The 144,179-nt window shown below is 43.8% G+C and overlaps 3 protein-coding genes across 9 annotated transcripts in view; all 3 read right to left on the bottom strand.

Moving 5' to 3' along the window:
- Positions 1–40,751, bottom strand: part of LOC135548559 (ubiquitin carboxyl-terminal hydrolase 25-like) — a 49,867-nt gene extending 9,116 nt beyond the window's left edge. Inside the window, exons 1-24 of one of the 7 annotated variants that reach the window (XM_064978300.1) lie at positions 40,528–40,751; positions 36,067–36,144; positions 34,921–35,065; positions 32,218–32,341; positions 31,861–32,023; positions 31,323–31,409; positions 29,683–29,820; positions 27,210–27,286; positions 26,831–26,904; positions 23,853–24,007; positions 17,305–17,432; positions 17,020–17,115; positions 15,628–15,792; positions 15,222–15,451; positions 15,060–15,130; positions 14,625–14,853; positions 13,630–13,866; positions 13,259–13,401; positions 12,753–12,797; positions 5,801–5,938; positions 4,570–4,665; positions 3,990–4,168; positions 3,042–3,120; positions 171–250 (exon numbers count right to left, since the gene is read on the bottom strand). In XM_064978300.1, the coding sequence (XP_064834372.1) occupies positions 171–250; positions 3,042–3,120; positions 3,990–4,168; positions 4,570–4,665; positions 5,801–5,938; positions 12,753–12,797; positions 13,259–13,401; positions 13,630–13,866; positions 14,625–14,853; positions 15,060–15,130; positions 15,222–15,451; positions 15,628–15,792; positions 17,020–17,115; positions 17,305–17,432; positions 23,853–24,007; positions 26,831–26,904; positions 27,210–27,286; positions 29,683–29,820; positions 31,323–31,409; positions 31,861–32,023; positions 32,218–32,341; positions 34,921–35,065; positions 36,067–36,144; positions 40,528–40,569 (2,999 nt within the window). In that variant the 5' untranslated portion in view covers positions 40,570–40,751. Of the gene's footprint in view, positions 1–170; positions 251–3,041; positions 3,121–3,989; positions 4,169–4,569; positions 4,666–5,800; positions 5,969–7,692; positions 7,702–12,752; positions 12,798–13,258; positions 13,402–13,629; positions 13,867–14,624; positions 14,854–15,059; positions 15,131–15,221; positions 15,452–15,627; positions 15,793–17,019; positions 17,116–17,304; positions 17,433–23,852; positions 24,008–26,830; positions 26,905–27,209; positions 27,287–29,682; positions 29,821–31,322; positions 31,410–31,860; positions 32,024–32,217; positions 32,342–34,863; positions 35,066–36,042; positions 36,145–40,527 lie in introns of all 7 variants that reach the window. The other 6 variants (XM_064978301.1, XM_064978295.1, XM_064978296.1 and 3 more) reach the window with 6 other exon arrangements.
- A 348-nt stretch (positions 40,752–41,099) lies between these two features.
- LOC135547968 (arsenite methyltransferase-like) lies at positions 41,100–45,008 on the bottom strand. The gene is made up of 11 exons (XM_064977172.1): positions 44,925–45,008; positions 44,611–44,670; positions 44,361–44,491; positions 43,985–44,135; positions 43,736–43,872; positions 43,364–43,433; positions 42,742–42,823; positions 42,408–42,539; positions 42,059–42,201; positions 41,805–41,927; positions 41,100–41,375 (listed from the first exon to the last, which is right to left on the bottom strand). Exons 2-11 carry the CDS (start codon positions 44,641–44,643, stop codon positions 41,277–41,279), a joined length of 1,101 nt encoding a protein of 366 aa, XP_064833244.1. The 5' UTR covers positions 44,644–44,670; positions 44,925–45,008; the 3' UTR covers positions 41,100–41,276.
- A 16,914-nt stretch (positions 45,009–61,922) lies between these two features.
- LOC135548558 (nuclear receptor-interacting protein 1-like) lies at positions 61,923–124,168 on the bottom strand. Its single transcript, XM_064978294.1, is given in 4 exon segments — positions 61,923–67,020; positions 67,023–67,843; positions 67,845–68,651; positions 123,921–124,168. Coding segments are annotated over 3 exon segments (3,927 nt in total). The 5' UTR covers positions 68,177–68,651; positions 123,921–124,168; the 3' UTR covers positions 61,923–64,246.
- Positions 124,169–144,179: the final 20,011 nt, after the last annotated feature.

Below are 144,179 nucleotides of genomic sequence, written 5' to 3'. Positions count from 1 at the left end.
TTTCAATCTCTATTTTCAAAACAATATTTTCAATACAGAAATGGTTCAAGAATATCAGTTGGTTCAAGAATATCAGTTCACGCTTAAAGTAAGAAAAGGACACGAGTTAGAAGCTCTGCATTGTGGAGAGCTGAATGTAATAACAGTCCTGCCAATTAGCAGAGTCTCACCATTTCTTCTGGAACAGCTCTAAGCCAATCATCAGAAAGATTGTTGTCTCGCGGAAATTCCTGTAGTCCTGATGCCACATCTGGGAAAAATGTAGGGGCCAAAGGTTCATAAATGAGCTCTAAAGGATTTTAAGGACGGATCTGGAGCATTTGGATCTAACATTGAAGATTAACATCACATCCGTGTTTTTCTTCCATTGGATAGAAGGGTTAGTGGTATCAGTTCAAATGTAGAGATTATAATCATTTAAACCTTTTACTTTAATGCTAAATATTGTGCACATGCTCATCTCATGTCATTTGGGCTCCAGAGTTGCGCAGTGGTCTAAGGCACTGCATCTCAGTGCTTGAGGTGTTACTACAGACCCTGGTTCGATGCCAGGCTGTATCACAACCGGACGTGATTAGGAGTCCCATAGGGCGGCGCACAATTGGCCCAGCATCATCCCGGTTAGGGTTTGGCCACGGTAGGCCGTCATTGTAAGTAAGAATTTGTTCTTAACTGACTTAACTGGACACCTACTCATTGAAAAGGTCTTTATTTTTTACTATGTTCTACATTGTAGAATAATAGTGAAGACATCAAATTATGAAATAACACATATGGAATCATGTAGTAACCCATTTTTTTTTTATAACAAATCTAAATATAATTTTAGATTCTTCAAAGTAGACACCCTTTGCCTTGATGACAGCTTTGCACACTCTTGGCATTCTCAACCAGCTTAACCTGGAATGCTTTCCCAACAAGGAGTTCCCACTTATGCTGAGCACTTGTTGGCTTCTTTCCTTTACTCTGCAGTCCAACTCATCCCAAATCATCTCAATTGGGTTGAGGTTGGGTGATTGTGGAGGCCAGGTAATCTAATGGAGCACCCTCATTCTTGGTCAAATAGCCCTCACACAGCCTGGGGGTGTGTTGGGTCATTGCCCTGTTGAAAAACAAATGATAGTGGGACTAAGCGCAAAACAGGTGAGACAGTATCGCTGCAGAATGCTCTGGTAGCCATGCTGGTTAAGGGTGCCTTGAATTCTAAATAAATCACCGACAGTGTCACCAGCAAAGCACCCCCCACACCACCTCCTCCATGCTTCACGGTGGGAACCACACATGCAGTGACTGACTGTCTCCTCATATAATTTTTCAGTGGCTACACAGCTAGAGATGCATGTGTCATTTGGTTAGCTAGCAAGAAATGTGAATCACTATACTAGCGAGCTCTTTTGAATGACTGTTATGCAGCAAGACCCGCTGAATATGACCGGTGTCAGTAAACGTAGGCAAAAAAAGTACTAGTTCCTCACGAACGCTCTATATAACATGTAAATAGCTCTGCTAGGGCGAGTAAAATGCTCAGTGACGTGCTCTCTCATTTGTGTCTGGAAGTAGCTAGCTACCTTAGCCAGTTAGCTTGGGTGCTTGGTTGGGACGACACATGTATTGACAGGCTAGCTGCAGAAGGACGAGCAGGCTATTCCCCATTGTTTATCAGTGCAATTTTGACAGCCAACTAGCTGAAAAAGTTTGAGGGTTTATCTAATGATCCTTCTTCAGATTTTAGCTCATCTTGCTCTGCCTAGCATTAGTGGTTGATCTTGTTGATGTGCATATAGTAAAAGATAACCATAAAAGGATAGGTTGTTTGGCCAATAGGACCGTAAAGTTCACAAATGTAAGAGTCCTTACAATTCATGTGTATTTTGTGGCTTTTGCAGAATGTGTTCTAATGACTCAAATTTGCACTGTTGCAACTGCCTGTAAACACACAGTCCAGATCAAAGTGAATGATGGCAGGCCCTTGTAGCAAATGGCTTGTTTGCATGTAGACCTAATGTAGCTCTCTGATTGGCAATGGTGCAGTCGGTCTGCATAGACTCTACTCCTGGACAAGACAGATGTTTTTATTTCGGTTTTATTTACGGCAGTGTCTATTAATTATCGAAACGCACGGCCGCTTTCCCACTCTATATTGCTATAGAATATTCACAAATCCCTTAGACACAGCGGTTAGAACCAACATTTTCAAATTTTCCTCCAAACCAAAGGACAGATTGCTCCATTGCTCATTTCTTGGCCCAAGCAAGTCTCTTATTTATTAGTGTCCTTTATTAGTGGTTTCTTTGCAGAAATTCAACCATGAAGGCCTGATTCACGCAGTCTCCTCTGAACAGTTGAGATGTGTCTGTTACTTGAACTCCAAAGCAAACTAATGAACTTATCCTCTGCAGCAAAGGTAATTCTGGGTCTTCCTTTTCCCATGGTGGTCCTCATGAGAGCCAGTTCAATCATAGCATTTGATGGTTTTTGCGACTGCACTTGAAGAAACTTTCAAAGTTCTTGAAATTTTCCACGATTGACTGACCTTCATGTCTTAAAAGTCATGGACTATTTCTCTTTGCTTATTTGAGCTGTTCCTGCCATAATATGGACTTGGTCTTTTACCAAATAGGGCTATCTTCTGTATACCCCCTCACCTTGTCACAACACAACTGATTGGTTCAAACGCATAAAGGAAAGAAATTCCACAAATTAACTTTTAACAAGGCACACCTGTTAATTGAAATGCATTCCAGGTGACAACCTCACGAAGCTGGTTGAGAGAATGCCAAGAATGTGCAAACCTGTCATCAAGGCAAAGGGTGGCTACTTTGAAGAATTTGTGTAACACTTTTTTGGTTACTACAGGATTCCATGTGTTTTTTCATAGTTTTGATGTCTTCACTATTATTCTATAATGTAGAAAATAGTAAAAATAAAGAAAAACCCTGGGATGAGTAGGTGTGTCCAAACTCTTGACTGGTATATAGATTTGTATGTACCAGACCAAACATTTGAAACCAGTCAAAAGCAGAGTGTTGCAGAACGCTGACCTCATACTCCTCCATGTTGACCTCTTCTGGCTTAACAAGGTCTAGTTTGGCACGGGCCACCTTCATAATGCTCTTACACCTGAGAGAGAGAAGGGGGGGAATGGAGAGAAAGGGAAAGTGAGAGAGAAAGAGGAAAGGGAGAGTGATGTTACAGCAGCTTGGCAGTGGTACGATGAGTACTGGTGAAGTACTAGCTACTCCAGGAGACTAAATATTACACGTGGTCTCGCGGCCGTGAAACACAGGCCCAATGAATCACTCCTTACTACCTAACCAGACGTTCCTCCTTTCCAGAGGTTCTTATTGAGACCACATAATTATACCGCTCAGAAGAGGAGAGTTGAATCAATGAATTCAAGAAAATGGATTACCACAAACATCTCAGTGCGTGTGCGAGAACTTTGAGACATTAGAAGAGATGTGATTTATCCAGAAAAATTTGATGTTCTTCTTTATTCCTCAAAAAGGGCAAAGTTATAAAGTAGCTGGATATATGGCAGGGTAGGATGTTTTACACTGGTGCAAAATATACAAGATTTTCAGCTCTATAAAAGTTCTGTAAGGCTGTCCTACTGGAATAAATCTAACAGACATTATCAAGCTATAGTTGACTTCATAAACCACTTCAGGTCATTTCAGATCATATAACATATTCAAAGGCTTTGCTTTTTGCTACCCTCTGCTGGTGAATTTGGGAAGTTCAGCAGTAATAATCTGGTGTTGTCTTTGTTTTATCTTATTTACATTTTTTTTTATTTAACTAGGCAAGTCAGTTAATAAATTCTTATTGACAATGACGACCTAGGAACAGTGGGTTAATTGCCTTGTTCAGGGGCAGAACGACAGATTTTTATCTTGTCAGCTCGGGGATTCGATCTAGCAACCTTTCGACTCTAACCACTATTTTAATAGAGATAAGACGGTCATGGTGGTGTAACCCATACAGACCGTTCGTCAAAGCTTAGGTTGCGGTCTGCGAACTGCATGAGGAGGGTTCTCTCCAGGATCTTCTTGGGGGCCTGGTTCTGGATGAAGTAGACGATGACGTGCTGCAGACGGTAGTCATTCTCCAGGGCCGTGTCCTCCTGGGCAAACCTCAGCAGACGGGTGTACTCCACCTTAATGGCCTGAAAAACAAAAAGCATGGGGTGAATGGACATGGTCGGCTCAATAAGCATTAGAACTTCAGAGTGTAGGCCTATATTACAACACTGACAAACATCTACAGCAGCAGGAGACAAAACTAGTGTCTTCCGCGTAAGAGTTGTCGAGATCATCATCATCATTATCCTTCTCATCCAAAACTCAAAGATTGGTTTCAAGTTTGCTGTGTTCAAATTAATCTCAAATCCCACTTCTGGAAGATGCTTTTGAAAATAATAACTAACTCAAAAAGATCAGATGGAGAAATGCCAGGTAAAAAGGGATGAGAAGATGGTTGTGGAGAGGCATGCAGAGAAATAGTGAGTGAATGAATAAAGGAGTGAAAGAGAAAAGAAAGAGAGAAATGGGATCTGGATGTATGTACCTTGAAGAAGGCGGCTTCGGGCCCAAGCCTTTCAAACACACTCCTGGCCTTGCCAATGGACATAATAATACCCTGCATGTTTGGAGTCATCATGGCCTGCAGTAGCCAAGGAGGGGAAGCATGTTACAACAGTAGAAAATAGATCCCTTGGACCCCTCGGAGAGAGTCCCCAAAATAATAGACCTTTTTGGCACAGCACTATTTGAGCTGCCCTGGGCCATGCAACTCTGTCACGACGAGCATACCGTACATCACTCAGCAAGCCATGCATATGTTAATAGTTATTCTACTACTGTGAGGTACATACACAGCCCCTGTCATGTGAGGGACAAAGTACATGCTTAAATTGTCCTATGAAGGAGAGTCTGTCTATGAAGTAGGGCCTCTGAAAGGCAGCCCTGTGAAGATCAAGGTCCCTATGGTACAGACAGTCCCTACTGACAGTCCCTACAGACAGTCATACTGTGGTACAGCCAGCAGACAGCCTATGGTCCATCTGAGGGGGTTTGAAACTAAACCACATTGATTCTACTGCAGCACTTTGACAACATTATTCGCCACACACTACTATAAAATGCCAAACCAAGCAAAACCAAATCATTTATTGTTAGGAGCAGTGAGACGATGCGCTTACATTATTCAACTTGTACTTTTCTTTTCCCCTCAAGAGTTTAGTATGTATCAACTATGTATCAAATATTATGTTGGCAATAGTAATACAAACTGTGCAAATCACATTTACTTTTCACATTTGCTGCAGAGATGCAGTTCAAAATAAACTCTCCAGAGAATTGAGTCAATGTTTAGGTGAAATGTATGTCCATATATCTCTGATGAGAACCGAAGGCTTCTGTTTTGTATAGAAGAGAGTGCTTCTGTTGCTAGATGCAGGTAGGCTTGACAGGGATAGGCTTTTCACACAATATGTTTTTAAAGCTAGCCCAAGGCTAGTTTCATCTTCTAGGATAGTACACTGACTGTAGTCTAATATAGCAGTGCTATCTTGGTCTGCCAAGAAGTTTGGTGAAAATGCCAACTGTGAGAATCTTGCCCTGAGCTAACCATGACTCTGGTTTGAAGATCGCTCTAAATGAACATTTACTCAAGTGTGAAAACCCTATAAAAAGAGCCAAGAGGAGAACATGTCCTCATTCTAATCACCAAACAGGCAGAGAGACTTTTCAGCACACCAAAGAAGAGTCAGCTGGGTGAGCTGAGTGTCGAGCGCTACCTCATCATCGTACCCCCCCTCCTCTGACTCGATGACAAAGGTTCCCACCTGGGGAATGGCAACCTCTACCGTACGCTGGGAAAGGGGCTCATCCTCCATGGGGGGGTCAGAGGGAGGGGTGAGGGAAGGATCCACAGGCTGAGGGTCAGAGGGAGGGGCGAGGGGTGTCTCAGTGTTCACCTGGACATCGGACTGGGGTTTGGGGGGAAGGGGTGGGGAGAGACTCCCTCCACTGGACTGTGGAGAGAGCGAGAGAACAAACAAGAAAGAGCGAGAGGCATGGTGGGCAACGTTAAACAGAAAGAGAAAAAGGGAAATTAAGAACTTTAACTGGGGTTGTGGGGTAGTCCTACGTGGTTTAGTAACAGAAGCGTAGAAGGAGTAGTGGTTAAGAGGTGTATGCATCCGAGCGTGTGTGTGTGTGTGTGTGTGTGTGTGTGTGTGTGTGTCACTGGCAGCATTTGGTTCTTTAACGCACGCACACATTCATCACTCCTCCCTGCTTTGTTATAAGATAAGTTAACAAATGTGGGTCGACACACAAATTAACTTCTGTCTTAGTACATACATTTCACACTTGTCAGTGTTCATTTGTAATATAAGTAATATGTATTATACTTATCTATGTTGTGGATGAGCGCATTGTTTGTTTGTTTTGTTCCTCTCTCTCTGTAGTTTCTGGGTATGCTGGATAAGGACCCGAGCTAAGGGAATTGGGCTGACTTTGTAGTGCCTGTCCCAAATGGCTCATTAATGTAAATGGGCATATTAAAAGACACTGTCAGTAGTGATGTAATTTTGTAAATGTTATGTGGTGATATTGTTTAAAAAACGTGTTGCAATGTATATCCTTTAGTATGTTTAGTTAATGGAAAATGTAGGTTTGACTAGGTAATTGCTTAATTAATTAGGGTTAATTGTTCTGAGGGGAGGGGCTAGCCCTACAAAAGGAGCCTCTCTTTCAGTTCATGGGGAGGCATTTTGGATTGAGCTGTGGGTGGGGTAGCATTGTTTTTAGCTGGCCTATAAGGTATATGTTTGATGGCAGTACAGTTGTTTTTGTTCCGGAATCACTATGTAAATAAACACCCTTGCACAGAAGAACTTTTGCAGCTCCAGCATCTTTTTATTTTGATAGAGGTTATGTTTTCCAGTATAGCCTTCTGGCCTACTCTACGTGACATATGGTGGCAGTGGTGGGATGGCGCACCGCAAATCAGTGAATTCCAACAAGAGAGGTAAAGGAATGCATACAGGATTGCGTTCTCAGCAGCAGCATCAACTGTCAGAAACGGTACTTGAAGTTGAACTGGGGTGGAATACCATGGAATCGTCTGGTGAAGAAGAGGTCAAGTATGAGAAACTAGGAGCCCGACTAAGGGGCCAAACACAACCAGAACCGCTTGAGCTACTGGTTGAACCAGCAGATATAGCCACAAAAGACCAGCTGACTGAAGGAACAGTTGGGGGACCAGAACCACACCCAACAATGGTAGCCTTTTTCCAGCAACTGTTCACCTGCCTTGAGAGGAGGGACGAAGACCTCAAGCAGGAGTTCCAGGGTCTACGCCAATCTATCCTCACAGTTCCTCACCAAGCGGAACTAGTCAGTGATTGGGTCTGCCAACACCAGGACGACAAAGGCTCAACGCAGCAGGGACTTCAACTCCACAGCAGGATCCCCAAGCAGGAATGAGGCCAGCCCCAGCACCAGGAGACTAGTCCATCAGTGTTAACATCCAGCTTCCAGCATTCCTGAGGAAGGAGCCAAAGATGCCCTCATACCAGCAGGGGGAGGACATTGAAAACTACCTGCTGAGGTTTGAGCGCATGGCCAAGACGTGGCAGTGGCCAGAGGTAGAGTGGGCCTGCAGGCTTGTCCCATTGCTCACTGGCAAGGCCTTAGAGGCTTACACAGCATTGGATGAGGGGCTGTCCAATGTCTACAAGGGCTTGAAGGAAGCGCTGCTGGTGAAGTTCATCTCCCCAGAGACCTACCGTCAACGCTTCAGAGCTGCATCGACGCCATCCGGTGAGTCGCCGACAGACGTACCACCGCCTTAAGGGTCTCTACCGACGATGGGTTCGACCAAAGGAGAAAACACAGGACAAAAATCGGTGAGGTCATAATCCTCGAGCAACTTCTACAAGTTCTACCACACGACATTTGAACCTAGGTCCGAGAGCACGAGCCCAAGGACAGGCTTATGGCGGCCAAGCTTGCACTGCAGTACCTTAATGCACGTAAAGGGGGCCCACCACGACCTGCAGCACCCGCTCCAAGGAGTCTCAGACACAAGAGACATCAGCGACGCCGGAGGTAACTCTGGGGGTTATGTGTCTGGGAGTAGGGAGGTAAGGGGTCATGCAGTTCGCTCTGATGGGAGGGGTCTGACCTGTTTTTACTGCCGGCAGCAGGGGCACAAAGCTTCAATGTGTCCGCTACGTAAACCCAAGCTCTCAGGTTACTGTTATGTACCCAGAGAGGGGGATGGTGTTCAGAATAGACAGACTCGGGAAGGGTCAGGCTTGGTACCTGTAAAAGTGAATGGTAAAAGTCTTACTGCAATGATTGACACCGGCAGTTCCCTGTCGTTGATCAGAAAAGGTAATGTACCTGTTAATGATATTGATTACGGTCATCAGATACTGATTCCAATGTGTTCATGGTGACCAGTCACCGCAGCCCACAGTCAGAAATACCTCCTCAAAAGTTGGGGTAATGGAGAAGCTACCTTTTGAGATGATTTTGGGGAGGGATGTGCCTGTACTCTCTGATCTGTTGTGAAGTGTGGGGGGTCAGCTATATGAGCAGTCAGTTTCAGGTGTCATGTTCAGTTGTAACTCGTGCCCAGGCCAAAGCTGGTTTACAACCTCTGTCTGACTTGTGTAATAGTCTGTGCGAGGGGGAACCAAAGGGCCCAGAAAGTCACGCCGCCAGCGGCGTCTTGAGAAGTATGTGGGAACCCCTGTACCTGTTGCTGATGTGTCTGGGTTAGAGGTGCAATGGGATCTTATGCAAAATTTTGCTACACTGCAGAAGTCTGACGCAACCTTAATGTTTGTTTGACTGTCCCCAGCTTAGGCCTTGTCAATCTTCATGTGGGGGAGATGTACATGGTAGACAACCACATACTCTACCTTGGGTCAGAGGCAAATAGCATAGCAGGAAGTTGGTGGTGCCATCTACCTGTAGACCACTTGTTCTCAACCTTGCACATACAGCTCCATGCGCAGGTCATCTAAGGCAACATAGGTCTTATCTTAGGCTCCTGTTTCTTTTGGCCCTCCATGTCTACTGATGTACAAACCTACTGCAAATCATGCCCCACGTGCCAGAAACCCAGTGCTGTCCGTAGGTCTGACCGGGCTCCTCTATGTTCACTGTCAGTTATCTCTACTCCATTCAAGAAAATTGCAATGGACATTGTCGGACCCTTGGAGAAGAGTAGCGCAGGTTACAAGTATACAGTGCCTTGCAAAAGTATTCGGCCCCCTTGAACTTTGCGACCTTTTGCCACATTTCAGGCTTCAAACAAAGATATAAAACAGTATTTTTTTGTGAAGAAACAACAACAAGTGGGACACAATCATGAAGTGGAACGACATTTATTGGATATTTCAAACTTAAATCAAAAACTGAAAAATTGGGCGTGCAAAATTATTCAGCCCCCTTTACTTTCAGTGCAGCAAACTCTCTCCAGAAGTTCAGTGAGGATCTCTGAATGATCCAATGTTGACCTAAATGACTAATGATGATAAATACAATCCCCCTGTGTGTAATCAAGTCTCCGTATAAATGCACCTGCACTGTGATAGTCTCAGAGGTCCGTTAAAAGCGCAGAGAGCATCATGAAGAACAAGGAACACACCAGGCAGGTCCGAGATACTGTTGTGAAGAAGTTTAAAGCCGGATTTGGATACAAAAAGATTTCCCAAGCTTTCAACATCCCAAGGAGCACTGTTCAAGCGATAATATTGAAATGGAAGGAGTATCAGACCACTGCAAATCTACCAAGACCTGGCCGTCCCTATAAACTTTCAGCTCATACAAGGAGAAGACTGATCAGAGATGCAGCCAAGAGGCCCATGATCACTCTGGATGAACTGCTGAGGTGGGAGACTCTGTCCATAGGACAACAATCAGTCGTATATTGCACAAATCTGGCCTTTATGGAAGAGTGGCAAGAAGAAAGCCATTTCTTTAAAGATATCCATAAAAAGTGTAATTTAAAGTTTGCCACAAGCCACCTGGGAGACACACCAAACATGTGGAAGAAGGTGCTCTGGTCAGATGAAACCAAAATTGAACTTTTTGGCAACAATGCAAAATGTTATGTTTGGCGTAAAAGCAATACAGCTCATCACCCTGAACACACCATACCCACTGTCAAACATGGTGGTGGCAGCATCATGGTTTGGGCCTGCTTTTCTTCAGCAGGGACAGGGAAGATGGTTAAAATTGATGGGAAGATGGATGGAGCCAAATACAGGACCATTCTGGAAGAAAACCTGATGGAGTCTGCAAAAGACCTGAGACTGGGACGGAGATTTGTCTTCCAACAAGACAATGATCCAAAACATAAAGCAAAATCTACAATGGAATGGTTCAAAAATAAACATATCCAGGTGTTAGAATGGCTAAGTCAAAGTCCAGACCTGAATCCAATCGAGAATCTGTGGAAAGAACTGAAAACTGCTGTTCACAAATGCTCTCCATCCGACCTCACTGAGCTCGAGCTGTTTTGCAAGGAGGAATGGGAAAAAATTTCAGTCTCTCGATGTGCAAAACTGATACAAACCCCAAGCGACTTACAGCTGTAATCGCAGCAAAAGGTGGCGCTACAAATTATTAACTTAAGGGGGCTGAATAATTTTGCACGCCCAATTTCAGTTTTTGATTTGTTAGAAAAGTTTGAAATATCCAATGAATGTCGTTCCACTTCATGATTGTGTCCCACTTGTTGTTGATTCTTCACAAAAAAAATACAGTTTTATATCTTTATGTTTGAAGCCTGAAATGTGGCAAAAGGTCGCAAAGTTCAAGGGGGCCGAATACTTTCGCAAGGCACTGTATATTGGTGATCTGTGACTATGCCATCCGGTTCCCAGAAGCCTTCCCACTCCGTTCCATAACCACACCAAAAATAATCAGTGCTCTTGTTCAGCTCTTCTCTCATTTAGGAATCCCTGATGAAATCCTGACGGACCAAGGGACAAACTTCACCTCACGACTGATGGTTCAACTCCACCAACAGCTGGGCATTAAAGGCTTGAGAACCACTCCCTACCAACCCCAAATGGATGGGCCCGTAGACAGATTCAACCAAACGCTCAAGAACATGCTGAGGAAGTTTGTGGCTGACACTGGTCAAGACTGGGATAAGTGGTTACCCTTTCTGCTTTTTGCTTACAGGGAGGTGCCTCAGGCATCGACAGGTTTCTTGCCATTCAAACTCTTCTATGGATGGCCAGTGCAGGGACCACTGGACCTGCTGGGAAGGTTCCCCAGTAGCTACCTCAGGACAGGGGATTGTCCAGTACGTCCTCCAGATGCAAGACCAGTTGGAGTGGTACCGAGAGGAAGCTAGGGCAAACCTTTAGCAAACCCAGAAGAGGGTATGACCAGCACGCTCGCCACAAAGAGTTTGAGCCAGGACAGAAAGTCCTGCTCCTCCTTCCCTCGTCTACCAACAAGCTCCTTGCACAATGGCAAGGACCGTACCTAATCGGGAGGAAGATGGGCCCGGTGACCTACAAGGTGCTGCACCCGGACAAGGGTAAGAAGAAGCAAGCCTATCATGTAAACCTCCTCAAGGCCTGGGAGGAGAAAGAGGAACTCTCCAAGGGAAAGTCCTTTCTGGTCTGCAGAGTCGGATGGGGTCACAGAGGCATGGAAAGGACGAGCAGAGGTCATACTGGCTCACCTAGAAGAAAACAAGCAACATGAGCTGAAGCAGCTGTTTGGCAAGTATCCGGCCCTCTTCAGTCCCAGACTAGGAAGAACCAAAGTCCTAGAACACGTCATTTGTTTGAAGCCTGGCCAGAACCCTGTCCGCCAGCACCCTTACCGTGTGCCTGAGAGGCTGGTGATAGCCCCCAAGGAAGAGGTCCACACCATGATAGAAATGGATGTTGTTGAGCCATCTTCAAGTGAATGGAGCAGCCCTATTGTCATTGTCCCAAAGAAGGATGGGTCTTTGCGTGTCTGCATGGGTTTCCGTAAGGTGAATGCCATCTCCCAGTTTGATGCCTACCCCATGCCCCGCATTGATGACTTACTGGAGAGAATAGGTAGAGCTCATTAAATCACCACAGATCTCTGCAAAGGGTACTGGCAGGTGCCCCTGGATGAACAATCCAAGGCCTACACGGCATTCCGGATGCCATTGGGCCTGTTCCAGTTTAAGGTCATGCTGTTTGGCCTTCATGGGGCCCCTGCGACTTTCCAGAGGCTGATGGACAAGGTCCTCCAGGACTGACGCTTACTTGGATGATGTGATCTACAGCCACTCCTGGGAGGAGCACATACAGCATCTTAGCAGAGTCTGGATCCAGACCATGAAGGACTGAAATTCTCGTGATACCAGGTGGTATCTAGAGCTCCAGCCCTTTAGGTTTTGTGTGTCACAAGGCAGGAAAAGAAAACGATAGGTAGTCCACCATGACAAGGCTTCCGGAGAGGAGGAAGGTAATGTGACAGAAGTCCATCACTGGTCGCGGGCGGCATTTGGTTCTTTAACGCACGCACACATTCATCACTCCTCCCTGCTTTGTTATAAGATAAGTTAACAATGTGGGTCGACACACATTAACTTCTGTCATAGTACATACATTTCACACTTGTCAGTTAATTTGTAATATAAGTAATATGTATTATACTTATCTATGTTGTGGATGAGCGCGTTGTTTGTTTGTTTTGTTCCTCTCTCTCTGTAGCTTCCGGGTATGCTGGATAAGGACCCGAGCTAAGGGAATTGGGCTGACTTTCTAGTGCCTGTCCCAAATGGCTCATTAATGTAAATGGGCATATTAAAAGACATCGTCAGTAGTGATGTAATTTTGTAAATGTTATGTGGTGATATTGTTTAAAAAACATGTTGCAATGTATATCCTTTAGTATGTTTAGTTAATGGAAAATGTAGGTTTTACTAGGTAATTGCTCAATTAATTAGGGTTAATTGTTCTGAGGGGAAGGGCTAGCCCTACAAAAGGAGCCTCTTTCAGTTCATGGGGAGGCATTTTGGATTGATCTGTTTTTAGCTGGCCCATAAGGTATATGTTTGATGGCAGTATGGTTGTTTTTGTTCCGGAATCACTACGTAAATAAACACCCTTACACAGAATAACTTTTGCGGCTCCGCCATCTTTTTTATTTTGATAGAGGTTAGGTTTTCCAGTATAGCCTTCTGGCCTACTCTATGTGACAGTGTGTGTGTGAGAGATGTTTGGTCTTACTGCAGTAAGCAGTCCCTCAGGGCTCCTCTCCTCCTGCTTCTCGGCTGCAGCCTTGGAGATGGCCCTCTCTGTGTCCTCCTGCAGGTGCTTGGAGTCATCTGTGGGGGACGGCTGCTCCATGTACTCTGGGTCCTGCTGAGGGCCTGGAGGAACCACACACAAACACATAAACCAACACTGCAGTGGAAGCACAAGTCTCAGACTCATGACATTTTTCAATCTGCCTAATATAATTTACACACTTGTGCCAGTTTGCCACAACTGTGCTGGCCTGGAAATGTTATTTTCACACATCCAGAAACGTTGGTCAAGGCGTAACCAGACCAGCTCAGTAGTGTTTAATTGTTGTAGAGAAGACCCCTAGTCCTCACCCCAGCTGTCTGGTGGACTGGGCTCTGTGCTCATAGGTTGAGGGGACGTTGTTTCTGCCGCTGCAGTGGCTGCGGCCAGGGCCAGCTTCTCCTGCTGGGCCTTGCGTGCCTGCAGGGTGTCCCACTCCTCGATCTCCTTGTCAAACAGGCCATTGTCCTCCTTCACGTAGGCCTTCAGGTCCGAAGGGAGCTTATCAAGACCACTCAGCATCTGACCCGTCTCCTTATCAAACTCCTCTGCAGAGACACAACCAGGCAGTCAGCTACAGTCACCAGCTCTATATGTTAAGGGATTTTTATGAATAATGACTAAATTATGTATGCATTTAAAATCGGAACTTTGACTAAATAGAATACTACTATGTTACTGAATGTAATGTGTGTAGTTTTCATCCAGAATTAGAAGGACTGTCTGATCCTTGTTAGAAACTAATGGAGCTGTGTTCCTTACAGGACATCCTGTCTCTACCCAGGGAGAGGAGAGACCTTGGGCTTGTAGTAGATTGTTTAACAGGTGGCAGACAATGTGGGAAGGCTTGTGAACTATATTTTCCATTGTATCGGGGGGAGAAGGAGGAGCAGCATTCAAAACGCTATGACAAAATGTGATATAATCCAATGTACGTTGTGTTATGATCAGTACTCTCGAGAATAAACGCTATTGATTGATTTTGAGACTGGTCTCTGTCCATTTTATGCAAATAAGTTTCTTAGGAATGGGCAGAGTGTTTTAATTGGTTGATGAACATATAGGAATTAAATTCCTTTAACAGTATATTATAAACATGCTCAGAAATGGAAAGTCCTGTGCATGTACAGCATAAACAGCCCTAAGAATAACCAACAAGCTTGCCCATGTCCTAATTACATACTCTGAAAGGATAGTGATTAGAGCTGCAATTACTGCTTTTTAACACAAGAACAAAGAAAATACAGTATACCATAACAAGGCAAAAGCTAAATAAATATATTTATCTACAGTGAGCGGTAGCTACCTTCTATGAGGAAAGGCTTCTTGTCGTTGATATACATGAGGCAGTAGGCGCTGGCGTTACGGTAGCCTCCGAACGAGTCCCTGACCAGCTCCTCCCAGGAGGATTTGGTGACCGAGATGTCGTTGTACTTCATCCAGCGCTGCTGGTGGGGGTCGTAGATGTAGGCCCAGTAATGGCCAGCGTTAGCCTGGCCCTCGTGCACCAGCACCGCATGCAGCCGGAACGGAACCTGGTAGCCAGCAAGGGGGGGGGAAATGGAGTGGCCAGAAACCCAATGCAATCCCCTGACTTGTGTTTACTCAATGTGTGTTAAATGTGAGTGCTCTCAAATCAAGACAATAACACCTCCATTTGGTGTTTAAGTATTACAGCCAGTGAAAAAGGATTTTTTTTGTGTCAAGGTGGTTCGTCAGGTTTAGGCAGGGCATCCCTTACCTGCATCATGGACTTGTCAGAATACATCAGCTCAATGGTTCTGTGGATTCTGGATATGCTGCCCTGAAGATCTGGAGAAGCAAAATCAACCCATCATTAGAATTAAGATATTTGTGTGCTTGAGAGCATATGAGACAGATGGAGGTAAACAAGACCTCGTACCATGGGTGTCGTTCTCCACCTCACTCCTCCAGCGGTGCAGGCAGCCCTCCAGCACCCGGAGCTCCTCCTCAGTGATGTGGCGTGGGGCTGGGTGCATAGGCAGGTCAGGGGGCAGTCGGGACTGGGTGAAGGGCTTGTGGATGGGCACCCTCTGCTGGGTGGAGGGAGCTTGGGTGGGGGCGGGAGACAAACCCTCTGGAAGGGTGCAGGAGGGACCCTGTTCGGCTGTGCTGTAATGTCAGGTGCAGACGAGTGTGAAGTTAAAACCACAACTCTGTACTTCTGAATCCCACTTATTTAACAGTTCAATCAGACAGAATTACTGGGGGGAAAAAGGTATCGGAAAATGTACACTTAAATCCTGACAGAAGGAGCGTTTGTTGCTGCATGGTGTTGCATGACTTGCCTTAGAGCAGGCAGCAGCTGCCCCGTTGTGCCACCGGGTGGTGCTGACGTGTCGATGTCCTCCAAGGGAGAGGTGCAGACTGGCTTACTGGAGGCAAACTCCATGGCGTACTGCAGGACATCTGCCAGAGGAAACCTCTTGGGACCAGAGCCATAGCTCAGATACCTGGGAGAGAGAGAGAGAGAGAGAGAGAGAGAATGAAAGACTCTATAAACACCATAACAGCATTATAAAATGTTAAATGCATTACAAAAGTATGAAATTCTGAACAGAATGTGACTGCTGGGGACATGTTGTACATACCAACAATGCCAGAAATAAAATCAGCCGTTAATGATTACACTGTTCTGTTTTGTCTCCAGGAGAGCGTATTGTATTGTTGCTATGACTGTTGCTAGGGAATGACCAGTCATTTTGATTGTTTACTTTCTTACATTGATAAACTGAGGCGTGTGTGTAGGTGTATACGTGTTAGGACTGGGCGATATGATCAAAATATCTCATATTTTTGATGGTATATAATGTCTCTGAATAACATTTCTAAATATGCTGTATGGGTAGTGGTTTTAATAGGCTTTCTCCATACTGCTCAACCAAACTTTCACTAAAAATAATAGGAGGACAAAACTGACCGTCTTATTTATAGAACATTACATAGGAATCAAAATCTGGTACTCAACCAATGGTTACCATTTACAGTTATTTGTTCCATTCAAGAATTTTTATAAAAAACTTCTTAATGTTCTGCATCATACACACTAATAATTCAATATTAAAACGGATTATGGCAGGAGGAGGACACTGGGCCAATTGTACGCCACCCTATGGGACTCCTGATCACGGCCGGTTGTGAAATCTTAGACCACTGTGGCACTCGGGAGGCCCAAAATCATATTAACATTTTAAAACAAACTATTATATTAAATCTGACTATCCACAATAATTGCATTAGTGTGCGCGTGTAACTGTACACAGCGTCACGTTATTTCGACTTAGTATGCCTCCATTTCATTTTTTTAGTATGCCTCCATTTCATTACATGTATGGAGAATAATTATTATCCTCTATATTTTTGGCTTCAATTGCAGTTCTTACTTTTGTCCCTAGAGGTAGTTGGACGATTTCTAGGGATCTATTTGGCAAGCTTGCCCTCCTGAAGTTGTTGACTTGTTGTGCTAGAAAGTTAGCAAGCAGTTTTCTTACTATAAAAATGGTTGAGCGCCATTTTTGTCATTAAGGATTTATTTTAATGTAAGAAATCAAACATTAAAATACCCTTGTAGAAGGTAAAGTGAAAACCCAAACCGGTCCGTCAATAAATAGTTAGATAAATCTTTATGGTTTACCCCCCCCCCATGTGTGTGTGTGACAGCCTAGCTCAGTTTACTGTACCTCTCCAGACGCTGTTGAAGTAAAGTCAGTTGCTCTTTCAGTCTCCTGATCTCCTCTCGTTTAATCCTGGTGATCTCTCGGTTCCTGTCCATATACCTGATGAAATACAACAGAAATCATACAAGTTCATAAATTCCTCTCCTGAACTGAAATACTTTCTCAATAGAGAATCTCCATTGAATGTGTTTTTTAGGCCAGGAATATGCTTAATCTGGGTCAGAGAAAAAGGCCCTAAACACACAACTTTTTTTTTTTGATATGCAAGTTGAATAACATTTTCCTTACCTGTCCATGTACAGCATGGAGGGGAACTCCAGCTTGTTGTGGATCTTCTCAGGTCGACCCAGGGCTTGGTTGAACTCAAATCTCGACAGTTCAAAGGTCAAGACAGGAGGAAGTTCGGTAAACCAGTGCTGATGGGGAAATACCAAATGTCATTATAATTGAGTTCCCGCTTTCTAAAATAGGTCATATGAGTCATTGGTTTTCCATAAACACCACATTTTAGAATGTTTTAATTGGGCCCTTCTTAATGAGTAGTCTTGAGTAGCGTGTTTAGAAATCATTACCACATGACTCGCCTGTCCCACTAATATTGTTGTGTCTCCAGTCTATTATTTATGTCCAAGCAGACATCGATGGTATATACACTGAGTGTACAAAACATTAGGAACACTTGCTCTTTCCATGACAGACTGACCAGGTGAAAGCTATGATCCCTTACACCTGTTAAGTCCACTTCAATCATTGTAGATGAAGGGGAGGAAACGGCTTAAAAGATTTTTTATGCCTTGAGACAATTGAGAAAACGGGCTGCGGTCCAAACACATTTTTACCCCCTCAGCCCTTACACTATCCACTTTCCCTCGGGGAATCCCCATCGAATCCAGATACAGTTTGACTGCCATCTTAAGGGGAGGTCCAATTCACTAACTTTGCCCTCTCGGCCATCAATTTAGCTCGAGGAAGCAAGTGAACAACTTTTCACTTGCAGGGTTGATATGACCCACAATTCAATGCAAACTGTAGTCACATGTCAAACTCTGGTGGCCGTGAAGTTTCGGCATGTCATAAAAAATTATGAAGCTAGCTTGCTAAAACACATATACTAGTGATGCACAGAAATTTCATTTTTGGCCGAGAGCGATATCTGATATTTTCCTTGCAATAAAAACCGATACCCGATATTTAAAATTTTAGTGGCCTTTTAAGCATTAACACACACACACACACACAGTCTAAGGCACTGCATCTCAGTGCAAGAGGAGTCACTACAGTCCCTGGTTCGAATCCAGGCTGTATCACATCCAGCCATGATTGGGAGTCTCATAGGGCAGCATACAATTTGCCCAGCGTCGTCATTGTAAATAAGAATGGTCTTAACTGACTTGCCTAGATAAATAAAAGGTTACACACACAAAAAGTTATTTTGCTGACATTTACGTATGTCCCCATTACCAGTAAAACATAATCAAAACCTATCTGTTTCACTTATTTGCTGTGCTGTTTCGTTGTTCATCGTTGTTCATTTGTTCAGTCGGATTTCTATGGAACGCCATTTGCGTGTCAAAAAAAGCTGCACGTCAAACACTATTTGACGTGTCAAATAAGCTTGTTGATCAATCAGGACCAGAATATTACTGTACTTCAAATAATAATTGAATGCGTCGATACATTTTCTACGTAGTTATTACACATTGATTACACATTCACTCGTATTTCATATGTCACAACGATTCATCGATCCGTATGCTATGATGCTGGTAAAGTTGTCTAGCGCACCTACAGTGCTGGTCATATAAAAAGCTAGGTAGCTCATGGATGCAAAGTAGTTCTTCACCAAAAACATAGCAAAATGACAACATTTCATTAGAGAAAGCAAAGGAGAGATTTGTCTGAGGAGATCAGAAAGAAAATAGACAAGCATGGTAAAGGCTACAAGACCATCTCCAAGCAGCTTGATGTTCCTGTGACAACAGTTGCAAATATTATTAACAAGTTTAAGGTCCATGGAACTTTAGCCAACCTCCCTGGGCGCAGCAACAAGAGGAAAATCGACCCCAGATTGAACAGAAGGATAGTGCAAATGGTAGAAAAAGAACTAAGCATAACCGGCAATGAGATACAAGCTGAACTCCAAGGTGAAGGTACGTCAGTTTCTGATTTCTATTAAATCTGGAATAAACAATTTAAGAGAAAATTGTACATTCTTTGTTTTTTTGTGGAGGGGTACCAACAAATTTGAGCGTCCGTCCGTACATAAACTCAGCAAAAAAAGAAACGTCCTTTTTCAGGACCCTGTCTTTCAAAGATGGATTTAAAAAACATTTTTTTACTTCACAGATCTTTATGGTAAAGGGTTTAAAGACTGTTTCCCATGCTTGTTCAATGAACCATAAAACAATTAATGAGCATCCACCTGTGGAACAGTCGTTAAGACACTAACAGCTTACAGACGGTAGGCAATTAAGGTCACAGTTATGAAAACTTAGGACACTAAAGAGGCATTTCTACAGACCCTGGAAAACACCAAAAGAAAGATGCCTAGGGTCCCTGCTCATCTGTGTGAATGTGCCTTAGGCATGCTGCAAGGAAGCATGAGGACGGCACGTGGCCAGAGCAATAACTTGCAATGTCCATACTGTGAGACGCCTAAGACAGTGCTACAGGGAGACAGGGTGGACAGCTGATCATCCTCGCCGTGGCAGACCACATGTAACAACACCTGCCCAGGATCGGTACAGCTGAACGTATCTGCGGGACAGATACAGTATGGCAACAAAAGCTGCCCGAGTTACACCAGGAACACACAATCCCTCCATCAGTGCTCAGACTGTCTTCGATATGCTGAGAGAGGCTGGACTGAGGGCTTGTAGGCCTGTTGTAAGGTAGGTCCTCACCAGACATCACCGGCAACAACGTCGCCTATGGGCACAAACCCGTCGCTGGACCAGTCAGGAGTGGCAAATAGTGCTCTTCACTGACGAGTCACAGTTTTGATGGTCGGATACGTGTTTATCGTCGAAGGAATGAGCGTTACGCCGAGGCCTGTACTCTGGAGCAGGATCGATTTGGAGGTGGAAGGTCCGTCATGGTCTGGGGCGGTCTGTGACAGCATCATCGGACTGAGCTTGTTGTCATTGCAGGCAATCTCAACACTGTGCGTTACAGGGAAGACATCCTCCTCCCTCATGTGATACCCTTCCTGCAGGCTCATCCTGACATGAACCTCCAGCATGACAATGCCACCAGCTATACTGCTCATTCTGTGCGTGATTTCCTGCAAGACAGGAATGTCAGTGTTCTGCCATGGCCAGCAAAGAGCCCGGATCTCAGTCCCATTGAGCACATCTGGGACCTGTTGGATCAGAGGGTTAGGGCCATTCCCCCCAGAAATGTCCAGGAAATTGCAGCTGCCTTGGTGGAACATCTCACAGCAAGAACTGGCAAACCTGGTGAGCAGTGCATGAGGAGGAAATGCACTGCAGTACTTAATGCAGCTGGTGGCCACACCAGATACTGACTGTTACTTTTGATTTTGACCCCCCCTTCGTTCAGGGACACATTATTAAATTTCTGTTAGTCACGTCTGTGGAACTTGTTCAGTTTGTCTCAGTTGTTGAATCTTATGTTCATACAAATATGTACATGTTAAGTTTGCTGAAAACAAATGCAGTTGATCGTGAGATGTTTATTTTTTTGCTGGGTTTATATATTATTTATTTGGCAAATTGGCTTAGTCTCGTAGTGAGGATTCTATAAAACATTGCTAGACTCATAAGCATTTTTTGCAATTCTGAAATTGGAAGAAATATTACTAAACTATAAAGCTAGCTAGCCAGCTAAGGGTAACTGTAGCTAGCTACCTGACAGGGGGGCTACCTAGCTATGTTAGCTTACTAGGTATATTAATAGCTTTAGGTTGGTTGTTTTTAAGCTCAACTTCAAGATTTCCACCAAGGACCTTGCCTCTCCGATCATCACTCTCTCTCGCTTGGGCAAGGGACATTTAAGGTACACTCGGATGTGACGATGTAAAACAACATTCAAGGGCTGAGGGTTTAGGGCAGAGGGCTGTCTACTTTGAATTTGAAACACAGCCATGGATTGTGTGTTTGTGCCATTCTGGGTGTGAATGGACAAGACAAGATTTAAGTGCCTTTGAACCTAGTATGGTAGTAGGTGCCAGGCGCATCGATTTGAGTGTGTCAAGAACTGCAACACTGCTGGGTTTTTCCACACTCGTGTATCAACAATGGTCCACCATCCAAAAGAAAGCCAGTCAACGTTGAAGTCGGAAGTTTACATACACCTTAGCCAAATACATTTCAACTCAGTTTTTCACAATTATTGACATTTAATCCGAGTAAAAATTCCCAGTCTTAGGTCAGTTAGGATCACCACGTTATTTTAAGAATGTGAAATGTCAGAATAATTGTAGAGAGAATGTTTTCATTCAGATTTGATTTATTTTATCACATTCCCAGTGGGACAGAAGTTTACATACGCTCAATTAGTATTTGGTAGTATTGCCTTTAAATTGTTTAACTTGGGTCAAACATTTAAGGGTAGCTTTCCACAAGCTTGCCACAAAAATTTGAGTGAATTTTGGCCCATTCCTCCTGACAGAGCTGGTGTAACTGAGCCAGGTTTGTCGGCCTCCTTGCTCGCACATGCGTTTTCAGTTCTGCCCAAACATTTTCTATGGGATTGAGCTCAGGGCTTTGTGATGGCCACTCCAATACCTTGACTGCGTTGTCCTTAAGCCATTTTGCCACAACTTTGGAAGTATGCTTGGGATCATTGTCCATTTGGAAGACCCATTTGCGAACAAGGTTTAACTTCCTGACTGATGTCTTGAGATGTTGCTTCAATCAACATAATATCAACATATTTTTTTTTACCTCGTGATGCCATGTATTTTGTGAAGTGCACCAGTCCTTCCTGCAGCAAAGCACCCCCACAACATGATGCTGCCACCTCCATGCTTCACGTTAGGGATGGTGTTCTTCGGCTTGCAAGCATCCCCCTTTTTCCTCCGAACATAACGATGGTCATTATGGCCAAACAGTTGTTTTTGTTTCATCAGACCAGATGACATTTCTCCAAAAAGTACGATCTTTGTCCCCATGTGCAATTGCAAACCGTAGTCTGGCTTTTTTATGGCGATTTTTGAGCAGTGGCTTCTTCCTTGCTGAGTGGCCTTTCAGGTTATATCGATATAGGACTCATGGTCCCAAGGTGTTTATACTTGCATACTATTGTTTGTACAGATGAACGTGGTACCTTCAGGAGTTTGGAAATTGCTACCAAGGATGAACCAGACTCGTGGAGGTCTACAATAGTTTTTCTGAGGTCTTGGCGGATTTATTTTGATTTTCCCATGATGTCAAGCAGAGGCACTGAGTTTGAAGGTAGGCCTTGAAATACATCCACAGGTACACCTCCAACTGACTCAAATGATGTTAAGCTTCTAAAACCATTACATACATTTCTGGAATTTTCGAAGCTGGTTAAAAGGCACAGTTAACATAGTGTAATGTAAACTTATGACCCACTAGAATTGTGATACTGTGAATTAAGTAAAATAATGTAAACAATTGTGGGAAAAATTACTTGTGTAATACACAAAGTAGATGTCCTAACTGACTTGCCAAAACTATAGATTGTTAACAAGAAATTTATGGAGTGGTTGAAAAAATGAGTTTTGATGACTCCAACCTAAGTCTAAGTAAACTTCTGATTCCAACTGTAAATAAAACTTTATTTGTCACATGCGCTGAATACAACAAGTGTGACTTTACTGAGAAATGCTTACTTACAAGCCCTTAACCAACAGTGCAGTTCAAGAAGAGTTAAGAAAATATTTACCAAGTAGACTAAAATAAAAAGTAATAATATAAAGTAACACAATAACAACAACGAGGCTATATACAGGGGGCATGTAGGTGGGGATGAAGTGACTATACATAGATAATAAACAGCAGTGTACAAAACAAAGGGGGGGGGGGTCAATGTAAATAGTCCGTTGGCCATCTGATTAATTGTTCAGCAGTCTTATGGCTTGTGGGTAGAAGCTGTTAAGGAGCCTTTTGGTCCTAGACTTGGCGCTCCGGTACCACTTGCCGTACGGTAGCAGAGAAAACTGTCTACGACTTGGGTGACTGGAGTCTCTGACAATTTTTTAGGCTTTCCTCTGACACCGCCTATTATATTGGTCCTGGATGGCAGGAAGCTTGGCCCAGTGATGTACTGGCCATACGGTGGTGTTGCAACCGGTCAGGATGCTCTCAATGGCGCAGCTGTAGAACTTTGAGGGGGAAAAAGTGTTGTCGAGCCCTCTTCACAACTGTCTTGGTGTGTTTGGAACATGATAGTTCGTTGGTGATTTGGACACCAATGAACTTGAAACTCCCGACCCACTCCACTAAAGCCCCGTCGATGTTAATTGGGGCCTGTTCGGCTGTCTCATCATTGGCGATGATCAGGCCTACCACTGTTGTGTCATTAGCAAACTTTATAATGGTGTTTAAGTCATGTTTGGCCACGCTGTCGTGGGTGAACAGGGAGTACAGGAGAAGACTAAGTACACACCCATGAGGGGCCCCAGTGTTCAGGATCAGCAATCACAGTTTAGTGGGGCTACTGATAACATTTGGTAGTTGAACAGTAGCGTAATGGTACTTCCTTTTTGCCTGTACATTGTGTGAATAACCATAGATTTGGAAGATGTTTTTGAGTTTCATTTTCCCTTTTATACATCTATTACAGTTAAAATGCCAAACTCCACTGTCAGTTGTTGTTGGTGTGTCTCAGAGAGCAGCAGCACTGACCTCCTGTCCAGACTTGGCAGAGTTCTCTGCAGATGAGTGTAGGGACTCGATCTCCCCCTCGATCATGGCTGCCTCTAAACACTCGTGCAGGTCCTTAAAGCCATTCACCTGCAGAGGGTACTGCCCGAACATCTCTGTGTTCTCAAACTTCTTTCCTGTGAGGAAAGGAACAGGAGCACAGAAATGTAAACTACATTTACAGTGAGGGAAAAAGGTATTTGATCCCCTGCTGATTTTGTACGTGTGCCCACTGACAAATAAATTATCAGTCTATAATTTTAATGGTAGGTTTATTTGAACAGTGTAAGACAGAAAAAAAAAGAAAAAGAAAAAAAGAAACGCATGTCAAAAAAATGTTACATTAATTTGCATTTTAATGAGGGAAATAAGTATTTGACCCCCTCTCAATCAGAAAGATTTCTGGCTCCCAGGTGTCTTTTGTACAGGTAACGAGCTGAGATTTATGGCACACTCTTAAAGGGAAGAAACACAAAAGAACTGTCAATCACCCTCGGCCTGGGGCTCCATGCAAGATCTCACCTCGTGGAGTTGCAATGATCATGAGAATGGTGAGGAATCAGCCCAGAACTACACAGGAGGATCTTGTCAATGATCTCAAGGCACCTGGGACCATAGTCACCAAGAAAACAATTGGTAACACACTACGCCGTGAAGGACTGAAATCCTGCAGCACCCGCAAGGTCCCCCTGCTCAAGAAAGCACATATACATGCCCGTCTGAAGTTTGCCAATGAACATCTGGATGATTCAGAGGACAACTGGATGAAAGTGTTGTGGTCAGATGAGACCAAAATGGCATCAACTGGCAGTGTTTGGAGGAGGAATGCTGCCTATGACCCCAAGAACACCATCCCCACCATCAAACATGGAGTTGGAAACATGCTTTGGGGGTGTTTTTCTGCTAAGGGGACAGGACAACTTCACCGCATCAAAGGGACGATGGACGGGGCCATGTACCGTCAAATCTTGGGTGAGAACCTCCTTCCCTCAGCCAGGGCATTGAAAATGGGTCGAGAATGGGTATTCCAGCATGACAATGACCCAAAACACACGGCCAAGTCAACAAAGGAGTGGCTCAAGAAGAAGCACATTAAGGTCCTGGAGTGGCCTAGCCAGTCTTCAGCCCTTAATCCCATAGAAAATCTGTGGAGGGAGCTGAAGGTTCGAGTTGCCAAACGTCAGCCTCGAAACCTTAATGATTTGGAGAAGATCTGCAAAGAGGAGTGGGACAAAATCCCTCCTGAGATGTGTGCAAACCTGCTGGCCAACTACAAGAAACGTCTGACCTCTGATTGCCAACAAGGGTTTTGCCACCAAGTACTAAGTCATGTTTTGCAGAGGGGTCAAATACTTATTTCCCTCATTAAAATGAAAATCAATTTATAACATTTTTGACATGCGTTTTTTCTGGAATTTTTTGTTGCTGTTCTGTCTCTCACTGTTCAAATAAACCTACCATTAAAATTATAGACTGATCATGTCTTTGTCAGTGGGCAAACGTACAAAATCAGCAGAGGATCAAATACTTTTTCCCCTCACTGTATGTACCTCACAATAACAGTGGCCATAACCAACAACTAATTAAAGAAGCACTGGGATTTGGTAGAGGCAGTTGAACCCCATGGCCTAGCCCTAGCTTGCTTGCGAGCATGTGCCATATGGGGAGGCGAGGGGGAAAGTGGCCCAGGCGTGTGAGAGAGAGGAGAGACCCATTTCACACTAATTTATCAGCCAGGCCTGGTTTCAAATAGGATTTGTTTCGTTTCAAATACTTAAAGCATTTGATTGAGCCTGCCTGGGATGCCAGATGGGCAGGGTTTATACCTTTTCCATTGGTCCATTGCGCAAGGCAAGCTCAACCAAACAAATTAGACCAATAACATTTGAACCCAGATGTTGCCATCACATCCACTAACTGACTACATACAGCACAGAGCCTCAGCTGACCCACTGCGCTGACTACAGCACCTGAGTGCTGACTGACCAGAAAGAAAAAAACAGAACCCAGGGAGTGGAGAGGGAAAGCTAGCGGACATGCTAATGAGACATTAAGGTCATAAGAAGAGCAGAAGCTGCCTTGCTGGTCCAGCTTTGTGTCTGGCAGTTCTGAGCCAGTATTGTCATGCATAATTAGCACAATGTCAATCAGACATCAAGGTCCTCCAGGATCAATGCACTGCAGCCCCGGTACTTTTACATGTGTCACATCTCATTAAAGATGACCTCCAGGATCTTAAGCACAACAAATTCGTAACATATTTCTTTACAGTCGAAGAGGTTGGGGGGGGCTAAGCTGACATATGGCATTGTGTTAAGATGGATCATTTAGCTATTTGATTTTGAATTTTAGGAGCCCTTTACGTATACAAAAAATATAACATTCCTAAATGGCAAAAAGGACAGTCAAAAAAATAAATGATAAGAATCAAGGTTTTGAAGTGTCTGTCCTATAGCAAGGAGATATTTAACCCCCTTTTTTTGGGTAGGCACAAAACTACCTTCATACTTCCATACATTTTTTAAACCTGTACCGGTCACCTTCAGATGATTCTTGTGACACTTGAGCAAAAACAGCATCATGTTCATGAGTGTGGTCATAATGGTTTGTAGGTCAAACTGTTCGGACGCTACAGACATTTGTGAGAAGACCGATTTCTGGGACAAACATATCATACGAAATGGATGACCTAGTACACAATTTGATGACGTAGTACACAAAAACAGGGACCACCTTTGGCTCGTGAGCACCACTTTCAAAACTACTGTCTGAAATTATACAAACGTTTGAGAGTGCATCTTTAAAACAAGGTCACCTTTCATTACCGGGGGCAAGGACTCCCTCTCCCTCTCTCATTGCTGCTACTGCTACAGACGGCTGAGACTCATCTCTCAATCACTCTCCAGTCATCTATCCTCCTACACCAGGGGCATTCTAACATGTTTGCTTCCCTCTCTTACCTTCCAGAACCCCCACAGCCTGGAAGCGGCCATAGAACAGCTCAACCATCGGGTTCTTTGGTTTCTCACCCTCTCTGGGAACAGAAAGAGGTCAGAGTCAAAACATACACTCATTGGGGTGTCACAGTGCGCGCACACACCCACGTGGGAGAGGATGTTTCGGCCTCTAAGCTATATGAATAATGATCCTAGCCCCTTTTGCACAGGTACCTTCATAAAATGGTTACTAAAGTCACTACGGTACATACTGTATGAAAACACAGAGAGGGCATGTGTCCCATTGACCCCTAGGAGAATTAATCACAGCGTGTGTGTGTGTGTTTCATGTGCTTTTTTGACAAATCATGTGTGTGACATTAGCAAAGATGTTTTTCCATACCTGTCCTCCTCTGCCTTCATCTGGAAGGCATCCTCCAACCAGTCCAACAGCTTATGTGTAAACTCACTGACATCCTGCTGTTCCGGGAACACAGAGAGAAACAGACCAATTACAACACTACTTACAAGCAGCACACAAAGACAAACCAATTAGAAAGCTGCTTTCAGGGCACAACATAGAGAGACCGGACAATTAGTACAATGCTTTAAGGGCAACTGTGAGGAGTAAAGAGTTTACACAGGCTCCAACTATGCCCAGCAGCACAGGTCCAATCACTTAAAATCACTGTAGAATATAATAGGCCTAGAACTCCTAGACCTAGAGAATTTAGCCAAGGTTTAAAACATGGAAAGGAGGTAAGTGGGATTATACTGAGACTCGTAAATTGCTAAAGTTGATTTATATCCCCCCAGTTGGGTCTAATCTAATTGGTAGGCTTCAAAAGCAACCAACAGCCCAGAGGATCCTTTACAGACGTCCATTGCGCCCTCTGATTGGGGTCAACACTTCTCTAACCCCAGACACACGAAGGGGCAAGAGCAGAGCGTACTGCAGACATTACTGATGAGTACAGTGGTCAGATGGCCGAACTCACAGGACCTTAACAGAAACATTAGCTCATCATTACCAGGTTTTGGGGGGCAGACACTGAACAGTTTTGGGACTGTGTCATATTACCATTACATTACAGCATAAAGGAGCTAATCGTGGTCTAGAGATTAACATTATAGACAAGTGTGGTTGATGGTGTCAGGGGGACAGGGGAGGGCCTGGTGTTCCAACTTCCACTGGGCCTTGTTACCCTTGCTGACTCAGCCAAATAGTTAAGGGAGGGGTCAGTCCTCTGCCAAAGAGACAAGGGACAATGGGAAGGTAGGAGAGAATTCTAATCATGCATTTACCAACTGACAAAACAATGGTATCTTGGTCGCTTAAAAAAAAAGACATACTTTGTGTATATAGTGTATATCAGATATGTAAGTGGACACCCCTTCAAATTAGTGGATTTGGCTATTTCAGCCACACCCTTTGCTGACAGGTGTATAAAAATCAAGCACACAGCCATGCAATCTCCAAAGACAAGCATTGGCAGTTGATAGAAGCCACAATCGGCAATACTAAAGCTGACTTAGCACCCACCCACCAAATGGCAGTAGAATGGCCTTTCTGAAGAGCTCAGTGACATTCAACATGGCACGGTCATAGAATGCCACCTTCACAACAATTTAGTTTGTCAGATTTCTGCCCTGCTAGAGCTGCCCCGGTCAACTGTAAGTGCTGTTATTGTGAAGTGGAAACGTCTAGGAGCAACAACGTCTCAGTTGCGAAGTGGTAGACCACACAAGCTCACAGAACAGGACCGCTGAAGTGTGTTGCAACAACACTCACTACCGAGTTCCAAACTGCCTCTGGAAGCAACTTCAGCTCAAGAACTGTTTGTCAGTAGCTTCATGAAATGGGTTTCCATGACGGAGCAGCTGCCTAAGATAACTATGCGCAATGCCAAGCGTTGGCTGGAGTGGTGTAAAGCTTGCCACTATTGGACTCTGGAGCAGTGGAAGCACGTTCTCTGGAGTGATCAATCACGCTTCACCACAGGGCAGTGTGATGGACGAATCTGGGTTTGGCGGATGTCAGGAGAACCTGCACCAATGCATAGTGCCAACTGTACATTTTGATGGAGGAATAATGAGCTGTTTTTTAAATTTTCATGGTTTCAGGATAGGCCCCTTAGTTCCAGTGAAGGGAAATCTTAATGCTACATACAATGGAATTCTAGACAATAATGTGTTTCCAACTTTGTGGCAGCAGTTTGGGGAAGGCTCCTTCCCGTTTCAGCATGACAATGCCCCCGTGCACAAAGTGTCCGGTTTGGTTTGTCGAGATCGGTGTGGAAGAACTTTGCTGGCCTGCACAGAGCCCTGACCTCAACCCCATTGAACATCTTTGGGATGAATTGGAACTCCAACTGCTTGTGGTTGAATGGAAGCAAGTCCCCACAGCAATATTTCAACAACTAGTGGAAAGTTATATCATTAACTCCATGTTAATGCCCATGATTTTGGAATGAGATGTTCGAAGAGCAGGTGTCCACATTCTTTTGGTAATGTAGTGTACATTAGACATTATTCTACTCCAGTAGAACAATCACATTAAATTGATTGCTCAATAAGAGCATTTGCTCCAGTCAGACATTTATTTTACAGCAAGCCCCTGTAGCCCTGTCCATGTACCCCATAGTTACACTTGCTGGATCAAATAATACACAGAATTTGATCACACCAGATGTCTGGATGACTATGCATAGCATAGCTGGCTTCATAAATAATTTTGTCTTGCCTTGCCACTGTGCTGTTGCTTGCTTTTTGAGGGGTCGAGGCTGGGTTACTGTAAAGCACTTTGTGACAACTGATTATGTAAAAAAGGCATTACAAATACATTTGAAGGGTAGAGTGATAGCTAGGAGGTTTACCTGCTGAGACTCGCTGGACTTGAAGGCGTCCTTGAGGATCTCCACAGCACGCGATGGGTCCACATACTTCCTCTTAGAACCCACCATGAGTGAGAAAAGGTTTCTCAGCTCCTGCATGAAGGGCAGGTTCCTGTGCTCCTAAGGAACGACAACAGGAACAACACACACAGGGACGTTAGTTACCATGACAACTCGCCTTCTAGAGTACGGGAATAATGGTTTCCAAATCACAGTCATATTCCAGTTTTAATGTTAACCATCTTTCAGACCGTAGAGACTGCATTGAGAAGTAATACTATTATAATATTTTCACATTCAGTGCTTTATGATGGTGGTCGTGTGCCTCTCGAAATATGAAGAACGGGTATATTCCCAGTTTATGCGAGGGAATGTGTTTTTCTGTTGGATCCTCGCGATGCTTAGCTGACCCAGTAAATCTGAGCTGGTGCGAGATGTGACAACCAGAGGATGTCCTCCACTGCTCTATATACAGTAGGACACTGACTGGATGGCTGCACCACAACTACTGGCAATGAATCAATGAGTTATAAATTACACACTAAGCCTATGATAGATGTTAAAAGCAAAGTGCAAAGCCTTGCTTCGAAGTCGAGCCTTGTTGACAGAAAAGAGCAGATTAAAAGAAAACTAGAGCAAGGTTCTCTCGGTGCTCAAGGCTATTGATGACAGGTTAGGGTCCAAGCCCTGAAAGGACTGAGTATGGGAGCCCTTCTGTTGAAAAAAAAAAAAAAAAAAAAGGGGCAATATTACCATTTGCCCCTCGAGACGCCGTAGCAACAACATAGCCAAAAACTCTTCCTCAAAATAGTCTGAATTTCTCAAGGCAAAAAATGTGCAGGAAAATTAGTCTTCCCTCTTTGAATGAAAACAAACACTTAATGTTCCACTCCTACTAGGAGTAGTACTGTTGACCGATCACCGAAGAAGGAGGGTAGACTTTGGCTACTTCGACTTGCCTCAATAAACATTTTTTTGCACAAACAGCATGAAAAAGAAACTTGCCCGAAGACCATGACGAACAAAAACATCAAGATTTCGGGCATAATGCGCAAATTGTTTAGACTGTCGCTATATGGCAACAGCAGCAGAGGCTTATCCCAGATTAGTGGATGTGTGCTAACCACTAACCCTATGGCGTGCTCCATGGGAAGCGGGTAGGAGCAACGTGCTGTGCAGATAAGATCGCAGTTGTGGAAACCAATGAGGAAAAGACTGCAGCTGCTACAGAGAGAGGGGGGTGCTAAATAGACAGGGCAGTCAGGGGGAGCGTGAACCACTGGAACCTGAGGGGAAATCAGATCATGCTGCAACCAAATAGAGATGTTGCACAGTGAGGGTATTTACAACCCAGAGAGTCTCTTCAGAGGGCCACTGCCCAGCTCAGAGGCTAACAGGAATGATAGCTGTCCAGCTGAGGGCCATGGATCTCAAAGTCAGGAGAGCTAACCAGACCTTTCCCCAGCTATCACCTATAGGGTTTAACATATGTTCCTAACAGAAGGGGAGTTTTTCAGTGCCACTATCTCTGTAGCGTATTGGTCCGGGGGATTTGACCTAAGCTTCACTGCTGAGAGTTGATATGAGTTGTCTGGGTGAGTGGAGGACGATAGGTGGTTCACCTTCTGGTTGCGAGGCAGGTCCTGGACTCTGGCAGGAGGGGAGTAATACAGCACCAGCCTCTGGAACTCCAGTAGGTTGAACAGAGACTAGAAACAAACAGATAGAAACCAGTCAGCTTTCTTGAATAACATTAATTTCGCTTTGAACCAGCACTAGATACGAAGTTACGAACCAAACTTCCATATCTTTTGAAAAAAAAAAAAAAAATTAGTAAAGGAGAATGATTAGTGGAGTTGTCACTTCATTTTATCACCTGCTTTCATTGAATCTCTAATTGTGGTTAGAGACCAAACACAGGCAGACAGGGACCATGTGACGTTGTATCCAGTGTTCATTCAGAATATTTCAGCTCACTTTACCCTCTACTAGGGGGTCTATACATTAACAACATAATCCATACCTTATGACAGGGAGGGATAGTCTTTCCAAGTCTCTCTAGAAAGAGCTCTACATATATGTCAAGGCCTATATCGAATACATTACATTGATTTAGGATGTTTAGCAGAGTCAAAATGGAGGGTGTGTGTTTATCCCCACCTGGATGACGGCGCTGAACCAGCAGGTGTTGCCCACGTTCTTGAGCCCAACGGGGCAGTTCTCCATCCTTTTCCTGTCGTGAGGGTTGGGCGAGTCACTCCACACCTCCGTGTGTGTCCGCTTCAGGCTCGCCTTGTTCTCCGCTATGCTGGCCTCCAGAACTCTGCAAAGAGTACAACAAGTTAAAGAAAGCACTTTCATCAAAAGGCTATTTTATTATTTCAAAGCCCTAACATGAATAAAGCATATTAGCGAAACTGCACAGCGACTTGCTCAGTCTGATCCACTCAAACACTCCAACTCCCTGAATGCTCCTCCTCTCCCCTTAGCCCAGCTGATGGCATGACGGTGGTGTACCTGCTGATGGCTTGCTCCTCGTCGGTGATGCCAGTCTCCCTGAAGGCCCGGCTGGACTCCTCCAGGCTGAGAGCGATAGCCCTCTGGAGGTCATCCTTATCATCACCAGTCAGGTCAATCACGTCTAAAGCAACACATACGTACAACTCCTTACTTACATGCACACATATACATACTTCCATTACTTAGACCTTCTTCATAACATAACTCAAGTTTTTCACACCAATCTTCCACTGACATCAATGCACGATTTACGCTTAAAGTTAAGTACTCCAAGTTCAAATCCCACCCTTACTGATTTTATAATCCCAGTCATGCTGCCGTGTTTCACAGACAGGAAAGGGCAGACAGACAATATCCTTTTTTTTTATCCCAGCTTAAAAGACCACAAAGAGAAGAGGAGAGCTTAAAATGTGGTGCAGTAGCCTATAATATTAAACAAACCTATAAAAAGACTAAGTTGAGTCATCATCACAGTAGTAAATAGAGCAAAAAGGTTCTCCCCTCCTCTCAGACAACTCAATTCTATTGACTGGGTTAAATTATAGTTCACGTGTCAAACTCATTCCACAGAGGGCCGAGTGTCTGCTGGTTTTCGCTCCACCCTCATACTAGATTGATGAATTAAGGTCATTAATTAGTAAGGCACTCCCCTCACCTGGTTGTCTAGCAATTAACTGAAAGAAAAAACAAAAAATTGCAGACACTCTGCCCTCCGTAGAAGGAGTTTGACACCCCTGTTATAGGTTGTTTTCCTTATTTGACACATATCCAAAGGAGTGAGTAAGTTCATTAATCAGGCCATTCCTGCATGAAAGTCAAAAGAGGCGTATCAGGATATGGTGTTCCCGAACAGAGAAGGATATGGTGTTCCCGAACAGAGAAGGATATGGTGTTCCCGAACAGAGAAGGATATGCCTCTGCAGTAAAGGCAGGACTTCTCGTGCCCATCTCAGAAAATTCCACAGAGATGACATCACTTAATTTCAACAAAGTAACCCCTTGTCTCACATGAGAACCAGGAGGCATCCTACTAAAAGCCATCCCACAGACCTTTATACAACGCTATGTGCTTACTTTGAGCTTCAATACAAAACTAAATGGGAAAGATTTGCAAAATTTGATCAAATATTAATTAGGGGAGAAAGTAATGTTAATCATTCACATAGTGCATTCAGAAAGAATTCAGAACCCTCGACTTTTTCCACATTGTTATGTTACAGCCTTATTATAAAATGTATTAAATAAAAATGTTTCCTCTTCAAACATCACAATACCCCATAAAAACACAGTGAACTCAGGTTTTTATAAATGTTTGCACACACACACAAAAATGAATTACCTTACATAAGTATTCAGACCCTTTGCAAGGAGACTCGAAATTGAGCTCAGGTGCATCCTGTTTCCATTGATCATGCTTGAGTGGTTTCTACACTTCAATTGATTGATTTGGAAAGGCACACACCGGTCTGTAAGTCCCAGAGACAGTGCATGTCAGAGCCAAAACCAAGCCATGAAGTCGAAGGAATTGTCCGCAGAGCTCCGAGACAGGTATTGTGTCGAGGCACAGATCTGGTGAAGGGTACCAAAAAATGTCTGAAGCATTGACGGTTCCCAAGAATACACTGGCCTCCATCACTCTTAAAATGGAAGAAGTTTGGAACCACCAAGATTCTCCCTAGAACTAGCTGCCCGGCCAAACTGAGCTGTCGGGGGAGAAGGGCCTTGGTCAGGGAGGTGACAAAGAACCTGATGGTCACTCTGGAGTTCGCTAAAAAGCTACCTAAAGGAATCAGACCATAAGAAACAAGATTCTCTGGTCTGATGAAACCAATATTGAACTCTTTGGGCTAAATGCCAAGTGTCATGTCTGGAGGAGACCTGGCACCATCCTCACGGTGTAGCATGGTGGTGGCAGCATCATCCTGTGGGGATGTTTTTCAGTGGCAGGGACTGGGAGACTAGTCAGGATGGAGGGTAAGATGAACGGAGAAAAGTACAGAGAGATCCTTGATGAAAACCTGCTCCAGAGCGCTCAGGAACTCAGACTGTTGGAAGGTTCACCTTCCAACTGGACAATGACCCTTAGCACACAGACAAGACAACGAAGGAGTGGCTTCGGGACAATTCTCAATGTCCTTGAGTGGCTCAGCCCGGACTTGAACCCGATCAAACATCTCTGGAGAGACCTGAAAATAGCTTTGCAGCAACGCTCCCCATCTAACCTGACAGAACTTGAGAGGATCTGCAGAGAAGAATGGGAGAACCCCCCCCCCCCAAAAAAATAACGGTGTGCCAAGCTTGTAGCGTCACACCCAAGAAGACTCAAGGCTGTAATTGCTGCCAAAGTCGCTTCAACAAAGTACTGAGTAAAGGGTCTGAATACTTACGTAATTGTTTTCATTTTTTTTTATTAATTTGCAAAAAATTCAAATAAACTGTTTTTGCTTTGTTGTTAACAGGTATCGTATGTAGATTGATAAGGGATTTAAAAAAAAAAAATTGAGAATAAGGCTGTAACATAACAAAATGTGGAAAAAATCAAGGGGTCTGAATACTTTCCGAATGCATTGTATATAATGGGTTTGAGGCCTACAGATTTTTTCTTATGCACACACCGGAGATGAGGTAGGTAGTGGTACTCACTGGTATCTCCCTGGCTAGGGACTGCCCCGGGCAGTGCTGGGTGAGGTAAGTACTCACTAGTGTCTGCCTGGCTGCCCACGCTGATGTATCTGTCGTTGCCCACCTGGGTGGTCTGGTAGTAGGTAGCCTCATCCTGCTGGGGCACCTTGGCATTCTTCTCTGTCAGAAAGGCCACCGCCTCCGCCAGGTCTCCATTACTGACCTGCAGGGATAGCAGGGTTAGAGCTCTACTGTCAGAGACTGGTTTAGATGTTGACTGTCAACACTTACTCTGGGAGATCAATAAAGCTGATGAATTGGGTGAAAATAAGCAATTTCCAGAACTCCCACTAGAGATTTCAGAACATAAAATTGGTAACATTTCAAATTGTGTCAAACCATTTTGAAATGAATCCCTGAAAATCAATATCCGCTATATGGTCTGGCTGTATCAGTCAGTCAACCAGACCATAATGGTATCTAAGTGCTCCCCATATTGTACGGTCATCCTTTTAGCTATATGCCTAAGTATGCTGCAGAGCTGTCTGATGAAATCATTTTACTAGTTCTTCAAGTAGATAAGGCATACTTTCACAAACTGTCTTGATCCCTCTCGTTGCGGTCTATATGCATCTAGCCCGATGACTGTACGATCTAGCCTAAGGTAGCAGACGTAAAAGTGTATCCGTCCAGAGATCTGTATAGAATGTCTCCGCCCTACCAATGGGGGGAGTCGTCCAAAAGGAAGGAGACAAACTTAGGTCCAAATTAAGCAAATATAAACTCATTGGGCTCATTTTGGACAGACAAACCACTCGCTTTGCCTCTTCCCCTCTAAATCGGTCACACTGTCCGAGCCTGAAAAAAGTTAAGTAGTTAATTACCACGTTTCTGTGCTGAACTAGGTTGGATATTTGCTAAATGAAAACTACAACTCCTTTTAGCCTAGCGTCCCATAGTTCTTGACTTCTCTCGTGAATGATTAGATTTATCTCTAAGAAACAGCATGTTCGGCTCACAAAAAAACTAAAAACTAAATGGAATTCGAGTAATTTGTTTTCTCCAGTTACTAAACAACCAACACACTTTAGTTCAATCGTTCAGCACTACAGACTAAATACAACAGCTTGATCAACACTCAGACATTGTAAATTGAGATATCTAACAAGATCTCGCAATTTGACATCACTGCATCCGTACCGCAGGGCCTTGTGTGCGTGTTACCTGCAGGGCCTGCTGGAGCAGCTGGACGTCTGTGGTGCCTGTGACCTCCCTCAGCTGGTTCAGTAGAGTCTGCTGGTGCTGTCAGGAGCGAGAGACACACACATCAGAGAAACAGGCAGTCAGAGATGTTGGGGGGGGAAAGAGGCAGAGAGATTCATAGAAAGCAAGAAGAGGACATAACAGGACAGGACACACATCACTCTCCATCACTTCACTAACTGCACTACACATCAGCAGGAACACAATGTCTGACTGAATCATAAGTGAACCAAGCTCGCTAGGCTGCAGAGGGTGTTGCATTGCAAGTAGACTACAATGTTTTACTGAATCCATGCAGGCCTTATCTGGACCCCTGACCATTTCTCTAAACACCCGACAGTTAGGCTTTAGCTAGTGGAGAGGAGGAGACTGCACTGTGCACTCATGTCTGCCCTGCTGTAACTGTTGCATGTCAACCCCAGCTGGGATGCAAGGGCTTACCACCACACAATGGCTAGGTCCACTAAACAATGAGCCAGTGCATTACACACACTGGCCAAGTGCACTCCAACGCGCCAAACAATGATGGAGAACACTTACTGTCAGGGCCTGAGGCTCAGGCCACTATTCTAGGTCCTAGGATCGTAGCCTAAGAGGGTTGTACAGTAAGTAGGCCATACACTGTTAAAAGTGGCTGTTGTGCTGCAAAGATGTCATCATGGACGGCCCATGTTTGAGTAAAAATATATATGGGTGCGTAGTGTGTACTAGTTCTCCACTTGTGTCCACTGTGCAGCAGCTCCTTAGCAATTAGCTCCAGATATTTCACAGGGGGTTAAAAGTGAAAGAGTTCCACTCTGGTCCTGCCTGGGGCACCTGTTTTTCACAGGGCCACGAGAGAGCGGGAAAACACAGTTCACACCTCTGTTAGAGTAACTGAACATAAACAACACACCAACCAAGTCCTCCATCTCAGTCTCAATCTCTCTCTCTGGCCCAGATCCCATGCAGGCTAGGCAGTAAACACTACTAGGCAGTGCTCTTAGGACAGTGAGTCAAACCCAGAGACAGCTGCTAGGCCAAGTTCTCTCTCCAAACAAACACACTCCACCCCATACTGGAATTCAAAAGAACCTCACTATTATTGGGTGTCTCTTAATTCTAATCATAAACTAGGTAGTTTGGATACTGGATGCTGATTGGCTAAAACAGCATTTAGCTGTGTGTATGTGACACCGTATACCATGAGGTTTGTCTTTCCAGCTTGATATCATTGCGCCTTTTCACCTTGATAAAATGGCTACATCAACAATAGCTTGACATGCCGGTGTAGAAAATGTGAGTTTAATTGAACTTGAGAGAATCCGAAACGAACATTGTGAAATAAACAAAGTGGGCACTTACCTGCATCACTGACTGTTGTGAAGAAAAATGTGAGTTTGGGAATACATCAAAAACAGAGCGGAACCTCATTCTACAGGATTTTTATGGTTCACTGTTAGCTATCTAGCTAAATCATTCTAATGTATCCTGGCAATATAACCAGTCTCTATGTAGACCTAACTATTAGCTAAGGTTATGTTGTCTTATGCTTCAGGTACACAAAAGAGCCGATGGGTGTAAACATCCTCGCAACAATATTGCCAAAGATCTTCAAAACAGCGGGCAGGTCGCAGATTTACCAACCACTGCCTCCGATCCACCATGATCCAGAAACTGTCGGATACCGGACTAGAGGCACGAGAAATAATGTATGTCAGTGGACACAGATTCTAAACCTTGCTTCAAAGTTACTGGATGCCAAATCTGGAAGCGGTGGAGCACTACACAGCAGCATCTTCCCCAGCTAAAAGAACGGCATCAATTTCCAGCGGAGCCAACAAACAATAACATGGGACAATTTATTTAATTTGTGCACAATAAATGGAAACATTCAGATCAACATTAATAAATAATTGGCAAGTGTTAGTCACTCTTGAAGTGGCACTAATGCTTGGTATTTGCATACAATTAATGCAAGCTTGCTAGCTAGCATGTGGTTAAGAATTTTGTCTGTACTACTTTTTCAGGCAAAGTGCATTTATGAATTGACCTATTAAAGCAACATTTTCAATTTAGATTTGTAGTTCCTTGCATTACTGTGTTGCAACCGGTTTATTAAAGCAATAAGGCACCTCGAGGGTTAGTGGTATATGGCCTATATACCACGGCTAAGGGCTGTATCCAGGCACTCCATCTTGCGTTGTGAATAACAAACCACTGTCTTGTAGAAAGTGCATTTTAGTTTGGTCACGTTTATGAACACATTATATAGGCTAGCTACAAGCAGGCAGAATGTGACCGAGGGTGAGAGTGGTCAGGCCTTCTTATATTTGATTTAATTTTACCTTTATTTAATTAGGCAAGTTGGTTAAGAACAAATTCTTATTATTTTCAATGACGGCCGAGGAACAGTGGGGGTTAACTGCCTTGTTCAGGGGCAGAACGACAGATTTCACCTTGTCAGCTTGGGGATTTGATCTAGCAACATTTCGGTTACTGGCCCAACGCTCTAACCACTAGGCTACCAGCTTCCAGTTGCCTGGAACACACCTCGACTCATCCTCATGTGGCAAGTCTAGAGCGTCTGTCTGTCTGTCGCACAAAGTCTCTCCTTACCATGAGGTCAGTGATTGACACTAGCACAGCGAGCCTTACAGGAATGAGCATTCCTAAGTGTTACAAGACCAATGAGTTTACAGGAGTAGCCTTTAGTCATGCCACCTCAAAAAGCACAAGAAAGAGGATTGGCATCCACCATCTCCTCGATTGTTCTGAAATAATTTCTGTAGTTAGAAACAGATAAGATCAGCATTACTGAAACATTTTGTCAAAATATAATTTTCTCTCTGAGAAATTAAGCGAATGAATTAGGTACTATTGTTACTGAAGATTATATGAATGCAGTCCATTTGTTTGCAATCAATTTGCTTAATTTCTCAGAGATAACATTTTATTTCAACAAAATAATGCTTCAGGAACGCTAATCTTATCCCATATCCAATGTGAGTGAATTTAAGCCTACATGCAACCAGGCATGAAGGCAATATACTGTTTTGAATGCTAACTGTGTGTCACTACCTAAGTGTATTGCAACTTCACAGGGCAGCAATATAAATAGCCATATATAGTCCAATAACACGATGATGATAAACCTCCTGCTGTTCTGAACTAAGTCAATAGAGAGTAGAATCTAAACGTGTTGCCAAATCATGTCACCATCAACACTGATCAAAGGATGTGGTGCTGGATGGTAATCTGAGGGATGGTAACACCCTCAGACAAATCCCATGACAGTGTAATACTGCTGGTAGGTAGCTAGCTACCTTACCTAAAAAGAGTTGAGTTACGTAACCAGCTGCTATGGTGTGAGGGATATGCTGTCAGCAGCCAGCTCACTAGTACGAGGCTAGATCATTTGCTTCATATAGTTAATATTGGTTAACAACCTATTGCTCATTCTGCCCTCTAATAATTAACTAAAATTAAGAAGTAATGTTGTTGCACCTCCTCATCCAAATCCAATGAACAAATTAGAGATAAGGTGTAATGTGACCAATGTTTTTCCATCTTACAATCAAAACACAATCAATTATGCATATCTGCATAGTTGTACTAGATACGTATTTATCAAATATGTTCTTTAACGTAACCTGTCAAACTAACCAACCCACACCCAGCAAGCTTGCAGTAATGCAGTTGCATTCACTCATCGTTGTCACTCCTAGCTGTCTGGCAGTCACTGCACGTAAACAAACATATCCCAACAGTAATTTCAGTAACGTTAGCAAACCAGACCAAGCACACAGCCTGGGTCAAGTGTCTTGCTTGCATGTTGAAAGCAATAATGCATTGCTATTATAACCCCTCAACAGTCAATAACTGTAAATTACTTCTAACGCTTCTGACTCCTTAGCTGACTAGCTAGCTAACAATATAGCTACATTTGACGGTAGCTGCTAGCATCTGACGACAGATGATCACAGGGCAAAGACTGTCTGAACTTGACGTAGCTAACATTTGGCCACCCAGTAACAACCAGCTTGTAATGCTGAATTGACGACATTAGCTAGTTACCCAGCTAGCTAGCCGTTGCCCTCATAGGCGTGTCACTGTTGGTAAACTTATGTTAGCGGGGCTAGCTGTAACGTTAGCAAGATAACGCGCTAGCTAACTTGCTGACAATGTAGATAGGTCTAGATACCCAATTAGCTACTGTAGTTGGATACCGATCTGCCTTCGTGTTTTCTTTGACAAGGCAATGGGATTATTTAACGATGCATGTTGTTTGTAAATACTTTCAGGGACTGTACAATCGATTGAGAAAATATCCAAGGATCTGACGCCACACTTGGGAACAAACATCAAGCTAACTTTCTCTGGCAGTTTTGCTAGCTAGCAACCAGGCGGAGAAGGAAAACATTGCCACTACGATGCACCTACCTTCTGAGAATGCTGTTGGAGGACATTCTGCTCCACGGTCATGGCCGGTTGAGAATTAAACGAAAATAGTTTCAACAAAGGTAAAAAATATTTAAAAAATACGTAGTTATATCCAAGTTAAATGAAATAACAGTTAATATGTTCCCCAGTTAACCAACACGATAGCGGGCGCCATGGGAAATGCAGGCATGGAGGAAAAATAAATGCAGCTGGCAAGCGATCGCTTTTCTGTTCTCGATTAGTATTGCCTTGTTGGACTGCATTTACGTCACTGATCTAGTTTTAGAATTACGTAATGAACAACTTTCAGTTATGTATTCTTGCATACTTTCCCTTTTCATTTCTTCCTATACGAAACCAATCATTTAAAACCAACGGTTTGGATTTAGTTTGATAACATGTCAGCTTCACTATTAAAGGTTTGAACATATTTGTGTCTTGTGTGATTACCAATGACCATGAATAAGGGTAATAATGTGGGTTATATAATATAATAACTATTTTTCCCAAAGAGAGAAAGACAGCCTTGATACAATGTGTGTATTTTCTAGATTACACTTTAATGCCTTAAATGTGTGGCGGGACCAACTCAGTCAATTTCTAATAGCAATGTATTAACAATTAAACAGAGCCCACATTAAATATATTTGCAAATCACACAAAAATGTAGTTAACAAAATCATGTAACATGTTTATTATATTCATTTTCATGAATTAAATAGTATCTCCCTTCAGTTGGTAGTGTCATACTATTCCACTGGTTCTTCAGTGTTCCCAATCTTGGTGGAGGGCTTTGAATGAAGTTTGAGGTTATCAGCAAGTAGGAATGGGTTATTAAGTTGGCAGCTCTGAAAAGCACATCACAAAGGAGAGGAGAGAGAGGAGAGAGAAGGAGAATTAGCTACTGGTGCTTGCAGACTACTGCATATAGCTATCTATTCGAACAGTGGGGCTTTTGAGACACTGAGTGGGCTGAGCTGTGTGGTAAGCCTCCTCCTCCTGCTCAGAGTGATGCTGTGACCTGAGTGGGATGAAGGTGCTGAAAGTGCTGTACTTCTACATAACAGAGAACATGTAGCCCTACCCAGATACATGACCATAGGATCAACTTATGAGGATTTATTAATTACAATGATAAGAATTGCTGACTAGAATTTCTCTTTCTTTCTCTTCGTGTAATGTAGCACATATTGTTATGGTCTATATGTATGGTGGAAAAATATACAAATGCATGATGGTTTCTGGATAGCCCAGAGGAAATATACTAGAGGGTTTACCTGAGGGGAACATTTAGGGCTTGGTGCAGGTTTGTCTGAGATTTGGATGGAGAAGTCAGAGGAGAATCGGGAATGCTGAAGCACGGCTGCCATTTCTGGATCCACGGTTACCTCTATGTCTGTCTGTAGGGATCAAGCAGAAACACAAAACACAGCTCTTCAGAGGCAAAACGCAGGTCCAGAAAGGGAGAAGAGGAATACTTGCCAGGTTTTTAATAGGGGAATAGGTTTGGTGACAAATTGCTTGGACACACCTCAAAACAATGATACATGTCAAACTTGAGTAGGTCGGGATGGTCAGGGACCGTTCCTTTGTAAGCCACAACTGCGTCGCTCTGCTTTCTATTTTTGGGCAACTTGAAGAGGCGGTAAGTTGCAGAGGTGTGTGTGATGCCACCTGTGTGGAACAAGTTGGTAATGGAAGTGGTTGAAATTAAACAATATATTCATTTGTTCTCAGCCAATCATGTTTCAGAATAATGCTCAAGAGAGATGGTAACAGAGAACGGAACTGTTGAACCTTGCTAGACATCGAAGTCTACCTTCATCTCATTGTCCTATTCATGAGATCATTGAGAGGCAGACATTAATGTGCCATCTTACTTGCTTTCTTCTGTAGCTCACTATTGTGGATTATGATGTGGCTTGCAGTGAGAAGGTATGGAGTACTGAAGCCCACCTCGTGCACTAGAGAGATCAGGTCTCGCCAGTAGAGGGCACCACTCAAGCCTTCACCTGTCACAACACAGAAAACATGACATTAGATTAACAATCCCCAACCAACTCAAACCCCCCTCCACTGCTATGTTGTTGATATTCTAATGTATCTAGAACAGTGTGTTATTGGGTCTTGCTTTGGCTCAACATCATTATTCCTGTCAGATAGCATACATTCAACTTTTAACTCTGTCAGCTGTCACAAAGCAAGCATTCTTACCCCACAGAACTGGGTCTTGTTTCAAATGTTCCGGAACAGCCTTGTTGGAATATATGTCACTAAAGTAGAGTTCCCCACCCTCCTGTAGATACATAGGATTTGACATGAATGAAACATTTTACAATCTATAAAACCTATCAGAGTTCTGACAAGAAGGCTCAAGAGACAATCAAAATACTATATTGTTGTATGAAGATCATGTGATATACTATGAGGGAATAGTTTTATTATTTTATTTTGGTCATTTATTTTGGTGCTAATCTTTACAATGTTTACAATGTTTTACAATGTTGTAGGTGAAGGTAAATCAAACCACATCCTCATAAGTAAAAGTTAATTGTTTCTCCAGCAGATGGCAATAGAGTATCAGCAGATGGCAATAGAGTATCTGATTTCACACTGCGTGTTGCATAACGATAGGTTCACATTCGACAAAGATAAATGAGGAAAAGCAAATGATTCATGAAAATAATGCCACTTTGTAAATCAAGTAGCTTTTGAAATCACATAGTCTTGTTTCCAATTTTCAGCATTGCTACTTAATCAATATTTGATATATTTATGTGAGGCATGCAGCATGCTGCTGAGGTATTGGCTGACCACCAGAGAGTGTGAAGGTTACCTTGAGCACTCTGAAAGCCTCCCTGAGAACCTGCTTCTTGTCAGGACACAGACACATGGCACAGTTTGACCTACAGACAGACAGACAGGCAGGAAGACGGCAGAGACATCAGTTAGTCAGGGTATTTGGGAACCGATCAGGTCACCAATCAGGGAACAAATTGATAAATCAATCTGTGAACCAATCAGTGAATAAATGGTAAATAGATAAGGCATTTTCCCTTAACCGACTATTAGCTCAAAGGAGATGGAGAGGAGGGATTGTCATTGGAAATGTGTTGTGTGGGATTTTCTTCAGTAAGACACTCACTCGAAAAGATCCCCAGCAGAAAGCAAGCCTAAGGGTGTTGAAGGAAGGAACAGCTTTACTCACACCAGAACATCCAGCGAACCACTCTGTATTCCCGTCTCATTCAGTTTCTCTATGTAACCCTGCACAAATATGGTGTTGGGCTTCTCGTAGCCATACTTCTGCTGGTGGTACTGGACATATTTGCGTGATGCCAGGATCTGGGTTTAGGATACATAGTATGAAAATCACTTGTGATCCACAGTTTTATTTGTGTTAAGATATTAGGTAGGGAATTCCCACAAAATATATTGTGCGGCACGGTAAGCCTACCAGTTCTGCTGTCATGTCAATGCCGATGACATGACCGCTCTGGCCCACTAGTTTACTGAGAATGAAGCAGTCTCTGCCAGAGCCACTGCCCAGATCCAGCACCTTACAGCCCTGTAGCTTCTCAGGAACAACCAGCCCACAACCAGAGTATCTGTAGAATAGCGCAGTAGCACCCATGATAGTAGATACTAATGCATTGAAGGTGCATTCTTACTGAGAGTGACCAATGCTGGTGCAATGCAAATATAGTATTGATGCTTTTCACATAGTGAATTAGATGTTATTGATTTAGCCTGTTATCAGTTACAACATGTTTATTATTAGGAACACAACAATATAACAATATGGGGTTATAAACCAGAGAGACTTAGCATACTTTTTGCAGACCGAGGGATGGACTAGTCGAAGTGCATCAAAAGTGCTCTGGGGTATTGGGGTGGATGGTGACATGCATGATGCACTGGTCTTTAGATTACCATGTATCTCCAGGCGAGAGCCATAGTATCTCTACAGTGAGGAGGATTATGGTAGTTCAAATAAATATGATTCAGACATTTAACATCAGATACAGTGACAAAATTCTGTTAAAATAACAGTACAGTATGCTAGTGAGGGAAAATATATACCTGAACAAGTTCATGGTATTCCAAGGTTTCCATGTTTTAGGCTGATTATAGCTGGTTTCACTTCAATTGTTGCCAAGAAAACAAACACTTTTTTTGTTCAAAACACAAAACTAATAGGCTGCACACACTGAAACATTCACATACCAGAAGACAGTTGGGCGGATTTGCTATTACTGTGTAACAGAGATACTACTAGTGTAAGGTGTAAGCACACCTTGAATGTATTTTAATCCCTGCTGATTTTAATTGACATAATTATTTTTTCATACAATGTTTTAGCTGGTAGTAGGACTGACCGAAATGACAGAGCTTACCTGGCTAGAAAGATCGCTTCACAGTTGATGTTCCCTTTCCCCTCTCTGCATTTATTGAGATCTAAGAGCAAGGCGAGTATTGATTTTATGACAACTGATTGGTCTAGTTAAAGCCAGCTGAGTTTGGAAAAAGGGCATCCAGCAGAGGCCTATGTCCTGTAAAATCCATCCAAACTTGATAGTACCAGATTTTGACGATTTGTTGAGGCCAAGTTCACTTACCCCCACTTCATGCAACAAACTACAATTGTTTTTCAGTTGTATTCATGTTTTTCATGAATGTATTCCTTAATGTGTTCTTTATGATTTTACCTGTCACTTGTCCAGGAACTTTCTTTGTACTGTACTGAACATTGTTTTTTGAGTCACGTATAGCAAATGTTTTCCTCTATCCCCTCATGTCCCACACAGAGTTTGTGTCATCTCTGACTGCACATCTTTCACAGTTCAAAGCATAATAACATAAATATGCAAGCTATGTGAGTTGGAGATGTCTCAAAATCCCCTCTGAATGCAGATGCAGTAAGTAATGTTGAGCCTCTGTCCCTCCCCTCAACCCATGGAACTGCAGGTCAGAAACCAGTCAACAACAGAGTTAAATGTTGCATGTTTCCCCTAAATGGCCCTTGGACTCCACTGGCACAAAGTTTACATCTCAATCTGGTCTCAGCAAGACCAGCTGACACTGAACTGCCCTTTCTCATTCGACTGGGGTTTTTGAGAAATGTTTACTTGGAAAGTTCATGGCCACAGTGTCATCATATGTGGTGGAACTGCACAGACTATCACAATTAAACTGTTTCTTTAAAAAAAAAATCTTTGAGAATTGAAAATGGGGTTAAATTGGTCAAATCAATTTTAATCATTGTTGTTGTTTTTTTTAATTGTTTGATTTGGCTAATGGGGACATAGTCACAATCGAGAACTGTGCAGTTTCAGTTCTAGCCAATGTTGAACTTTACTGCTCAGTGTGAAATTTGGCCTAGGTAATTGCGAATAACCAAAAAAATCTTTAGGCATTTTGTAGGAATACTGTATACTCACCTCGAAGGGCATACATATTAGTAAAATGTTTTGTTTAAGGATAGTGGGGGAAAGGATTATATGTGAGTACTTTCCTGGGAGGAAGACATTAACAGACAGGAGATTGACACCACTAGCTCTCCCCAGCCAGTTTGTAAAACATTTACCCTTGTGCTTGTCTGACATTGCAGACGTCAGCCATGCTCTTTCATTGTCAGCCAAGATCCCTCAAATGGACAGGCAGGCAGGCTGCTGCACTGAAGCTCTGACTGCAGAGAGACGCTCTTAGGGATCATTAATATTTCACTCACTCTGTTTACATGTATCCACTTGACCATCAATATGCAGGCTATACAAAATGTGTTATTTTTTTTACCTTGTCAATAATTTAGGGCACACACACATTTAAACCAAACATATATTTCTTCGTGATTACTGATCAATTACATTTGTGTACTTATGTATTGTATATCTTTTTTTTTTGTGGTTTGGTTTTCATATAAGACCTTGTGCATCCAACCTCACCTGCAAACCGTTTTATTTGTTAATTTTTTATCTGTATTTTTGTCTTTCACTTGTTTTCTTTGTTGCAAAAAAAAGTAAATAAATGAATAAATGTGAACCCTGTGCTTCTTTGAGACAGGTTTCCTTGACACAGTAAACAGTGTCTTAGTAAACAGAGCAGTTATCCATTAGCTCTAATAGACCATCATATTTTCAGTCCATTCTATATTAACCTATTGAATTGTAACTATCACTAGAACCACGGAAATCATCTTAAAGCGCCATTCCACACATCAAGATAATTACTCATTTATGACATGTAATAATTACCGAAACATTTATGTTCACCCACAGAGAGGTCTGGGGAGCAGAGAAAGTCAAAGGTCAAAAGGCTATCAGGTGTGATTAAAAGAAAGAACTGAAATCATGCTGCCAGTTGTTATATTTACGGAGGCCCTTTGAAGAATGGAATTGTGAAGCGGAGGGGGGCCCGGCTCACAGCTGCGGGGCAACACTTGATCCTGGGCTGCCAAGAGACAGAGGGCGGTCAGGCTGAGAGGAGGTTCAGAGGTTATGACCTTTGGGGGTTAAGGCTCCAGACTCCAGATCTTCAAAAGCTAAGGCCCCATTGGGGAAACAGGTTAGGGCAGGAAAATTAACAAATGTGACATCTTTCTCTAAGAACAGGATTTCCTCCCCCGGTTACTTGATTCCATTTTTTATTTTATTTTATTGTGGTACTCTTCAAGTTTTACTTTTACTTTCAAATTTCATCCATTCTTTGAAGTATTAAAACCATTTAATTTCCAAGAGCTAATCTATTGTATCAAATAAAAAAAAGCTTTAAGGCTTCTTAGTATGTTTACTCTTTTTTTTACTCTTTTACTTCTAATTGTGAAGTTCTCATCAGGACAAGGAGCGCCTGACACACCTCTTTCAATGGAGGTCACATTACCCATAAAATGTTAATTGCACTCCTCCATAGGGAGGTGCTGTGTGTGTTTACAGTACACAACACGGCAGGTCAAACCATGTGCTCAAAGATCAAATACTAGTATAAGCAGGGATGACTGAACATCTGTGGGGGGATGCATTAGAACAATCACCATGACAACTAAAGACAAGTGTTGGCAGTGCATGGCCCCCATGTGAGTAAACAAAAGGATTTGATAAAATAGGACAGAAAATAAAAACAACAGTTTCAATGACCATCATCCCAATAAAAGTTGTTTATAAAAAACAACTTTTGTGAACCTTTGTACATTTGAATTACCCTCATTAGTGGAAAGATCTGCAGATCCTTGACAAACTTTAGTATTTCAAGTGAACAATGCTACCAATGTCGGATGCCATGTGAAAAATCGTATTATTGTGATTATTTTCACGCTTCTGATTGACTCTGATTGTGACGTCAAAGCGTGAAAAAGCTCACAGCTTTAGAATTTTCACAGTTCAATTATTTGCTTGCACTTCTGCTTCAATTCTGTTTCTCGGTTATCTGTGTTTCTTAGGTGGATATCGTCAGTGCCTGATTGAAATTGACCCTTCAAACGTGGATAAAAAAGTAATGATCCCTTTTCAAATATATTAATTATTGTTTTGCGCTTCTATCGGGGCACAAAACAACTGGGTGGAATGGTGAGAGTTGCAGTAGCTGTTTATGCGTCAGCATAGTGATTTAGCAGCAAGCCTGTTGGCAAGGTGTGAACTCTGACTCTGTAGATGGTTGAGCACGTGGCTGCGAATCTTTTTCCTCTCACTTCCATCAGCCACATCTCCACTATCAGTTACTTTGATTTTACACTGTTCAAATATGTTATATTGATCAGGGGCGTCATGCATCCCAAAAATCAGAGGGGGCGTTTCTGGTGTCCTTTGACAGCTCTTTGGTCTTGGCCATAGTGGAGTTTGGAGTGTGACTGTTTGAGGTTGTGGACAGGTGTCTTTAATACTGATAACAAGTTCAAACAGGTGCCATTAATACAGGTAACGAGTGGAGGACAGAGGAGCTTCTTAAAGAAGAAGTTACAGGTCTGTGAGAGCCCGAAATCTTGCTTGTTTGTAGGTGACCAAATACTTATTTTCCACCATAATTTGCAAATAAATTCATTAAAAATTCTACAATGTGATTTTCTGGATTTTTTTCTTCTCATTTTGTCTGTCATAGTTGAAGTGTATCTATGATGAAAATTCCAGGCCTCTCTCATCTTTTTAAGTGGGAGAACATGCACAATTGGTGGCTGACTAAATACTTTTTTGCCCCACTGTATGTAAAGATGGTTCGGAGGTGCCCCGTCGGGTAGTTGGAGAATAAAGCATTTTTCAAACACCTGAAACTGTTTATTTCCTGCTATCTAGAGCCATAATCATTATGCTTCATTCTATGACAAAAATATGTTTATTGTTCAACATATCTAAGCATACGTCTTGAGCTGTCTTTATCCTCCTGACTGGTGATTATTATTTTGTTAAGAATCTAGCCAACCCTCTTTGCATCTATGCTAAAATCATGGTAAAATATTGAAAGGAATGTGAATCTTATTCAGTACATTTATCAATTTCTTGCTCTTCTAAAGTCAACCAAACATTAGACAAGCAAACTACTCTAACTTGATTGATAGCCTGAAATGGCTTCTTTGTAGCTGATTATGAGGTTGGGAGACTGGAAACCTACCTAGGCTAGCTGAAGCCAAGTTCATAAAATTGCTAAGTGGCTACAGAGAAACAACAACCAATTGTATATATATATATACAACCAAATGTATTGAGCTAGCAAGCTGCCATTCTGTGCATCACATGACTCGCTAGCTATATGACCACAACTAGCCCCAATGTTCCTTATGCAGTTTAATTTAGATTATTAGGTTCCCCATTAGCTTCTGGAAATGCAGCAGCTACTCTTCCTGGGGTCCACATAGAACGTAATAATATATGAAAAAGTATTATTGTTATATGCAGGACAGTTCAATTTGATTGTTATGAACTTGAGTGAAGACCCAAACGCGGTTTTAACAGAAAACAGAGTTCTTTAATAAAAAACAGGAATGGCATAAATCCTCTTCCAACGTAGTCAATGGAACAAAAGAACGTAGTATAATGCAGGTTGCACCTGCCATGCAGACTCCGACAGGACAGGACAAGGTGGAAGCAAACGAGACGACAGCTTGCTTCTGGCATCAAAAAACACAAACAAGAATCAGACACTGAAAGTAGCAGGAACAGAGAAAGAAATAGAGACCTAATCAGAGGGGGAAGAGAGAACAGGTGGGGAAAGAGAGAATGAGCTAGTTAGGGGAAATGTAGAACAGCTGAGGGATGAGAGACAGAGAAGGTAACCTAAAAAGACCAGCAGAGAGAGAGAATGAAGAGAAAGGACAGGAACAGACATAACAAGACATGACAGTACCCCCCCCACTCACCGAGCGCCTCCTGGCGCACTCGAGGAGGAAACCTGGCGGCAACGGAGGAAATCATCGATCAGCGAACGGTCCAGCACGTCCCGAGAGGGAACCCAACTCCTCTCCTCAGGACCGTACCCCTCCCAATCCACTAGGTACTGATGACCACGGCCCCGAGGGCGCATGTCCAAAATCTTACGAACCCTGTAGATGGGTGCGCCCTCGACAAGGATGGGGGGGAGGGACGAGCGGGGGCGCGAAGAACGGGCTTAACACAGGAGACATGGAAGACCGGGTGAACGCGACGAAGATAGCGCGGAGAAGAAGTCGCACTGCGACAGGATTAATGACCTGGGAAATACGGAACGGACCAATGAACCGCGGGGCCAACTTGCGAGAAGCTGTCTTAAGGGGAAGGTTCTGAGTGGAGAGCCATACTCTCTGACCGCAACAATATCTAGGACTCTTGGTCCTACGCTTTATTAGCGGCCCTCACAGTCTGCGCCCTATTACGGCAAAGTGCCGACCTGACCCCCTTCCAGGTGCGCTCGCAACGCTGGACAAAAGCCTGAGCGGAGGGGACGCAGGACTCGGCGAGCTGAGATGAGAACAGCGGAGGCTGGTACCCGAGGCTACACTGAAAAGGGGATAGACCGGTAGCAGACGAGGGAAGCGAGTTGTGGGCGTACTCTGCCCAGGGGAGCTGTTCTGACCAAGACGCAGGGTTACGAAAGAAAGACTGCGTAAAATGCGACCAACAGTCTGATTGGCCCGTTCGGCTTGACCGTTAGACTGGGGATGAAAGCCGGACGAGAGACTGACGGAAGCCCCAATCAAACGGCAAAACTCCCTCCAAAATTGAGACGTGAACTGCGGGCCTCTGTCGGAAACGACGTCAGACGGAAGGCCATGAATTCGGAAAACATTCTCGATAATGATCTGAGCCGTCTCCTTAGCAGAAGGGAGCTTATCGAGAGGAATGAAATGAGCCGCCTTAGAGAATCTATCGACAACCGTAAGAATAACTGTCTTCCCCGCTGATGAAGGCAGTCCGGTGATAAAATCTAAAGCGATGTGAGACCACGGTCGAGAGGGAATGGGAAGCGGTCTGAGACGGCCGGCTGGAGGAGAGTTCCCAGATTTAGTCTGCGCGCAGACCGAACAAGCGGCGACAAATCGACGCGCGTCACGTTCCCGAGTGGGCCACCAGAAACGCTGGCGAATGGAAGCGAGCGTACCCCGAAGGCCGGGGTGGCCGGCTAACTTGGCAGAGTGGGCCCACTGAAGAACGGCCGGACGAGTAGGAACGGGAACGAACAGAAGGTTCCTAGGACAAGCTCGCGGCGACGGAGTGTGAGCGAGTGCTTGCTTTACCTGCCTCTCAATTCCCCAGACAGTCAACCCGACAACACGCCCCTCAGGGAGAATCTCATCGGGGTCGGTGGAGACCTCAGAAGAACTGAAGAGACGAGATAAAGCATCAGGTTTGGTGTTTTTTGAGCCCGGACGATAAGAAATAACAAACTCGAAACGAGCGAAAAACAGAGCCCAACGAGCCTGACGCGCATTAAGTCGTTTGGCTGAACGGATGTACTCAAGGTTCCTATGGTCAGTCCAAACGACAAAAGGAACGGTCGCCCCCTCCAACCACTGTCGCCATTCGCCTAGGGCTAAGCGGATGGCGAGCAGTTCGCGATTACCAACATCATAGTTACGTTCTGACGGCGATAAGCGATGAGAGAAAAACGCGCAAGGATGGACCTTGCCGTCAGAGAGAGAGCGCTGAGAAAGAATGGCTCCCACGCCCACCTCTGACGCGTCGTCAACCTCAACAACAAACTGTCTAGAGATGTCAGGTGTAACAAGAATAGGTGCGGATGTAAAACGATTCTTAAGAAGATCAAAAGCTCCCTGGGCGGAAACGGACCACTTAAAGCACGTCTTAACAGAAGTAAGGGCTGTGAGAGGAGCTGCCACCTGACCGAAATTACGGATGAAACGACGGTAGAAATTAGCGAAGCCCAGAAAGCGCTGCAGCTCGACGCGTGACTTAGGAACGGGCCAATCGATGACAGCCTGGACCTTAGCGGGATCCATCTTAATGCCCTCAGCGGAAATAACGGAACCGAGAAAAGGGACAGAGGCGGCATGAAAAGTGCACTTCTCAGCCTTCACATAAAGACAGTTCTCCAAAAGGCGCTGGAGGACGCGTCGCACGTGCTGAACATGAATCGAGAGAGACGGTGAAAAAATCAGGATATCATCCATGTAAACGAAAACAAAAATGTTCAGCATGTCTCTCAGGACGTCGTTAACTAGTGCCTGAAAGACAGCTGGAGCGTTAACGAGGCCGAAAGGAAGAACCCGGTATTCAAAGTGCCCTAACGGAGTGTTAAACGCCGTCTTCCACTCGTCCCCCTCCCTGATGCGCACGAGATGGTAGGCGTTACGAAGGTCCAATTTGGTGAAAAACCTGGCTCCCTGCAGGATCTCGAAGGCTGAAGACATAAGAGGAAGCGGATAACGATTCTTAACTGTTATGTCATTCAGCCCTCGATAATCCACGCATGGGCGCAGGGACCCGTCCTTCTTCTGAACAAAAAGAACCCCGCGCCGGCGGGGGAGGAGGAGGAGACTATGGTACCGGCGTCGAGCGAAACCGACAAATAATCCTCGAGAGCCTTACGTTCGGGAGCCGACAGAGAGTATAATCTACCCCGGGGGGAGTAGTTCCCGGAAGGAGATCAATACTACAGTCATACGACCGGTGTGGAGGGAGAGAAGTGGCCTTGGAACGACTGAACACCGTGCGCAGATCGTGATACTCCTCCGGCACCCCTGTCAAATCGCCAGGCTCCTCCTGTGAAGAAGAGACAGAGGAAACAGGAGGGATAGCAGACATTAAACAGGTTACATGACAAGAAACATTCCAGGATAGGATAGTATTACTAGACCAATTAATAGAAGGGTTATGGCGCACTAGCCAGGGATGACCCAAAACAACAGGTGTAAAAGGCGAACGAAAAATTAAAAAAGAAATGGTTTCGCTATGATTACCAGAGACAGTGAGGGTTAAAGGCAGCGTCTCACGCTGAATCTTGGGGAGAGAACTACCATCTAAAGCGAACAAGGCCCTGGGCTCCCTAACTGTCTGAGAGGAATGTCATGTTCCCGAGCCCAGGTCTCGTCCATAAAACAGCCCTCCGCCCCAGAGTCTATCAAGGCACTGCAGGAAGCAGATGAACCGGGCCAGCGGAGATGGACCGGAAAGGTAGTGCGTGATCCAGAAGGAGAGGCCTGAGTAGTTGCGCTCACCAGTAGCCCTCCTCTTACTGATGAGCTCTGGCTTTTACTGGACATGAGGTGACAAAATGACCAGCGGAGCCGCAGTAGAGACAGAGGCGATTGGTGATTCTCCGTTCCCTCTCCTTGGCCGAGATGCGAATACCCCCAGCTGCATAGGCTCAGCATCCGAGCCGGCGGGGGAGGGTGGCAGTGATGCGGCAGGTGGCAGTGATGTGGAGAGGGGAGCAACGGAGAACGTGAGCTCCTTTCCACGAGCTCGGCGACGAAGATCAAACCGTCGCTCTATGCGAATAGCGAGAGCTATTAAGGAGTCCAGACTGGAAGGAACCTCCCGGGAGAGGATCTCATCCTTAACCTCGACGTGGAGACCCTCCAGAAAACGAGCGAGCAAAGCCGGCTCGTTCCAGTCACTAGAGGCAGCGAGAGTGCGAAACTCAATAGAATAATCCGTTATGGATCTATTCCCCTGACATAGGGAAGACAGGGCCCTGGAAGCCTCCTCGCCAAAAACAGAACGGTCAAAAACCCGTATCATCTCCTCCTTAAAGTCCTGATACTGGTTAATACACTCAGCCCTCGCCTCCCAGACTGCCGTGCCCCACTCACGCGCCCGTCCGGTAAGGAGAGAAATGACGTAGGCGATGCGGGCTGCGCTCCTGGAGTAAGTGTTGGGCTGGAGAGAGAACACCACATCACACTGAGTGAGGAATGAGCGGCACTCAGTGGGCTCCCCAGAGTAACACGGCGGGTTGTTGATCCTGGGCTCCGGAGACTCGGAAACCCTGGAAGTGGGCGCTGGATCGAGGTGGAGTTGGTGAACCCGTCTTGTGAGGTCGGAGACTTGGACGGCCAGGGTCTCAACGGCATGTTGAGCAGCAGACAATTCCTCCTCGTGTCTGCCTAGCATCGCTCCCTGGATCTCGACGGCGGAGTGAAAAGGGTCCGGAGCCGCTGGGTCCATTCTTGGTCTGATTCTTCTGTTATGAACTTGAGTGAAGACCCAAACGCGGTTTTAACAGAAAACAGAGTTCTTTAATAAAAAACAGGAATGGCATAAATCCTCTTCCAACGTAGTCAATGGAACAAAAGAACGTAGTATAATGCAGGTTGCACCTGCCATGCAGACTCCGACAGGACAGGACAAGGTGGAAGCAAACGAGACGACAGCTTGCTTCTGGCATCAAAAAACACAAACAAGAATCAGACACTGAAAGTAGCAGGAACAGAGAAAGAAATAGAGACCTAATCAGAGGGGGAAGAGAGAACAGGTGGGGAAAGAGAGAATGAGCTAGTTAGGGGAAATGTAGAACAGCTGAGGGATGAGAGACAGAGAAGGTAACCTAAAAAGACCAGCAGAGAGAGAGAATGAAGAGAAAGGACAGGAACAGACATAACAAGACATGACATTGATCTTTAGAAAGAGGAGGGATGCTTTTTTCTATTTTTCTGGTTTGGGTACAGTGAAGAAACGCATAATGGCATGTCTGGTGGGGTACGTACAGTTGAAGTTGGAAGTTTACATACACCTTAGCCAAATACATTTCAACTCAGTTCTTCACAATTCCTGACATTTAATCCGAGTTAACATTCCCTGTCTTAGGTCAGTTAGGATCACCACTTTATTTTAATTATGTGAAATGTCAGAATAATAGTAGAGAAAATGATTTATTTCAGCTTTTATTTCTTTCACCACATTCCTAGTGGGTCAGAAGTTTACATACACTCAATTAGTATTTGGTAGCATTGCCTTTAAATTGTTTAACCTGGGTCAAACGTTTCAGGTAGCCTTCCACAAGCTTCCCACAATAAGTTGGGTGTATTTTGGCCCATTCATCCTGACAGAGCTGGTGTCAGGTTTGTAGGCCTCCTTTCTCGCACACACTTTTTCATTATGCCCACACATTTTCTATAGGATTGAGGTCAGGGCTTTGTAATGGCCACTCCAATACCTTGACTTTGTTGTCCTGATGCCATTTTGCCACAACTTTGAAAGTATGCTTGGGGTCATTGTCCATTTGGAAGACCCATTTGCAACCAAGCTTTAACATCCTGACTGATATCTTGTCATGTTGCTTCAATACATCCAGGTAATTTTCCTACCTCATGATGACATCCATTTTGTGAAGTGCACCAGTCCCTCCTGCTGCAAAGCACCTTCACAACATGATGCTGCCACCTCTGTGCTCCACAGTTGGGGTGGTGTTCTTCGGCTTGCAAGCCTCCCCCTTTATCCTCCAAACATAATGATGGTCAATATGCCCAAACAGTTCTATTTTTGTTTCATCAGACCAGAGGACATTTCTCCAAAAAGTACAATCTTTGTCCCCATGTGCAGTTGCAAACTGTAGTCTGGCTTTTTTACGGTGGTTTTGGAGCCGTGGCTTCTTCCTTGCTGAGCGGCATTTCAGGTTATGTCGATATAGGACTCGTTTTGCTGTGGATATAGATACCTTTGTACCCTTTTTCTCCAGCATCTTCACAAGGTCCTTTGCTGTTGTTCTGGGAGACAGAATGTCTCTCCTTCCTGAGCGGTATGATGACTGCGAGGTCCCATGTTGTTTATACTTGTGTGCTATTGTTTGTACAGATGAATGTGGTACCTTCAGGCATTGGAAATTTCTCCCAAGGATGAACAAGACTTGTGGAGATCTACAATTTTTTTTCTGAGGTCTTGGTTGATTTGTTTTGATTATCACATGATGTCAAATCAAAACAAATGTTATTGTTCACATACACATGGTTAGCAAATGTTAATGCCAGTGTAGTGAAATGCTTGTGCTTCTAGTTCCGACCATGCAGTAATATCTAACAAGTAATGAAACAATTTCACAACTACCTTTTACACACAAGTGCAAATGAATGAATAAGAATATGTACATATAAATATATGGATGAGAGATGACCGAACGGCATAGGAAAGATGCAGTAGATGGTATAGAGTACGGTATATACATATGAGATGAGTAATGTAGGAAATGTAAATGTTATATAAAGTGGCATTGTTTAAAGTGACTAGTAGTACATTTATTACATCAAATATTTTATTATTAAAGTGGCTAGAGATTTGAGCCAGTATGTACTGACCTTGCCTTCTGGATGAACAGGCAGTGGCTCGGGTGGTTGTTGTTCTTGATGATCTTTTTGGCCTTCCTGTGACATCAGGTGGTGTAGGTGTCCTGGAGGGCAGGTAGTTTGCCTCCAGTGATGCATTGTGCAGACCTCACTACCCTCTGGAGAGCCTTACGGTTGTGGGTGGAGCAGTTGCCGTAACAGGCGGTGATACAGCCCGACAGGATGCTCTTGATTGTGCATCTGTAAAAGTTTGTGAGTGTTTTTGGTGACAAGCCAAATTTATTCAGCCTCCTGAGGTTGACGAGGCGCTTTTCCCCCTACCACTGTAGTGTCGTCTGCAAACTTGATGATTGAGTTGGAGGCGTGCATGGCGTGCATGGGTGAACAGGGAGTACAGGAGAGGGCTGAGAACGCACCCTTGTGGGGCCCCAGTGTTGAGGATCAGCGGGGTGGAGATACTGTTCCTCTTGTCCAGATGGGTTAGGGCAGTGTGCAGTGTGATTGTGATTGCGTCGTCTGTGGACCTATTGGGGCGGTAAGCAAATTGGAGTGGGTCTAGGGTGTCAGGTGGGGTGGAGATTATATGATCCTTGAGTAGTCTCTCAAAGCATTTCATGATGACAGAAGTGAGTGCTCCGGGGTGATAGTCATTTAGCTCAGTTACCTTGGCTTTCTTGGGAACAGGAACATTTCTGGCCCTCTTGAAGCATGTGGGAACAGCAGGCCAGTATAGGGATTGATTGAATATGTCCAGAAACACACCAGCCAGCTGTTCTGCACATGCTCTGAGGATGCGGCTAGGGATGCTGTCTGGGCTGGCAGCCCTGCGAGGGTTAACACGTTTAAATGTTTTACTCACGTCGGCTGCGGCGAAGGAGAGCCTTTAGGTTTTGGTAGTGTATTGCACTGTATTGTCCTCAAAGCGAGGAATGAAGTTTGTCTGGTTTTCTTTTTGTAGTCCGTAATTGACTGTAGACCCTGCCACATACCTCTCGTATCTGAGCCGTTTAATTGCGACTCTACCTTGTCTCCGGTCGCCTTGCCCTGATTAAAAGCAGTGGTTTGCGCTTTCAGTTTTTCACGAATGCTGCCATCAATCCACGCTTTATGGTTGGGGAAGATTTAAATTGTCGCCGTGGGTACAACATTACTGATGCACTTGCTAACAAACTTGCTCACCGAATCAGCGTATACATCAATGTTGTTTTTCGATGCTATCCGGAACATATCCCAGTCCACGTGATCGAAGCAATCTTGAAGCATGGAATCAGATTGGTCGGACCAGCATTGAACAGACCTGAGCACTGGCGTTTCCTGTTTTAGTTTCTGTCTATAGGCTGGGAGCAACAAAATGGAGTCGTGGTCAGATTTGCCGAAAGGAGGGCGAGGGAGGGCTTTGTATGCGTTTCAGAATTTAGAATAACAATGATCCAGTATTTTGCCAGCCCGGGTCACGCATTCGATATGCTGATAGTTTAGGGAGCCTTGTTTTCAGATTAGCCTTGTTAAAATCCCCAGCTACAATAAATGCAGCCTCAGGATATGTGGTTTCCAGTATACATAGAGTCCAATGAAGTTCTATACATAAAAAAAAAAAAAAATGTTAAAAAAACAAAATACTGCATAGTTTCCTAAGAACGCGAAGTGAGGTGGCCATCTCTGTTGGCACTGGAAGTAGAGCAAAGAGGCACTGATTTTGAAGCTAGGCCTTGAAATACATCCACAGGTCCAACTGACTCAAATTATGTCAATTAACCTTTTTTTTAAATTTGACCTTTATTTAACCAGGCAAGTCATTTAAGAACAAATTCTTATTTTCAATGATGGCCTGGGAACAGTGGGTTAACTGCCTGTTCAGGGGCAGAATGACAGATTTGTACCTTGTCAGCTCGGGGGTTTGAACTCGCAAACCTTCCGGTTACTAGTCCAACACTCTAACCACTAGGCTACCCTGCCGCCCCAGAAGCTTCTAAAGCCATGACATAATTTTCGGGAATTTTCCAAGATGGTTAAAGTCACAGTCAACTTAGTGTATGTAAACTCCTGACCCACTGGAATTGTGATACAGTGAATTATAAGTGAAATAATCTGTCTGTAAACAATTGTTGGAAAAATGACTTGTGTCATGCACAAAGTAGATGTCCTAACCGACTTGCCAAAACTGTAGTTTGCTGACAAGAAATGTGTGGATTGGTTGAAAACCTAGTTTTAATGACTCCAACCTAAGTGTATGTAAACTTCCGACTTCAACTGTATGTCTGTTTGAGGTCTATGCAAATAGACTTTACAAGTGGTTAGGAATTTTCAACACACAAATGTTTGGGACACCAAAAGCTTGGTTCCAGTGATGTACTGGGCCATACGCACTACACTCTGTTGCTCTTCACAGTCAAATGCTGACCAATTGCCATACCAGGAGGTGATGCAACCGGTCAGGATGCTCTCGATGGTGCAGCTGTTGAACCTTTTGAGGATCTGGGGACCCATGCCAAATCTTTTCAGTCTCCTGAGGGGGAAAAGGTGTTGTCGTGCCCTCTTCACAACTGTCTTTGTGTGTTTGGACCATGATAGTTTGTTGGTGATGTGGACACCAAGGAACTTAAAACTCAAACCCACTCCACTACAGCCCCATTGATGTTAATGGGGGCCTGTTCAGCCAGCCTTTTCCTGTAGTCCATGATCAGCTCCTTTGTCTTGCTCATATTGAAGGAGATGTTGTTGTCCTGGCACCACACTGCCAGGTCTTTGACCTCCTCCCTATAGGCTGTCTCATCGTTGTCGGTAATCAGGCCTACCACCGTTGTGTCATCAACAAACTTAATGATTGTGTTGGAGTCATTTTTGGCCACACAGTCGTGAGTGAACAGGGATTACAGGAAGGGACTAAACACGCACCCTTGAGGGGCCCCAATGTTGAGTATCAGTGGGGTAGACTGTTCTTACCACCTTGGGGCCTGTCAGGAAGTCCAGGATCCAGTTGCAGAGGGAGGTGTTTAGTACCAGGGTCTCAGGGTCCTTAGCTTAGTGATGAGCTTTGTGGGCACTTATGTTGTTGAACTCTGAGCTGTAGTCAATGAATAGCTTTCTCACATAGGTGTTCCTTTTGTCCAGGTGGGAAAGGGCAGTGTGGAGTGCGATTGAAATTGTGTCATCTGTGGATCTGTTGGGGCGGTATGCGAATTGGAGTGGGTCTAGGGTACCTGGGATAATGCTGTTGATGTGAGCCATGACCAGCCTTTCAAGAAATTCATGGCTACCGACGTGAGTGTTATGTGGCGGTAATCATTTTGGCAGGTTACCTTCACTCCCTTGAGCACAGGTACTATGGTGGTCTGCTTGAAACATGTAAGTAATACAGAATCGGTCATGGAGAGGTTGAAAATGTCAGTGAAGAAACTTGCCAGTTGGTCCGTGCATGCTTTGTGTACACGTCCTGGTAATCCGTCTGGCCCCGCAGGTTTGTGAATGTTGGCCTGTTTAATGGTCTTGCTCACATCGGCTACGGAGATCTTGATCACACAGTTGTCTGGAATAGCTGATGCTCTCATGAATGCTTCAGTGTTGCTTGCCTTGAAGCGAGCATAAAAGCATTTAGCTCATCTGGTAGGCTCGCGTCACTGGGCAGCTCACAGCTGGGTGTCTCTTTGTAGTCTGTAATAGTTTTCAAGCCCTGCCACATCCGACGAGCGTCAGAGCTGGTGTAGTAGGATTCAATATCAATCCTGTATTGATGCTTTGTCTGTTCGTCTGACGGGGTAGCAGGATTTCTTATAAGTGGCCGGATTATTGCCAGCATCGTTTTGTGGTGGTAAATAGATGACTATAAATAATATTGATGAGAACTTTCTTGGTAGATAGTGTGGTCCACAGCTCATCATACTCTATCTCAGGCGAGCAAGTTGAATGTTTCTCAGTGGCTGAGTTACAGTTTTGACTTAAACCTGCTTGAAAATCTTTGTCAAGACCTGAAATGGTTGTCTAGCAATGATCAACAACCAATTTGACAGAGCTTGAAGAATTTTGAAAACAATAATATGCAGCTGTTGCACAATCCAGGTGTGGAAAGCTCTTATTATACATGTTTTCACTTTGTCATTATGGGGTAGAACTTTTTTTTTTTTTTTACATTCTGAATTCAGGCTGTAACACAACAAAATGTGGAAGGCACTGTAATTCAAGGGTGAGAGAGGGTGAGAGGTGAGAGATATTCACGAACGCAGCCATCTACACAACTAGTTAACAAACTGGCGGCTAATGCAGCAATCACTATGCTAATGCATAAACAGCCAACTCTCGCCTTTCACCACCGTTTCTAAAGTTACCCGACACTAGCTAGCGAGCCAGCCATGACAGAAGCGCAAAAGAGTCGATAATATATTTGAAAGTGATAATACTTATTTATTCATGTTTACAATGTCAATTTCAATCAGGCACTGACGTTATCCACCTAAGAAACACAGATAACCTGGAAGCAGAATTGAAGCAAAGCGCGAGCAATTGACCATTGATAATTTTCATGCTGTGAGGATAATTACGGCATGTGTTATAAGCTTGAAGAAGTTCACCGTCAATCACAATCATCGATTGTGAGCTATTTCACGCTGTGAGCTTTTTTAAATGACACCGGGAACTTGTTTTTGAGGCCTCTGACAAGCCTATGAGAAAAGACAAGTTCTCTTGACATCAAAAGGCCTTGTTTGACTCAGTTTTATCATTGGTGACCTGCTGTGCTGCGTTCACATCCTGCTGGCCCCATGCTGAGGTCAGGAAATCAAAGGGGGAAGCACAGACAAACAGTCGATTGTCAAGTTTTACACCTTGACCTCGGTTTAAACTTGTGATTTGCCTCCTTTATGCTCACCGCTGTTATGGCAGTGGGAGGAAATGGAGGGGTTATTGGCAGTTCAGGCCTTGATAAGGATCTTGGGAGGGAGAAGTTCACCCAGGGGAAAGGTTACTGAGAGTTTAGAGAGTGCAGCCAGTCATGGGGAGGATTAAATAAAGGGGAAGCTAGTCAGGCTAGGGCTGCTTAGAAAACCAAGCAGGATTTCAAAAGTGCACTGTCTGCAGACGGACAAAAACCTGACTGTTCACCTAGTGGACATTCAGGACCCAGGGACAAAGAAAGTTTGGGGAGAACTTCCTTGCACCTTTAAAAAATCTCTCTCCTCTTTCTCTTCCTTCTCTTTCACTAAGGGCTGTTTTCTGTCCCTGAGCAGAGCTGCTGCTTCATGAAATGTCTGAAAACAGCATTTCAGGTTTTATGGCGATAATATAATGTGATCTATTTCAGTCTGAGGAAGAAATGTGATGTGGATTCAGCTTCAAAGGGTATACCATGATGCATGCATCTAGGGCACATCTGCTGACCTCCACTCCTGTCCTCACTCTTTTCAATGCCTTTCCTGCCTTTGTGAAGATCTGGCAAAGAACTCAGAATCAAAGTTCTCTGAACTCAGAAAATAGATCACGTCGACATTACTCAGAATAGACTATGAATGAGGAAACTGAACAGCAACTGACTCGCACTGACACTGACCTTATGTGCGTGGGAATATAGAGAAATTTAAAACAAATAAATAAGAACCATTCAATGTGTTAGGAATAAACCATTAAATAAAATAATATGAAATACAGTAGTAATATAATGACATATTATAGTTAGGGAAGGTGAAACAGGAGCATAACTCAGTCAAGCATTTTAGTACTTTATTTTGGAGATATCAGTGCAAATGAACACCAAAAGAAATCAAACATAAAAAATGAAATAATGTTTCAGGTTGTCACACGGGAAAAACGAAACACATCTTTTTGCTACAAATGCATGTTTCAGATGCACGATGCACAATGATGATTGTACTTCATTCATCTGCTAAAACCCTCAGGCGCCGTCCAATCCGAGCTCTGTCGTCAACCAGTAACAGAAAAGAAAATCACAAAAATATTCAATGCACGTTTTATTTTCACACATTTTCTCCACTTGCTCAGCAGTCTGTGGTTATTTCGGGACTGTTCATGTTCTAAATGACCCTCTCTCTGTGATAAAAATACCTATTTTAAGACTTGACATTTTGCCCCATCACCAGTAGGGATACACAGGTAGTTCCCATGCGTCTGCATGCAACAGGCAGCAGTGAGGAGAGTCAGACAGTATTACACAACACGGCGCAAGATAGATTATCATTTACCACATAGACACATGCAAAGAACAAACCAAACAAAAAACGGGCATAGTATCCTCTGCCATTTGTATGTATGTACATTAATAGGCATTGAATTCATATTTACATTTTTCAGGGCATTAAAAACTAGGGTCATATATTTTTCTTCAACAATACAAAATAGTTATCTTTCATAATGAAAGTACTATTTACACAAATATGTTTAACCATTGTGAAAATGTTTTAATAATAGAAGAAACATCTACTTCATATGTACGTCATATGTATATGTATAAAAAAATAGCACATGTAAGACTAAATGCATGACAGCAGTGTGTGAAACTGAAACCAGAAACAGTACAATCAAAATAAGGAGCTAGACATCAGATAAGCCCTCAAAAGACACCAAAAATATCTCAATGATTCTTGGGTGGCAGGTTCACGTCATGTCCTGCTGCTTTCAAATGTACCTGCGGTTTTCTCTTTATTTCCATGCAAATATTTAGACATTTTCATATGAGCCAAGAAACCGCAAAAAAAGTAAATGGTGTCCATAAAGCACGAGAATCAATAAACACAAAATAAGCTTCACAAACTGTCAAATTCTCAACGGATAACAACACTGACAGTTTTTCATTACATGCCATAAACATATTATTTTTAAGGTCACCAAGAGCTAAACTTTGACAGTGCAAACTCAGGGGTACAATATCAAATGAGACTGTATTATTTATTTCATAATATTCATTTATATTTCAAAATCAAGATGAAGTATGTGTGAGAGAGCGGTGTTAATTTAGAATTCATTTGGAATGTAACAGTTATGCAGACACTGCAGTCTTTTAACTGTTGCGCCGAACCTGTATACCCCCCCACAGGTAGGCTCGGCAAGGTTTTAAAACACCCTCTACTACTGCTATTTAGTAATAGCTGTATTACCCATTGTATTACCATCTATTAAGACAATGTTACCTTGCATTTGCACTGTCAAAACGAAGCCCCAACAAGTTCATTCCAGATCAAAGCAAAATGCAATGCGTTGTGACCACATGTGCCCAGTCTATCAGTTGACAGCTGACTCACTGATGATCAAAAAATTAAATCACACTTGAGGAGAAGTTACAGTAGCAACCGATACAGAGCATTCAAACAGAATGGAACTCTTGGTACCTTCAGTGGATTTGATTAACATTGTTCACAAGGTTTTCCTTTAAAAATGTCTCTAATGTGTACATTTTAATGTACTGCTGTGCTTGCCCCGGTATGACTTTATTTAGAGTCTGATCTAAAAGTGATGTTCTCTGTTAATCTAAAAAATAAATAAATATGCAGTGAACTGAGCGCTAACATTTTTGGAGTCATCAATAATAAATGTAGCTGGAAATGTTCTTCATCAATGTTTTACGAGTAGCAACAAAGAGGACACAGAATAGTGATATGTGTGCAATACAGGCACAAATCATTGGAGTAAAATGAATGGTGCCGTCTTTCAATCATTTGAGAATGTGAAATTCATACTGTATGGAAATCACCAGTGGGCAACGTTAAAATTTGACGATTATTTTGGGGCACATAATTTGACATTCTGTTGAAGTAGAGCTATATCGTACCACCCATCCTGTAACCTGAGCCATCTAGAATTATGATACAATAATGAAACGAATGCCTTGAACTCATTTTCTCTGTTCTTCTCTTTCAAAATCCTCACTCCTGCATTACTTGCTGTTACTTCTTCTCATTAAACTACAAATGAATTTGGCAAGTCAGTAAAAAAGGAAGAAAAAGAAGAAACATTGCGATTTTTTCCCCCTTGTGTCTTTTTTCTGTTTTAGTTCATAAAAGTAATTTGTTCATAAAACTACCATTTATCAGATGAGTCACTCAGCCTATAGTTCTTGTGACTGTGCTTGTCGTTGTTGTAGGGAGGGGACAGGGAGGAGTGCTGGGTGGAGGTGGTGGTGGAGCTCAGTCTGTGGTTGTAGGCATCATTGCTGTTAGTACCCGGCTCCTCCTTCACCCTCACCCCCCCTGGCACTGACCCCTGGGTCCCCTCTGCCTGGTCCCTCCCCTCCCTCCTCAGCTGAGCACTGCCTTTCTGCAGCATGTAGTATAGGATGGGGTTGGAGCGGGTCAGCCGGGGGGAGTCTGGGCTCGAATCAGAGCCCTCCTCCTCCCGGTCCCGACCTGCCCACCGCCCTGGACTCTCCGGCTCCCGTTTCACTGGAGTGGGGTCCCGTTTGGGCGAGTCCTGGTGGGGTGGGAGGGCAGTGTGGCGCCCCCAGGGGGAGCGTTGGCTGCTGTCCCCTGTTGGGGGGGTTGTTGGCTGTGGTCTGAGGTGGGTGGGAGGCCCTGAACTGAGGGAGTTATGGGGGTTGGGGTGGTGCCAGGGCAGGGTAGGGAGGTTGAGGAGGTTGTGGTGATTGTAGCCCGGCTGATTGAGGTTAAGGACGCTACCATTGGCTTTACCGTTGGCCTGCAGGACAGAGGGACTGGGTCCCCCCCGGGGATGCTGGGACAGCTCCTTCAGACAGTTGTCAGACAAGAGCAGCTGTTTGAGCACATTGAAGCCCCGGCTCTCCCTAGGGAGGAGAGCTTCACTGCTGGGGCTCCTGGCTGGGGTCTCTTCCACTTTAGGGCCCCTCAGGGCCTTGTGGTAGTCAGGCTCCTCCTGTATCTGCTTATGGACCAGGCTGTGAACCAGGCTGCTGTAGCTGTAGCTGCCTCCACTGTCCACCACTGCCCTCTGAGGGCTGCCATTGTTCAGGCTCTCAGCCAGCTCTGTGCAGAGACGTATCTTTTTAGGGCTGGGCCCCTGGTGGTGGTAGTCTCTCTGCTCCTCCTGTACATGGACAGGGCTGGGCCCCTGGTGGTGGTAGTCTCTCTGCTCCTCCTTTACATGGACAGGGCTGGGCCGGTGATCTGTTTGCAGTTGTGCAGCGCTGGTGTAGTAGGTAGCGCTCTGCTGTTTTAAGAGCTGGCTCAGGAGGCCATATTTAGCAATGACTTCTGTGGGCCGGGGCTCTGTTTTTAGGTCCTGCTGGGGTTCAGAGAATGGGTTATGCCTGTAGTTATTCCCTGCTCCTCCTCCCCGTCTCTTTTGGCTCGTCACATCCTCACACACAGCAGAGGACAACAGGTCCAGGCCCTCCTCCCCCGGTTCAGTTTTGACCTTGACGTCTGCTGCCGTAGGCCCGTTGGAGTTGTCACAGATGACAGAAGTGCCAGGGGGCTTCTCATAGCAGCCCCCTGCCGCGGTCTCCACACTGCCCCTCCCACCAGACCAGTCTCTGTGGGTGGCTGAGGCCACGGAGGAGGTAGAGGAGGAACCTGCACCCAGCAGGAGCTGCAGCACCGTGCGACGCTCTAGAAGATTCTCGATCTGGGACGCTGGGGGCGACACTTCCCCCCAACGGCTGAACGACGGTGTGCCACTGCCTGAGGGCCCGTTTGAGAGGGGGGTACATGTTGTGTTCCTCTGGATAGGGGCGTTGAGCCTCTCCAGCAGGGCCAGAGGCCTGCCACCACCCATCTCCAGATCCTGGCTGGGTACTTTGCTGGGAACCATGGGCGGGGAGGGTGAGGCGGTGCCGCATTGGGCCAGGTTCTGTAACAGTTTGCTGGCGCTGAACGCCGGCTCAGTTGCAGCTTTCTCAACAGGGAAGGGTTTGGACTTACATAGATCCAGAGGGCTAGACTGGACATAGGGAGAGGGGTAGGAGAACGGGGATGGGGTGCTGCTGGGGTCTCGGCTGAGAGAGTACATGGGAAGGGCTGGGCTTGGTCTGTCCAGAGGGCTCTGTATCCTGACTTCCTCCCAGGGGGCCAGTGATTTAAGTGGGACCCGTGACAGACTGGACAGAGTTGCGTCATGCTGCAAATCTGGATTAACCACAATTTTGTTTACCTTGTCGTTATTCCTGCGCTCCAGAAGGAGCTGCATGAGAGTGACCTTGGGCTGGGATTTAAGGTCTGGGCTCATTTCAAGCTCCTTCTTAACCTGGGTGACCTTCGGCCCGGAGGGATCCGGCTTCCACTTGTTTAGAAGGGACTCAGTAAGTTTGTCTAAGGACGAGGACGAGGAGGAACAGAAAGTGGTGGAGGAAGAGGAGTGAACAGTAGAGGAGGAAGAGAAAGCGGTAGTGGAAGAGGAAAAGACAGTGGGGGCCGAGGAGAAAACAGCAGAAGAACAGTTAGAGGAGAAAGCAGTAGAAGAGGAGTAAGAAGCAGACGTGGAGGAGGAGGTGGCTTTAGGCCTGGTCTCTGGAGCTCTGGTGTTAGCCCTGCTCCTCATAGAGAGGTCAATAGGAGAGCAGCTGGAGAAGGAGATCTCTGCATCACTGCAGCTCTCCTCTCTCTTGGCCAGGCTTTTCTCCTGGACAGAGCACTCACTGTCAGAAGTAACTGAGGAGCCGCGGCTGGCAGGCAGGACCCCGCAGTCGTCCTCAAGGTGCCCGTTCTTAGTCAGCTGCTTCTGGTTGTTGTGGTTGTTGAGGAGCAGCAGGAGCAGGCTGCTGCAGGTCTGGGGGGGCCTGGTGGCGCGCGAATCAAATCCCCGTTTCTCCCTAGTGGGGGTTTGGGGTTGGGTCTGGGTGTTGGGGGTGAGGGACAGAGGAGGGGGGTTGGGTGTGGTGAGCTGTGGACTGGCAGCAGAGAGGAGGGGCTCTGCTGGCTGGAGCTGGAGTTTAGTGCCAGTTGGGGGAGTGTTGCTGTCGTTGTCCCGTTTTGGGAGGTTAAGGAGCTTAGCACGTCTAGGGTGGTGGTGGTGGCGCTGGTGGGCGGAGCATCTTCTGTGCTGGGCGGTCTCTTGTCCTGGGTCTGTTGCGTTGCCATGGCGGCCAGCCTCTCGCTGGCCGAGCGTCCAGAGAGCTGGGCCTTGAGGGCCTGCTCCCGGGAATACTGTTGCAGGTGGGCCTCACTGGACAGCAGAAGGGCCAGCTGACTGCAGGCCACACTGGGCTTGGGAGAGGGGGCAGGGCTGGAGCGGATCTTCACCAGGTTGGCCACAGCTTTGAGCCGTTCAGCACAGGACACAGCATCAGTGGCAGCAGCAGCAACAGTGGGGGCGGTGGGAGGCGTGCTGCTCTGCACCGAGCGGGGGGACTCACAGGACCTTTCCTGGCTGAGGCCGCGGCTGTGGCCTCGCCGGCTGTAAGGCGTGCTGCTGTGGTTCTGCAGCTTGGTCTTCCTCATCAGGCCCTTGAGGCGGCTGGAGGCCATTCCGTAGCAGGGGAGCTGCTCCTTGTCTGCAGGAGGAGGGGGATCGGTGGGTGGGGAGTGCTCGCTGGGGGGTTTGGTGGACTGCTGCGACATGGCCACACTCTGCAGTCTGGAGCTGAATGACTGGAGCAGGGAGGCAAGCAGTGTGCTCTCCCCAGCGTGAGGAGAGCCCTCCAGGGCCCCGTTTTGCAGGCCGCCTCCTCCTCCTCCCTGGCCGTTCAACTCCACAGGGGGAGCTTAGCCTCTGGGCCCCAGGCTCGTTCCAGGGCCCTGAGCGGAGCAGCCGGGCCTTCTTCAGGTTCTGGGAGGCCCCATGGTGCAGTGTGGGACTGTTCCCATTGCCAGCCTTCTGAACAGCGGCAATAGCAGGGCTGTGGCTGGGCAGCTGGAAGGGCCGGGCCGCCTTGTTGACCTGTTCCATCTGGTTGCCGTGCCCGTGGGGAGCCTCCGATCTCCGGGTTGCCGTGGCCCCAGGCCCAGCCGCCACGGGATGCATCAGTAAACCTTCCAGATAAGTTAGAACAGCTGAATCCGTGTGTGTCTCAGGGCCAGGCTCCTCCCCATGAGTCATGTTCAATACTAGGATCCCCTCGTATGGTTCAGCACTGCTACTGGGAATAACAAGGTCCACTAGGTCATCAGGTACAGAACTTCCAGATATTGATAAGAGGTGAGGATACACATGGGCAGGTTCTAGAATATTTTACAGGTTCTGGATTCCACTGGCTCAATGTACAGTATTCCCTTCTCCAAAGTGGAAAATGACACTAACACAAAGAAACTGTGGCCATGACCGGAGCCATTTAGGGGCTCTCACCCAGCCATCACTGGCATTCCTGTGTGCCTGTGACACCGGATGCTCCCAGAAAGCCTGGGTCCAAGCTTATGCAGCGAACGGCGAGGAACGAGGAGTCAGCGGGTTTCACCACCACAGTGATTTTGATGCATTCCGTGGTTGCGGATGTTTCGGATGTCTGTCTGTCAGGAAGCCTGGGGGCGGTTCACTCTGTGGTGCCTTTCCACTCACTTGATCTCAGAGGGGGGACCTATGTGAGCAGAGAGAAGAGAGAGAGAGACATAGAGAGAGAGAGAGGGGAAAGAGAAAGAGAGAGAGGAAAGAGAGAGCGAGAAAGAGGGAGAAAGCGAGAGATTGGGAGAGAGAGAGTAACAGCGTGAGAAGCAGGGACTTGCAGCACTACATCACATTCATTTCAACACCTTGTCCACCATGCCTGTTACTTGGCAACATTTCAGTTTGACTGCACATGGTAACCCCTAATCCCTGTGTCTTTTTTTATTTCAACTGAATCGATGACGACAAATGTAGATTAGGGTCAGATTTTATTCACATTTTTAAATTCAAGCCCACTACCCCACTACCACTACCTAAACATTGGTCTTCAAGCTGTAAGGCCCTCGTTGCAATGCGTCTGTGCTTTCTTTCAAAAGTGAAGGGCCTGTGAGAGCTGTGAATCATTTCTTATACAGCTTGTCATTTGAGTGGATTATCCCTCCTCCCTCCCTACTACCACTCCTCCTGCACTTGAGCACCTCACACTACCCTGTCTCTGTTTTCTCACTCTCACTCTCTCTCACACACACACACACACACACACACACACACACACACACACACACACACACACACACACACACACACACACACACACACACACACACACACACACACACACACACACACACACACACACCAGTGCTGCAGAGGGTATAGTGGCTCAGTGCTCTCCCACCTGGGTAAAGTCCAGGCTGCCCTGGTGCCTATGGAGAGCACTGGCCTTATCACCACCTGCCTCAGTTGATCCCTGTCTGGACAAGATATGGACCCGCACTTCAGCTCTCATTGTCAATGACATGAGAGCTGAAGGTATTCCACAAAACCAGAACTGCATTGACTTAACATGAGCCCGGTTATTATGTACAAAGCCAGCACAGGTTTCCTCAGTACTGACACTGGCCTCCACAGAAAAGAGACAGGATATGGCTCGGTCGAGCTGCCAGGTGTGTGTGTTTTTGTGTTTGTTTATTTGTGTGTGTGTGTGTGGATCCGGTGCACCTGTCACACTGTGGCTGTGCCACTGTCAGGAGGGCAAGACACTGACACTCAGGCGACGGACCACTGTTGTCAGTTGACATGGCAATGTCCTAAGAGACCCGCAGTGTGAACCCTGTCAGGCTGGTCTCCTTGGTTACGGGCCACGTCACACAGTCAGGGCCGTGGCCCATCAGGGTTAATTAATACAGAGTTTCTACCGCCACCTCAGCTGCCTTCCTGCCTGACTCCCAACGTCTCTCCCTGACTCCCGACGTCTCTCCCCACCTTCGGTGTGACTCGTCGGATGGACGACATACAGGGTCACAACGTAAGGAGTCAGTATAGTGAACCTCTTGATTACAATGAGGCCCTTAATTTTGATGAAGGTCATAGATGATGCTGTCTAACCTAAATAATATGGGTCACAATGAAAGGACAGATAGGATTTAGCCTTATCCCTTAATTATGGAGGTCAGTGATGATGCAGACTAACCGTGGTACAGGACAGTATAGCCCATCATAATGACTGGAGGTCAGTGATGATGCAATCAGTCTAACCTATATATTAATATGCGTAATGAAGCAGCTAGGATCAACAACAGCACAGTAGGCTGTCTATAATCTGAGTGAAATCCATCTCATGGGATGGCCCAGGTCCACAGGTTGGCACAACTATAAAGTCCACCGAAGTGCAACCTTGAAAATAATTGGGAATTAGTTGTAGGATAACAGTTGATCAGCTAGCCCAACCGACAGCCTGCAATTAAATACTAGGGTGGAACAAGAAAAGCAAAGGAACCCCAGCCTGTAACTCAAGGATTTAAGGAACACGTCTGGGAACACGTCTGGCCAAGGAACACGAATGGCCAAGATCAGAAATGACTTAATTGAGATTGGCCAATCAGCGTCGATTACAGTTCAAGGCCAGCTTTATGCTGTTGACCCAAATCTGACCACAACAAAAGCCAACCTGCTCACCCCCTGGACTGGAGCGACAGACCATCTGACGTCTGCTGTCCTGCTAATCTTAGATGGCAGGATTAGGTCTATTTTCCCGCCATGCTGGCCGACCCGAGGGCTTAACTCAATTAAAAAAGGAACACAATGAATGCTTTTGGTAGGAGCAGTAAACACGTAAATACATGTGTCCTGTCAAGTTAACATAGTCACTTAGTTAGAGACCTGTGTGTATGTGTGTGTATATGTGGCAGTGTTTAACTATACTGGAATAGTAAACAAATAAACATTTGACCAACTGGGGACATTTTAATATTCCCGCAAGGTCAAATGCAATTTGTTGGGGTTTTAGGGTTAAGGTTAGAATTAGCATTAGGGTTAGAATTAGGTTTAGGAGCTAGGGTTAGTTTTAGAGTTAGGATTAGGAGCTAGGGATAGGTTTAGGTTAAGGTTAGGTTTTCCGGTTCAGGTTAGGGTTAGAGTTAGGTTTAGGGGTTAGGGAAAACGGTATTTTGAATGGGACTGAATTGTGTGTCTGCACAAGATTAGTTGTCGAGACAGTGTGTGTGTGTGTGTGTGTGCTTGAGACTCAGACCATGGAAAAAATTCCACAAATGTGAAAGACCCTGAAAATGAACTGGCATTCTGGCCTACATACTTTCAGCATGTTCAAAACCGGATATATTCTCGGCTGGTGGTAAGGTATTTTAGGCTTGACATTGAGCTTGTCTATAAACCATCAAAATATAATAATCAACTGGAAATAAAATGTAATAAAGGGTTACAAGGACCCTAAAGTGGACTGTGTTCATAACGTAAATCTAAGTGTAGGTAGGTGCCCTGTTCTGTCTGTGGATAGGTGGGGTTGGTGGGAACTGTGAAGGACAGGGCCCTTGACAGCAGCCATGACAGAGGTAAAAAAAGAAAAAAAAAGGCCTGGAATTGCAGGGGCAGCACTGTGCACTGTGAACAAATAAATGACCTTAATATATGGAGCCTGTCATCTAAGCCTAGCCCCTAAAGCCCAGACCCCCCTCTGCTTTCAGCAGCACAGGCGATACGGGCGTGTGTATTACTATTACATTATCTCGCCTGGTGTATATATTGAAAATGACCTTACGCATCTGTTAACATGTCATATCATTCCTGGCCCCCAAAACATGACCCCTCTCCCCATCCCCATGGTGAGACACCAGAGGGCCAATGAGCCACCCTCCACCGACTCCAGTTACCGTGGTGATTATCCATTATCTTTGACAATGTCACGCAATGACACCTAAACGCATTCTAAAGTGATTTTTACTACAGTGGCCATGGGCGAAAGGGAAGACAGCTATGGAGACGAGAGCTTTATCATCCCCCCAACTGACTGGTCGCTCTCCTCCTCTACTTTCTGCTTTCCTCTCCTCCTTTCTCCTCCCCTGTACTGCTCTCTCCTCTCCTCTCCTCTCCTCTCCTCTCCTCTCCTGTCCTCTCCTCTCCTCTCCTGTCCTCTCCTGTCCTCTCCTGTCCTCTCCTCTCCTCTCCTCTCCTCTCCTCTCCTCTCCTCTCCTCCGTTTCTCCAGAAGCACTAGGAACAGGAAGGTCAGTGCACATCAGCCATTTCATCTGTGGAATAACCAGAAAACTGGAATGAATACGACCCGATGCAGATGTCAGGGATTAGATATCCAAGTCTGACCTTCAATCCCCCTCACTCATCCCCCTCACTCATCCCCCTCCCCACCCTCCTCAAAATGAGAGTTTCCTAAATGACCTTCATTGTCAGGAATGGTAATCCATTTAAGCTATTTAAAATGTATGAGTCAAAACAAAAGAATTAAAAAGGGGAAGAGCCACAGGAGCAGGCAGTTAAAGTCAAGGTCATTCACACCACCAAGGCTTTCCACTTGACGCAACAGCTGGTGTCCATGCAAAGCTCTGGGCGTTAATAAAAAGTGACAATGCAGCCCGAGCGGTGTGTATCACTAACGTCTGACACTAGCCTGGCAGATGTGTTCTCCCTGCATTAAAGGGGAGTCAAGGTTAAAGGATGCCTAAACACTATTATATCATGTAATCTGCAGGCCAGCCTGCTGCACATACTCAACAGGGTACCTCACTTACACATGCAGCGTGACGGCCATTTGTAAATTCAATATGGCCCGGGCCTGACATGATTAAATAAGACAAAAAGCCAACCTGACCAAATGCAATTGTTCAAACTGGGAACACAAGTGAACTTACACACAGTGGGAAAGTCAAATTAAAAGCTCTGTCTAACCTTGGCAGAGGTAAACAAGAGAATAACATGCTACTGAACAGCGTGAGACCACAACCAAAGACTATGTTAGAGATAAGTAAATCAGGACCAAGTAACAAGGAAAACACGCACGCACACGGACACACACACACACACACAAGAACTAGGGCACTCTGACCCAATTCTAAGGCCGCATTGACCAAACAACACATGCATAGTGCCCACACTCCCACATCTCACTCTCACTCTCACTCTCACACACACACACACACACACACACACACACACACACACACACACACACACACACACACACACACACACACACACACACTAAAGAAAAAAGGAACTCCATTGGTCCCAGGCCTCCCACAGTGAAAACATTGAAATTCACTTTTATTAATCTGCTTGCATCACATGGAAGAGTTTTACCATTTTCTTTTAAGGACAACCAGAGCTACAAGTAGAAGATAAAACTATTTGACACAAAACAGTTGCAGTCATGAGATTTATTGACAAAAGTCAATAAACAAACAACTCAAATGACCAAACAACTCATGCATAGTGCCCACACTCCCACATCTCACTCTCACACACACACACACACACACACACACACACACACACACACACACACACACACACACACACACACACACACACACACACACACACACACACACACACACACACACACACACACACACACACACACACTAAAGAAAAAAGGAACTCCATTGGTCCCAGGCCTCCCACAGTGAAAACATTGAAATTCACTTTTATTAATCTGCTTGCATCACATGGAAGAGTTTTACCATTTTCTTTTAAGGACAACCAGAGCTACAAGTAGAAGATACAACTATTTGACACAAAACAGTTGCATTCATGAGATTTATTGACAAAAGTCAATAAACAAATAAGGTCCACATAGCAAAAACATGATAAAAAATGTATTTAAAAAGAATGCTGTAACTATATAATTTGTTTGCCTAGTGTGTAATTAATATATAATATAGTTAGTGACTGTGTGAAGTTTATAGTTTGTGACAGCAACTATGTGAGCTTATCAGAGTATTAAGGACACAATGATTTCCTATGATCTTCTATGTAGAAGAATCTCTTTCCTTCTAATGACTCGTGTCATAGAAGCAAAACATGTGTTCCTGAGAGTCTCAAGTTTTTCACAGTGAGGTCATAATAGTTTGAATCTCAATTAGCTCAGACTTTACAGACATTTATGTGAGAAGAACTGTTTCTGTTTCCGCCCTAGCTCACAAACATCGCTCTAGCAAATGGTTTGTATCAGCAGATGCAGAAGACATTAGAGGTTGACCGATTAATCGGAATGGCCGATTAATTAGGGCCGATTTCAAGTTTTCATAACAATCGGAAATCGGTATTTTTGGACACCGATTTTGCCAATATATATATTTTTTACACCTTTATTTAATCTTTATTTAACTAGGCAAGTCAGTTAAGAACACATTCTTATTTTCAGGAACGGTGGGTTAACCTGTTGATGCTCTGGGGGCGCTATTTCATTTTTGGATGAAAAACGTTCCCGTTTTAAACAAGATATTTTGTCACAAAAAGATGCTCGACTATGCATATAATTGATAGCTTTCGAAAGAAAACACTCTGACGTGTCCAGAACTACCAAGATATTTTCTGTGCGTGCCCTAGAACGTGAGCTTCAGGCAAAACCAAGATGAGACGGCATCCAGGAAATGAGCAGGATTTTTGAGGCTCTGTTTTCCATTGTCTCCTTATATGGCTGTGAATGCGAGAGGAATGAGCCTGCCCTTTCTGTCGTTTCCCCAAGGTGTCTGCAGCATTGTGACGTATTTGTAGGCAGATCATTGGAAGATTGACCATAAGAGACCACATTTACCAGGTGTCCGCCCGGTGTCCTGCGCCGAAATTGGTGCGCAAAACTCAGCTGCCAGTATTTTTCCATGGGATACAGAGAGGAAAGCAAGCTTCCACGAACTGCATATCAATGAAGAGATATGTGAAAAAACACCTTGAGGATTGATTCCAAACAACGTTTGCCATGTTTCGTCGATATTATGTAGTTAATCCGGAAAAAGTTTTACGTTGTAGGTGACTGAATTTTCGGGTCGTTTCGGTAGCCAGATGCAATGTAGAAAACGGAACGATTTCTCCTACACACAGACGCTTTCAGGAAAAACTGCGCATTTGGTATGTAACTGAGAGTCTCCTCATTGAAAACATCAGAAGCTCTTCAAAGGTAAATTATTTTATTTATTTGGTTATCTGGTTTTTGTGAAAATGTTGCGTGCTAGATGCTACTCAAAATGCTATGCTAGCTTTGCATACTCTTACACAAATTAGTCAATTTCTATGGTTCAAAAGCATATTTTGAAAATCTGAGATGACAGTGTTGTTAAGAAAAGGCTAAGCTTGAGAGCAGACGCATTATTTTCATTTTATTTGCGATTTTCAGAAATCGTTAACGTTGCGTTATGCTAATGAGCCTGAGGCTTTAGTCACGATCCCGGATCCGGAATGGGGAGTTCCAAGAGGTTAACTGCCTCGTTCAGGGGCAGAACGACATATTTTCACCTTGTCAGCTCGGGGGATCCAATCTTGCAACCTTACAGTTAACCTGTCCAACGCAATAACGACCGTTGCACTCCACAAGGAGACTGCCTGTTACGCGAATGCAGTAAGCCAAGGTAAGTTGCTAGCTAGCATTAAACTTATCTTAAGAACAATCAATCAATCATAATCTTAAAAAACAATCAATCAATCATAATCTCTAGTTAACTACACATGGTTGATGATATTACTAGATATCATCTAACGTGTCCTGCGTTGCATATAATCTGACTGAGCATACAAGTATCTAAGTATCTGACTGAGTGGTGGTAGGCAGAAGCAGGCGCGTAAACATTCATTCAAACAGCACTTTTGTGCGTTTTGCCAGCAGCTCTTCGCTGTGTGTCAAGCATTGCGCTGTTTATGACTTCAAGCCTATCAACTCCCCTCGGTTGCACCAGATGAGGCTGGTGCAACCGAAGTGAAAAGGCTAGCTAGTTAGCGTGCGCAAATAGCGTTTCAAACACCACTTGCTCTGCATGGGTAACGCTGCTTCGAGGGTGGCTGTTGTCGTTGTGTTCTTGGTTCGAGCCCATAGAGGAGAGGGACGGAAGCTATACTGTTACACTGGCAATACTAAAGTGCCTATAAGAACATCCAATAGTCAAAGGTTAATGAAATACAAATGGTATAGAGGGAAATAGTCCTATAATTCCTATAATAACTACAACCTAAAACTTCTTACCTGGAAATATTGAAGACTCATGTTAAAAGGAACCACCAGCTTTCATATGTTCTCATGTTCTGAGCAAGGAACTTAAACGTTAGCTTTTTTACATGGCACATATTGCACTTTTACTTCTCCAACACTTTGTTTTTGCATTATTTAAATCAAATTGAACATGTTTCATTATTTATTAGAAGCTAAATTGATTTTATTGATGTATTATATTAAGTTCAAATAAGTGTTTATTCAGTATTGTTGTAATTGTCATTATTACAAATAAATAAATAAAATCGGCCTATTAATCGGTATCCGCTTTTTTGGTCCTCCAATAATCGTTATCGGCGTTAAAAAAAATCATAATCGGTCGACCTCTAGAAGACATAGACTAATCCAATGCAACAACCTGGCAATCTGTAGCTCAAACAATGTTTAAAAGGGGTTAGAATTCCAAAACGCACCGACATTACCGTGGGACTCAAAACCACAAAGATGTACTTCGTCCACACTCTAAACACACACCATCCTGTTGAAACAGCCATACTCCCCAGTCTAACATGTGAATATGAACATTGCGTGATGACCTAACACTAACATCACTGTCTGACTAAGCATGAAGCGAACAGAGTTCCCCAGTTATAGTTCCTGGCCTATGTCAGTGTCAGGCCTTGACGAGAGGAGAGGGAGGTTTAACTTCTGTACACGTCAGTACAAAGAGTTCTCAGTGGGACAACAGAAAATAATTCATGCACATTGATGAGTCATCTTAGCGATTCAGAGCCTAGCAGACTGGCAGGATGATCAGAGGGGAGGACACAGCCAAATCCAGATGACCCTGGATGATGTCACTCTTTCCCCACTGTACCCTGGCCTGCATGGATGGCCTGCATGGCCCTGGGTCCACAGTAGAACAGCAAGGCTATCAAAATGTTTGTGTCCATAGTAAATATTTGTGTGGCGGTGGAAGACCCACCCAAGGGCAATTTCCTGAGAGAGAGAGGGCTGGGGAATTAGTGTGTTGATTAAAACACACACGCACACATTCCCATATCTTAATGAGCTATGGCCGCTACCAATCTATACCAATTCAATCCTATTGGGCCTCCATGCTAATCTTACGCTAACATTGTCTATTCAAAATACGCACAAAAAAATCCCCACCCCAAAGCAACAAGCCATTTTCCATGGGAAGCGGCCTCAGCTGAGGGTGATTGAGGTTGGAGGAACTGGAAGCCAGAACAGCTGATTAGCCCAGGGCCATGAAGCCAAAGGACACATCTAGTCATCTAGAAGCCCTTTGAAGGTATTGAACCAGACCACTGGGCTGGCGATCATGATGATAATGGCTGAGGTAAATAGGCCACTTTCCGATTGAAATCATCTGTCCCTCCCTGTGTCAGGCTGCTGCTGCTGCCCAGAACATTGGCTACTAAACCATGCTAAAAAACCCTGGCCTTTAATGAACAAATTCCATAATATCCTTGGCTTCTATCCTAAACAGCTCCCTCTCTCTCTCTGTGGGAGTCAGCAGGATAGGTCTTTATTAGTTTAAAGGAGTAGTCTGCTGATTATAGGATGAGTAATTATGAGATGCTTTGTGAATAGGAAAGCCATCCTGTGACAGAGGACTAAGTGACAAAAAAAGAGGGAACATCTTTGCATTCTCGCCCATCGTTTCACAATTCATAATGCCTCCAGTGACCTACTTCGCTAGGAGTCTTTCAATCATTCTAATGTTTCTGCCCACAGTGAGCTCTGGGAATGGCAGGGTGGGGCATGATTTGGGTACAATGGGCTATATCATTTCTCTTTCCACCACTCTACTTTTTCTGTTTCTTGATACAACTAAGAACATCATCTCATCATCTCATTCAGAGTCACACAATTAAACACAATTAAACAGTGCACTTAACCCACTAAAGGAAACCACAATTATGCATTACCTTTTGGAAGACATTTTCGAGCAGGCAGGCAGCACAGCAGCAGCACCAATCTAGTTGTCAGGCCAGAAGCCAACATATGCCAATAAACATCCCAGGACACCTCAACACGATTAGGACTACACATACCCCTGGAGCTCTAAGCTAGATCCAGTACTCCTTGTGCTCAGACCCGGTGCCAGAACGAATCAGTTGGATGGGCCTTTGAATTCCATAGAGGGGCACGTTTTTTCACAGGCCCTCCTTTGTGTGCACACAATATTTGAAATGGCTGTAATAGTAGACCATAGGCAGCTTGTGAGTTTCAAGTTTGGTGAAGCTTACTATTTATCCTACCTTTTCTACCGATCTGCTTGGCAGTTATGATTCTTTCTATATGCGCATTGTCTTGGAACAGTTTCATTTCAATAATAACTTTTTTGTTTCTCAAAATCATTGTCTCGTGGTTAATCATGAAAATCTGACGTAAAAAGATAAAAATCTTAAAGTTAAAATGAAACTATGCCCGAGAGCACTAGCCTCTGCCATATGGACAAACTGATACACTGTGATCCATTAGAGGCTAAAGAAATGAGAGCATAGAAGTCAGAGATGCAGCAGTAAGCCTATAACGTTCATCGTCAACTAAGTAAAATACATAGGCCTAAAGCTGATGAATAAAAACAGTAGAAAATATCCTGATGAAAATTCTGGTTCTTTCAATCACATTCATCTCTCTATTCCACCTGTCTGCCTCTCTTTTATCTGTCTTGACTTGAGCTACTGCTAGTGAAGTGCAACATTGTATCAAATCATCACTTGGTCCGGCCTGATGCTGTCGCTTGCGAACTTATAACATTGTATCAACTAGCCTATTCTGGGCCCTGAGCTCAGGACAGAAAGCTGTTCTTTATGGCATTTCCACTGGATATATGGGACCATCAGATCATGATATTTTGCTCTTTCACACGGCTTGGTGATCATCGAGGCTAGAAGTGTTGGAAAGATTCAAATGCTGTGGAACTATCATTCGCAGTGGATGCTAAAAAACTGACTTCGTTGACTTGTATGAGGCGAAGAAAAAATGTGTGGTGTACGTGGTGAGTTAAGACAATCAGAATCAGACATTGCCAAATGGGCACTTTCCTACATACGCATGCATTCTGGAGAGAGACACCATATCTTCACCACACCCCCTTCTTCTAGATGCATCATTTTAAATTACACTCAAGACACATTATCTTCACACATATTTTATATGCCTTTCACTGACAGCCGCACCTCAATCAGCTAGACCTATTACCACATGCACGACTCAAATTGCGGGCTTCCCAAACACACTTGTGATTTGAAACAATCCACAGAAAAACATTTTTAAAGAAGCTAATGATCCTCTGTGGCTAAGTCATGCTCCTTGGGGAAGTATTTTGAATGACTTTATTTAGACAGGAGTAATTATATAATTTTGCCCAAATATCAATCTAGCATCCCGACAGTGCACTGTGCACGAGCAAACTTTCCTTTCCAATTCGCAAGAGGCTGGAACCAAAGATCTGTATATAATGACGAGATGCTCATGTCTCCGCCCTAACAATAAGAGTATTTGTCCCAAAGGGGCGAAGGCAGGCGACAAGCTTAGGTCTGCATATTATTCCCATAGAGGGGAGCTGTTTCGCTCAATCGGATGCTTTAACTGAGATTGATGAATCCTTCTGTTGGAGAGCGTCTCAGTCAAATAAATGATAAATATTGAAATATTTTATTTGGACGGGCAAGGAGGTACGGTACGGCGGGCCAGGCCCCCTAAGGCCCGCCAACAACGCCGGCCCTGCTTGTGCTACAGCTTGAGCTAAACCACATACACTTCAGTGCTATTATACTACAGTACTTCTGCTAGCTAGCTAGTAGCTACACACCCTTCCATACGGCCCTGATCAGGGTTAGGGCTCATTTCCGTTTTAATTCAGGAAGTGAATAGAAAATTAATAATTCAGTAGCAGTCTGTAGTGAATGCTACTCTAAGCAATGCACTGTAGGCTAGCTAACACAAGTCTTCTCTGATTGTGAGGTGAACACAGACACACATAATTCTCCCCTACCATGTCATCTTAGCTGTGAAGGCTGATACAGGTAAAGTGTAGTAATCAATGTGCTCTACTGGCAGGAGCGCTCTGCAGAATATTAATCAGGCCCTATACTGCCCTACCCTCCCTCATTCTCATCCCTCTTCTCCTTCCCTCCCTCTGTTCGTCCTCTCTCTTTCTCCTTCCTCGCTCACCTTTCTCATGACTTGACATCCCCCTGTGCCCCAGACCTGACCAAACGCTAAAGGAGAGCGTGCTGTCTTCTGCCCAGATAGCTGCTGCCACTAATCAGGCCTACGTGCACTGGGCCGTGGGATTAAAGAGCTCGCACAGCTTGACTCAGGCACTGAATAGCACAGCCACACATACACACACAAACACAAACACAAATACGCACACACACTCACACACTCATCCACTCACACAATGAGGTCAAAATAAAACCTGTAACAACCCAGAAGTGTCTCGCCCTACTAAAACGAGGTCAGCATAAAAAAGCTGCAGCAGGAGAACAGTTATAAAATAACTCGCAGCACAACACGATTAGAGCTAAATTTACACCTACAGTCAAAATGGAACCTTTGGCAAACCATGCCACTTTATCTCTCTTTCTCTCTCTCTCTCTCTGAACACACTTCATGAACACTGCTTCATGGTGTTGTGTCCATTTCAAATGAAGGGCACAAACTCGACAACCATGAATTGACAGAGATGGTTTATGAGGGGGGTCTCATTCTCTGTCTCTTTATCTGTCTCCACAGTATCAAACAGTTCCTCTAGTGTCCCAGTGTGTGTGCACACAGAGACAGGCCAGCCGTGGAGCACAGATAGGAGAGAAGAACGCCACCCTACGCATCAGCAGGGATATTTCATTATGTACATAACGAGTGCCATTAATCGCTCTTAACAAGAGGACACAACCTCACCTTGGTAGTCTAACACGCATAGCAGGGGGGTGGGGCGGAGGGGAAGGGGATGGAAGGGAGTAGGGGTAGAAATTGAAATTCTTCACACTCAGGGATCTGCCATCGTCTGTGCTTCTGCTGCTGCTGCCCAACTGACCAATACCCCAGCCAGAGTGTGAATAAATAAATAAAAGAAGGGGAAAATGCCGCAGTGTTCGTGCCACAAGGCTTGTGCCCTTGACATACTGACATGGGGCCCCTGTCATGTGACACTCTGTCATCAGCCGCGCAGCCACCTGGCAGTCCCCACCTTCCCCTGTCCTCATCCTCCGGTGACCCGATGCAGTTCGCTCCTCCCCCCCACCCCACGCCCCTTCTTCTTTCCTAAACCTCCTCCCTCCCGCGCAACAGTGCGGCAAGGTCGGGGGGTCACCGTGTCCTCATCTGTAATCCGCTGCCATTCGTCAGCAGCCCCGGCCCAGGCTGGAGGAGAGAAGAGAGGCAGCCGCTCCAACAAGGGGAGAATGCCCAATTAGGCAGCTGTCACCCTCAAACATACGCACACAGACACACACATACAGCCTAGCACAGCAGAGCCAGAGAGAGCAGGGGAGAGAGAGGGATCGAGGGAGGGAGGCAATGGAGGACATACAGTGTTTTCTGAAAGTATTCACACCCCTTGACTTTTTCCAAATTATGTTGTGTTACAGCCTGAATTTCAAATGGATTAAATATAAATGTTTCTGTCACTGGCCTATACACAATACCCCATAATATCAATGTGGAATTATGTTTTTGAAATTTGTACAAAATAAGTAAAAATGAAAAGCTGAAATTTATAGTCAATAAGTACTCAACCCCTTTGTTAAGGCAAGCCTAAATAAATTCAGTAGTAGAAATGTGCTTAACAAGTCACATAATAAGTTGCATGGACTTAATCTGTGTACAATAATACTGTTTAAAATGTTTTTTTAATGACTACCTTATTTCTGTACCCCACACATACAATTATATGTGTTTCCTTTATCCGTATTTATTTATCTGTATATGTTATGTCATGTTACGTACGTATGTATGTATGTACACAACCATTCAAAAGTTGGGGGTCACTTAGAAATGTCTTTGTTTTTGAAAGAAAAGCGATTTTTTGGTCCATTAAAATAACATCAAATTGATCAGAAATACCGTGTAAATATTGCCTAGGAGGCAAGCATCCTGGAGTCGCCTCTTCACTGTTGACGTTGAGACTGGTGTTTTACATGGGTACTATTTAATGAAGCTGCCAGTTGAGGACTTGTGAGACGTCTGTTTCTCAAACTAGACATTCTAATATACTTTTCCTCTTGCTCAGTTGTGCACCGGGGCCTCCCTCTCCTCTTTCTATTCTAGTTAGAGACAGTTTGCGCTGTTCTGTGAAGAGAGTAGTACACAGCGTTGTATGGGATCTTCAGTTTCTTGGCAACTTCTCGCATGGAATAGCCTTCATTTCTCAAAACAAGAATAGACTGACGGGTTTCAGAAGAATGTTCTTTGTTTCTGGCCATTTTGAGTCTGTAATCGAACCCACAAATGCTGATGCTCCAGATACTCAACTAGTCTAAAGAAGGCCAGTTTTATTGCTTCTTTAATCAGTACACCAGTTTTTAGCTGTGCTAACATAATTGCAAAAGGGTTTTCTAATGATCAATTAGTCTTTTAAAATTATCAACTTGGATTAGCTAACACAAGGTGCCATTGGAACACAGGAGTGATGGTTGCTGATAATGGGCCTCCGTACGCCTATATAGATATTCCATTAAAAATAACAATTTTCCAGCTACAATAGTCATTTACAACATTAACAATATCTACACAGTATTTCTGATACATTTTATGTTATTTTAGTGGACAAAAAATGTGTTTTTCTTTAAAAAACAAGGACATTTCTAAGAGACCCCAAACTTGTGAACGGTAGTGTATGTATGTATGCATATGAATGTATATTATTTTACTGCTCTAGGGATATAATTGTTTGGATAACCTTATTTATTTATGTATTGATTTGTATCTTGCATTTCTTCACTCTTTATGCGATGCACAATGCAGAGAACACCGGAAGAAGAAGAATCATTAAATTACCACAGTGAACTATTCTAATGTATTATTATGTATTATGCAGGTTTATTGTTTTAGTTAGAACAATTATGATGAAAAGGGGGTGGATTACAGCCTCTTTTTGTACTTTTTCTCGTCACTCCGGTTGGCCACCCCTCGTGGAGGTTTGTGCTCTTTGATTGGCTCAAAGTCAAGTTGTCGGCCACTGACGTGTAGGCCAATTTTGATTGGCTCAAAGTCAAGTTGTCGGCCACTGACGTGTAGGCCAATTTTACAAGTAGAAATGGAAGGTTCATCTGTATCAGGGCGGTACGCAGCAGGTACGTCTTTTGTTCTAGCAATTGAAAGAAGGCTTCCTACTGTGTTAAGTACCTATCGGCCACCAGTTTTCTCGGTGTGTCTGACCTCTAACGTGAGAAGGAGGAGGAATGGGTCAGGAAGGGTTTTGAAGTCACTATTTGCATTACATTACGTTTAATATCAAACCACCACCTATGCCATTCTCTCTTACTAACACTGGACATTATCAGAGCTCACTGACAGCCTTTCCACTGGGGCTGAGTTTGACATTTCAAAGAGTCCCCCCCCTCTCTTTCTCTCTCTCCCTGGGAGATTTGTCAATGACAATGTCTCCTCTCTATCAATAGCCTGCATGATGTGATGAAATGATAAAGGAGAGGTAGAAGGAGACTTGTCTAGAAAGAAAGAAAGAAAGAAAGAAAGAAAGAAAGAAAGAAAGAAAGAAAGAAAGAACAGCAAGTTTCCCAGAGCTTTCTCCCTTGGTTGAGGATAATCATAGGGTGTTCTAAATTTAATGGTAGCTGTCCCACAATTTATCCACACTAAACCATCTGTCTAATCAGCCATGCTGGTGGAGAAGTTCTGAGGAAGCACCACCAGACAGACAGAGAGACAGACAGACAGCGAGATGGAGGACTTTCCATTGTGTCTCGAAGTACACCAGATATCAAATGGCTGACAAACAGCCCCTAATTGGATATCTCATCATCTCCCAATACATCTGTTTTGAGTAATGGAAGAAGTAATCAGCAGAAATTATACAATGAGTACTGCCTGCCAAACAGGAAGCAGCAAGATTTATGCCCTGGCCAACCACCATTGCTCCTTATTGATTGTTTTCTCTAAATTGTTTTCTGTTTAATCAACAACAAAAAATATCTAAATCGAACAAGTGAGACTGACTGAGATGGGGGAGGTTGTTTGTGGTTCGGTTTCAGCATGTTTAGCTAGTTTGAAAAGTAGCAGCATTTGTTAAGTTAACTAGTTAAAAATCTATAAAACATCTATTGGGGACTATATACACCAAGTGTTACCAAAGATTTGTTTCCGTCTTCTTGTCTAAGTAGCCTTGTCCGAACCAGAATGGCCCATAGGGCAGGAGCTTATCTACTGTTTCTGTAGAGTGAGGCAGCTTGATGCAAGTAGGGCCTTACAATCAATCCATATCCTTAATGCTGAGTGCCAAGTAGAGGCATTGGATCCCATTTTTCAAGTCTTTGGTATGACTCAACTAGCAATTAGGTCCGTGCACAGACCTTTCAGGGGGCAGGTGCCAAAAAACTAAAACAATCTACTTCATAATTCATATCTTGAAACTCGTGACTGTAGCGAAAAGCCCAGCATCCCGGAGTCACCTCTTTACTGTTGATGTTGAGACTGGTGTTTTGCGAGTACTATTTAATGAAGCTGCCAGTTGAGGACTGGTGAGGCATCTGTTTCTCAAACTAGACATTCTTATGTACTTGTCCTCTTACTCAGTTGTGCACCGGGGCCTCCCACTCCACTTTCTATTCTGGTTAGAGCCAGTTTGCGCTCTTCTGTGAAGTGAGTAGTATACAGCGTTGTACGAGATCTTCAGTTTCTTGGCAATTTCTCACATGGAATAGCCTTCATTTCTCAAAACAAGAATAGACTGATGAGTTTCAGAAGAAAGTTCTTTGTTTCTGGCCGTTTTGATCATGTAATCAAACCCACAAATGCTGAACACCCCCCTATCCACATCGATGGAACAGTAGTGGAGAGGGTAGTAAGTTTTAAGTTCCTCGGCATACACATCACAGACAAACTAAATTGGTCCACTCACACAGACAGCATTGTGAAGAAGGCGCAGCAGCGCATCTTCAACCTCAGGAGGCTGAAGAAATTCGGCTTGTCACCAAAAACACTCACAAACTTCTACAGATGCACAATCGAGAGCATCCTGGCGGGCTGTATCACCGCCTGGTACGGCAACTGCTCCGCCCACAACCGTAAGGCTCTCCAGAGGGTAGTGAGGTCTGCACAACGTATCACCGGGGGCAAACTACCTGTCCTCCAGGACACCTACATCACCCGATGTTACAGGAAGGCCATAAAGATCATCAAGGACAACAACCACCCGAGCCACTGCCTGTTCACCCCGCTATCATCCAGAAGGCGAGGTCAGTACAGGTGCATCAAAGCAGGGACCGAGAGACTGAAAAACAGCTTCTATCTCAAGGCCATCAGACTGTTAAACAGCAACCACTAACATTGAGTGGCTGCTGCCAACACACTGACTCAACTCCAGCCACTTCAATAATGGGAATTGATGGTAAGGGTGGGGAATATATCACTAGCCACTTTAAACAATGCTACCTAATATAATGTTTACCTACCCTACATTATTCATCTCATATGTATACGTATATACTGTACTCTATCATCTACTGCATCCTTATGTAATACATGTATCACTAGCCACTTTAACTATGCCACTTTGTTTACATACTCATCTCATATGTATATACTGTACTCGATACCATCTACTGTATCTTGCCTATGCTGCTCTGCACCATCACTCATTCATATCTTTATGTACATATTCTTTATCCCCTTACACTGTGTATAAGATATTAGTTTTGGAATTGTTAGTTAGATTACTTGTTGGTTATTACTGCATTGTCGGAACTGGAAGCACAAGCATTTCGCTACACTCGCATTAACATCTGCTAAACATTTGTATGTGACAAATAAATTTGATTTGATTTGATTTGATGCACCAGATACTCAGCTAGTCTAAAGAAGGACAGTTTTATTGCTTCTTTAATAAGCACAACAGTTTTCAGCTGCGCTAACACAATTGCAAAAGGGTTTTCTAATCATCAATTAGCCTTTTAAAATGATAAAATTGGATTAGCTAACACACCGTGCCATTGGAACACAGGAGTGATGGTTGCTGATAATGGGCCTCTGTACGCCTATGTAGATATTCCATAAAAAATCTGCCGTTTCCAGCTACAATAGTCATTTACGACATTAACAATGTCTACACTGTATTTCTGATACATTTGATGTTATTTTAATGGACAAAAATGTGATTTTCTTTCAATAACAACAACATTTCTAAGTGGCCCCAAACTTTTGAATGGTAGTGTACATAGTACGGTCACTGTGGGGACGAAGTCGTAGATGCACTTATTGATGAAGCCAGTGATTTATGTAGTATACTCCTCAATGCCATCAGATGAATCCCGGAACGTATTCCAGTCTGTGCGAGCAAAACAGTCCTGTAGCTTAGCATCCGTGTCATCAGACCACTTCCGTATTGAGCGTGTCACTGGTAGTTCATGCTTGAGTTTTTGCTTGTAATCAGGAATCAGGAGGATGGAATTACGGTCAGATTAGCCAAATGGAAGGCAAGGGAGAGCCAGTACGCGTCTCTATGTGTGGAGTATAGGTGGTCTAGAGTTTTTTCCCCGTCTGGTTGCACATGTGACACGCTGGTAGAAATGATGTAAAACGGATTTAAGTTTTCCTGCATTAAAGTCCACAGCCACTAGGAGTGTCGCTTCTGGGTGAGCATTCTCTTGTTTGCTTATGGCCTTATACAGCTCATTGAGTGTGGTCTTAGTGCCTGCATCGGTTTGTGGAGGTAAATAGACAAATACAACACATTCAGATGAAAACTCTAGTATAGTGTGGTCTACAGCTTATCAAGAGGTACTCTACCTCAGGCGAGCAAAACCTTCAGACTTCTTTAATATTAGAAATCGCGCACCAGCTTCAGTTGACAAATAGACACAGACCGCCACCCCAGTCTTACCGGAGGTTACAGTTCTGTTTTGCCGATGCTCGTAAAACACAGCCAACTATATATTATCTATGTCTTCGTTCAGCCACGACTCGGTGAAACATAAGATATTACAGTTTTTAATCACCTCTGATTCGCCTCTGATTCTGAATACATTTTTTAAATTCAGTCCGAGGTGAGTAATCTCTGTTCTGATGTCCAGAAGCTCTTTTCGGTCATAGGAGATGGTGGCAGAAAAAAGATTACAAAAAAAGTTACAAACAACACGAAAAAACACACAGAATAGCATAATTGTTTAGGAGCCCGTAAAACAGCAGCCATCCCCTCAAGCACCATTCTATGGTTAGTCTGTGTAGACAAGGTTAATTTACTCAGTTTTGGTATAATGCTTCTTAATAATGGAGCTGCTAAAAAGAGAAACAGCCTAGTCTTCAGTAAAACATCCGAAGGTTTCTTGAAGCAAGAATAGGCACCCTGTTGACTTTCTTTTGTTAGCAGCTCCAGTTTGTCCAGAGCAGAATGAATGGGTTATCCCTTCAGTATTCTAACTCCTACCAGCCAAAACAAGTCAACAGATGAGGATTTGGAGACCACAACCATTGGATCTTTAAAGAACTTTAAATGCACAGCGCAGCCTAAAACTAGATTTTCCTGTGTTATATATATATTTCCACACTATAAGGTTGGAATAATACTCTGAAATTGTGAAAATTATTATAATGCACTTTTAGTGTAAGAGCTTAGTTTTGGCCTACCAGGTGGTAAATTATACTAAACAAAAATATAAAAGCAAAATGTAACAATTTCAAAAATGTTGCTGAGTTACAGTTTATATAATCAGTTAATTTAAATAAATTAATTAGGCCCTAATCTATGGATTTCACATGACTGGCCTGGGACACAGCCATGGATGGGCCTGGGAGGGCATAGACCAAACCACTTGGGAAACAGGCCAACCAACTGCAGAGGCAGCCCCAGCCAATCAGAATGAGTTTCCCCCCCACAAAAGGGATTTATTACAGACAGAAATACTCCTCAGCTCCTTATCTTGACAAAGGATGAAATGCTAATGAACAGGGATGTAAACAAATTTGTGCACAAAATTCTAGATAAATATATTTTTTGTGTGTATGGAACATTTCTAGGATCTTTTATTTCAGCTCATGAAACATGGGACCAACACTTTACATGTTGCGTTTATGTTTTGTTCAGTGTAGTTAATAGACCAATAAGAAAGAGAGTTCCAAACCTCTCTGCCGATAACAACTAGTTTTCAGTTTTCCCCTCCCCATTCAGACCATTCCCAGAAGCTATTTTTATTTCTTTGTGACCATTTTCATTTGAAACAATCACAGTGAGGTGCTTACAGTAATTGTTACCTTAGAGAATGATAGAGGCCTCTAGTGGTCAAAAGGCAGTTTTAGCATGGGCAGCGCCAATGAGGGCTTCCACCATTTTAATGTAGTCAACTGGGTGGGACTTCCAACTTCATTGGCTGATCCCTCCTGGTGACCCTGTTAGATTCATGTCCAACTGGGTCATCAGGAGCGATCAGGCAATCGTGAAGATGAAAATGGACTACTTCAAAATGGAGATAGCTTCAATGCTGTCACAGACACCATAAAGGCAAGGATACAATGAAGAGGCCTCTTTTAGTGTTGCAGAGTATACAAAAACGTTGGTGCTTTGCTGATACTAGTACATAAAAAACGGTTTGGTACTGGAATTTGTGTTACTTTCAGTTCTACTGTCAAATGTGTCTCATGTCATATACAAATTGAGAGGATCGAGTATGTCTAGTAATTTATCTGAATCTTTTCAAGTGGGCAGTAGCAAGCCAGGCTACGCTTGCACATGCAGCTGACACAGCGTGAGCCACCTTTAAGAAGCATGCGAGAGAGAGAAATGCAGACATAATGGCTTCTTCAAACGAAAACATACCTCCACACCAGCAGCTGCAGAAGCGAACTGTGGGACTACTTTAATTACAGAAGAGATGACAAGGGACAGACCACCAAACCAACTAAGCAAAAGGTTACAAAGCAGCGCAGTGCAAGGGAAATGATTTGATAATGAGATAAAAATGTCTGCATCGAACCTTTAAGACCTTTTCTGTACTATCCCTCCATCACCTGATTTATCACACTCAAATAGCTCTGTCTGTGTGTGTGTGTTGCTGGCAACAACAACAGTTGGATAAGTAGTTATCCAATCATCTCTGGGCTCTGAGGCGAGAGAGAATAAGACACTCATTACAGCCCTTAAAATGCCCCGTGCCCCTGTGATCAACAAGGTTCAAACCTGAGACTCCTGCAGTGTATGCCAGAAGAGCGTAATAGGCCACCATGCCAAAGCCTTGGCAGTGACTCATGGTGCCAATGCAACTGTTCAGGTCTCAGGCAAGGTTACTCATGATCACCAAACCAGCTCAGTCACACTCCCACTCCAACAAAACCCACGTTAAAACCAAATGTTGGGAAATTGAATGGTGGAGTGAGTTAAAGGTTGTTTCTCCTTGCTACTCAGTAGAAAGGGAAGGGAGTTGTTGGTTGGGTGTTTTTCTATGCCCCCCCCCCCCTCATTCTCCCTTGCTGTCACCCCTCCCCCTTCCTGTTTAATATCACAGGGCTGGCTCATATGACCTTGAGTGGCATCGTTGGCACGGCAAGAGAGAGAGAGCTGCCGCTGCCTCGCCTGCGGGCGTCCTTGAACTGGATCTGCAAGACAAAACAAACTTAAAAGACATCTCAGACCTCCTCTGTACCCCTCTCTCTCTTGTTCCCTCCATCTCTCCCTAGCTATTTTTTATTCAATCTGCGCTGCTCTAATCTGTCCCCTCGGTGGGAAGAGATTTATCAACATCTCCCGATCGGACCAAGATAGAGACAGAATATCAAAATGTCTGAACGGCCTGGTTGTGTGGATATATTTTTAAACCTCCCTCCTCCTCATTCTACTGGCTGGAGCACCAATGCCATTTCAGGAGAGGAGTGTTTTTGGAATACACTGTGTGCGTGCGTGCGTGTGCAGTAAGATAACTAGCTGGCTGGTTGACCCAGGACAGAGCAGGGATCCACTTGAGGTGTTATTTACCCAGCTAACAATTCTAGGGAGAGAGAACATTTTTGTAATGTTACCCGTAACATCCCCCTAATGTTTGAGTGTCTAGTTTTGTGTTAGTTTGGGGAACATTCTATCCACTGAAGGTAACTAGAATATTTCATCAACATCACATGAAACATACAGAAAACATGGTTGTCATGTTCTCAGAATATAAGACATTAAGGTTCTAGACGTTTCATGAGAACATTGCAAGAACATTCCTATGTCCAGTTGTCTGAGGGTTCTGCTTGCCTGAGCTAGAATACCTTATGATAAACTGTAGACCACACTATTAACCAAGAGTTGTCATCTGTATTTTTCATAGCTGTCTATTTACCAACACAAACCGAAGCTGGTACTAAGACCGCACCAAACGAGCTGTATAGGGCCATAAGCAAACAAAAAAATGCTCACCCAGAGGCGGCGCTCCTATTGGCCGGTGATTTTAATGCAGGAAAACTGAACTCTGCTTTACCTAATTGCTACCAGCATATCATCTGTGCAACAAGAGGTGAAATAGCTCTATATCACCCTTACTCCACACACAGAGATGCTTTCAAAGTGGCCAATGAAGCGGATGCTAAGCTACAGGAGTGTTTCGCTAGCACAGACTGGTAATATGTTCTGGGATTCATCCGTTGGCATTGAGGAGTGTATCACATCAGTCATCGGCTTCGTTAATAAATGCATCGGCAACATCATACCCACAGTGACCGTACGTGCATATCCCAACCAGAAACCCTGGATTACAGCAAACATCCACACAGAGCTAAAGCTGCTGCTATCAAGGAGTGGGACACTAATCCGGATGCTTATAAGAAATCCTGCTACACCCTCCATCAAACAGGCAAAGTGTCAATACAGGACTAAGATCGGGTCCTACTACACTGGCTCTGACGCTCATCGGATGTGGCAGGGCTTGCAAACTATCATGGATTACAAAGGGAAACCCAGCAGCTATCGGTCCAGTGAAGGGAGCCTACCAGATGAGCTGACCCATGCATGAGAACACCAGCTGTTCCGGACGACTGTGTGATCACGCTCTCAGTAGCCGATGTGAGTCAGATCTTTAAACAGGTTAACATTCACAGGGCTGCAGGTCCAGAGGGATTACTAGGACACATACTCAGAGCATGCTCTGACCAGCTGGAAAGTGTCTTCACTGCCATTTTCAACCTCTCCCTGACCCAGTCTGTAATACCTACATGTTTCAAGCAGACCATCATAGTCCCTGTGCCCAAGAACGCCAAGGTAACCTGTCTAAATGACTATCGCCCCGGAGCACTTACATCTGTAGCCACGAAATGTTCCGAAAGGCTGGTCATGGCGCACATCCACACCATCATCCCAGATACCCTGGCGCCACTCCAAGTCGCATACCGCCACAACAGATCCACAGATGTTGTGATCTCTAATGCCCTCTACACTGCCCTTTACCACCTGGACAAAATGAACACCTACATGATAATGCTGTTCATTGACTACACCTCAGCATTCTACACCATAGTGCACTCCAAGCTTATCACTAAGCTAAAGACCTTGGGATTAAACACCTCTCTTTGTATATGGATCCTGGACTTCCTAACGGGCCACCCCTAGGTGGTGATGGTAGCAACAACACATTTGCCACGCTGACCCTCAACATGGGGGCCCCTCAGGGGTGTGTGCCTAGTCCCCTCCTGTACTCCTTGTTCACCCATAACTGCGTGGCAGCACATGACTCCAACTCCATCATTAAGTTTACAGACGACACACCGGTGGTAGGCCTGACACGGACAACGATGAGATGACCTAAAGGGAGGAGGTCAGAGACCTGGCAGTGTGGTGCCAGGAAAACAACCTCTCCTTCAACGTCAGCAAGACAAAGGAGCTGATTGTGGACTACAGGAAAAGGAGGGCCGAGCACGTCTCCATACACATCGATGAGGCTGTAGTTGAGCAGGTAATAAATTCACTAATGAATTATTATGGTCCAAAACACACCAAAACAGTTGTGAAGAGGGCTCAACAACACTTCTCCCCTCTTAGAATGCTGAAAAAATTCTGCATGGTTCTCAGATCCACGTTCTACAGCAGCACCATTGAGCGCATCTTGACTAGCTGCATCACCGTATAGCAACTGCTTACCATCCGACAACAAGGTGCTACAGAGGGTAGTGCAAATGACCCAGTACATCAAAGGGATCAACTTCTCTGCCATCCAGGACCTCTATACCAGGCGGTGTCAGAGGAAGACCTTAAACATTGGCAAATACTCCAGCCACCCAAGTTATAGATTGTTCTCTCACCTACTGCATGGCAAGTGGTGTCCATGTTTGAATCCTGGCTTAGGAAGACCACCAAAACCCCTGAAATTTCCATCCCTAACTATAACATTTTCCGACAAGATAGAACTTCCAAAGGGGGCGGAGTTGAAATCTACTGCAGAGATAGCCTGCAGAGTTCTGTCTTAGTATCCAGGTCGGTGCCCAAACAATTTGAGCTTCTACTTTTAAAAATCCACCTTTCCTAAAACAAGTCTCTCACCGTTGCTGCTTGCTATAGACCAACGTCTGCCCCCAGCTGTGCCCTGGACACCATTTTTGAATTGATTGCCCCGCATATATCTTCAGAGCCCAAGGCTTTTAGGTGACCTAAACTGGGACACCCCGGCCATCCTACAATCTAAGCTTGATGCCCTGAATCTCACACAAATGATCAATGAACCTACCAGGTGCAACTCCAAATCCATAAACACAGACACCCTCATAGATATCATCCTAACCAACCTGCCCTCCAAATACACCTCTGCTGTCTTACAGGCAGTTAGGAAAGCTAAGTCTAGCTTTTTCAAACAGAAATTTGCATAGCACAAACTCAAAAAGGTTCCGGGACACTGCAAAGTCAATGGAGAATAAGAGCACCTCCTCCCAGCTGACCACTGCACTAATAAGCATTTTTCTACGGCTGGTCATGCTTTCCACCTGGCTACCCCTACCCCGGTCAACAGCCCTGCACCCCTCACAGAAACTTGCCCAAGCCTTCCCCAATTATCCTTCACCTAAATCCAGATAGCTGATGCTCTGAAAGAGCTGCAAAATCTGGACCCCTACAAATCAGCCGGGCTAGACAATCAGGACCCTCGCTTTCTAAAATGATCTGCCGAAATTGTTGCAACCCCTATTACTAGCCTGTTCAACCTCTCTTTCGTATCGCCTGCAATCCCCAAAGATTGGAAAGCTGCCGCGGTCATCCCTCTCTTCAAAGGGGGAGACACTCTAGACCCAAACTGCTACAGACCTAAATCCATCCTACCCTGCCTTTCCTAGATCTTCGAAAGCCAAGTTAACAAACAGATCATCGACCATTTCAAATCCCACGTACCTTCTCTGCTTTGCAATCTGGTTTCCGATCTGGCCATGGGTGCACTTCAGCCACGCTCAAGGCCCTAAACGATATCATAACCACAATCGATAAGGGACAATACCGTGCAGCTGTATTCATCGACCTGGCCAAGGCTTTCAACTCTGCTAATCACCACATTCTTAGTGGTTAGAGCGTTGGACTAGTAACCGGAAGGTTGCAAGTTCAAACCACCGAGCTGACAAGGTACAAATCTGTCGTTTACTGTTCCTAGGCCGTCATTGAAAATAAGAATTTGTTCTTAACTGACTTGCCTAGTTAAATAAAGGTAAAATAGAAAATACAAAAATCGGCAGACTCAACAGCCTTGGTTTCTCAAATAATTACCTCGCCTGGTTCACCAACTACTTCTCAGACAGAGTTTAGTGTGCCATATCGGAGGGCCTGTTGTCTGGACCTCTGGCAGGCTCTATGGGGTGCCCTTGGGCCCTCTGTGCCCTCTGTATACATCAATGATGTCGCTCTTGCTGCTGGTGATTCTCTGATACACCTCTACGAAGACGACACCATTCTGTATACTTATGGCCCTTATTTGGACACTGTGTTAACCAACCTCCAGACAAGCTTCAATGCCATACAACTCTCCTTCAGTGGCCTCCAACTGCTCTTAAATGCAAGTAAAACTAAATGCATGCTTTAACCGATTGCTGCCCACAGCTGCCCGCCCGTCTAGCATCAATACTCTGGACTAGAGTTCGACCGATTAATCGGAATGGCCGATTAATTAGGGCCGATTTTAAGTTTTCATAACAATCGGCAATCGGTATTTTTGGACACCGATTGTGGACGTTTTGTTTTAACAGGCTGACTACTTGTTACGCGAGGGCAGCAAGAAGCCAAGGTAAGTTGCTAGCAAGCATTAAACTTATCTTATAAAAAACAATCAATCTTAACATAATCGCTAGTAAACTACAAATGGTTGATGATATTACTAGTTTATCTAGTAATAATCCTGCGTTGCATATAATCGATGCGGCGCCTGTTAATTTCTCATCGAATCACAGCCTACTTCACCAAACGAGTGATGATTTAACAAGCGCATTCGTGAAAAAAGCACTGTCGTTGCACCAATGTGTACCTAACCATAAACATCCATGCTTTCTTTAAAATCAATACACAAGTATATATTTTTAAGCCTGCATATTTAGTTAATATTGCCTAACACGAATTTCTTATAACTAAGGAAATTGTGTCACTTCTCTTGCGTTCTGTGCAAGCAGTCAGGGTATATGCAGCAGGTTGGGCCGCCTGGCTCGTTGCGAACTATGTGAAGTACGTTTATTCCTAACAAAGACCGTAATTAATTTGCCAGAATTGTACATAATTATAACATAACATTGAAGGTTGTACAATGTAAAAGCAATATTTAGACTTAGGGATGCCATCAGTTAGATAAAATATGGAACGGTTCCGTATTTCACTGAAAGAATAAAAGTTTTGTTTTCAAAATGATAGTTTCCAGATTCGACTATATTAATGACCAAAGGCTCATATTTCTGTGTGTTATTATGTTATAATTAAGTCTATGATTTGATATTTGATAGAGCAGTCTGACTGGGCGATGGTAGGCAGCAGCAGGCTCGTAAGTGTTCATTCAAACAGCACATTCGTGCATTAGCCAGCAGCTCTTCGCTGTGCTTAAAGCATTGAGCTGTTTATGACTTCAAGCCTATCAACTCCCGAGATTAGGCTGGTGCAACCGATGTGAAATGGCTTGCTAGTTAGCGGGGTGCGCGCTAATAGCGTTTCAAACGTCACTAGCTCTGAGACTTGGAGTAGTTGTTCCCCTTGCTCTGCAAGGGCCATGGCTTTTGTGGAGCTATGGGTAACAATGCTTCGAGGGTGGCTGTTGTCGATGTGTTCCTGGTTCGAGCCCAGGTAGGGGCGAGGAGATTGACGGAAGCTGTACTGTTACACTGGCAATACTAAAGTGCCTATAAGAACATCCAATAGTCAAAGGTATATGAAATATAAATTGTATAGAGAGAAATATAATTCCTATAATAACCTCAACCTAAAACTTTGTACCTGGGAATATTGAAGACTCATGTTAAAAGGAACCACCAGCTTTCATATGTTCTCATGTTCTGAGCAAGGAACTTAAACGTTAGCTTTATTACATGGCACATATTGCACTTTTACTTTCTTCTCCAACACTTTGTTTTTGCATTATTTAACCAATAACCATTATTTATTTGAGGCTAAATTGATTTTATTGATGTATTATATTAAGTTAAAGTTCATTCAGTAGTGTTGTAATTGTCATTAATACAAATAAATAAAAAATAGATTTTTTTAAATCGTCCGATTAATCGGTATCGGCTTCTATTGGTCCTCCAATAATCAGTATTGGTATTGGCGTTGAAAAACCATAATCAGTCGACCTCTACTCTGTACGGTTCTGACTTAGAATTGTGGACAACTACACATACCTAGGTGTCTAGTTAGACTGTAAACTCTCCTTCCAGACTCATATTAAGCATCTCCAAATAAATCTAGAATAAAACTGACTATTCTACTGATCCTTGACTTCGGCGATGTCATTTACAAAATAGCTTCCAACACTCTACTCAGCAAATTGGATGCAGTCTATCACAGTGCCATCCGTTTTGTCACCAAAGCCCCATACACTACCCACCACTGCGACCTGTATGCTCTTGTTTCATATTTGTCGCCAAACCCACTGGCTCCAGGTCACCTATAAGTCTTTGCTAGGTAAAGCCCCGTCTTATCTCAGCTCACTGGTCACCATAGCAGCACCCACCCGTAGCACACGCTCAAGCAGGTATATCTCACTGGTCACCCCCAAAGCCAATTCCTCATTTGGCCGCCTTTCCTTCCAGTTCTCTGCTGCCAATGACTGGAACGAACTGCAAAAATCACTGAAGCTGGAGACTCATATCTCCCTCACTAGCTTTAAGTACCAGCTGTCAGAGCAGCTCACAGATTCGACCTGTACGTAGCCCATCCAACTACCTCATCCCCATAATGTTATTTATTTTATTTATTTTGCTCCTTTGCACCCCAGTATCTCTACCAGCACACTCATCTTCTGCACATCTATCACTCCCGTGTTAAATTCCTATATTGTAATTATTTTGCCACTATGGCCTATTTATTGCCTTACCTCCCTTATCCTACCTCATTTGCACACACTGTATATAGATTTTTTTCTATTGCATTATTGACTGTATGTTTGTTTATTCCATGTGTAACTCTGTGTTGTTTGTGTCGCACTGTTTTGCTTTATCTTGGCCAGGTCGCAGTTGTAAATGAGAACTTATTCTCAGCTAGCCTACCTGGTTAAATAAAGGTGAAAAAAGTGGTACTGATGCAACAACTCTGGGACCAACAGGACCCTGAGCAACTTCTGCCCCCTAGCCATAAGACTGCTAAATAGTTAGCCAGGGTAGCTATTGGTTAACTATTTAAAGTGGAACTGACAGCGTTTTAGCCACATGAAATCTTATTAAAATATGTTCATATACACCCCCAGAAAGAATAGGTGTAACGGCTCTCGTTGGTGGTAGAAAGAGTAGACCAAGACGCAGCGTGGAAAGTGTTCATGATTTTACTTCACAAAACACTCAAAACAAAATAACAAAATAGAAAAAGGGAATGCACAGTCCTCTCAGGCAACAGAAACTAAACAGAAAACAAGATCCCACAACTAAAGGTGGGAAAAAGCTGCCTAAGTATGATTCCCAATCAGAGACAACGATAGTCAGCTGCCTCTGATTGGGAACCATACCCGGCCAACAAAAAATAGAAAACTAGAATGCCCACCCAAATCACACCCTGACCTAACCAAATAGAGAAATGAACAGGCTCTCTAAGGTCAGGGCATGACAATAGGACACCTTTTTTAAAAACATTTTCTGAAGGAAGGCCTTAGATATGGTCATTTTTCATGAATTCATAGAATGTTTGGGAATGACGTAGAGTCAGACATTTGTGGCAATTCTATATCAATACAGAGTGGGAAATTGGCCGTGTGTTTGGACAATTAATAGACACTGCAGTAAATAAAACCTAATAAAAACATCAGTCTCATCCAGGACTGGAGTCTACGCAGACCGCTGCACCATAGCAAATCAGAGCAATTTGTCTTTATGCAAATGTCATTTGCCACACGGGACTGCCATCATTCACTTTGAACTGGAGTGTGTTTACAGAAAGTAGCAACAGCGCAAATTTAGATAATTCGCAAGCTATCGTCAAAAGCCACAAAATACATCTGAATGCATTCCGAATGGGTGGAGGAAGCAAACAATGTTCCAGGCCAGCTGTGATTTACAACCTGATGGCAATATTTTTGGGACTATTGGTGATTCAATATTAATGATGGATTGAACTGCATCCATCTATTCTGCCAACAATGCTTTGCTGTACGTTATTACATTTTGAGTCAAATAGAACTTATTTTTAAAACCTCTTATAAAGTTGGGTTGGTAGAATAAAAATGGGAATTTTGATTTATGATTGTCTGCTTGTTTCATATATTACAAAGTAATTAAACCGCAGTCAGTTCCACTTTAACTATTTGCGTTGACCCTTTTTACACTAGCTCTTTTGACTCGTCACATACGCTTCTGTTACTGTTTATTATCTATCCTGTTGCCTAGTCAATTTATCCCTAACTATATGTACAATTACATCGTAACCCTGCACATCGACTCGGTACTGGTACCCCGTTTCTACAGCAAAGTTATCATTAATCATTGTGTATTTATTACTTGTGTTATGATTTTTCTATTTTTCTATCATTTCTCTTTTTTTCCCACATTGTTGGGAAGTCAGCATTTCACTGTTAGTCTCCACCTGTTCTTTACGTAGCATGTGACATATTCATTTAATTCGATTTTGATTTGATATTCCAACAATATAAGATATTAATGTTCTTGACACGTTTCATGGGAACTTTGCAAGAACATTTATGTGTATCAGTTGTCAGGGCGTCGCCTAACGGTGACAAGGAAACATTCCCCCACAAAAATGTGTTACATTACACATCATGCTCTGTTACTGTTGCCAAGCCCATCAACACCCTGATTGGTGAATCACTGATCCATACAGGCTATTCAACTTATTTGACACCCTTAGACATACTGTACACTGAGTGTACAAACATTAGGAACACCAGGAATTTTTCTGGAGATTTTCAATGGGAAGTTAAGCCCAGGAATTTGGGGAATTTTGCTTAAATTCATCAAAAATGTTAGCTTATAACAGTGAAACTTTTTTTGTGGGATACACATAAGGCAATTCTAGGTCTTGTGGCATATTTTGGTTAAACTATCCCCAATTCAATGGAATTGCAACCCTCTGCATGCACAGTGAACTCTTCCATCACATGTACAGCTGATTCTCAAGATCTTGTACACTAATGAGATGCTATTGAGCCCACACTACTATATGTGTCTGAGCTAAGGACTACATGCTTTCTGGTAAGGTTTTATTACAATACTGGGTGGGGTGAATATATTTTATATGACATACATTATTTTTTGTTAACTAGTAAATAGTAGCCTACATCAAAGTGTGTTTAAATCATTTTTAACTTGTTAACAATTTCTGCTAGTTAGTTTTTGCTACCATGTGGGTTTTAGCTTGCTTGAGCCTGCTGACCGAGGAGTGTCAATTCACCTGTTTCCATATATGTTTCATTTTAAAACATTTATTACAAAGGAGTTGTTTAATCTAACTGCTTAACTATTTATTTGTGCATGGAATTGTATTTGTTTTACAGATTTTTTTCTTCTATTTTTTTTACAGGAAAATGCCACAGGCACGTAGAAGGAAAAGCTGTGTACATTTGCAAATAATGTAACAAAGATGCAGAATCATCTGGCCAAGTGCATAAAGTTCCCTCGGGGCTCACACCAAGAAACCTCTGGCAAAAGTCCCTCTACTTATATTTGAGGTGAAAATAATGAACCAGACACCTTATCGATAGCAACAGCTCATGGTCCTCCTGGAATCAGAAGTTTTTTTGACTCAATGGAGGAACGTAGTCAGATAAATGCTGATGAATGTCTTGGTTGAGCTGTGTATGCAACTGGTTCACCTATGATGCTCACAGGCAATGTGTATCGGAAGAGATTTCTGAATGTTCTTCAATCTACCTCACCAAGCAAAGTGAGAATAAGAGCACCACATTGATGCTGCCCAGGGGGGAAGGAGTCTCTCCAAGAAATGGATATATCACAGTCTGCCGAACAGCCCCATCAAGACGATCCTCCTGGATAATACATTTTGGGAGAGAGTGGTAAGCAGCCTGAAACTCCTGAAATCTATAGCAGTAGCCATTGCACAGTTTGAGGGAGACAATGCTATCCTGTCCGATGTTCAGACTCTGCTTGCAGATGTAAGAGAAGAAATCCATACTGCCCTGCCCACTTTACTGTTGTTCCAAGCAGAGGAAACTGCAGTTCTGAAATACATCAAAAAGCGTGAAGACTTCTACCTGACGACCAGACACGCCACAGCGTACATGTTGGACCCCAGGTATGCTGGCAAGAGCATCCTGTCTGGTGCAGAGATCAACAAGGCCTATGGTGTCATCAATACCGTGTCTCGCCACCTTGGCCTGGATGAGGGCAAGGTTCTTGGCAATCTGGCAAAGTACACTTCCAAGCAAGGGCTTTAGGATGTAGATGCAATATGGCAGTCATGCCAACATATCTCATCAGCTACCTGGTGGAAGGAACTTTGTGGACCTGAGGCTCTTTTCCCTGTTGCCTCCATCATCGTCCAAATCCCACCAAAATCAGCCACCTTAGAGCGCAACTGGTCCTTGTTTGGGAACACACACCAAAGTACGCACCAGGCTGACCAATACAAGGGTTGAAAAATTGGTGGCCATCCGGGCAAATTTGAGGCTTTTTGAGCCTGACAACGAGCCATCCTCAACAAGGTTGGAAAGTGACTGAAGATGAGACCTCAGAGTCTGATGTTCAAGAGGTGTGCATTGAGGAGGTCCAGGGAGAAGACATGGAAGCCTGAGACAACCAAACTTTAGTTTCTAGACTATCATGCACAGTTTCTAGACTATCATGCACTCCTATTAAATAATATATCCGGCGCTGACAGAGATGGCCGCCTCACTTTGCGTTCCTAGGAAATTATGCAGTATTGTTTTTTACATTGGTACCCCAGGTAATCTTAGATTTTATTACATACAGTCGGGAGGAACTATTGGATATAAGAGCAACGTCAACTCACCAACATTACGACCAGGAATACGACTTTCCCGAAGCGGATCCTCTGTTTTGCCCACAATCCAGGACAATGGATCGATTCCCAGCCGGCGAACCAAAAACAACGATGCCGTAAAAGGGGCAGGCGAAGCGGTCTTCTGTTCAGGCTCCGGAGACGGGCACATCGCGCACCGCTACCGAGCATACTACTCGCCAATGTCCAGTCTCAAGGTAGATGAAATCCGAGCAAGGGTAGCATTCCAGAGAGACATAAGAGACTGTAACGTTCTTTGCATCATGGAAACATGGCTCACTCGAGACGTGCTATCGGAGTCGGTACAGCCACCTGGTTTCTTCACGCATCACGCCGACAGAAACAAGCATCTCTCTGGTAAGAAGAAGGGTGGGGGTGTATGCCTTATGATTAACAAGACGTGGTGTGATCATAACAACATACAGGAACTCAAGTCCTTCTGTTCACCTGACTTAGAATTCCTCACATTCAAATGTCCACCTTTTTAAATACCAAGAGAATTTTCTTCGATTATAATCACAGCTGCGTATATTCCCCCCAAGCAGACACATCGATGGCCCTGAACGAACTTCATTTGACTCTATGTAAAATGGAAACCACATATCCCGAGGCTGCATTCATTGAAGCTGGGGATTTTAACAAGGCTAATCTGAAAACAAGACTCCCTAAATTCTATCAGCATATCGATTGTGCAACCAGGGCTGGTAAAACCCTGGATCATTGTTATTCTAACTTCCGCAACGCATATAAGGCCCTCCCCCACCCTCCTTTCGGAAAAGCTGACCACGACGCCATTTTGTTGCTTCCAGCCTATAGACAGAAACTAAAACAGGAAGCTCCCGCTCTCAGGTCTGTTCAACGCTGGTCCGACCAATCTGATTCCACGCTTTAAGATTGCTTCGATCACGTGGACTAGGATATGTTCCGCAAACAAAACATTGACGAATACGTTGATTCGGTGAGCGAGTTAATTAGCAAGTGCATTGGCGATGTCGTACACACAGCAACTATTAAAACATTCCCAAACCAGAAAACATGGATTCATGGCAGCATTCGTGCGAAACTGAAAGCGCGAACCACTGCTTTTAATCAGGGCAAGGTGACCGGAAACATGACCGAATACAAAGAGTGTAGCTATTCCCTCCGCAAGGCAATCAAACAAGCTAAGTGTCAGTATAGAGACAAAGTGGAGTCACAATTCAATGGCTCAGACATGAGAGGTATGTGGCAGGGTCTACAGTCAATCACGGACTACAAAAAGAAAACCAGCCCCGTCGCGGACCAGGATGTCTTGCTCCCAGACAGACTAAACAACTACTTTGCTCGCTTTGAGGACAATACAGTGCCACTGACACCAAAACCGGCAGACTCTCCTTCACTGCAGCTGACGTGAGTAGAACATTTAAACGTGTTAACCATCGCAAGGCTGCAGGCCCAGACAGCATCCCCAGCCGCATCCTCAGAGCATGTGCAGATCAGCTGGCTGGTGTGTTTATGGTAATATTCAATCTTTATCCCAGTCTGCTGTTACCACATGCTTCAAGAGGGCCACCATTGTTCCTGTTCCCAAGAAAGCTAAGGTAACTGAGCTAAACGACTACCGCCCCGTAGCACCCACTTCCGTCATCATGAAGTGCTTTGAGAGACTAGTCAAGGACCATATCACATCCACCCTACCTGACACCCTAGACCCACTCCAATTTGCTTACCTCCCCAATAGGTCCACAGACAACGCAATCGCAAACACACTGCACACTGCACACTGCCCTAACCCATCTGGACAAGAGGAATACCTATGTGAGAATGCTGTTCATCGACTACAGCTCAGCATTTAACACCATAGTACCCTCCAAACTAGTCATCAAAGCTCGAGACCCTGGGTCTCGACCCCACCCTGTGCAACTGGGTACTGGACTTCGTGACGGGCCACCCTAGGTAGTGAGGGTAGGTAACAACATCTCCACCCCGCTGATCCTCAACACTGGGGACCCACAAGGGTGCGTTCTGAGCCCTCTCCTGAACTCCCTGTTCACCGACGACTGCATGGCCATGCACGCCTCCAACTCAGTCATCAAGTTTGCAGACGACACTACAGTGGTAGGCTTGATTACCAACAACGACGAGACGGCCTACAGGGAGGAGGTGAGGGCCCTCAGAGTGAGGTGTCAGGAAAATAACCTCACACTCAACGTCAACAAAACAAAGGAGATGATCGTGGACTTCAGGAAACAGCAGAGGGAGCACCCCCCATCCACATCGACGGGACAGTAGTGGAGAGGGTAGTACGTTTTAAGTTCCTCGGCGTACACATCACGGACAAACTGAATTGGTCCACCGACACAAAGACTGAAGACTGAAGAAATTCGGCTTGTCACCAAAAGCACTCACAAACTTTTACAGATGCGCAATCGAGAGCATCCTGTCGGGCTGTATCACCGCCTGGTACGGCAACTGCTCCGCCCACAACCGTAAGGCTCTCCAGAGGGTAGTGAGGTCTGCACGATGCATCACCAGGGGCAAACTACCTGCCCGCCAGGACACCTACACCACCCGATGTCACAGGAAGGCCATAAAGATCATCAAGGACAACAACCACCCGAGCCACTGTCTGTTCACCCCGCTATCATGCAGAAGGCGAGGTCAGTACAGGTGCATCAAAGCAGGGACCGAGAGACTGAAAAACAGCTTCTATCTCAAGGCCATCAGACTGTTAAACAGCCACCACTGACATTGAGTGGCTGCTGCCAACATACTGACTCAACTCCAGTCACTTTAATAATGTAAAAATGTATGTAAAAAATGTATCACTTACCACTTTAAACAATGCCACTTCATATAATGTTTACATACCCTACATTACTCATCTCATATGTATATACTGTACTCGATACCATCTACTGCATCTTGCCTATGCCGTTCTGTACTATCACTCTTTCATATATTTTTATGTACATATTCTTCATTCCTTTAGACTTGTGTGTATAAGGTAGTTGTTGTGAAATTGTTAGGTTAGATTTCTCGTTGGTTATTACTGCATTGTCGGAACTAGAAGCACAAGCATTTTGCTACACTTGCATTAACATCTGCTAACCATGTGTATGTGACAAATAAAATTTGATTTGATTTAATATTCATTCACCTGTATAATAGGTGCAATAGAGATTTATCATTCAAATAAATTATTACCATTATATTGTTCTGTAGTTAGATTGGTAAAAACAAAGTCATGGACTTAAGGTGGATTTAACAAGTGACATCAATAAGGGATTATAGCTTTCACCTGGATTCACCTGGTCAGTCTGGGTCATGGAAAGAGCAGGTGTTCCTAATATTTTGTACACTCAGTGCAAAGTATATCTAAGGGAGTCAAATAAGTAAGTTGATAAACACTGTATGTTTAGCTTGTTTTAGCTGATTTCATGGGGCTACAAATGACAAACAATCCCTTCCATTTAGGACTTATTTTATTGAAAACTGTTAGGAGAAAATATTATTTTATTGTACTGATCAACAACATTTGCATAGAAGAAGCAAGCTCTTCTTTTATAAAAGTGTGCACTCTCTCTTTAAGAAAGGGATGACGTCATTCATGAGGCAGAGCATGGCTGTGGAATCTGACTTTGTGGCTAGTGAATTAGTTAAGGGCTTTTTGGTTAGCCAACTCATTTGGATCCATTCACATAACAGACCTAGCTCATTTGGCTCCCAAATGGCTCTTTGTTCAAAATGCAATCGACCTTACAACCATGAAAAAATTGCAAATCTCCAAAGTAAAGCCCAAAAGGTAGGCTACCGTTATGTCAGATCGTGATAAGCGGGTTCAAATACATTTTTACCTGGACAAATATTTCCTATGATGGTGCCACATTGAATGTCACTGAGCACTTCAGTAAGGCCATTCTACTGTCAATGTTTGTGTATGGAGATTGCAAGGCTGTGTGCTCGATTTTATACACCTGTCAGCAATGGGTGTGGCTGAAACAGCCGAATCCATTCATTTGAAGGAGTGTCCACGTACTTTTGTATATATAGTGTACCTAAGTTTTGGTATAACGCGTAGAATTTGAGAATAGGATGACTTCCCTAGCAGGTCTCAAACCCCGGCCACCAACATCAAATGCCCTAACCGCTGTCCCAATAAGGGATATCTCTAGAGCATGTGCTTATTGGGTTAGTATAGTTAGGCCCTGTCCAGATGAAACCCAAACCCTCCTACCTAGGCACTTGTGTAGATCTGAAACAACATGTTAGGTCTAAACAATAGTGTGAATGCACTTTGAAGTAAATCTCGGCTCTGTTAAAAATACACTCAAGAAAATATTTGATTGATAATAGTCATTCAGGGGTATCATGAAAACAACTTAATATGCCCCACCAACATTAGACAACTATACAGGAAGCCCTTCAATTGCTTAAATAAGTAAATAAAATCAATGATTAGAGAATAGTCAGATTAGTTTAGACCTGACACGGACGTGGTGACGTAGCAGGAAGATTGGGGTAACATAACCAGGAGGTTGTGAGTTCACATCCTTTGTGCGGACATGTTGAATAATAATTACTGTATAAATGAACATGCACAATGCAATCATGTATGTCAAAGTGTGTCAAATATGTAAGTTGAAGATGTGTATGTTAAAAGTGCTGTGTGTGATTATCCCTTACCAATAGACGAAGAGCTATGAATGGATCCGTGGTTCACCAATGAAGGTTGGCTCGGCAAAAGTAACAAGACATCTTGTCATGCATTTTTCTTTGGACACAAATGTTCTTGCAACCTTTCCAATGAAACGTGTTTAAACCATTCATATCTTATGTTCTGAGAACATGGCAACCATGTTTGGTGGGACGTTGATGGAATATTCTCCAAACCCAGAGAAAACAGGACACATTTATTTCAGTAGGCAAGTCAGCTAAGAACAAATCTTTACTTTCAATGGCAGGCTAGTGGGTTAACTGCCTTGTTCAGAGGCAGAATGCCTGATTTTTACCTTGTCAGCTCAGGGATTTGATCTTGCAACCTTTTGGTTACTAGTCCAATGCTCTAAGCACTAGGCTACCTGCTGCCCCCACATGAATGAATATCTTATGATCAGAAAACATGGCAACCTGGTTTTGGGTAAGTTCTATTTGAAATTAAGGGAATAGTCTCTTGGAAACATTACTTGCACATCACAGGAATATTCCTATGAAAACCTTGACCTAATGACACTCTTAAGGGAACATTCTCTAAAGTTGTGGGGACATTTGTTGTTAGCTGGTCCCAGACTGTTTCACCCCCTTCACATCCGGGCTGTTGGCACAAGGACTCTGTACTTGTTCTTCCAACAAACATCCCATTGCTCTCTCTTTTAGACATCTGACAGCTCTTAAGGGAACGTCCTCTAAAGTTGTGGGAACATTTGTTGTTAGCTGGGTACATACCAGGAAATCCCAGACTGTTTTCCCCCCTTCACTTCCGGGCTGTTGGCACAAGGACTCTGTACTGGTTCTCCCAACAAACATCCCATTGCTCTCTCTTTTAGATATCTGACAGCTTTGTGTTGAATCATCAGCCGAAGAGGTTGCCTCTCTAACTAACTTAGAAAGGGGAGAAGCCTCTAAACAGTTGGCAGTCGATATGAACAGGCAAACCATAGTGACTGGCAGGAATGCTAGGTCATGGTGAAGAAATGTGACATTTACATGGGTAAACAACACCATGGTAGGGATGGGGATTTTAAATAATTTCACTATTAGAATAGTAATAGCAATAGTAATAGTATCATACATTTTTGGCGGGTATCCGGATATTGAGCACTGCTGTGCGAGGGTGAGGCTGAGGCTTGCACTCTATTAGTGCAGCTGGGGAGGTGCCAGTGAGATGGGAGCGAGCAGAGGGGGGCAGACAGCCAAGACTACCTAACTTGTAGCAGCCACTATGTTATTTATCATACCATAAAACAGTGCCTATCTTGACTGGAGTCGCCAAGAGAAGTTTGCTAGGTAGGCTAATTGAGGCGATATTTTCTGCCAACGCCCTACCTGTTGGTTGCTCATTGTAGCCTACTCCTTTAGCTAACTTTTAATTCTGTAATGTTATTCCATCTTGCATTGCATGAGTGAACTCTCACTACACTTGCTACAAATTGAGACGCTTGCTTTGATTGGCCAACATAAACAACAAGCTTCACACATGAAGACTACCAGACAGCTCCAAGTCTTTTTTTATGGGGGGCACAAGTCATAAAAACTACATTGGAAAGTTTTATTTATTAAATTGATCATGGTATATCCTTGTACGTAATAACATCACATGAATATTTTATTTTAATTTACAAAAAGTATTTTCAGTGTTAAAATAAGCCTATACATTTTTTGGGCCGCAGACATGAAAACCCACACTAGTATTAGTGTGCAGGTGGCCTAGTGGGTAGAGAGTTGGTCCAGTAACCCAAACGGTTGCTAGATTGAATCCTCGAGCTGACAAGGTAAAAATCTGTCGTTCTGCCCCTGAACAAGGCAGTTAACCCACTGTTTCCCAGTAGGCTGTCATTGTAAATAAGAATTTGTTATTTAACTGACTTACCTAGTTAAATAAAGGTTAAATAAAAAATAAAAAGTATTTGAATACTAACGTCCGTTCGGATATTCAAACAACTGTACACATCCCTACACCAAGGTTCACTGAACCAAGTCCCCCTCTCATTCTGTACTGTCATACTAGCCAGTCACTACTGCTACTTTCACCTGGGTTGGAAACTCAACCTAAGCCACTGTAAAGCACACAGAGGCAGAGCACTGCTCCCTTTCAACATGATGCACAGTGCAGGTCAGCCAGCTTCATGGAATAGAGCTAATATTTACACTGCACCAAGAGATGCTGTTTCAATATGTGAACTAGAAGGAAATGCGGGGTGGACTTTTCGCCTTTAAAGCTAATACAACTTCCAGGAATCTCAGTGTTGTGTGTGTGCGTGTATCAGTGTGTGTGTGTGTGTGTGTGTGTGTCAATGTGCGTGTGTGTGTGTGCCAGGTCTGTGTTGAGGGGTGTACTAGGGGGAGCAGCAGAGAGAGACAGGCCTAGCCCCCCTCCGCACCACTGGCCCAGCCCTCTCCCCTGCAGCTCCCTTCATGCCTGACCTTTCATGACTGTAATGTTATCACATGTCATATGCAGGCAGGCCTGCTGGAAACCATTTGCTAGAGGCACCATGGCGGCTGTAGCCCCCTCACTAAACACTGCTCTGGTACTGGCTGGAGAGACCAGGCCAGGCCCAGCTCTGGATCTAACTGGTTTACTGCTCAGTATGTTTCACCTTCACACAAATATAGAAAACACACAAATGCCACGCACATGACACAAACACAACACATGTAGACAGACACACAGTGACATATGAGTGTCCTCAGGGACTCTTGTTTGGTGACATGAGCAACAAACAGACACCTCAATTAGTGGAAGGTGCTCTCTTACCGAGACAAGTTCAGAGGCTAGGAATAACAAGCAAAGGGAGGCGAGACTACTTCACAGAGCAGTGTGTGTGTGTGTGTGCATATGAGAGAGAGAGAGTTAAGAGCTAATCCTACACTACACACTCCATGTATAGCTCCCCACCTCAGGACATGAGTCTATGTTGTGTTGTTAGTGCCACTGCTTAATGAGGTTGCTGTTAGTGAAACATCTAATTACCACTAGCTATCCTAGGACGGGTATCAACAGTTACAAACAGTGGAGAAATTAGCTCTGTGTTTATTAATATGATAATAATCACAAATTTCAATATGACAAAAGTATTCTGAAACTGTGGAGGACGAGAAGCCTAAAATCAGACTGGGGTGTGGAACCTCTCTTCTATAATGCCCAGGAGATTCATTACAAGCAGTTCTGTTCCACATAGTGAAATATGAATGAGAGCTACCGGACTGTCTGAACATTGACTTGGTCCATAAACAAACCCAATCCAAGGATAAGCCCTGATTTCAATTCCAAGGTTCCAGCTCAGCAATGTCAGGCAATTATTTTCTAAGAAAATATTTTGTCAAGTCAACCGCTGCTTATCCTGTTTTGTCTTTTTGGAGACATAAACAATGCCAAGTGAATTAATACATTCGTGTTGAAGTCAATACCAATAACTTATAGTGACTGTGGTGTATTTCACAGGGTTTAAATGGGTATTAGGTTTGGGCGATGTCAACCTTTGTCCTATCATGGTTATGTACTTTTAAAACATTGTGATATTGATGGTATCGCCCCCTATTCGCCAACCTTTTTTCCCCTGTGAAATGATTTAAATAAAACAGCTAAAAATCACTGTTAGGCTATAGCTCAAAATCGCATCATTCAACTGGACGAATCATGACGAAAGATAATGTTGTTGAAAGCTTGGACAGAGGCTAAGTGCAGGCAAATATGTTCTAATATTCCTTTCTGGTGGAGCTTCAGCATGAAATAGGTTTGAGTGTGTCTGTCTGTGTCTGTTTGGCGAGCACATCACCAAGCAAAGTGACAGTCAACTAATGAGGAACAGGCTGTCTTGCCGAGTTAGGTTATAAAACATGGGCTGGATAGAAATCTACCGTCTTCTGAACTGGATAATAATAGTTTATTTGCCTAATCCTCCGCTCTTATTATCGTTTGTTCAATGTCTCATAAAGCTGTAATTGAGTATAGACTCTGACTTTCCTTCTTGTTCTTTTTGAAAGTGGCAACTTTCGTACGGACACTCGTAGGCTATTCGAATATTTGGGAAATAGGCTACTGTTTATACATTTGACTTGTCTTAAAGCTTTTATGATTGGATGGGCCATTTGGTTTTAAACCTCGCATGTAGAGATTTCTCCGCCCCACACAGATCATTTCTTTCTTAATAAGCTGAAACTCATTTTAACTTGTCATTCGATTTTTCTATTGGCTATTGATATTGTATGTCCTCTCTCATTAATTGTCCTCTGGCTACCTTACATTTTTAGGCTATTCAAATAACGTTTTGAGATGGAACTCCATTGGATTCATTCATTGTTTGATCGGGAGAAAGCCATACATGCATGAAATGATGAAAGCGTAGCCTAGCTCAAAGTACTATTCATTGCCTATCGAATGGAGATAGAAGGGAATATACGTTTTTTTTTACTGCTAGATGCGCGATCGTTAAGGAGTGTCCGTAATATAGCCTATATATAAATAAAATGAATAGGTTTAGGGTATAAGGCCTACGCATCCGACATTGTGCTGCTTTGGTGGAATTCTCTCTCTCTCTCTCTCTGGCCTACATTCCCCTCTTGCATTCTGTATTTAACATATTCATTAAAATAGGCTATAGCAAATAGGAATAGGCAAATGAATCGGAATGTCTCTTGTATCCGACTATGGCGCCAGTCAAGTTCAAATAGGCTAAACCATCATCTGTCACATCGCAACCTCGTCACAATCAACAACGGCTGTCAATCATTGTCGATGGCTGGCAATCATTGCCGATAGAGGATACTACCGTAATATCATCCAACACTAATGAGGATGCGAGAGGAATCAGCATGGGCTGGTGTTGCTCAGTAGTCAATCTCCCATAGCATCAATGGCCTTCATAATTTAGCCCCTTGATGTAGAATGGAGATTGCCTTGGATGTAAGATGATGACATCAGACGAAGGCTTAGCTTACACACTGACTGATAGTATACATACATACACATGCTCCGCTCTTAGAAAAAAGGGTTCCAAACGGGTTCTTTGGCTGTCCCCTTTGAAGAACCCTTTTTGGTTCAAGGTAGAACCTTTTTGGTTCCAGGGATAATTATTTTGGGTTCCATGTAGAACCCTCTGTGGAATGGGTTCTACACGGAACACAAAGGGGTTCTACATGGAACCCAAAAAGGTTCTCCCTGGAATCAAAAAGGGTTCTTCAAAGGGTTCTCCTAAGGGGGCAGCCAAATAACCCTTCTAGATAGCACCTTTATTTTTAAGAGTGTGCTGCTTGACCTATCAGTTATTACATAACAGGGGAATCCAGAATCAGATGACAGTTGTTTGGAAATACAAACGATATGCATGGTTATCATTTCAGGGGGAGTAGGCATTAGTATTGTCCCATCGCCCATCCACCAGGAGCTAGCTATCACTAAACACGGACAACTGCACTGTAAATACCCTTACCTGAATGTGATGAGGGGGGAAGGATTCTAGGAGAAATCTGGGATATTTTTAGACAAATAACAAGCTGAGGTCAGAAGAAGAGAATGCAAAGAGCTTCATTTCTTCTGAGTGTGTGTGGCTTGACTGGCTTGGCTTTGAGCTTGTCAGTTTTGACTGCAGTAATCAAATGCTATTACTAGAGATGAAGGGGAGAACAGAGGAGCTTATAGGAGGTGGCAGTACTTCACAGACTCATACACTATTGTAGGCCCTCCGTGTGTGTGTGTTTCTCTGTAGGGTGTGTAGTGTATATGTGTGTGTGTGGTGTGTGTCTCTGTGTGATGTAGGGCTGAGGAATGGTGAGGAGAGACCTCAGCTCTCAGCTTGGGGCGTATAATCTATGGTTCATTTGCAGCTTTTCTACCCTGTATGACAAGCCGTTTACAAGACATAGCCTCTGCTGCTGACCCAGTTCTGAGTGGCTGCCTCTGCCTGTGTCTCGTGACAGCCAGGGCCCTGCCTCCCTATCAGGCTCTGCTCGGCTCTTCTCCCTCCTCTACAGTCTAACTGATGATAACTCTGCCACTCTCTGCCTCCGTGAACTGTGGGAAAAAATAGGTCGCCCTGACCCACTTTTCTTTCTTTCTTTTTCTCCCTGAGACTGTGCTAGGAGTTCTGCAGAGTATGATCAAGGGAGACAGAGAGAGAGAGAGCGCAAAGGGGTGGGGGAGGGAGACAAGGAGAGGGGGGTAGAGAGAGAGACAAAGAAAGAAAGAGACAAGAGACTACCCTCATGAGCGCTAGTGTTTGTGAGACCTCGCTCCTGTGGCCTTTGAAGCAGAGTTGACCCTTATCAGCTTGGCCTGGCCTGTATGTACAGTAGGAAGGATCCTCCCACGCCTTCATTAAACAACTACCTACTGCTCCCAGGGCACAAACACCAGCCAGTCTACTGCATTCACATGCATGCATGAACGTATGCATGCGCGCACACACACACCCATCCCACCCCACCCCTACTCAGCTCGGAGGTGAACATTTGCTCATCTGTTACTCAGAATGTTAAATGGGATCTTTTGCCTTATTTAAAACAGTGCTTTTTTACTAATTTATTAACACCCGTACAGGTAGGTATGACATGCCATCGGACAAGAATAATTAGTAGCATTTCTAGCTCCTCAATGTAATACCTGACACTGTAGCTCATGGTATCACCACCATTACACAATTCTTCATTAACCAGTATTCAGTCATGCATGAGTTCTCCCCTGAATTAGCCATGGTTTTCAGTTAGCTGTAGTGACAACAGCAGCAGATAACATGACAACAACTCCTCTTGTTCCTGATGATCTACATTTGACATTTTTTGTCCTAATTTCTTTTGGTACTAGATCCCATGGGAATCAAACCCACAACCCCAGCAATGCAAGCACCCTGCTCCACCAACTGAGCCACACGGCTTTTGAAAACAAAAAGCAGCGCACTAAATAGGGAATAGGGTGCCAATTGGGACACTACCCAACAGACACTAGTGCATGAGGGATTGCATGTTACTTAACATCTGTAACGCAATAAAACATATTTAAAAACAACAACAAAGTTCAAGGCACGTCAACGGTCTAAAATACAAAACTGACACTGTTTGAATTGATAACGGTTAGGAGAATCCCAGTACTGGTATAATGTGAGGCAGAACGAATGTCAGCCAGAGACACATGCATGTTGCTATAAAGGCAATTAAAGTACGAAGCAACAACACAATTATCTGCTAACGTGATCATTCATTTTCACAAAGCACTCAGCGATAACTCGTCAAACATATTGATTTTACCCAGTGGTGGGTAAGCTAGCTATATGTTAGAATCCCTCGTTCAGCCCATGTCTCATCCCAGTGGGGACAAGCACCTGAGTAACACCGGTGAAAGCAGCAGCGCATTTGCTATGTGGTTGCATGTGAACTGAATAGCATTAGCCGTTGCCTGACATTCTACTTTAAAAGCAAAGAGAGCAGGTTGACCCAGCGCTAAACTTTCAGCAGCAGAGTGCTAAGCCTCTGCGTGTTAATGGTGACCTACTGTGCTGCTGCTTCTAATACACAGACCTGATGTAGCCTCAGAGACACAGTCATCATCATGAACCCTGCTACTGCTTCACTTTCCCCTACGCTTGGCCTATCCTGGCTCAAAACACTGGACAAAAACACAAGACACCCACAACTGATGTGAATGAGCAACGTCAGCAGGTGAGAACAGAGGAACATGACCTTATTCTCTTGTGGGTGAATGTGTGTCAGATAGGTTGATGTGGCCTCTGATGGTTGACATTCCCTAGGTAAAGTTAGTAAGTGGAACAGTCTAAACCTGTTTTTGGGGTGTAGGTCAGGCCTGATCTCATAATCACCAAGGTCAATGCTGCTGAATGGAACGGCAGGTGGCTTACACAGAGAGAGGGAGAGAGAGAAAGGGAGAGAGAGGCCTGGCTTTGCTAAACCACATAAAGACACAAGCAGGAACATAGTACTGTATACATAATATAATATCCCGTTTATTGTTGTGCTATCCCTTTTTTTTGTGTGTGTGTGTGTGTGTGTGTGTGTGTGTGCGAGTGCGCGCACGCGCACGCGTGTGCGTGCAGACCAGGACTGTTCAATGTTGGTCCAGGAGAGCCAAAACACCTCTGTTTTTCGTCCTCTCCTTCTAATAAGGGACTAATTCAGACCTGGGACACCAGGTGATTGCAATTAACTTCCAGGTAGAAACAAAAACCAGGACCGACATAGAACAGCTCTGGTACAGACGAACCATGTTACACAAGCTGTACATTAGCATCAGTAAGGGATCAAATGAAATGTCATTTTATTTATCACATGCTTGGTTAAACAACTATACTATCTTACTTACGGGCCCTTCATAACAATGCAGAGAGAGAAAAAAACTGAAATAATAGAAGGAAAAAATGATAATAACACAAGGAATAAAAACACAATGAGTAACACTAACTTGGCTATGTACACACCGCACCAGTACCGAGACGATGTGCAGGCGTACCAGGTAATTGAGGTAGATATGGACATACAGGTAGGGATAAAGTGACCAGGCAACAGGATATATAATAAACAATAACAGCAGCATATGTGATGAGTCAAAAGAGTTAGTGCAAAAAGGGTCATTGCAGATAGCACTGGTAGCTATTGGTTAACTATTTCATTCATTAAAGTCTAAGCCACTTTATTTGGCACTTGATGAATATTTTCGCCTGAGCACGTCCCTGATTTAAACATACTTGAGATGTGCGTTAGCTACTCAAATGCAAGCCCCATTCCCTGACATGTACAGTGGGGGGGGGGAGTATTTAGTCAGCCACCAATTGTGCAAGTTCTCCCACTTAAAAAGATGAGAGAGGCCTGTAATTTTCATCATAGGTACACTTCAACTATGACAGACAAAATAAGGGGAAAAAATCCAGAAAATCACATTGTAGGATTTTTAATGAATTTATTTTGCAAATTATGGTGGAAAATAAGTATTTGGTCACCTACAAACAAGCAAGATTACCTGTATTAATGGCACCTGTTTGAACTTGTTATCAGTATAAAAGACACCTGTCCACAACCTCAAACAGTCACACTCCAAACTCCACTATGGCCAAGACCAAAGAGCTGTCAAAGGACACCAGAAACAAAATTGTAGACCTGCACCAGGCTGGAAAGACTGAATCTGCAATAGGTAAGCAGCTTGGTTTGAAGAAATCAACTGTGGGAGCAATTATTAGGAAATGGAAGACATACAAGACCACTGATAATCTCCCTCGATCTGGGGCTCCACGCAAGATCTCACCCAGAACCACGCGGGGGGACCTAGTGAATGACCTGCAGAGAGCTAGGACCAAAGTAACAAAACCTACCATCAGTAACACACTACGCCGCCAGGGACTCCTGCTTGTCGCCCTGTGTCCCCCTGCTTAAGCCAGTACATGTCCAGGCCCGTCTGAAGTTTGCTAGAGCGCATTAGGATGATCCAGAAGAAGATTGGGAGAATGTCATATGGTCAGATGAAACCAAAATAGAACTTTTTGGTAACAACTCAACTCGTCGTGTTTGGAGGACAAAGAATGCTGAGTTGCATCCAAAGAACACCATACCTACTGTGAAGCATGGGGGTGGAACATCATGCTTTGGGGCTGTTTTCTGCAAAGGGACAAGGACGATTGATCCGTGTAAAGGAAAGAATGAATGGGGCCATGTATCGTGAGATTTTGAGTGAAAACCTCCTTCCATCAGCAAGGGCATTGAAGATGAAATGACGATGATGATGAAATGACAATGATCCCAAACACACAGCCCGGGCAATGAAGGAGTGGCTTCGTAAGAAGCATTTCAAGGTCCTGGAGTGGCCTAGCCAGTCTCCAGATCTCAACCCCATAGAAAATCTTTGGAGGGAGTTGAAAGTCCGTGTTGCCCAGCAACAGCCCCAAAACATCACTGCTCTAGAGGAGATCTGCATGGAGGAATGGGCCAGCAACAGTGTGTGAAAACCTTGTGAAGACTTACAGAAAACGTTTGACCTCTGTCATTGCCAACAAAGGGTATATAACAAAGTATTGAGATAAACTTTCGTTATACTTATTTTCCACCGTAATTTGCAAATGAATTCATTAAACATACTACAATGTGATTTTCTGGATTTCTTTTCCTCTCATTTTGTCTGTCAAAGTTGAAGTGTACCTATGATGAAATTACAGGCCTCTCTCATCTTTTTAAGTGGGAGAACTTGCACAATTGGTGGCTGACTAAATACTCTTTTGCCCCACTGTAAATACAGTTGCACACGCTGCTGTGTGTTTGTGCAGCGCTACTGCTATATCTTGACATGCTAACAAGGTATACAAGCTGAGGGTTACTCATGGGCTACTAACCCTACATGTTAACCCTTCTATTAAAATGTCTGTCTGACTGTCTGTCTGTATGAAAAACACCTAGGTTACATACTGAAAATACCCCTTTTATGTTACCCAGTTCTGTTATCACTCAAGTATTACCTTAGAAAATACAGATTTTCCGTCCACTTTGTATTTGCGTTGAGCTCATAAAGCCTACTTTATTCCATAAAAAGAACTTAACATCTAATTAACCCTTGAGCCAAAGTCCTATAACCTCAAACTAACTACATTTGTGGAGATAGAGAAAAGGGTAGAGGGGAAAGAGAGGGAGGTGGAGAGAGAGAAAGAGAGAGAGAGAATGAAAGAGAGGAGAAATACTGAGTGAGTGAGAGATTGCTGCCTAATGTATCATTACACACTTCATGGAAATCGTAGTTTCATTGGGACGTGTTAATGTGGTGTTAACACAGAGATCAGGTTGCTCCATTCACTAGGCAGCACATATGGCAAATACATCAGAAGGGCAAAAATACTATAATGACTGAGTAAAAATACTCTGAAAAGCAGTCAGCATCTAAGAAAGCGGAAGTATGGCAGGAGCAGGTACAGTTTAAAGAGTGGGACAGCTGCAGTAGCCGAGAGGACTGACTCAAGACAACTGTAATAACATGAATCCTGCAAGGACATGAATCACTTTAGTCACAGACTGACCTTCAAACTGACATGCCCTGGGATCAGTGATCGAGATGTTGACTAAACCTGCCTGACCTGCCATTGGCTGCCATTACAATAAAGCATGCAGGGCCCAGGGCTCAGGCGGGACTAGTGGGGCTTCATTTTGTTTGCTCCAGCTCAGATCATGACAGGAGTCACCCGAGGGGTAGAGCCTAGGGGATGCCTGGCTCTAACAAGTTGACCTCCACCATGTTCAACCGTTGACTGGTTTGATTGGCCAACAGGAGGACAACACCCACAGCTGCATGCTCTGCTTGCATGCTACAGTTGGGTGAAGTTTGTCACATGATTACATCCCCTTCTTCTGAAAAATTGTACTTTTCAGAAGAGGGGGGTGGGGGGGGCTGCTAGATATTTACTGGCCAAATCCAGGTTAAGGAGAACAGCAGAGTATGAGCCAGCAATCTTCTGGTCACCAGTCCATTCTCACTAAGTAATAGGTCATAGCGCTTGCCTGCAGACACCTTCCCTCCTCTCTCAAATGGCCTCTCTCTCTCTCACGCTGAACAGGGCAGGCAGAAAAGCAGACCTTGATTGGGATGCACACAACGACTGCATTAGTATCACTACTCTACTAATGAATGTACCTACCAGGTGAATCCAGGTGAAAGTTATGATTCCTTATTGATGTCACTTATTAAATCCACTTCAATCAGTGTAGATGAAGGGGAGGAGACAACTTAAAGCCTTGAGACAATTGGGACATGGATTGTGTAAGGGTGCCTTTCAGAGAGTGAATGGGCAAGATAAAATATTTAATTAAGTGCCTTTGAACGGGGTATGGTAGTAGGCAGTGGTGGGAAAAGTACATAATTGTCATACTTGAGTAAAAGTAAATATATCTTAATGGAAAATGGCTCAAGTAAAAGTGAAAGTCATCCAGTAAAATACTACTTCAGAAAGTCTAAAAGTATTTGGTTTTAAATATACTTATGTATCAATAGTAAATGGAATTTCTCAAATATCAAAAGGAAAAGTATAAACCATTTCAAATTCCTTATATTAAGCAAACCAGACAGCACCATTTTCTGTTTTTCTTTTTTATTGACGGATAGCCAGGGGCACACTCCAACACTCAGATATCATTTACAAACAAAGCATTTGTATTTAGTGAGTCCGCAAGATCAGAGGCAGTAGGGATGACCAGGGATGTTCTCTTGATAAGTGTGTGAATTGGACCATTTTCCTATCAAAATGTAACGAGTACTTTTGGGTATCAGGGAAAATGTATGGCGTAAAAAGTACATTATTTTCTTTTGGAATATAGAGAAGCAAAAGTAAAAGTTGGCAAAAATATAAATAGTAAAGTACAGATACCCCCCCAAAAATACTTAAGTAGTGCTTTAAAGTATTTTTTACTTAAGTAAAAGGTGTTCCTAATGTTTGGTATACTCAGTGTATGCGACCAATAACATTTTATTTGTCTTGAAAAATACTATTAATCAATGTGTGAGAGGCTATGCATGTTCAGACAAGATATTGTAACGTCATATGAACTCTTGTCTGAAAAGCAAGGGGCTACATGTTACATTTGTCATGTATAAAGTATCACTCCAAAATGTAATAACGCATTTACTGGGATGTAGTCAGTAGGTGAATAAACCATTTAGGATTCTTTTGTTTTACCTAGAAGCTGAAATTCTCGCTGGTTTTATGTCATAGTCCATTTATCTCTCAGTAGCATGTCTGTGCAGTAGGCTATACTGTCGATCTCCTCAAACTCCCCACAGCACAGCCACCTGCACAAGGTCCCCTGTTGCCCAGCAACAGCTTGCCACATCACTAAAAGCCTAAAAGAGCTCACAAAAGTTATACAATTACAGTTGGTGGTGTGGAGGTGTTGGGGAGTACAGTACACAAACGGGATCAGGTTGTTTCCACAGCACTAAAACGATAAAGGATGTGTGTCTGAAAGAAACACCGACTGACTGACTTGGGGAAATCCCAGCTTGCAGCTCTTACTACCACAAACAGACACACAGTCACTGTGATGTCATCATTATCCTACTCCCTTTGAACTTGACCCTAGCTCTGTTCTTTCATCTCACTTGCAACGTCTTATGACTCAGATTTCAGTCTGCCTATAGTGTCCGACAACAAGGTGTGCGTGTCTGTGTATGTGTGAGCGTGGGTTGACATATATTGACCGCCACACTGTGCACTATGAACTCTCTGGTCGGTGCTCTTTCTTGGTCTTGGATTATTACAGCTAACTACTCAAGGGATAACGTTTTACACCATTTCAATTTTCCCGAACGCAGCCCTTCTTGAGGGAAATAAATCAGACACAATCCCACAGCACATATAGTATATGCACCCCTCCACCCCCTCCTTTCCTCTCCTGTCTTCCTGTGCAATATATCAATCATTCATTAATCAACTCTGAAAACTCCTCTTTAGTTAATTACTTGGGAAATTTAATTTCAAACGAAAGCTTTTAAAAGAGAAAGGTATAAAGTTACCGGGATCTCTCTGCCCCCTCCTTATCCAGGGGGCTAGGCTGGGGGCCGGGGGGACGTGTGCTGCTCTGCGCTACTTTACGTGGTGTCAGGAAGTCACATATGCCCATGTTTAAAGCAGAGGCAAGCCGGGCAGGCAGCGTTACGTAAAGCCTCCCCCTGCACAGGCTTACTGCACCAGACGCTGTGTCCTTGCCTGGGCTGCTTCAAGGTCCCAAAAGGACAGGCTGCTAAGAAGTTGGGAAGGACAGGGCCCCTGTGATAGGCTGGCTGGGAGAGAGCGCTGTGCTGAGACTGCGCCTGCCTGCCTGCCTGCCTGCGATGGCCTTGGACTTTGAATTCTTCGCCAGACAGACTCATGCATCAATCCCTCAGCTTACAAAGACAAGCCACTAACCTTCACAAGGCCAGGGACTCGTCAGCAATGAGTGGCATTTTCACTTAGCCTGGACAGCTTCTCTCTCCCCAAGCTCTGAAATCTGCTCTGCTCTCAGTCCCTGCACATAACCTGGTTAAAATAAGACAGTTGAGTAACACTCCCCTAAGGCCGCAAGAATCCTGTGGTGTTTCTGACATCCTAATCGGACTTTGTGACTTGTTGTGCTAACCTTTAACCTCCTAGCTGTGCTCTTCTGTGTTGCAGCAGGTAGCCTAGCGGTTAGAGTGCTGGACCAATAACTGAAAGGTCGCTGGTTTGAATACCAGGGCTGACAAGTTGAAAAATCTGTTGATGTGCTCTTGAGCAAAGCACTTAACCCTAATTTGCTCCAGAACAACTACAGTTACAACTGGTGTATTCTATTGTATTCATGAGTGTCTGATCCTGTGTAATTTGCGGTGCACCCACACTCTACCTGGCCAGTTAAATTGGCCTGTTTGTGATAAAGAAGTGAACAGACCTTCTCCCTTCTGCAGCAGCCACACACATAGAATAAGCTTTCTGCTTTCTGCTGTACCTCCACAGCCTGAGGCCACCATCTCTACTTCAGGAGCAGGGAGAGAAAGTCAACTCTGCCCTACTCCTCTGTTGTGACCACACTAACCAACCCAAGGAGACAGTTAGGTCTACTCACATCACCCTGTAGGTTTGGCCTTTATATCCACATTTCAGCAGTAGTAAGGCAAAAGTATATGCTTAATAGTACAGCGTAGCACTGTTCTGCTCTCTCGTTGTCCCTGCTTTATTGATCGGGAGTTAGGTTCCACAGCTGTTGTTTCTGAAATGGGGTGCAACGTTTTCGTGTGGGTGACATGCTTCATTTATCTGACCTGCATCTCTCCCTCTCTGTGGATCACTTTGGGAGTGATAAATAATGTACTGCAATCGCAATCAGTAACAATCAATGTGTGTGGATAATTGAGAGGCCCTGTCAGTGCTCCAAGGCCAGGATGCGGGGGGGGGGCTGCCTCCTGCCTGCTCTAGCCTCCTTCCATCTTTCATCCCTCCATTTCATCATTCCACCCTGCCTGCCTGCCTTCAGGAGCCACAGCAATAAAGACGCATTTAGCTGCTCCTGCCGTGTCATCAAAATGAGTCCCATTGACTTTGGTTCTCTTCCTCCCTACCGCCCCCTCCCAGATTGGAAAAGACAGCCTAGGAGAGTTGGAGTGATGGTGTGGAAGCATGATCGACATGACAATGTATTTCAACCCCACTAATTCACCATCAAGGCCTACTGTTAGAGATCAGAGTGTATTTTACCCAAGCAACATGTCTAATGAGTAGCCACTGAATGATCGTACTATAGTATTGTACAGTTAAGAGGTTAGTCATTGCAACACAATCAGCATTATGATTTCATCTACAACAACCTAAAGGCCTGATAGTAAATGCTTGACTCCGACCACACGTTCATAAGGCCTACACAGACCTATCATGGACACACTATGACACCTGTCATACCCAGTAGTTTACAGTATGCAGATAGTTGACAAATGACCTTACACTGTCCTGACACATGAGACTGAGTGTAATCCAAACACAGCTAGCTCGTTTCAGTGGCTCAGCACACAACACAAGCACACACACAGGAAGGGATGTATGCATACACGCATATACACACACACTCTAACAGTATAGGCCTATAAACACCTTCCTCTACAATTGCATATTTCTTTGACCCTTAATATACCAATTGGGGTATATTCCTTCTGTGTTATTTTAATACATAAACTATAGTAAAGGCAGTGCATTAAAGAGATTCTCCAGTACTTTGCATACTTTTTAGCCAGTAGTTCTGAAAGTAGCGCTCGCGAGCCAAAAGTGGTCCCCGAAAATTGAGTAGTACGTCACATCTGTGCAGATATGTGCACCACGTCATTGCTCTCTCTCTCTCTCACTCTGATGTGTGTGCATCTTGCTAGTTGTCACTGAAAATGGCGAGGAGCTGAAGCTCATTGGCTGAAACGTGAATTGCTAGGGGGAAAGCCCATGTGGGGGAAAATGTAGGAAAAATGGCACCGCACAGTGTTCAGAAAACAGTCACTTTTGGCAAAACAGTAATTCTGCTAATAGATTATGCATGTATGAACTACACTGACACATCCAGCACAAAGCAGGAGGATTAAAATATACTTACTAGTAGCTAATGTTCCGGAGCCTGTCTTTAATTGTAACACGAACAACGCTGTAAAAACACTGTAACAACACTGTAACAACACGTTAACAACCATTGGTGGTGGTGGTGGTGGTGGGGAGGGGGGGGGGCAGGTAGGTGAATGTATTGCCCTGAGAAGGCAGACCCTTGATCTGTCAGACCAGGGTCCAGAGTCCAGTATTGTGATCGTTCAGCAGACCAGACATAATTTGCATATTTGTCATTTACATATCTTCTGATTCTGTGGTGGGATACTGCACATCAATCATCATCAGTGGCTCCTTAGACAACCCATAGCAACAACAAAACAAGTTGTGTAAAGTACAGTACACTAGCTCAGTAAAGGAGGAAGATGGTTGACATGTGCACCACATTATTAAAGACAGATTATTCAAGAGAAAGGCTATGTTAAATGTGGAGGTTTTAGTTATCTATGGCTCCAGTACAGTACAGAGCACTATACGCAGTTACCCTTGAACATCCTGTACAAGATCAGGTCAAATAATTAAGCAGCTTAAACACTTCACAAAAGGAGGACTAAAAGCCAGAACCCCAGACAGACAGAGTATTTAAACTTTTTAAAAGTCAGACAAGTTCACTTCAACAAAGCTCAGGCCTATGTTTGACTAATCCACCCAAGTTTGCTGTAAATGTACATTTAGTACACATATGAATGTGCTGATGGGTTCCAAATCATGATAAGTAAACAGCTTTGTTGTTGGAGGGAAGTTTAGCCAGGGTGGCTAAGGCTAAGCACACCTGAACTAACAGTGTGTTCCTGCCCTCTCGCTCCCCTGTGACTCCCCCGGCAACCTTCAGCCCCTGACCTTTTGTCTCTCCACTGATCCCATGGTCAAAAAAAACAAGATGACATCTTGTGATGATTACTCCAAACCAGTCACTGTTCCAAACCCTGGAATAGTTCAAATCCAGTCTACCTGTCAATTGTCATTAGCCTACTACTTAGATTGTGAATTAAACCATAGCAAAATAAAGATGATCTAACATGTAGATAACAACTCCATCAGTACTAATAAAAGAATTAAGCAGTAGTAATACGATGACACCAGTACATGCTGTGTAGAAATCCACAAGGCTAATGTACAGTCAGGTTTATGAACTGAATATCAAATAATCCTCTAAAAATAAAGTGAGTACATTTTGCTATTGTCCATTATTCCAGGCAGTATACCAATGCTGAATTAACATTTGAGGCATGCAATGCCAAACATTTGTGTCACTTTCGACAAGGAATAAGGAAGCACAAAATATTCATTGAGAATCATCAGCAAGAGTGAATTCAGTTTAAATATGAAGCATTATAATGCATTTAAAATGCTAGACTCCACCACACAAAACTCTGAAATTATGACTAATTTGGATACAATGGAGCACATTACGAAAGAGCCAAGCTGATGCTGACAGTCATACAGTCATAATATCAATAGCCTACTTGGCATATTTACTAATGTTTATAGAAATACTTTTCATTATCTGTATCAGTAGGTAATGGCTATACACCTGGTTACTTAGTAGGCTACTAGTCCTATGCAGCATTTTAATGCAGGTTAAACTGAACAGATATCTGTGGCCTGTCATTTTGTATAATTGTTATACGTAAACTAGACTACAGCGAGGACAGTGCAACAATTGTAACACCGTAACAACAAACACTGTAACAACATTTTCACATTGTAACAACACTGTAACGACAATGCAAGAATGTGACAAAAATACGGAATAACAAAGTAGCTAGCACGAGCAAGCTAAATGATTAATGTTTGTGGCATTAGATTTGGGCGACAAAAACATTGGCTCTTGCTATGGCAAATATTAAATATAAAATGTCTACGTGTGGTGATTCGTTTTTTTGAGGGGTGGGGGGGGGGGAGGAAATCAACTCAAACTGGCTGTAATGTATCGTTGATGCCATTTAACAAAATGGAAACGACACTACCACCACAGCACTGGCTGATTTATTCCGATTTCTTTACGCAGCGTCCACACCGCTATAACCAGTATGCGCCCATAGACTCGGGCTCGAGAGATAAACATCATTCAATCCATGAAAACATCGTGTAAACATGTTAAATCCACGACACACACCCCGTTTGTGTGCTTGCGGATTTTACAGACTCATAATAATTTCACAGCCTATTCTGTACATTTAGCTCGGCACGTAGCCTACCTGCTTGGGTTTGTCTACACCGCTGGCTGGCAGTGGACCCCACTCAACCGAAAAGCCGCATCATTATTCGACAGGAGGAAATCCATCCGATAGTCTCAGTAAAAAGGTCGCATTTCTCTAACGCGCATTAATGATGAAAAATGAATAGCAAACGGTAGATTTGTTTCAAAACGATTTGGATCGAAGTAATCAGGCTCTGCGACCTGTAGTCGAGTCTGACGAATTGTTTATTCTCGGAATCCCCTTGCTCCCGAGAACTCAGCAGAGGCGACACTCCTACTCTCTGCCGCTGACACCACCCTTAAAGGAGCAGTGGCTTTAGCAACCTATTCCTGCTCCTCTTCAAATGTACTGTATCATTAGACTTCATTATAAACTACTTATAAATACAATACAACTCAAATGTTGCATAATTATAATGTGTTTTATATTTGTTCATACTTTTGTATTTAAACTTTATTTAACTAGGCTAGTCAGTTATTAACAAATTAATTACAATGACGGCCAAACCCTAACCTGGACAACGCTGGGGCAATTGTGCCCGCCCACTAGGACTCCCAATCAAGGCAGATTGTGATACAGCCTGGAATTGAACCAGGGTCTGTAGTGACGCTGAAATGCTGAGCCACCCGGGAGCCCTAGTATACACATGGCTAATTTCAAATAATATCAATGAATTAACTTTCTATAAACTGGGTTTACTTACAAACCCCGAAGGACAGAAAGGATATAAAGTGCATTCGGAAAGTATTCAGACACCTTGACTTTTTCCACAGTTTGTTACGTTACAGCCTTATTCTAAAAATGATTAAATTGTTTTTTCCCCTCATCAATCTACACTCAATACTCCACAATGACAACACAAAAACAGGTTTTCTTGGGTATGACGCTACAAGCTTCACACACCTGTCTTTGGGGAGTTTCTCCCATTCTTCTCTACAGATTCTCTCAAGCTCTGTCAGGATGGTTGGGGAGTGTCGCTGCACAGCTATTTTCAGGTGTCTCCAGAGATGTTCGATCGGGTTTAAGTCCGGGCTCTGGCTGAGCCACTCAGGGACATTCAGAGACTTCTCCTAAAGCCACTCATGCGTTGTCTTGGCTGTGTGCTTAGGGTCATTGTCCTGTTGGAAGGTGAACCTTCGCCCCAGTCTGAGATTCTGAGCGCTCTGGAGCAGGTTTTGGCTCGTCTCCCAGTCCCTGCTGCTGAAAATCATCCCCACACCACCACCATGCTTCACCTTCGGGATGTTGCTAGGTTTTCTCCAGACGTGATACTTTGCATTCAGGCCAAAGAGTTCAATCTTGGTTTCATCAGACCAGAAAATCTTATTTCTCATGGTCTGAGAGTCCTTTAGGTGCCTTTTGGCAAACTCCAAGTGGGCTGTCATGTGCTTTTTACTGAGGAGTGGCTTCCGTCTGGCCACTCTACCATAAAGGCCCGATTGGTGGAGTGCTGCGGAGATGGTTGTCCTTCTGGAAGGTTCTCCCATCTCCACAGAGGATCTCTGGAGCCCTGTCAGAGTGACCATCGGGTTCTTGGTCACCTCCCAGACCAAGGCCCTTCTCACCCAATTGCTCGAGCAGCCAGATGTAGGAAGAGTCTTAGTGGTTCCAAACTTCTTCCATTTAAGAATAATGGTGGCCACTGTGATCTTGGGGACCTTTAATGCTGCAGACATTTTTTGGTACCCTTCCCCAGATCAGTGCCTCAACACAATCTTGTCTCTGAACACAATTCTGAGACAAGACAAGTCCTCGTGGCTTGTTTTTTTCTCTGACATGCACTAGCTCTTGGACCTTACATGGACAGGTGTGTGCCTTTTCCAAATGATGTCCAATCAATTGAATTTACCACAGATGGACTACAATCAAGTTGTAGAAACATCTCAAGGATGATCAATTTTGAGTCTCAAAGCAAATAGTCTGAATAGTTAAGTAAATAAGGTATTTCTGTTTTTAATTTTTAATTATTTAGCAAAATATTCTACAAATATGTTTTTTTTGCTTTGTCATTATGGGGTATTGTGTGTAGATTGATGAGGTGGGGAAATTATTTGAGTCATTTTATAATTATTTTTTTTTACCTTCATTTAACTAGGCAAGTCAGTTAAGAACAAATTCTTATTTACAATGACGGCCTACACCGGCCAAACCCAGACGACGGGCCAATTGTGCTCCACCCTATGGGACTCCCAATCATGTGATACAGCCTGGATTTGAACCAAGGTGTCTGTAGTGACGTCTCTAGCTCTGAGATGCAGTGCCTTAGACCGCTGTAACGTAACAAAATGTATTCAGGTGTCTGAATACTTTCCAAATGTACTGTATATGCAATTTAGCAGACCCTTTTATCCAAAGCGACGTACAGTCATGTGTGCATTCATTTTACGTATGGGGGGTCACAGGAATCAAACCCACTACCCTACATTACGAGCACCATGCTCTGCCAACTGAGCTACAAAGAACCACATTATAGGATGACATCAAGTGAAATTGAATGGAAATATTCCAATCAAAAAATAAAATAATTTGCACATTTATTATGGTACTTTGTGAATTACTACTATTACTTAGCCTTAGTTCCGTTTTTCTGTGGCATGTCGTGACAATCTCTGTGGTATCTACTGTGATGGCCCACAGACAGTCTTCTATCTCATCTAGCCTTGAACGAAATGTCTCAGAGAACCTGGGGAACATCTCCGTGTTCTGTCATTAATACACAACAACATAACCTACTTCTCTTATGCACAGCCCTTCTTCCAGAGAAAATATTTTATTTTTATTTTCAGACGGGGGGTGCTGAGGGTGAGCAGGTGTGATGGGCAGTGCAGTTTTCTCCCTCCTCACTGATCTTTTACTATCTTTATCATTCTATGTCATTGGCTTTTTTTAAACAGGACACACACATACACTCCCGGTAACCAAAAGAGTGCTAAACAAATCTAAATATATTTTATATTTTATATTTATACTTGGCATTCTCTCAACCAGCTTCACCTGGGATGCTTTTCCAACAGTCTTAAAGGAGTTCCCACAATGTAGAAAATAGTAAAACATTTAGAAAAACCCTGGAATGAGTAGGTGTTCTAAAAATGTTGACCAGTAGTGTACATACATACATACATACATACATACATACATACATACATACATACATACATACATACATACATACATACATACATACATACACTGACACGAGCACGCACACATGTGCATGTGCAAACACACACACACACACACACACACACACACACACACACACACACACACACACACACACACACACACACACACACACACACACACACACACAGACAAAGCTTCAGCATTTAGGTAACCAATGGATACTATGCCTCATAACCAAATGTAACCTCACCATAATGGTTATACAGCAATTAAATTAAATGTCAGTTTTATATACAGAACTGACACTCAACTTGTCACTGAGCTAAATTGTATAGCACTTTACAAGGTCATTGTTCACGACAAGTCTTACCTTTAGTTTGCATTTTACAGTGTAACTGAGGTGAATGTAGATTTAACATAGATTAAAGTTCAGTCCAAACTGGCACTCATATCAACCTTGTATTCACTCAGTTGATGGCTAGCACTGTCTGACTAGATACTACACTTGAAACAGGGGTAACTTTGATATTCTTATGTGAATAAAGATGTATGCAAATTAATTGTCTAACTAAATGTGCACAATACATCTAGAATCGTCTTCCTGACCACTGAGAGGGCAGACTTTAGGTTAGGGGCAGCAAACTGCCTCAGCAATTTAAACAGTATCTCGTAACCTCTGTCTGAACTTAAGTGACCTTTCATCTTTGAACTTTGACCTCAAATGCCACATGAATGGAGACATAATATCCTCCCTTTCATTCCTTCCCCCACCAGAACTCCCCTGACCTCTGCCCCAAAGCTTTTCACAGAAATGTGGTTCAAAGAACCACCAACTTTGACCCAAAGGGACAGGACAGCCTGTGGCTGTTTTTATGGCCAATTAAGAAGTCTGCTGGTAAACAGAGTAATACTGGAAAAGAATCACACACAAAACAAAGTCTCTGGTAATAGACATGATGCTTTGTATGATACATTCTACTGTGTAAGTGGTGAGGGTGAAGTCGATCAGGGCAGTCATAAGGATAACCGTGACATTAGTGGGAGTGTGGCAAACATCAAAAGACAGAAAAAAGGTGAAAGTATGGGATGTTGAAGGGGGCTGATTAACAAGGCATTTAAGAGCCATTTGTAAATGCACTTTGATGTTTTACAGGACACACTAGTTACAATCTTGTTAACACCCAACACACTGGCTTGCTCTGTCATGCAGAACACTCAAAAGTGTTAGGTTTAGATTTTGTATCATGGGACATTACCAAAATAATTGTGATACCAAATAAAGCAATACAAGAATCCTGAATAGCTGATGTGATACAAAACAATAATAGATTAATATAAAAAATACAATAAAAATAAAAGGTGGAAATCACAAAGATAATTGGTATTCTTGTGTAGAATGTTATTAGTCTTTCTCTAACAAAGTGCTTACTCATCAACTAATTAAAACTTAAAGAAAGCATTATATTATAAGAAAACCCCACAAGAAGCCAAACTATCAGTGTTAAAATGACAAATTGTTTCATAAAGGTAACAAGCACAGTTGTTTTCCATGTCTAAATGTGGAATTTCTCATCATTATAACATTTTAGTAATTTAGCAGATGCTCTTATCCAGAGCGATTTACAGGAGCAATTAGGGTTAAGTGCCTTGCTCAAAGGAACATCAACAGATTTTTCACCTACTGGTCCAACGCTCTTAAATGCTAGGCTACCTAAATTCCTCCATTAAATACTTGAAAATAGCCATTCAACTGTGATTAACCTTCCACTTGAGCAAGGGATCAGTGAGCGGTTACTGGGGCAGATTAGCATCCGAATCTCTGGATGAGATACACAGGAGCTTTGATTTTTTTTTATCATCCAGGAATTAAATAAAATAAAATCAAATTTATTTATATAGCCCTTCGTACATCAGCTGATATCTCAAAATGCTGTACAGAAACCCAGCCTAAAACCCCAAACAGCAAGCAATGCAGGTGTAGAAGCACCGTGGCTAGGAAACACTCCCTAGAAAGGCCAAAACCTAGGAAGAAACCTAGAGAGGAACCAGGCTATGAGGGGTGGCCAGTCCTCTTCTGGCTGTGCCGGGGGGCGATAATAACAGAACATGGCCAAGATGTTCAAATGTTCATAAATGACCAGCATGGTCAAATAATAATAATCACAGGCAGACAAGTTGAAGCTGGAGCAGCAGCACGGCCAGGTGGACTGGGGACAGCAAGGAGTCATCATGCCAGGTAGTCCTGAGGCATTGTCCTAGGGCTCAGGTCCTCCGAGAGAGAGAAAGAAAGAGAGAATTAGAGAGAGCATACTTAGATTCAGACAGGACACCGGATAAGACAGGAGAAGTACTCCAGATATAACAAACTGACCCTAGCCCGCAACACATAAACTACTGCAGCATAAATACTGGAGGCTGAGACAGGAGGGGTCAGGAGACACTGTGGCCCCATCCGATGATACCCCCGGACAGGAAGGATATAACCCCACCCATTTTGCCAAAGCACAGCCCCCACACCACTAGAGGGATATCTTCAACCACCAACTTACCATCCTGAGACAAGGCCGAGTATAGCCCACAAAGATCTCCGTCACGGCACAACCCAAGGGGGGGCGCCAACCCAGACAGGAAGATCACATCAGTGACTTAACCCACTCAAGTGACGCACCCCTCCTAGGGACGGCATGAAAGAGCACCAGTAAGCCAGTGACTCAGGGTTAGAGGCAGAGAATCCCAGTGGAAAGAGGGGACCCGGGCCAGGCAGAGACAGCAAGGGCGGTTCGTTGCTCCAGAGCCTTTCCGTTCACCTTCAATCTCCTGGGCCAGACTACACTCAATCATATGACCCACTGAAGAGATGAGTATTCAGTAAAGACTGAAAGGTTGAGACCAAGTTTGCGTCTCTCACATGGGTAGGCAGACCATTCCATAAAAATTGAGCTCTAAAGGAGAAAACCCTGCCTCCAGCTGTTTGCTTAGAAATTCTAGGGACAATTAGGAAGCCTGCATCTTGTGACCATAGCGTACGTGTAGGTATGTACGACAGGACCAAATCAGAGAGATAGGTAGGAGCAAGCCCATGTAATGCTTTGTAGGTTAGCAGTAAAACCTTGAAATCAGCCCTTGCCTTGAGAGGAAGCCAGTGTAGGGAGGCTAGCACTGGAGTAATATGATCACATTTTTTGGTTCTAGTCAGGATTCTAGCAGCCGTATTAAGCACTAACTGAAGTTTATTTAGTGCTTTATCCAGTAGCCGGAAAGTAGAGCATTGCAGTAATCTAATCTATGTCACGCCTTGGTCTTAGTATTTTGTGTTTTCGTTAATTAGTTGGTCAGGCCAGGGTGTGACATGGGTTTATGTTGTTGTATTTCATAGTGGGGTTTTTGTAGTATTTGGGATTGCGGCTGAGTAGGGGTGTTGTTAGGCTTGGCTGCCTGAGGCGGTTCTCAATCAGAGTCAGGTGATTCTCGTTGTCTCTGATTGGGAACCGTATTTAGGTAGCCAGGGTTTCACTTTGTATTTCGTGGGTGATTGTTCCTGTCTCTGTGTTAGTGTTCACCAGACAGGCTGTATAGGTTTTTTCACGTTCCGTTTGTTGTTTTTGTTATTTCGTGTATCGTCATTTGTTCCATTAGAAACATGAGTAACCAACACGCTGCATTTCGGTCCGACTCTCTTTCGACAAACGAAGAACATCGTTACAGAATCACCCACCGTAAACGGACCAAGCAGCGTGTCAACAGGCAGGAGCAGCCCGAACAGGAGCTGCGTATTAAGGATGTCTGGACATGGGAGGAAATCCTTGACGGGAGAGGACCCTGGGCTAAACCAGGGGAGTGTAGCCGCCCAAAGGTGCAGCAGGAGAAGAGGAAACAGAAGCCACAGGAGAGGCAACAGAAGCAGCTTCAGTGGGAGAGGCTACACCACTTGGAGAATTGGACATGGGAGGAAGAACTGGACGGAAAAGGACCCTGGGCTCAGCCTGGTGAATATCGCCGCCCCAAGGAGGAACTAGAGGCGGCTAAAGCGGAGAGGCGCTGGTATGAGGAGGCAGCACGGCGACGTGGATGGAAGCCCGGGAATCAGCCCCAAAAATGTCTTGGGGGGGGGATATCAGGGAGTATGGCTACGCCAGGTAGGAGACCTGCGCAAACTCCCTGTGCTTACCGGGGGGCTAGAGAGACCGGGCAGGCACCGTGTTATGCAGTGGTGCGCACGGTGTCCCCAGTGCGGGTGCATAGCCCGGTGCGGTATATTTCAGCTCCGCGTATCGGCCGGGCTAGATTGAGCGTCGAGCCAAATGCTATGAAGCCGGCTCTACGCATCTGGTCCCCAGTGCGTCTCCTTGGGCCGGCTTACATGGCACCAGCCTTGCGCTCGGTGTCTCCGGTTCGCCTACATAGCCCAGTGCGGGCTATTCCAACTCGCAGCACTGGCAGGGCAACCGAGAGTATTCAACCAGGTAAGGTTGGGCAGGCTCGGTGCTCAAGAGCTCCAGTGCGCCTGCACGGTCCGGTCTATCCAGTACCACCTCCACACCCTAGCCCTCCGGTAGCAGCTCCCCGCACCAGGCTTCCTGTGCGTGTCCTTGGCCCAATACCACCAGTGCCAGCACCACGCATCAGGCCTACAGTGCGCCTCGCCTCTCCTGCCCTGTCGGAGCCTTTCTCCTCTCCAGCGCTGCCGGAGCCTCATGCCTGTTTGGAGCAGCCAGAGCTGCCAGTCTGCATGGAGCAGCTAGAGCTGCCAGTCAGCATGGAGCAGCTAAAGCTGCCAGTCTGCATGGAGCAGCTAGAGCTGTTAGTCTGCATGGAGCAGCTAGAGCTGCCAGTCTGCATGGAGCTGCCAGTCTGCAAGGAGCTGCCAGTCTGCAAGGAGCTGCCAGTCTGCAAGGAGCTGCCAGTCTGCCCAGTGTCGCCAGTCTGCCCAGCGCCGCCAGTCTGCCCAGCGTCGCCAGTCTGCCCAGCGTCGCCAGTCTGCCCAGCGTCGCCAGTCTGCCCAGCACCGCCAGTCTGCCCAGCGCCGCCAGTCTGTCCAAATCTGCCAGTCAGCCAGACTCTTCCAGATCTGCCAGACAGCCAGACTCTTCCAGATCTGCCAGTCAGCCAGACTCTTCCAGATCTGCCAGTCAGCCAGACTCTTCCAGATCTGCCAGTCAGCCAGACTCTTCCAGATCTGCCAGTCAGCCAGACCCTTCCAGATCTGCCAGTCAGCCAGACTCTTCCAGATCTGCCAGTCAGCCAGACTCTTCCAGATCTGCCAGTCAGCCAGACTCTTCCAGATCTGCTATTCAGCCAGACTCTTCCAGATCTGCCAGTCAACCAGACTCTTCCAGATCTGCTAGTCAACCAGACTCTTCCAGATCCGCCAGTCAGCCAGGATCCGTCAGTCAGCCAGGATCTGCCGGAACCACCAGCAAGCCAGGATCTGGTAGATCCATCAACCTGCCTGAGCTTCCTCTCACTCCTGAGCTTCCTCTCACTCCTGAGCTTCCTCTCACTCCTGAGCTTTCTCTCACTCCCGAGCTTTCTCTCACTCCCGAGCTTCCCCTCAGTCCCGAGCTGCCTCAGTCCCGAGCTGTCCTTCAGTCCCGAGCTGTCCTTCAGTCCAGTGGGGTTCTGGGTGAGGACTACTAGGCCATGGTCGGCGGCGAGGGTGGTCTATCCAGGGACGCGAGGAGAGGGGACTAAGACCTTGACTGAGTGGGTTCCACGTCCCGCGCCGGAGCCGCCACCATGGACAGACGCCCACACGGACACTCCCTATTGTTTTGAGGTGCGTTCGGGAGTCCGCACATTAGGGGGGGTTCTGTCACGCCCTGGTCTAAGTATTTTGTGTTTTTCTTCATGTATTGGGTCAGGCCAGGCTATGGCATGGAGTTTTTGTATTGTGGTGTGTTTTGTCTTGGGGTTTTGGTGTGTATGTATTTGGGATTGTAGCTAGTGGGGTTATCTAGCAAAGTCTATGGCTGTCTGGAGTGGTTCTCAATCAGAGGCAGGTGCTTATCGTTGTCTCTGATTGGGAACCATATTTAGGCAGCCATATTCTTTGAGTTTGTCGTGGGTGATTGTCCTGAGTATCTTGATGTCCTTAGTCTGTGTTAGTTTGCACCAGTTAAGGCTGTTTCGGTTTTCGCTACGTTTATTGTTTTGTAGAGTTTGTGTTTTGGATTCGTGTTACGTTGTGTAAATAAACATGGATCACAATATACGCGCTGCAGTTTGGTCCGACTCTCCTTCACCATTAGAAAACCGTGACAATCTAGAAGTAACAAAAGCATGGATTAATTTCTCTGCATCATTTTTGGACAGAAAGTTTCTGATTTTTGCAATGTTACGTAGATGGAAAAAAGCTGTCCTTGAAACAGTCTTGATATGTTCGTCAAAAGAGAGATCATGGTCCAGAGTAACGCCGATGTCCTTCACAGTTTTATTTGAGACGACTGTACAACCATTAAGATTAATTGTCAGATTCAACAGAAGATCTCTTTGTTTCTTGGGACCTAGAACAAACATCTCTGTTTTGTCTGAGTTTAAAAGTAGAAAGTTTGCAGCGATCCACTTCCTTATGTCTGAAACACAGGCTTCTAGCGAGGGCAATTTTGGGGCTTCACCATGTTTCATTGAAATGTACAGCTGTGTGTCATCTTCATAGCAGTGAAAGTTAACATTATGTTTTCGAATGACATCCCCAAGAGGTAAAATATACAGTGAAAACAATAGTGGTCTTAAAACGGAACCTTGAGGAACACCGAAATTTACAGTTGATTTGTCAGAGGACAAACCATTCACAGAGACTGATATCTTTCCGACAGATAATATCTAAACCAGACCAGAACTTGTCCGTGTAGACCAATTTGTGTTTTCAATCTCTCCAAAAGAATGTGGTGATCGATGGTATCAAAACAGCACTAAGGTCTAGGAGCACGAGGACAGAAGCAAAGCCTCGGTCTGATGGCATTAAAAGGTCATTTACCACCTTCACAAGTGCAGTCTCAGTGCTATGATGGGGTCTAAAACCAGACTGAAGCATTTCGTATACATTGTTTGTCTTCAGGAAGGCTACAGCCTTTTCTAAATTTTGTGATATAGGCCAAAATACCCCCCCCCCTTAAAAAAAGCTTTTGTGCAATTACATTCCATCTTAACATTTCAATGAAGAAATAAAGAGACATGGAAATTATGTGAATCCAAATGCAAATGTTGCACACAGAGATGTGTAAAACGTACTCCTCAGCCTTAAGTGTCCATGTTTGCACCGCTCAATAGCTAGCTTTTAAATGCTACGACTGGTAGAGAGGCTTGAGGGAGAACGGTCATGTGTGCCTGTGAAGCAGAGGTCCCAGACTCGAGCCAGGTATGTGCCGAATCGGGAGAAAGTGGTACTCGCCAAGCAAGCAGCGTGACCACCTTTACACAAAAGGTATGTGGTGCTCCACAGCTGGTCTCCTGAACCCAGTATTGCAAACAGAGGAGAGTTGAAATTCAGATGCCTGATTGTCTCCAAAGGAGAGAGCCAGAGTGCCAGCAGACATTAACCTCACACCTTTAACCTCTACTCCCCAATTTCAGCCAGAACGTCTCCTACGGTTTGGAGTGGAGGGAGGGGCAGGCAGGTGCAAACTGGGATAGGAGAAGGACTCTTGAAAGTCGCAATACACTGTAACCTTTGGACTCAAATTAGTAACGAATGATAGTGACATCCCATGTATAGAAATAGAATGGATAGAGCTGTACTTTGACCTTTAAACTTGAGGTGTGGAAATAGAATATATTGAGGTTCTGTTTTGATCAAATTTACAATCTTAATCGACTAGAACATTATGGAGACACTATTGAAAATGGTCTGTAATTCAACCTTACTGACTGTAGACTGATTGACTGTATCAATTACAAACGTTTTCAATATTTTCCCAATTTGAAAAGTTCAACCAACATAATTTGTTTGGCTTCCATCAAATACTGACCTTACAAGTTGTGTACTGTCTACTCACCCAATTTCTACGGTTCTAGGTCTCACAAGGAGAGGATTACTCGTTAACAAGTTAAACTGACTTTATTGGTGCACCAAACAAAGGACAGGAAAAATTGTAAATACACACAGATGATATAACACTGTGGCTAGCAGAGATTCTTCACAACCATCTAACATTTTCTAGAAGTTCTGAACATTTGACTTCTCCCTCCTTGAAGGAAATCTTTTTTAATAAATACCCTGACTGGCATCTATGGTAGAATTGATTAATTAACAATGAGTCCAACATAATTGAGGATCTATGTAAAGTATATAGGGGCAAATAAAAAATACGGAAGTCCATCAACTGCTGCTACTGTCCTTATGGTGTTAGTGTTAAATAATGGAATATAAGCACTCATGCAAACATGCTGGATTTACCAATTTGCACAAATTAATCCTAGTTGATGGACGGCTATTTGACACTTGTGTCACCTCTTTTATCTTTCTCTGGTAAGGAAAAGGGGAGGATGTGAGGACATTAGATATTTCTCCTCTAGTTGACTGTATATCTGAAAGGGAAAATATACTATCTATGCTAGACTTATTATCTAAGATGGTGGGGAGCAACACAAAGGTCAGCCTTGACTTTGCATCATGACCATAACCTCATTCTTTTCCCACAAGAATCTCTATCAGTTGTTCCTGGAATGTGTAATAACACAGGTCTTGCAATCCAAGCTTTCTATGGTGGCAGGTCAAGTACATCAAAATAACTTTGGAACATAGAAGCATGTGTGATTTTTTTAAATGATAAAATCTGTTTTCAAATATATTTTTAACACATTGATGTGGAGTTATTTACCACAGCTTTATACTTAGAAATATGACATGTCTCACTACATTCTAAGTTCATGGTATGTCAAGCCTCATCGTTCCATTCTCTGTGTGATGGGTGTTTTTGCATGTTATATTTCTTCTGAGGGTTACTGATCTCTATGAAGTGATCTGCACTCCACACGCTGTTCTGTGAGGGATATTGTGATGTTTGGGACTGATGTCTCATTTCTCATGGTACACCTCTTCCCCTGTGGTATTGGCGTGGAAAGGAAAGGCAACACAAAGTACTCTAGTTTATGTAAAACACCAAGGCCGTCTAGCATGAAACCATTTTCTTTCTGTACCTGAAATAAAGACTTGCTTGTGTAGAAAATGTGATTGATATTCTTGTCTGATGCACATACATGAGCAGTGAAAAATCAACATAAACAACCACCAATAGAAAAGCTGCTAATCAACAGACTAAATTGTTAAACACATACTGTATAAACCCTATTGATTTCTTGTTGAATATTAAGTATAGTGTAAAAGTGAATCCAGTGTACTCATTGACGTTTTCCTTTGCCTCGGAGACGCAGTGTTCTGTCATAATTTGAAATGGCTGATAGCAGAGGGAACGTTCACATCTCCCAATGCTTTTCTACACATCACACCCAGTGCTTAACCCATATCTACTGCTTTCACAAATCAAGAGGAATTTTAGAGCTGTTTCTGGATCACTGTCAAAATGAGAAAAACAGGTCACTGCCTAACCATGTGAGTGTGGGACTGAGTGTAGGAGCATGCATTGTGTGTGTGTGTGAGTGTGCATGAACGCGTGTGTGTGTGTGAGAAGTGAGGAGTGACTCCAGCTGGCCTAGACCAGCCTGCATTTTGGGTGAGTTGCGCTGCCTGTCTGTCCCCCTGTACGTGCAGTGGCCCCTGCATCTTGTTGACCTACTTGGTGCTATTTGACTAATCCCTGGCAGTTCTGCGGGTGGTCTGGGAGGAGCTCTGCTCCGGTTTCCCCTACATTTGAATATCAGATGGCAAAGGCGGGGCCTCACAACATCTCTGAACTGCCAAGGGATTTGACTGGAATGCCTGCCAACACAACACGCAATGTTTTTTCAGTGCCCCCTTGCTGTCTCTCTCTCTCTCTCTTCCTTCCCTCTCTCTCTCTCTCTCTCTCTTTCTCCTTTGTTAGCCTTGAATGGCAGCCATCTTATTAGCTGAGTTGGGTCTGATACTGACACCCCAGTTTATTACGGGAACCACAGAACTAAAACCAAGGCATATTTCCTGTTGTGTTTTTCCCTCCCTTTTACCTGGCCTTGTTTACCAAAGATCACACGGCCCTCTCTCTCTCCTCCTGTGTGTGTGTGTGTGTGTGTGCGTGCGTGTATGCAAGTAGGCCACTGTGCGAGCGGTAAGTACATATTATAGTACATGGACCTGGTTACGTAGCACCAGCATCTGCCTAACCCCCTAACACAGATAACACAGCTATAAATGCTACCCTATCAGTTTACACATATAATGGGAGTTTTCTTAGTGATACATAGTGACATGCTGACTTGTGTGTGATGTTTTATTACTTATATTTGGGTGATCTAATTACTCTTTCACCTTGTGCTTTATGGCCCTTACCGGAGTCCATTTGCAAGTATAATGAGCTATAGATGTACCATTAATGTATACACTGCCAAATCAAGTCAAGTGGATGAAAAATCTTTGAATTTGCTTAAAAATTATGTTTTATTGAACTACTAGAATTGCCAACATGTCTGTACCACAACCTATTTTTCAAAAACATGTTGTCATTTTTTAAACGTTAGAATTGACTGTAAGAGTGAATTGATTGGACATAGCTTGCTAATGCTCCAGGTGGGCACATAACACACAGAAAGAGCAAATACAGTGCAAATAACTATTTTTATTTTTATTCATTTTTTATTTTATTTCACCTTTATATAACCAGGTAGGCTAGTTGAAAACAAGGGTAAGTTTGGCGGCGTGAGTGAAGGAGGCTTTGTTGGGGAATAGAAAGCCGACTCTAGATTTGATTTTGGATTGGAGATGTTTGATATGAGTCTGGAAGGAGAGTTTACAGTCTAGACAGACACCTAGGTACTTATAGATGTCCACATATTCTAGGTCGGAACCATCCAGGGTGGTGATGCTATTCGGGCGTGCGGGCGCAGGCAGCGAACGGTTGAAAAGCATGCATTTGGTTTTACTAGCGTTTAAGAGCAGTTGGAGGCCACGGAAGGAGTGTTGTATGGCATTGAAGCTCGTTTGGAGGTTAGATAGCACAGTGTCCAAGGAAGGGCCAGAAGTATACAGAATGGTGTCGTCTGTGTAGAGGTGGATCAGGGAATCGCCCGCAGCAAGAGATATATACAGAGAAAAGAGTCGGCCCGAGAATTGAACCCTGTGGCAACCCCATAGAGACTGCCAGAGGACCGGACAACATGTCCTCCGATTTGACACACTGAACTCTGTCTGCAAAGTAGTTGGTGAACCAGGCAAGGCAGTCATTAGAAAAACCGAGGCTACTGAGTCTGCCGATAAGAATATGGTGATTGACAGAGTCGAAAGCCTTGGCCAGGTCGATGAAGACGGCTGCACAGTACTGTCTTTTATCGATGGCGGTTATGATATCGTTTGGTACCTTGAGCGTGGCTGAGGTGCACCCGTGACCGGCTCGGAAACCAGATTGCACAGCGGAGAAGGTACGGTGGGATTCGAGATGGTCAGTGATCTGTTTGTTGACTTGGCTTTCGAAGACCATTGATTCATTCAGAGAGATGATTTTGGTTTTACCTTCTCCTTGGTTTGACTGAGGCCTTTAATGAGAGGAAGGGGCGAGGGAGGGGAGGGGGTTGAGCACAGGGGAGTCAAATGTCAGGGTCAGAGGCACCTCACCCTTCCTTCCCTCCCTCCTGCTGCTGCCTGAATGGGACAAACACACAGACACAGTAGAGCGAGCACCCAAAGACAACACTGTTGGCTCCCCAGCCCTGGCTGACTAGCTGGGGCCACATCCCTCCTCCATCCACCCACCTACCCATCCACTTCTCCACCCATCCCTCATCCACCAGTTCAAACGGGGATGTTAACATTCTATTCAGGGCTGTAGCTACATATGAGGACACTGAATTCCGGACCTTGTAATTTTTGGTGACAATTTTTTTTACTGTTGAGAGTAGAATACACGAGGTGCAATTTCGAAAGTTGGCTGTGCATCAGAAGTTTTCCTCTTGTTATATGTCATTCACTGACAGTCACCCAATTAGCCCATGTCAGTACAACAAATTTAGATTGGTGATTGGTAAATTTTGTTAGTCCCTCTGACTAAGATATCATATCCACATGACATAAGTCATGGCAAAATGTGTAGAATTTCAGGAAATTAGCAGTAAAACTGCAACAAAAAGTTCTGTAAAGCATACATATTTGTTTAACTTTTGTTAATAAAATACTTCTCAGAAGAGGTGCATGTACCAATAGGACGCACGGGGAGTGAGTAGCTCAGTTTTTTGCTGACAAAACTGTGGTAAAATGTAGAAATCAGACAACATAGTTTAAATTAAGCCTCTAAAATCGATAAATCAACATATCCCCAAACAACTGGGAGAGTGTGAGAGATTTGTTATGTACAACAGCGAACAAATCAGATGGTAAAGCGGGTGTTGAGACACGAATCCAACAAGCCATGGCTTCCCCCAGAGGAAAAGACAAGGAGTAACTTGGAGATGCAAATGTGAACAATAGTGAAAACATAGCTAAAATTCTCTCAATGCACACCAAAACAAACAAACTGCTACAATCTGTTAATACAAAAGCAGATTCACTCAAAAGAAAATAGAGGCTATCACGTTAGACACCCACAAACAAGGCGTGCGCATGAACAAACAAGATAACAAAATGCGCCTTTTGGAAACAAAGTTGCAAACTTTAGAAGATTAATTGGACCAGCAAGAAAACAGAAGGAGACGAAGCAACATGAGAATATTGTCCTTGCTGGAAGATGAGAAAAAGGACACCTTTTCAGCCACGTGGTCAAACTGATATCAGAGGAACTTGATGTGGATATATCACCAGATGATCTGGAACGATGCCATAGGATTGACGTGAAACAGAAGAATGCTAAATACCCACGCATGGTAATCTTTAAACTGTGGAACTATCAGACCAAAATAAACATTCTGAGGGCACAGGGGGGAAAGAAGATCAAAATCCACGGCCAGTCCATTAGATTCCTCCAGGACCTCTGCTAAGCTGAGAGAGAGACGCAAGGAATACATTCCGATCAGACAGTCGCTGGAGGAAAAGAGGATCAGGTCTCAGCTCCACTTTCCGGCTGTGCTGCAGTATGGAAGAAAACGCAAAGGATGGAGTTCATAACAGCCAATGAAGCCCTAATCAAGCTACAAGAAACATTCCCAGTTGAAGGAAGAGAGCCCCCTGTTGTGAGAATAGGACAAAGTAGGAAGAAACGATGAGCTCGCTAGGCTACATACATTGATGCCTAAAACCAGCTTATCATAAATTAAGACAATATCCTTTCCCCCTCCCCCAATACAATCTATACTCAACTTTCCCCAAATAACTGTTCTTCTTTATGAAGTAACGATAGAAGTAGCTGATGCCAATAGGCTACATGGACAGGGTAAAATATAGCATGTATGTCAATAACTGTTCAATGGATGTGTGCGTGTGCGTGTGGGAGTGTAGGTGTGTGTGTGTTTGTGTATATGAATGGGAGTGTGAAGGAAGAGTGAGGGATGGTGAATATGAATATGTGTAGGAGGGTGGGAGAGAGAGAAGGGGAGTGTGAATGCATATGTTGGGTGGGAAGGAATGAGAATGGATGAGTAAGTCGATGGATGGATGGGTGAGTGTGTCTGAGAGATAGGGATGGTGGGAAAAGATGGGAGGTTGACACAAGCGTGGCTTGGTTGGTTAATGATGGTGAAGGATCTGGGGCAGCAAGTAGCCTAGTGGTTAGAGCGTTGGGCCAGTAACCGAAAGGTTGCTGGATCAAATCACGAAGGTAAAATCTGTCATTCTGCCTCTGAACAAGGCAGTTAAACCACTGTTCCCCGGTAGGCCATCATTGTAAATAAGAATTTGTTCTTAACTGACTTGCCTAGTTAAATTCAGGTTACATTTTTTTTAAAGGATGTGAGGTAGGGACAAGCTTGGGTGGGCAAAGATGGGAGATTGGGACAAGCTTGGCTTAACACTCTACTCAGCAAACTGGATGCAGTCTATCACAGTGCCATCCGTTTTGTCACCAAAGCCCCATACACCACCCACCACTGCGACCTGTATGCTCTTGTCGGCTCCAGGTTATCTATAAGTCTATAAGTCTATAAGTTATCTATAAGTTATCTAGGTAAAGCTCTGCCTTATCTCAGCTCACTGGTCACGATAACAACACCCACCCGTGGCACGCGCTCCAGCAGGTATATCTCACTGGTCATCCCCAAAGCCAACACCACATTTGGCCGCCTTTCCTTCCAGTTCTCTGCTGCCAATGACTGGAACAAACTGCAAAAATTACTGAAGCTGGAGACTCATATCTCCCTCACAAGCCCATAAAAATTCAGTATAATATCTGAACATAAGCAGGAATATGATATTTTATTTTTGGAGAGTGTAAGGTTCTGTATTTATTTTCTTAGTCAACCTTGTGTTCTGTTTGGTTGGGTTCTTGAACGTAGCCCTGTTTCTTTGTGTTCGTAAATGTAGCCCTGTCATTCATTTTTTGTTCATTGATTTCACCTGTGTTAGTTACTCACATGGTCTCATCAGCTCCTTATTTAGTTCAGTTCATTGTGTTTGTGCCTTTGTGAGGCATTGTTCATTTTTGACTCTACTTAACCTTTTACTAGCTTGCGAGAACCAGTTATAGCCTTCAGTCCTAGTTTTGATTCGCCTACCTGTTTGCCTACATGTGTATAACCTTTGCCTGCTTGTTACCACGATTCCTGCCTCCTGCGAAGGTGAAATAAACACCTGCTGCTCTACGAGTGAATCTACACCTTTTTCTCCCTGAGTATTCAATACAGAGAGCCAACAACTACAGGTTAAACTCAAATAAAGAATACTACTTAATGACAAATAAACCTCGTAAACATCTCTCAGCCCTCACAAAACAAGTACAAGCCAAATCAGTTATATTTTTTAAAGATAAAAATACCAATGTGTTAATTAGAAACAACAATGTGATGAATTACCATTTTAAAAGCTTCTATGAAAATCAATATAAATTAAAATTAGACAACAGTCAGACTGATCCTACGGCCTTCTTAGACTCAACAACCCTGAAGCAATTATCAGCAGACAAAAAATAATCACTAAAAACAGAGATCACCCAGAAATAAATATTAGACACTGGAATGGATGGCTTTCCCAGATTTAACATTTTGTAGCAGCTCTATTTACACAAATGACAACACATGTCACTCAATTCAGTGCTTCCTAGTCCCACCAGACTCCTAGTCCCACCAGTGCTTCCTAGTCCCACTATGTCTTAGCAGACTTGATACATATCAATCAAACAGAGTTTAATAAAAAATAAACACTTACAAACAAGTACAAGGACATGTTTGAATTTAATACAATATGCTAAAAAACAAGATATAATTTTATCAATAATTGTTGTTGATGCCGAAAAGGCATTTGACCATCTTGAATAGCCTTTCAACAATCCAGCAGAAATAATAAATGTAATAAAAATATTATATAAATGTCCTAAAGCAAAAATATACACAAATAATAACATTATCTGATGGAATTGCTTTAGAAATGGGCACAAGACAGGGATGTCCCTTCTCCCCTCTCCTGTTTGCACTGGCAATTGAACCACTTGCAGAAAGAATTAGGCAGGAACCAAACATAACACGTATCAGCATTGGTAAACATGAATATAAACTACATTCATATGCTGTCAATCTCAGAATACTCTAAAATCACAGGATATAAAACAAAATAATGGCAATAGGAGAAAAAAGCAATAACTCATGATCTACAGCAAACCTTTAAGTGGGCCACAAAAAAATATAAAAAACTTAGGATGCTTAATAAGTGACAACAAACAACAAATGTATAATAATAACTTTATTCCATAACTCAACAATATGAAAAGCAGATCTAATTAAATGGAACAATCATTCCATTACACTTACATGTAGAATAAACCTCAGAATTGCATGGCTCCCAAAGTGTTTATATTCATTCCTGGTAATACCAATTACCCCACGAAGACATTCTTTTAAAAAAGTATACTTGGTCATAAGACCAAAATTGAATATTTTACATCTTCCTAAGTCTGAGAGTGGTTTTAACCTTCAAGACTTGGAATTGTATCAACTTGCCACCCGGAGCTTTTACTTGCGACATCTAATTAAGTGCACTAAAGAGGAATAATGGGTACATATTTAAGATGTTAGTTTGTTTCTTTCTTTCTTTCTTAAGTTTCTAGTTTCTTTATTTCTATGTTTTCTATTTCTTTGTTTTTTTTGCCGAGTGTGGTTCCCAATCAGAGGCAGCTGTTTATCGTTGTCTCTGATTGGGGATCACATATAAGTTGTCATTCTCCTTTTGGTGTTTGTGGGATCTTGTTTTTTGTTAGCTCTGTGAAGCCTGCAGAACATGACGTTCATTATTCTTATTATTCTTTTTGCTTGGTGTTCTGAGTAATTAAAGAATCATGAACATTTACCACGCTGCACCTTGGTCTCCTTCTGATGACAAACATTACACCAAGGCTTAAAAATAACTGATATTGGCACAAGATGGAGGGAATGTTGGAACATAATTAATAATAATAATTTTACAGTTAACAAAAATGTATGTTTAATCTAGTATATACTAATTTAGTCTCATGACATAAGAGACAAAATTCACAAATTCTACGGCACAATGGCAAAGTTGTTCTTAAGTGTAAAACTAACTAAAACCAGTGACTCAATAATCCATGCCTTCTGGGAATGTAATAAAGTCCAGAAGTTATGGGCGGAGTTATAAAGTTGGCTGACAGAAGCAGCAGCTATAAGTGCACAAGGCGAGACCCAAATGCAGACACAGGAGGCAGATGGTTGTGCTCCAATATTTATTATATCAAGATGGGTAGGCAAAAGGCAGGTCGGGACAGGCGAGAGTTCATAAATCAGGGCAGAGTCCAAACTGTGCCAGGGGATAGGCAGACTCGAGGTCAGAACAGGCAGAGTGGTCAGGCTGGAGGATTCAGCGTCAGGGCAGGCAAAGGTCAAAACCAGGAGGGCTAGGAGACTGGGAAAAATAGGAGATAGGAGAACTGCTGGTTGACTTGGCAAAACAAGACG

Source organism: Oncorhynchus masou, chromosome 11 (assembly GCF_036934945.1).
Source record: "Oncorhynchus masou masou isolate Uvic2021 chromosome 11, UVic_Omas_1.1, whole genome shotgun sequence".
NCBI lineage: Eukaryota > Metazoa > Chordata > Actinopteri > Salmoniformes > Salmonidae > Oncorhynchus > Oncorhynchus masou.
Note: the sequence above shows the minus strand (reverse complement) of the source record. Positions and strands in the feature narration are given on the sequence as shown.

Excerpts from the sequence above, each read along its gene's own strand:
- LOC135547968 (XM_064977172.1), bottom strand. The coding sequence starts at position 44,643 with ATGGAAACCTTGGAATACCATGAACTTGTTCAG. Across the intron at positions 43,873-43,984 it reads TTGACATGACAGCAGAACTG|ATCCTGGCATCACGCAAATA; the intron begins GTAGGCTTACCG and ends TCCTAAACCCAG. Across the intron at positions 42,824-43,363 it reads AGGCTTTCAGAGTGCTCAAG|GAGGGTGGGGAACTCTACTT; the intron begins GTAACCTTCACA and ends ATGTATCTACAG.